At 32.8% G+C, this 121546-nt stretch overlaps 6 protein-coding genes across 14 annotated transcripts; 5 read left to right on the top strand and 1 right to left on the bottom strand.

Annotated features, from left to right (window-relative positions):
• The first annotated feature begins 4807 nt into the window (after window positions 1-4807).
• LOC117917628 lies at window positions 4808-8930 on the top strand. The gene is made up of 3 exons (XM_034833964.1): window positions 4808-4937; window positions 7867-8328; window positions 8417-8930. Exons 2-3 carry the CDS (start codon window positions 7882-7884, stop codon window positions 8567-8569), a joined length of 600 nt encoding a protein of 199 aa, XP_034689855.1. The 5' UTR covers window positions 4808-4937; window positions 7867-7881; the 3' UTR covers window positions 8570-8930.
• A 12242-nt stretch (window positions 8931-21172) lies between these two features.
• Window positions 21173-32129, top strand: LOC117918821 (DDT domain-containing protein DDB_G0282237). 5 transcript variants are annotated; one of them, XM_034835731.1, is made up of 12 exons: window positions 21173-21386; window positions 24111-24239; window positions 24553-24725; window positions 28078-28520; window positions 28594-28684; window positions 29001-29347; window positions 29466-29833; window positions 29941-30097; window positions 30227-30388; window positions 30485-30573; window positions 31268-31450; window positions 32058-32129. In XM_034835731.1, exons 2-11 carry the CDS (start codon window positions 24127-24129, stop codon window positions 31416-31418), a joined length of 2094 nt encoding a protein of 697 aa, XP_034691622.1. In that variant the 5' UTR covers window positions 21173-21386; window positions 24111-24126; the 3' UTR covers window positions 31419-31450; window positions 32058-32129. The 5 variants fall into 5 exon arrangements, with proteins under 5 accessions (XP_034691622.1, XP_034691623.1, XP_034691624.1 ...); XM_034835732.1 differs by lacking the exon at window positions 32058-32129 and adding an exon at window positions 31868-32010; XM_034835733.1 differs by lacking the exon at window positions 32058-32129 and adding an exon at window positions 22432-22500 and having other exon boundaries at window positions 31268-31835.
• Window positions 32130-37776: 5647 nt separating this feature from the next.
• LOC117918683 (alcohol dehydrogenase) lies at window positions 37777-53606 on the bottom strand. The gene is made up of 9 exons (XM_034835507.1): window positions 53276-53606; window positions 48217-48352; window positions 48050-48119; window positions 47801-47894; window positions 44867-45080; window positions 44151-44292; window positions 41893-42063; window positions 38052-38271; window positions 37777-37968 (listed from the first exon to the last, which is right to left on the bottom strand). Exons 1-8 carry the CDS (start codon window positions 53520-53522, stop codon window positions 38080-38082), a joined length of 1266 nt encoding a protein of 421 aa, XP_034691398.1. The 5' UTR covers window positions 53523-53606; the 3' UTR covers window positions 37777-37968; window positions 38052-38079.
• A 954-nt stretch (window positions 53607-54560) lies between these two features.
• LOC117919008 (ribosome production factor 1-like) lies at window positions 54561-66388 on the top strand. 2 transcript variants are annotated; one of them, XM_034836014.1, is made up of 12 exons: window positions 54561-54663; window positions 58201-58435; window positions 58641-58721; window positions 63260-63355; window positions 63514-63597; window positions 63728-63797; window positions 64043-64125; window positions 64415-64494; window positions 64613-64711; window positions 64809-64917; window positions 65687-65776; window positions 65889-66388. In XM_034836014.1, exons 2-12 carry the CDS (start codon window positions 58226-58228, stop codon window positions 65925-65927), a joined length of 1041 nt encoding a protein of 346 aa, XP_034691905.1. In that variant the 5' UTR covers window positions 54561-54663; window positions 58201-58225; the 3' UTR covers window positions 65928-66388. The 2 variants fall into 2 exon arrangements, with proteins under 2 accessions (XP_034691905.1, XP_034691906.1); XM_034836015.1 differs by lacking the exon at window positions 54561-54663 and having other exon boundaries at window positions 58243-58427.
• A 1824-nt stretch (window positions 66389-68212) lies between these two features.
• On the top strand, window positions 68213-74574 carry LOC117919124 (1-acyl-sn-glycerol-3-phosphate acyltransferase PLS1-like). The gene is made up of 11 exons (XM_034836210.1): window positions 68213-68429; window positions 69680-69802; window positions 71296-71338; window positions 71444-71517; window positions 71604-71663; window positions 72652-72729; window positions 72806-72964; window positions 73060-73185; window positions 73292-73384; window positions 74056-74142; window positions 74248-74574. Exons 1-11 carry the CDS (start codon window positions 68334-68336, stop codon window positions 74467-74469), a joined length of 1161 nt encoding a protein of 386 aa, XP_034692101.1. The 5' UTR covers window positions 68213-68333; the 3' UTR covers window positions 74470-74574.
• A 5555-nt stretch (window positions 74575-80129) lies between these two features.
• Window positions 80130-108449, top strand: LOC117918357 (TOM1-like protein 5). 4 transcript variants are annotated; one of them, XM_034834942.1, is made up of 12 exons: window positions 80130-80320; window positions 83511-83612; window positions 92625-92738; window positions 93842-93920; window positions 94135-94233; window positions 94316-94429; window positions 95491-95645; window positions 97498-97573; window positions 105699-105784; window positions 107186-107344; window positions 107515-107861; window positions 108291-108449. In XM_034834942.1, the coding sequence occupies exons 3-11, from the start codon at window positions 92638-92640 to the stop codon at window positions 107846-107848; spliced, it is 1203 nt and encodes a 400-aa protein (XP_034690833.1). In that variant the 5' UTR covers window positions 80130-80320; window positions 83511-83612; window positions 92625-92637; the 3' UTR covers window positions 107849-107861; window positions 108291-108449. The 4 variants fall into 4 exon arrangements, with proteins under 4 accessions (XP_034690833.1, XP_034690834.1, XP_034690832.1 ...); XM_034834943.1 differs by lacking the exon at window positions 108291-108449 and adding an exon at window positions 84518-84619 and having other exon boundaries at window positions 107515-108245; XM_034834941.1 differs by lacking the exon at window positions 108291-108449 and having other exon boundaries at window positions 107515-108245.
• Window positions 108450-121546: the final 13097 nt, after the last annotated feature.

Below are 121546 nucleotides of genomic sequence, written 5' to 3'. Positions count from 1 at the left end.
CTGGGTAGGTGGTCGAGGTTTTGGGAAGAAATCTGGTGCATTTGACACCACCGAAAATAGGTGAACTTCACCCAATCACATCAGCTCCTATTATACACTTCAACAAAAGTGCCTAAAAGACAAAAACATATTTTATTAAATATAAAACAAAAATACAAAAATCTGGGTTTTTTATTAAATATAATCTGTTTTAAATAAAAATATCATTTAACAATTTCTTTTTAATCTAACATCCAAAATATTCCTAATTTTGTAAAAGTAACATCTATTTTTATGAAATTGTAAATCTAACCTCAAAATTTCAAATGGATAAAGTTATCCTCTATGTTATTTTATAAAAAATATTTTAAATTAAAAAGCTTTAAAAAGTTTGATAGATTATACTTATGTTTTTTTTTTAAAAAAAAAGGCATTCTACTATGAAGAAATGAGGGTAATTTTTCAAAAATAGATATTATCTTTACCATTTTATTCAAAAGTTATTTTTTTAAAAAAGTGTTTGGATGTGAGATAGTAATAAAAAAAAATTGTATATTATGCCAAAAGGCAAAATATTCATAACATTGTAAAAATATCCTTCATGCTTTTGAAATTGTAAATATAGCCACAATCGGATAAAAGTGGTCCTAATGTTAATTTATAAAAGTATTGTGAATGCAACCTCAATTTGACCCTTACACTTTAAAATAATAATAATAATAATAAAAATTAGCTGGTGGTTTTTTTTCAAAAGGGATTATATATATTTTTCCAAAAGGGGTTATATATATATTTTTTTGCAAAAAGGGTTATATGTTACGTGTATAAAAAGAAAAAATTCATAAATTGTTTTATTACTTTTAATGCAATTTTTATTTTTTTTCAAATATTACAAGATTATACGTGCATCCACCTAATATTTGTATACATCATACATGTCTACTTTAAAATATATACCTTACTAACAATTCGCCTAAATATTATCAATACACCGAAGTGCCATTTCCATTCTTATTTTCCACATTGCCCCTCTTCTTCTTTCTCTTGTTTTTCTTCTTCATAGTAGGCCCTAAGATAAAATTTTCTTCACCTAATCTAGTTTATCAATCAAAAAGCATTTGAGTTATGTTCAAAGCTAAGTATAGTATTTTTATTTTTTATTTTTTAATCCACACACTAATACTATTTTATTTCCATATAAATATAATCCAATAAATGATTTTAAGAAATGAGTTCTTATGGAGGAGATTTCCTAGAGACAAAAATCAAAAGAAATGTGGCTAAGGGAAGGTGACAAGAATACAGGCTTCTTCCATAGGATAGCTAACTCCCACAAAAGGAGAAATTGTTTGTCTAAGATCAAATTGAATGGTGTATGATTAACAAAAGAGCATAAGATTAAAGAGGGTGTGATAAGTGCTTTCCAAAATCTTTTGTCAAATCTTAGCGACCAACGTCCAAGTTTGAATGGTTTGGATTTCGATAAAATTGGTATTGAGGAAGCTACTAGATTAGAGAAGGCCTTTTACGGTGGAAAATGTATTCTTTGCTCTCTCAGAGCTAAATGGGGACGAGGCACTTGACCCGAATGGCTTTTTAATGGCATTCTAGTAGTTTTGTTGGGATTTTGTGAAAGTTGAGGTTATTGGTTTTTTCAAAGATTTCCATGAGTGTGGAGGATTTGTAAGAAGTTTGAATTCTATGTTCTTGGTTTTAGTCCCAAAAAAATGAGGGGTAGACAACTTTAGAGGCTTCAAATTGATCAATTTGGTGGGCGGTTTGTCCAAGCTGCTGGCAAAAGTGTTAGCTAATAGGCTAAAGAAGGTGGTGTCTTCAACTCAAAATGTTGTCATCGAGGGAAAACAAATTCTTGACACTGCTTTAATTACCAATAAAGCAATAGACTTTATGTTGAAACAGAATGAGAGTGGTATGTTGTGCAAATTGGATTTAGAGAAGGTGTATGATCACATTAATTGGAATTTTCTGATGTTAGTGATGCAAAGAATGGGTTTTGGGAAGAAATGGACTGACTAGATAAATTGGTGTATTTCAATTGTGACGTTCTTTGTTTTGATTAATGGCACACCTTCGGGATTCTTCCACAATACAAGGGGATTGCGACAAGAAGATCCTCTTTCGCCTTACTTATTTGTGATTGGGGTGGAGGTTCTAAGTACACTTATCTTTAAAGTAGTGAGAGTGGGGGATATTTATCAGGTTGTAGGGTAAGGAAATGAGTAGTAATGGGGATCTTGTCACTCATTTGCTGTTCACTGACAATATGTTCGTTTTTTGTGAGGCTTCCCAAGATTAGATGACTTATTTAAGTTGATTGTTGATGTATTTTGAAGTCATCTTAGAGTTGAGAATCAATGTGGATAAGAGTAAAATGTTTTCGATGGGAAAAATAGAGATTATAGAGGTGTTGGCTCTTGAGTTTTGTTATAAGGTGGGGATGCTCCCATTTACTTACTTGGGGCTTCCCTTGGGTGTGCAACACAAATTTGTGGTGGGTGAATGAGAGATTTCGAAAAAGGTTTGCCATGTGGAAGAGACAATTTATCTCTAAATGGGGGGAAATCACTTTGATTTGAAGTACTTTATCTAGTATGTCCATTTACTTTATGTCTTTATTGTGCATTTTAAGAGTGGTTAGATCGAGATTAGAGCAAATTCAAAAAGATTTTCTGTGAGGTGGGGGAGCTTTAGAGAGGAAGCCTCATCTTGTAAAGTGGACTACTATTTGTTCAAATAAAATAAAGGGTTGTTTGGGGGTTAGATGTCTTTTTATTCTCAATAAGGCCCTTTTTTATAAGTGGAATTGACGTTTTGCGGTTAAAAGAGATACTTTTTGGAAGCAAGTTATTAATAGGAAGTTTGGGGAGGAAGAAGGGGGTGACATACTTGAGATTTGAGGGAGGGGTTTTGGAAGGAAATTAGGATGAAAGGGTCTTTATTGCAAAACAAAATTGTTTTCTCCATAGGAGGTGGTAGAAAAGTAAGATTTTAGAAGGATAAATGGTATGAGAACGATGCTCTTTGTGATTCTTTCCCCTCCATGTATGCCTTAGTAGCTTCTAAAGAGGCACGGTTAGTGGAGTTGTGGGACTCAACGGGTTAGGAAGGGAGTTGGAATACTAAGTTCTCTAGGCCCTTTAGATTAAGAGGTGGAAGAGGTAGAGAGGTTATTATTGACGATTCAAGGAAAGAGACTATATAATAATTTGGAGGATAATGTGCTTTGGAAAAAGACTAAGGACGAGAATTTTTTTGTTAAATCTCTCTATAGTGCTCTTAATTGTAGAAGTGCAGTATCATTTCCAAATAACATCATTTGAAACCCTTGTGTTCCCACTAAAATGAGTTTTTTTTTTTTGTTTGGGAAGCTTTTTGGGGTAAGGTGTTAACCTTTGATCAACTAAAAATGAGTGGGTGACTCTTACCTAATGAATGTTTCCTTTGTTATGTGGAAAAGGAGCCTATCGATCATATTCCAATTCATTGCACCAAGGTAAGGGTTTTATGAGAGTTATTGTTTGCTCTTTTTGGTGTGACATGGGTCATTTCGACCTCGATTAAAGATACCTTTCTTGGTTGACATGATTCCTTTATGGACAAGAAGTGTAGAAAGGTGTGAATGATAGCTTAGTTATGTCTTTTTTAGTCAGTTTGGAAGGAAATAAACAAAATTGCTTTTGATAATGAGAAGTTTTCGATTCAAATGATGAAAAACTCTTTTGTATGTAAATTTTGGTATTGGACTAAGTCGGTTATAGATAAAGGACATTTATCTTTAATCAACTTTTTTGATTGGTTAGGTTATATATTAGAGTTAGTGAGATTTTTTGTATCCCTTCTTCTTTTTTGCTATTGCCTTTAAACTCCTTTTGTATATCATTGTATGCTTTGGGTTCACTTTTAGGCGCCCGTTTCTCTATTTATATATAATATTTTTCTGTGTGTTTAGTTATCAAAATTAAAATAAAATAAAAAGACTTGTAAAAATAAAAGATGAGTCAAAATTTAATGTCATAAAAGATAAAGAGATTTGAAGAATGTAATGATTCCGAGAAGTGAATTGAGAAAAATAGAAGTTATAAAAATTTATTCAATATTATATTATGAAGTTTTATTTGCTAGATATTTCATCAATTATTAATTTATATTTCTTTGCAATCTCAAGGATTTTTAAAAATATTATTATATTATATATTTATTTCTTGTACATGTATGAAGATATAAAAAAATATTTAACATTAATACACATGTAAATAATATTTTCAATTATTTGATATCGAAAACAAACTAAGACTAAAAGCATGTTTGTCCATAAATTTTCATAAATTTACAATAATTATACTAAGCCTATAGTCTTTGGTGTCATTATCACAATTATATACCCTCTAACATAATTATCCCAAAATAAAATAAATGATGAATGTTTTATTTATTTATTAAATAATATTTTTAATAATACTTTTCTTAAACATTTTTTCTTTTTTAAAAAAAGAAACAAAAATTTCCCCCACCATTTGTAGTGGATTGAACTCTATAGCCCTAATCTCAATTTATATTTAGAATTAATTGATTAAAAGTGATGAAATAATCATCATATTTATAAATTTATCTTTCTTTATTTTTATTTAAAAAATAATTTTATTTTTAATATAAATATCTTTAATTGTTTCAAGTATAATATGTTAATAAAAGAAAGCGTTATTTTTACCGAAAAACATTAAGGGTATTTTTGGCATTGTCGAAATGAGGTGATGTAGATTTTTAAAATTAAGTTTCAATCAACCTTTTAATCGAAATAACCCTTCGACCAAAGCAACCAATCCTCTCCTTCTCAAAACCTTGCTGTCTGTCTCTGGGTCGAAGGTACCCCGGTAACTGCTTACACAAAAACATTCAATCTCCAAAGGTCTGAGTCTCGGTCGATCTCTGAGTTCAAGGTACTGTCCCAATCTCTATTCCCTATTCACTCAATCTGACTTTCACGTTAAATTCAATCGAAATAGTGAAATGAAAGAAATATTTGAATCGAACAATTTTCACCATCTTCACCATCTAGGGTTCGAGAATACAGAAGATTACACTTTACCTAAAACTCATAAGTTTTTTGGCTTAGTTGATCTGAGTTCTTGAATTTTATTTTTTTTTATTTTTTTATTTTTTGCATTTTTGGCAGCAAAGAAAGTGAGATAGATAAGATGGTAATCAAAATGTGGGTTTCTTTTATTTTTTCTTCATTTTCTTGTTAACCAAACACAGGGTCGGTTTCCACTCTGAGTGCTTTTATAAGTTGGATTATGCCATTGCTGGAAGTTTGCCGTGGAACTATTGCCCAGTTGGATTACAGCTCAGACTGAAATTTTTGTTAGATTAACTCTCTTTGCTGTTTGGAAATGTTTCTCTCTCTTTTATAGACTGAAACTTTTGTTAGATTAATTATCTTTGCTGTTTGGAAATGTTTCTCTCATAGTTTGGAAATGTTTCTCTTATAGTTTGGAAATGTTTCGCTCTCTCTTTTATAGCCTGAAATTTTTGTTAGATTAACTATCTTTGCTGTTTGGAAATGTTTCTCTCTCTCTTTTATAGCCTGAAATTTTTGTTAGATTAACCATCTTTTGCTGTTTGGAAATGTTTCTCTCTCTCTCTTTTATAGCCTGAAATTTTTGTTAGATTGACTATCTTTGCTGTTTGGAAATGTTTCTCTCTCTTTTCTTATTATTATTATTGGATACAGAGAAAAAATGAAGTGATTAAAATTTTCGATTGTAAAATTTTCACCAACAATGATTTGAATCATAAAATTTTCACCATTGAACGATTTGGGAATAGAGAAACATGCCACTTTACTTAAAATTCACACTGCTGAGGGCCTTTTTCTTTTTTCTTTTTAATCATCAAAAGATGAGGAAGAAGTTGGTTTCTTTTATTGCTCTGTTTTTTTGGAAACCAAATAGAGGGCTAGGGTTTCTCTTTGAATGCCTTTAACCCTTCAATGCTATTGTTGAAAATTTTGTATTCTAGGATTTCATTTTGGACTATAGATGAAGCTAGAAATTTTATAAAATTAATTAGCTGGAAACTTTATCTTGTACAATTGCATATTAAAAATATTTGGCTTGAATAAACATTCACTAGTTATACCATGGAAGCATTAACGGTACCTACCATGCTATGAATGAATCCCAATGTAAATGGAAGCCTTTGGAAGAAAAGGAAGAGCAATCAACATCAAATAATAAATAATAATAAAAAATGAAAAAAAAAAACTCTTAAAAAAAGAAAAAGAATTACTTTAAACTGCAAAATAAATAAGCCTCAGCCTGGGCCCAATGGTAAGGTCTAGTGCTTGGATGTGTGGAAGAGGTGCACGGTCTTGGTTTGATTCCTGCCAATAGGAATCCCTGGATATCCCAGGGCCAGTTGTGGTGGGCATTGCCAGTCACCCTGTGCAGAAAAATATTTGATCTTCTTTTGTTAGTTACGATATCCAGAAGGTTTAGTTTGGTCTTATTTAATAATTAGAAAGTTTTTACTTGTTTGAGTTGGAATTTCTAAATTGGAAAGTCGCCTGCTTCTTCCTTTTTTGCCTCTTTGTGCAGTCTCATGTATGCGATCAGCTTCATTAAAACCTACATCTTTATCCCAAATTGTAATCCCACTTTTTATTTCCACTTCCTTGACACTAAAACCTCTTCTTATTCTTCTTTTTTTTCCCTTGGTGCTATGCACAGTCTCATTCACACAGCCAGACATACTAAAACCTTCCCTTTGATTGCAAACACTAAACTCCATTTAATCCCCATCAACTGGACACTAAAGTTATGTTTGGTTCCTGAAAAGTACTAAGGAAAGAAAAAAATGTTAAGGATAATAATTGTCTTGTATTTGGTTTTATTATGGAAAATCCAAAGGAAAGTTAAATATAATTAAAGTTATTAAGAAACATATATTTTTAACTTGTCCCGCCCGTGCCCTTCGATCAGGTGCATGCAGTGCTAGTGTCGCATAGGAATGCAAAGCTTATAAAATATATATATAAATTATTTAATCTTTATATGGAAGATTTAAATAAGTTTAAAAAAGTTTGAAGTATTATATAAAAATAATTTATTGACTTTAAATCTATTTTTTATTTTTCTTCACTTTTTCTTTAATTCTACTTTTCCTCTCTATTTTCTTTCTTTGTAATTTTTGCAAAAATTTTTAGGAGCCAAACATAACCTAAATCTCAACATTTTGTTGCTATCCAGAAATTCCAACAAGCTTCTCCTCTTCCATTTTAGCCCATAAAACGCTTCAAAGCCCAACCAATCTAATCTTTGGTCCATTCATAAACTCTAATTTCATAACACTGCATCTTTGCATCCATTGCTATCCTGAAATACAACCTCTTTCTTCTCATTTTGGCCCATAAGTCACTTTAAATCACAATCAAATAATCTTTCTTCCATCCATAAACTCTAATTGTTCTCCTTCATAAACTATAAAAGGCAAAGCTGTAGCCTACTGCTATTTGATTGTAGGCAGCTACTTTAATGGTTGCCCTGCTTCATGTAAGTGGTGATGTTTCCATGTGGGTATCTGTTTCTGATTTGCACTAAAGCTAGACAAGTTTTTTCTGATAAAGATTATTCTCTATTCTTGATTCTTTTATTTGTTCCCTAACCATGGAACATATCCCTTCACTTGTCATCAAAACTCATGACAGTCAATCAAACAGGAACTACTTTAACCAAGTTCTCTCATTTCTTACCTGTATACTTAGTATAAGTTGATCCTTTTCAGTTTAAAATGCTAGCTTAACTACAGCATGTGGTTATTTTCTGACGTTTGTCCTCCTACAAGAATTCATTTTCACTTTTTTGGCAGGTGCATCAGCTCCACATGGAATCTCCAGCACAGAATGAGTATGCCTTATTTGAGCAAAAGGTGAAGCGAGCAGTTTACATTGACAACATCTCACCACAGGTCACTGATGCGGTTCTAAAAACTGCACTCAATCAGTTTGGGACAGTTGTCAGCATTCATTTCATCCCCAATTATGTGGAACCTTCGAAGATCCCACGGTGTGCATTGGTTGAGATGGCAAAACAAAGTGAGGCTGAAGCCATTATTTCAGACATGAACAATTATCCTTTCATGATGTCTGGGATGCCAAGGCCTGCACGAGCACGACCTGCAGAGGTGGAGATGTTTGATGATCGCCCAATAAAGCCTGGTAGGAGGATACAGTGCCGATGGCTAGACAAAGAGGACCCTGACTTTGAGGTAGCCAAGAAGCTAAAGCAGCTGGTGCGTAAACATGCTTCAGAAGCTTCTTTCATGCTCAAGGTAAACTGGAGTGTTCCTTCCATATCTATCACCTTTTCTCAATTTGATAAACTCCTTTTCTGTTAATACAGTACCTATTCTTTTGCAGAATCAACTAGAGGAAGAAGAGAAGCTTGCAAAGCAGCAAGCAGAGGTCCTCAAAACAAATTACAAGAAGTACGAGATGATAGATAGTGTCCTAGCTGATGGAGCTGCTCGTCGTTTAGCACGACACTACAATTTCAATGTGTCAGATGATTGATATATTTTTCTGGTTTATGATGGTAAAACTCTCTCTATCTCATTCATCAGTGTCAAACGAATAGATTACTGGACTAAGCTTCTTGTTTTGTTCATAACTAACATAACTATAGGTGCTATACTTGCTATACTTGCAAAGGACTATTAGGAAGTAATTTTGGACAAAAGCAGCCTATTTTTTCACAGTTTCTATTTGACTTAAGAGTTGCTCATGAAGGAGATCAGATATTGTTCTCAGCCTATTCCAAAACCATAGATTCACTTAAACCCAAAACTCCAGCTATTTCATGGTGTTTACATCTGCCCATGTGTAGAGTTGCTTCAATTCGGTTGTGTTATGAATAATTTTGATTGCCTGTTTATTTTTTATTTTTATGAAAAACAAACATTTTATTACCATGAAATAGTGAATACAAAGAAGGATCAGAAATCCTTCCCCTAAACACAACTAGTGCATGACTTTTGATAAACAACGAGAAACTATTTACTCAAGATATTGGTTGACTTGTTCTTCAGTTTTGTTTTTTCATTTCCCCTTTCTCCCTTCCCCCTTTCTTTACTAAGATGGCAATGTTGCATAACCCTAGTTTATCATAACTACAATTAGCTGTCATTTCCATTTGGAATGTAATCAAGCATGATAGTTAGGAAAATCAACATGTCCTGATCTTTATTGCTTAATTATATTGAATTTGATTTGGAGTGTATGAACTCAAAGTGGAGCTCCTAATGGATGAAATCAGTTGGGCTTTGGTTGAGTAGGTTGGCAGTTTAACACTTATTTTATATGAATTAGACTCTAAACTTGTATTTATTTGGGCAGGAAGTGTTTTAGGGTTTTAGTAGGGTAAATTACACTCTTCTCCCTTGAATTTTAGTTTAGTTATGCGACCTTGATTATGGTTTCAAAATTATATCCATGCTCCTTTCACACCATTGTGCATTCTTGAAGGAGGAAAAAAAAAAAAAGGAATGTTGTTGCTTTGCCATACAAGGTTTTAGGAATTTGGGACTTTTGGATTTTTTAGGATTTGTTCTTGAAAACAATTTTCTGTTTTTTAGAACAGAAAATAATTTTTTGCCTAAAAGCCCGGTTGATAAATCTTTGATTTAAAAGTCTTTTGATAATTTATTTTGAAAACATGTGGTTTTTTAGAACAAATTTGAGGTATTTGTAGACTTTTTTTTATTAAGTATGTTGCCAAACAATTGAAAATATGGTAAGTATTTTGAAAACTTTTGGATTATATGTAAGTGTATGGTACCTTCATTGATGTTCTTAGTCGGAATTTTGTCCTTGAAAGACAAAGTCATTCATGGATATTATTTGGGGTTTCATGCATATAGTTCTTTTTTCATTCACAAGGACTTTGGTTCTCAAAATGAAGATATATCTCTAACCCTTCATTGGCTAATGGTTAAGTGATGTACAAATTCTTTCCATTGAATATTTATCAATGTTTTTAGAATCGAACTAATCATTGAATCGGAAAATCTACTGATTTATGATTCATTGGTGGGATTGATGGTTAAATAAGTTATAAATATATAATTTATATATTATTAAAATTAAAAATAAAATTTGTTACAAGAAAATAAAAGTGATAAATTTTATTGAAATTTCGACAACATTTCGACAACATTGCCTTTATTTGTTGAGTTTTTTCATATATTAGAAATTTAATTTAAAATAAAATTTTATTAATTATTTTTAATTAAGAATTTATTTTAAAATCATAAATTTATTTTCAAATGAATCAAATCAGAGATTAAAAATCGCGAATTTGAAAAATAAGAAATTTAAAATCATCCAAATGAAAGGGGAGGGGACTTAGTGGGGTTGGTGTTGCCGTTGGTGTTGGTGTCAATCGTGGGTGTGGGTGTGATTTTGGATGGCGTGATGTTGGAAGGGTTGCTGTTGCTAGGGTTGGAGGCTGCTGGTCGGAGGTGGAGCAATGAGATGGGATTTGGACATTAAATGGTGTTAGTTTTACTGCAAAATGACATAGTTTCGAATGAATAAAGAAAAAAAAAAAAGAGTATTATTCTTGAAAAATCGTTTGATTCATCGGTTCAAACGGTTCGAAGTAGAATATATGTATTATTAATGTTTTATTATTTATCGAAGTTTCAATTAAAATTGTTATAGAAATTTTGTTGGTTTGATCGATTGTTTTTTATTTTTATTTTTTATAAAATTCAATCACCGATATCTCATTTCAATATTTCATCTTTTTTTACACTTATCCTCTTTGGACATTTAGTTTTAACCTTGAAAACCCCGATAGTTGTTTTAGAAACTAGAGATTAACTCATGAAAGAAGAAGAAAAAGAAGTTAATTTGTCATATCAGGCTTTTGGGAATTTAGTGTTCATAACAAGTTTATGGTAGGGTTCTTGGAAGGAACCTTCATTGTGGTTCAAAAGGACAAGCTTGGAACAAACATATTTTGTCTTTTAAACCCATGGTAGGTAACAAATTATGTTGAGTGGAGTTGATGTAATTTTAGAAACTACATGGGAGATTTATGTAATTAAGTAAAATTGGGGAAAGAAAGTGTAATTTTTGATAAATTTTTAAAGGGGAAGCTAATATAATTTTTTAAATCATATGGGAGATCCTTGTAATTAAACTAACTATCTTTTATACAAGAAAATTGAAGGAAATAAAAAAAAAAAAGTCAAGAAAAATAAAAATATATTTAAAATTAGTAAATTATTAATACATGCTTCGAGATTCATGTATTTCTCTTTTTTCATATAAAGATTAAATAATTTGAAAATCCATCGATTTTTAACAATTTTAATTATATCTGATTTGATATTATATTTTTCATGATAAACCAAATATATTAGAAAAAAAAAAGATAATGACTTTTAAAATTATTTAAAAAATTAAGGTATTATCTCAAATTTTAAAATTAATTTTTTACTTTTTATATAAAAATGATTATATTTGACATAAAAGTTACTATTAATTTTTATTTTTTAAAATAAAAATTGAAAGAATATCCAAACAAGCACTTAAAGTAATCATTAATTTTGTTTGTGTATACATGATTTTGTTGATAATGGTGAAGACATTGCCGTAACTTTAGCACGAGATATTGTGCATGTACCTTACAATGGCCATTGATCATGATTTTGCCCTACTTTTTACTTTGAAAAAGAGGATTCAAACTACTGTTCAAAAGGAAAATTAGGGTTAGGGTTTTATTTTTTAATTTTAGCTTAGATAAAGAAAAGATTATTGTAATTTTTTATACGGCTGATTTAGGGTTGGAGTTGGGTTTTATATTTCGAAATAAATAAAGGATAAATGATATATTTCATAGTATAAACTCTTTATTCATAAGTCACTTGAAATGTAGGTGTTAGTTAAGTTCACGATTTTGTTTCATTCATCTTGGATTAAGACTAGACATACCTTTTTGTGATTTATATTGTCTATGAATATCAAAGTTGTTGCAAAATCAACTTAGGATAACATAAAGTAAATATTATGAAGTAGGATATTTGGTTGAGACACGAGCATAATTGAGTGATGTATAAACTCTGCTTGAAATATTATCAAGAAGAGTGATTGTTAGATTATTTAATTAAGTTAACATGTTTGTTCTATTCAACGTGGATTAGGATTTTACATATTTTATGTAATGTATACTGCTTCTGAAAACTCAAGGTTATTGCAAAATCAAATTTGAGATAATACATGTAAGTATTGTTGAATTACATGAATGCTAATAATGTTTAAAAAACATAAAGAGGAAATAAGAGAAATTAGACATGAAAATTAATTTAAAAAATGAATTTTTGAAAGAGCTTGTTCAAGTGCCCTTGAGGGCTACTCAAACACCTAGACACTCCTAAAATGGTAGTAAATGAAACAATATTTGCCTAAGTGATACGATCCACACCATGAAATTGAGAAACTTGTGAATCAAGAATGACTCCAAGATCGTCTAGAAACAGATTTGTAGGAAAACCATGACCTGTTGCTTATATGGAAGCAAGAATCTTAGTATAATGAAGACCATAATCAAGTATGGAAGAATTGATTGATAAGTCGAAGGAGAACACCATAGAAATCTTTCTGATAAGTCCACATTCCATCACTCATATACCCATTTCCAACATACATTCCACTATTTGACAAAATAAATTTGTTTGACTCAAACACTAACCGAAATCCATGATTACTCAGCAATGAACCAGGCACCAAGTTCTTATGGATTTCAAGTACATATAAAACATTAGTTAGAATCAACTCCTTCTTGGAAGTCATATTCAAGATTACTTTGCCTTGACCTTTGATCTCAGAGGTGGCAGAGTTCCCCATGAACATCTTTTCCCCATTCTCAATTAGTTAAAAAATGGAGAACATTTTCTTATCAGAGCATACATGACAAGTAGCACCAGTATCAATCCACCATTCTTTTGGGTCACCTCAGAGACTACGGTTGTGAGGTCAATGTCAACGTCTTTAGTGATGTCATGGATCACATTAGCTTCCTTGGGTTTGTTTTTTTTTGGGCAATCTACAATCAACATATTTGTGACCTTGCTTTCCACAATTGAAGCACTTTCCTTGAAACTTCACCTTCTTGGAGATCCCTCATTTAGGTCCTAACTTAGATCATTTCCATTTGTTGGTGTTCTTTACTTGGAACTTTGACCATGTTTCACAAAATTAGCCTTGGCCTCATTCAGAGTGTTTGCTATTTTCTTTTCAAATCCTCTATTATATTCTTTAATGTTAAGTCTAATAATCACATCCTCGATGATCATTTCATTTCTTTTGTGTTTAAGGTAATTCTTAAAATCTTTCCAAGCCAGGAGCTGTTTCTCAATTATAGCTGCCACTTGGAAAGTTTCACTAAAAAACATTCCCTCGGCATGTATCTCATGCAAGATTACTTGAAGTTCCTAGACTTGACTTACCATAGTCTTGGAATCTACCATTTTATAGTCAAGGAAGCGGCCCACGATGAATTTCTTAGTCACGACATCTTTAGTTTTAGAGATTCCCATAGCTCATTAGATGTTTCTTGTCAGAGTAAACATTGTACAAAGAATCAACTAACTCATTCATGACATAATTTCTACATAGGAAGTCAAAATGTTTCCAAGCATCCACAACACTGATGACTTGGATATCGAGCTCATTTTTTATAAGCATTGGAGCATCATCATTCAAGAATCTTACAAGATTCAAAGTGATAAGATAGAATAACATCTTTTGTTGCCATTTTTTAAAATTAAGTCCACCGAACTTCTCTGGTTTTTCTTCAAGTGATATAGAGATAGGTACAACAATAGGTAGCGTCGGCACTCGTGCCACAATAGGGGTTACCATTTGGGTCAATTCAGTCACAACAACGTAGTTGGATTCAGTTGCTATTTTCCTGAAATACCTAAGAAAATGTGTTAATTTTTTTTTTCCAAAATTAATAACGCCAATTTTCTTAGAATAATTAAAAACCACTCTACAAAGTATTCCCAGAAAAGATTGGTGGGATGTTAATAGCCCATACCAAGATCAGTCTCCTTAGACAGAATATTCAGTTCCCAATAAATATGGAGGAGGGGTCACAAAAGGGCCCGCTTAAAATCCAAATTCCTTAGACATAACTTATCAGTATCGTAATTTCCAATTTCCATAAGAAAATTGGTGCAAACCTCATAGGGAAAACAAAGTAAGTAGATTTATTTTCCTAGTAGGTCTTCTTATATGATTTAACACAATCATGTGTTATAGCCCAATGATACACACAATGAACGGTGAGGAGGTAAACTTGTCATTGCAATAAGGAATATTTTTGTTTGAACAAATTATTATTATTAATATTCTCTGAAAAAAAAAAAAAAACACTTTGTCTATTTGTTTACTTGAAAAACCTTTGAATAACAATTTTATTTTTTTTCAAAAAAAAAAACAATAAAATTTTTCCTTTCCTTCTCACGAAATTATTCTTTTTTTTTTCTTTTTCTTTTTGAAAAAAAAAAAAAACAGTCACAAAATTATCTTTTTTTTTTCTTTTTTCCTTTTTGGAAAAGATTAGTCATGAATTTTTTTTTTCTTTTTCTTTTTCCCAAAACAACAAACCATTTTGTTTGTTTGTTTTCCCGAAATTTGAACAATTTTTTTTTCTCAAAAAATAATTTTTTTTTTCCTTTCGGAAAAAACTTGAAGGGCTCATTCCTAAATAATTTTTTTCCTTATTCTTCTTCCCAACCATGAAAAGATCCATGTGGTTTTTTTTTCCTTTATTGTTTGCAAAGAATTTGTTTTAAGACTATAAACCATATTTGGTTAATCCATCAAACAAGGAAAATGAAGAAATAGGGAAAACAAAAATAAATAAATAAATAAATAGAAAATGAAGAAAAGACAAAAACGAATCTTGTAAAGCCACAATCTCCTTAAAACAAATTTGTCTTCTCCATTGGTACTTTGAGAATTGTAAGGCGTCTGTCTCCTAGGATAAAACGGTTTTCGAGTGGCAGCAATAGCACCTTACAGCCACTCCCGACGAACTGAACTGGGTCTATCACAACAGAATAAGGAAATGAAGATTTGATGATTTCGATGACATAATTCAAAAACTTATCCCCTAAAGAGAGTTTGAGTATCTCTTTAAATAGACTTATAAATGGGAGAAAAAGATTGTTAACCTTCAAGAAGCCAAAACATTTTGGCTTCTTGAGGCTTTTAGGAATTTGTTAAAATGGTTAAATGTATTCACCCATTTAATGTATTCATAGGTTAAATTCATTCAATCAATCATAGTATTTACTCAATTTTCCAACAAATTATGCTTTCCAAAATAAAAATAAAGCATAATATTGGTTGGTAGTCATTATAGTGCATGTGTGCAACTAATGCTAAAGTTACAACAAGGTCATCACCATTCATCAAGGATGTCTTTAGAAGTCTTGTGTTATAACCACTATTGATAAGAAAGAAAGAAAAAGAAAAATGGTAGAACTAACATTTATATTAGATTTGTAATCAAAATTATTTTGTAAACATAGTTTTTCATTTGAAGGGGATTTTGAATAATAAATGTGTAGCAAATAATGTTTGGCAAGTTTATCTGTTGCCTCTAAAATATGATTTTCATTTTTGTTTAACAAAATTCAATGTAAAAATATCCATTATTTTGAGCAAGTTAGGTATGTTTTATATTATTGTATTTTTGCTACCGCTCATTTGAGAAGAAACTATTTATATTGAGTAATAGAGTTTTAGGTTGTTTGATAATTGTTTTCGAGAATAGTTTTCTAAAACACGTTTAACAATCAAAAACAGTTTTTTTTTTGTTCTTACATACAAATATGTTTCTAGATGATCTTATAGTCATTCTTGATCCACATGTTTCTCAATTTCATGGTGTGGATTGTATCAGTTGATATTAGAGCTTAAAACTAGTTGCAAGTTTGTCTATTTTTTTATTTGAAATAAAAAAACGAAATTGAAAAAAAAGAGTTGTGATTTAATTCTTGTAATTCTTGTTTAAATTTTGCATTTTTATGTTTTTTTTTTTTTTTTCTGTATATTCGAATTTCTTGCTCCAAACAAACCCTAAATGCATAGGCTCAAAATAATTGATTCTTTTGTACGAATTTTGAAACCCCTTAAATTCGTGACATAGTCTTGTTTTGCTAAGCCCTTAAATCCGAATTTCTCTTGATGAGTCCTTGGTGAATTGTTGTTGAAAATCTTGATATTTATTTGATTAGTTTGATAAGAACCTATAGAGGATTACTATGAGTGGAAAATGGCAAGAATGGTGAGCACATAAGAGGGCAAAATCCTAAATGATTTTGTGTGAAAACATGAGTGAAAGTTAAGTGGATCATTCTTTGAGTGAAACACGTGAGAGAGTGTGTGAAGTTTTTTTTTTTTTTTTTTCTAACTTTATTTTTGCAGCAAACATGTTAGACAACTAGGACAAAAATACTTTCAGGAATGCATCAGAAGAGGTTGATCTAAAGTTTCTCACGGAAACTTTAATGGGTGAGATGAGAAGAGTGTTGAGAGTGGAAATAGAGCAGACTCATGAACGGATAGATCAGGTAAAGAATGCACGTGTGGAGTAACCACAAAACACTCCAATATGCGTAGGAGACAAAGAGTTCAACCTAGGGCAGTAAGAGTTGAAGATGAAAAGTATTATGGGGGCAGTTTTGATGAAGAAGATGACCGAGATTCAATTATTGGCAATAAGAGATATAGAGGGCAGATTAGAGAGGCTAGGATTCAAGAATATAATAACTTGGGTAGTATTAAGATGAAGATTCCGCCGTTTCAAGGCAAAAACGATCCTGAAGCTTACCTTGAGTAGGAGAAGAATGTAGAATTAGTATTTTATTGTCACAATAATTCCGAGCTTAAAAAGGTAAAACTTGCAACCATTGAATTTTTTCAATTATGTGATTATTTGGTTGGATTAAGTAGTATTAAACAAAAGAAGAAATAGAGAGTGTCCAATAGAAATGAGGGATGAGATGAAAATTATGATAAGGAGACGGTTTGTTCCAAGCCATTATTACTGTGAGTTGTACCAAAAATTGCAAAGTCTTACACAAGGTAATTGAAGTGTGAAGGATTATTACAAGGAAATGGAAATAACTATAATCTGAGCAAATATAGATGATGACCAAGAGGCTACTATGGCTAGATTCTTAGTTGGTTTGAACCAGGAAATTGCTAATTTGGTGGAATTGCAACATTATGTGGAGTTGGAATATATGGTGCACATGGCTATCAAAATTGAGAACCAACTCAAGAGGAGGGGTAATAGTACAAGACAAAACCCTAGCTCGAGATCATCATGGAGGGCGAATTTGTGAAGAAAGAGGAGAAACAAGCCACTACCAAACCCAAAATCGAGCAAAAACAATAAACGACCAACCATGCAAATTAAGGTAAATCTGATTCTTCCACTACTCGGAATCATGATATTAAGTGTTTTAAATGCCAAGACTGGGTCACATAGTGAGGCAAGGTCCAAACAAAAGAGTTATGATATTGCGAGATAATGGTGATATTGAATCTGATGACACCGAATCTATGCCACTATTAGAGGGCGTGGATGATGAGGAACATGTTGTCCAATGTGAATTGTTGGTTGCAAGGAGAGCTCTAAGTATGCAGGTCAAAGAAAATGACCAAGTATAGCGAGAAAACATCTTTCATACTAGATGTCACGTGCAAAACAAGGTATGTAATGTGATTATTAATGGAAGTAGTTGTATTAACGTTGTTAACACTTCAATAGTGGAGAAATTAGGGCTGCCAACAATTAAACATCCCCGACCTTACAAGTTGCAATGGCTCAATGATAGTGGTGAGGTGAGGGTTACTAAACAGGTATTGGTATCCTTCTGCATCAGGAAATATGAAGATGAAGTTTTGTGTGATGTACTTTCGATGCAAACTGGACACTTGTTACTAGGTTAGCCATGACAATTTGATCGGTATGTCAAGCACGATGGTTTCACCAACAAATACTCATTTGTACTTAATCAAATGACAATCACTCTAGTCTCTTTGTCACCGAAGTAGGTCTATGAAAATCAAGTGAGGTTACAAAAAGAGAGTGATCTAAAGAAAGAGAGTGAGAAAAAGAAAACAAGTGAAAATCAGAAAGAAAAAAAAAATTTGAGAAAAATGAGAGAGAAACATATTCAACCATTGAGATAAAAGCATAGAGAAAAACAAATTTATATGCAAAAGCGAGTGAAACAAAAAGAACGATGTTTTTAAATCAGCCAATGATTATACTTTTGTACAAAGAAGCGTGATTAAACATTAGCAAACTTGACATGTTTTTGCCTAGTTTAGTTGTTTCTTTTTTGCAGGAGTTTGATGATGTCTTTCCCAAGGAAGTTCGACATGGTTTACCTTCTATTCGAGGAATTGAACATCAAATTGATTTCGTGCCCGGTGCTTCCATCCTAAATCGACCAGCCTATTGAAGCAACCCCGATGAGACAAATGAGTTGCAAAGGCAAGTTAGTGAATTGATGGAAAAGGAGTACATACCGGAAAGTATGAGTTTGTGTGTCATGTCGGTGATTTTGGTCCCTAAAAAGAATGTGACGTGGAGAATGTGCGTTGATTGCCGAGCAGTCAACAACATAATAGTGAAGTATCGTCATCCTATTCCTCGCTTAGATGATATGTTAGATGAATTACATGGTGCTTGTGTATTTTTTAAGATTGATCTAAAGAGTGGGTATCATCAAATAAGATGACGATGAATGGAAAACTGCTTTTAAAATGAAATATGGTTTATATGAGTGGTTAGTTATGTCATTTGGATTAACTAATGCATCGAGTACTTTCATATGATTAATGAACCATGTCTTGCGAGCTTTCATAGGCAGATTTGTTGTTGTTTATTTTGATGATGTTCTCATTTATAGCAAAAACTTGAATGATCATGTTGTGCACTTAAATTAAGTCATTTATGCAATTAACCAAACATTTGGAACTTCAATGCAAAACCCAAAACTCTACCTTTTAGTATAAATAGTCTCCTCCTATAGCAAACAAGAGAGTTAAAAACTTAAAAATATGAATGAAATAATCTTGTTTATTTTCACTTCCAACTTTCTTGAGAAAATTCCCAAAAGTTTTTCAAAATATCTACTCATTTTCTTATTTCCATCTCCTATTTTCTTTTAACCACTTTATTTACTTTGCTCTCTTTACACAAAGCCCACTTGCAGCAAGAACTCAAAATTTCCTCATATCTTTAGTATTTTTTTACTTTTGCATAGTATTTCTCTTAAATTACAAGAAAAGTAATAAACTTTTTGAATGCCTTTTGATTTCATATAATTTTTTTTTTTAAATGATAGACATGCTTATATACTAAATTTTGTGAAAAAAAAATATATATATCTTGGGCCTCATAGAAGAAAATATTTCAAAGTAACATTTTTCGTACACATTTAAAGTCATGAGGGTTTCTTTGGCACAAAACTGACAATATCTATACGGTTGGGTGTAGGTCATGACAAATGATGTTAAAGCTGATCATTGACCTTGGTATGGAGAACTGATAATGATTGCTAGCAGATGTTTTGAAATAAGGTTTTTATCGAGTAGTAGATTAGTATATAATGGGAATGTTTTTCACTATACGAGACTTCCTCTGTGATTCCTCCCTTCAAATAAGGCAAAAGTTGGGCCTAAAAAGCACTGCTTTCAAGATTTTTTATTCACTAACTGTTAGAGAGGCCAAATCTCTTCGAAACTAGATTTCTTTTGTAATATGAATAACCTGCCCTTATTGCCGATCGGGGTTTATTTGGCCTCATAGGAGGTGTTTGTTTGTTTGGTCCCGTAATCCCATGAGACACAACGAGGATATTGTGTTTGTATGAGGAAGTGTTTGTGATATTCCATATCAAATATGAGAGAAAGTTACCAAACTATATATGTTTGAACTCATTTTAATTTTGTAAACGTGTTTTAAAGCTGTAAGGATCCTTTTAAGTTTGAAGTGGATAATATTTACACGATTGGGTGTGGGTCGTAGTTGTGCCCATGCACTATGTCAATCATATATCTTAATTGTATCTTATTTTTATTTTAGAGATGAGGAACCAAGCCAAGCTTTAAAAGGAAAATTAGAATTAGGTCTTATTTGTTTGTTTTATGTTAATGACCCAAACGTGCATTCAAACACAAATATTTGTATAGAATTGGTTTTTATTATATATTTACAAAAAAAATAAATATGAGTTTTAATATTATCATTATGTCATTTTTAATCGATATTCTTAGTCATGATACATGACTATGATAATTTTAATGATGAACAATGATAACATTTGTGTAGCTTTAACCATGTTTGTGCATATTAATCACTAACATGAATATGGTTAAACTAACTAGAGTCCTACTCTCTATTATTGATGTTGGAATTATGATTTCACTTTAAAAAAATTATTAGAGCTAGGGTTTTGCGTTACAATTGAAGACATAGATGAGAAAAGATGTAATCACACAACTAATTAGTTTAGATGGTTATGATAATATTTTTATTATGAATATTATTTTGTCATTAATGTTCATATTTACTTCAGTGATGAATTATAATGATATTGGTATGACCGAACCGTTGTTATATTTATCCATAATTGAGATCGCCACAATTGTAAATCGGAATCATTCTCTTTCCTGTTTTGAAGATAAAATTAAGGTTATGATTTGATAAAAATAATTAGGATTATGATTTTGTTCTCTATTTTAGAATATAAGTAGATGAAAAGACGTTTAACACCCAAAGATGTTCCTCAAATTCATTTCACCATAACACCTATTTCTTTACAAGAAACGAGAGTTCATCCCCAACAAGCCTAAAGTATTTTCCTCAAAACTCAAAACCTCAGGTATTTTCCTAATTACTCAAACATCTGGGTCCCATGGCAAAAAAATAAAATTACATATGCAAATATTAATATTCTCTAAATTGCCCAAATTCGAGTCATTTTGTAATTACCTAAACATTTGGGGCTCCAATTCCAAAACCAAAACTCCACCGCTCATTATAAATACTCTCCCCCCAGAACGAGGGAGAGAAAAACTCAAAAAAACGAAGCAAAACCGCCTTCTCTCTCTTCACTCCCTTTTGCCTCCACACATTTTCTCGAGAAAATTTCCCGGAAAATCCCATCCTTGTCTTTCTTTCCACTTCATCCATTTTCTGTACCTCTCTCTTTACCACTTTGCTCACTCTGCTCTCAGTTTCTCGCCGCATCCACTTGTGGCGGGAACTCGGAGTTTCCGTACATCTTCGGTAATTTTGACTTTTAGCTTTTGATTTTTTTTTTCCTTGTATGCGTGTCGATTAGGGTTTTTTTTTTTTGAGTTTAATGGTGGTGGTTCTTTTGATTTTGTATTTTTCGAAATGCGTTGCAATGATTGCTGCATGGATTTTTGTTTTTTTCAGCTTTGAATCTGCGTAGATGGGATTTTAGGGTTTTTGGTTTTGGTGTGATGCATCTGGGTATGTTCATGTTCTGTTTGGCTGCATAGGAAGGTGAGGAAATTGAAAGGAAAGTGGAATGTTTGTGTTGTTATGTCTTGTGTTGTTGTGGGTTTCCTAAGACGGGAAACGATCGTCTCGACTGAGTTGGATTGGCTTAAACTAGGTCAGATGGTAGATCCTTTTGGATTTATTGAAATGCAAATGATGAAAGGCTTAAATTTGCGAAAATTAGTTGTTTTATATTCCTTTCCTTTTTGGGTTGTATATTGCATTGGCTGATGTTTGCCCTCTTATCTTTCTTTGTTTCTGAATCCTCCAGAAGTAGCATTCTAGGGTTTCTGTTTTTGGCGTGCTGCATCTAGGTTTGTTCAGTCTGGGTGGTTGATGACATAGCCCAGGCAAAAGAAAGAATTTGAAATGTCTGGAGTTGTTTTTTGAAATGGCAAATGGAATAGGATGTGGAAAACATGCTTGGTATTAGATTTAAGAAAAAAGTGAAACTTCTTTAAAAATGGGTCATTTTCAGGGAATGTTGAAATATTGTTTCCCACATTTTCAAAAAGTTCGCCCCATCTAATGGACCATTTGAGAAAAAACTAATTTTGTTTCCTCTAACGAACCACACTTTGTATTCTTATGTCTTCTGTTGCTTTGTGTTAGTCTAAAATTGAGACAATTGCCTAAATTGAGATGGATGGTTTAAATAGGGTCAGATGGTGCGAAAATTTGAGTTTCTTGAAATGCAGATGGTGACAGAGAGTTGAGAATTTTATTTCCTGCCTTTTTTGGAGAATATATCCTATTGATTAACGCACGAATTCATCTTTGTTTATTTTCTGGATCGCCAAAATAGCATTCTAGGGTCTTCGTTCTCTATACACTGCATTTGGGTCTGGTCATATCTGGTTGATTGCTGAGAAAGGTGAGTAAAATGGAAGAAAATGAAATGTTTTGTCTTATATCTTTATGCTATTTTGGTTTCCAAAAATTTTAGCCATTGTCTCCAAGAAGCGTGGTTGTCTAAATAAGGTCTGATGGTGTGCTTTTCATGTTTCTTGAAATATGATGATGAAATCTGAAATTTGAAAAAATTAGGGTTTTGAGAACAGTAAAAATAAAAATAACTCGGGAAACATGATCAATAACACATTTTGAGAACTGTTTGGTTAAAATATATTTTTTTTTCTTGTTTTAAAATGCAAACACTTAATGAGAAAGATCCAAGGATGATGAACTTGGGATGGGGCTAGAATCTATTTTTAGGAAGACTTGTGGTGGGGGGATCAACTTTTGGGTTCTTAATTCTCAGTTCTATTCAAAATTGTCACAGTTAAAATCCTTCTTATCTCATTAATTTTTGGGTCTTTTTAGCCTTTCTCTTGGAATTGTAACTTCCGTTGTAACTTCTCTGATTTTGAGATAGAGGGTCTAGAAAGACTAATGTCCTCTCTTACTCATTTGCATTTATCTCCATTAGCTCTAGATGCATTTGCTTGGTCCTTATCTTCTTCAGGTTTATTAACAGTAAAGTCTTTCTTTGTAGCTTTGTCCAATCATTCTAACCCAATTCCTTTCCTCCCTACTAATTTTGTTTAGAAATCCCAAGTCCCTCTTAAAGTTAAGTCCTTTGCTTGGTTGTTGGCACAAAAAGACAAACACCAATGACATGCCACAACTGAGGAGATCCTACAAATCCCTATGTTTGTATGTTGTGTATGGAGCATGGAGAATCGATAGATCATTGTTTTTTCATTCCTCTTTGGCTTTGGGGCTGTGGCACAAATTATTTGAATTGGCTAAGTTGAACTCGGTTCTTCCTAGGAGTATTTGTGACGTGATGATTATTACATACAAGGGATTGAGAAGCTCTTGTAAAGGATTGGTATTGTGGCAAATTGCTTGTTTGGCTTTGATTTAGGTTGTGTGGTAGGAAAGAAATGCCAAAATTTTTTAGGATAAGGCAAGGACTTCAGAGGTTCTTTGGGGTACAATTCATTTTCTTATTTTCCTTTTGGGTCTCTTACACAACAACTTTTCAAGGCATTCCCTTTAATGCGATTCAACTTGATTGGCTTTGGTTTGTAGGTCCAAAGGTGTGGGCTAGCAAAGGGAGATTGTTTTGTATGCTCTCCTTATGGTGTGTGGGTTTACTTAGTATTTTGGAGGTTCCATTTGTTTAGTTCTTTGTTTTAGGAGGATTTCTCATCCTTCTTTTGTACCTTTTAAATCCTTATTTAATATATAACATTGTTGTTTCTCATAAAAAAAAAGGTCCCAAGATGATCATGTTCTTCATTTTCATTCTTGAAGATGAAAACATCCATGAGAGCTATTTTAATGTCTGTTTAACAAGACTTTAATTATTTCATTTTATTGCCTCTTTGGTAATCAGATGACATATAGGACTTGGATATTGCTCTATTAATCATATCTGATAAAAATTTGCTTATAATTGTGGAGTTTTTGGTCAAGAATTAATCTTGCTTGGGATATTGTTGTAATTTCTCTTTCTTTGTGCCTGTTGTGTCGCAGGAAGTGAGTTACGACAATGCCTCTCCTGAAAAGAAAGCCTTATGTGCTGTCAGAACTGCCTACAGATTTGAAGCCTCGCCAGCGTGTGTATCAAATTCGTTTCACAAGAGAGATATTTAGAGACTATGAGTATCCTGATTTTAAAAGTCAAAGTTATTGTCATCTGTTATTGGGTGTTACATTACTCTTTGTTTTTGTTTCTGAGAAACTAAAGAAAACAAAAGAGAGAAGCTCATGACTTTATGTTTTTAATTGTTTTGCATTTCAAGTATTGAACAAATTTACTCAACTAGGCCATATAGTTGTATCAAGAGTGTGTTGATTGGGAGTTTTATTCTGTTTTAGTTTTCAAATTGTGAAAAATCTAAGATTCAAAATTTTAATTTCTTTTGTTTTCTAAATCATCTCAAAACCCCATAGAGAGTTCCTTAATGTAGATAAGTGAATATTTGACCAAGATTAATCTATACCGTCAGAGAGTTTGGACATGTAAAGTTACTGCAAAAACTAACTTGACGTATGAGGAAGCATTGGTATCAGAGCTCAATGCAACTGAAAAAATTCAGAAGTTCCCATATGAGCTAATTCCATCTGTGCTGCAAACTGTTCAATTCAGTAAGAACTCATTAACTTGATGAACTCATATCTTGATGTTCTCTTTTGCCTTTCATTTTCCTTTATAAGTTGGAGTAGATCTTATAGCTTATAATAATGGTCATCTTTAGTTCTTAAATTGAATGGTGCTGTTCTGTTCAACAATTTCTTTTTGCAGTTTGGTTGTATGTTACTTTCCATCTTAAAAACATCACCTCTCTTTTGGGTTAGAACGCTTCACTGTATGCTTTTGCCTTTAAAAAACAATTGCATCTTTAAGCCTTTGTTCATGTACACACATCTGTTACAAATTGTTGTTAGATACAAACTATTCTATTAATATGATTGCTAAACCAAACATATTATCATTGGTAGGATTGCCAATTCAGACATATCAAGACTATGTACTGTACTAGATTTTGATGCTTGTACTATTGCCATCTGATAGCTTTGCGCTGTATGATGATGGTGTGTGTGCCCTTCTAATTGCAAGTTGGGGATTTTTTTTGTAATTTGAAAGATTGTACCTTGAAGAGTTTCAGTAATAGGCAAGTGTCAGGTCATATTATTTAGGTCACTATTAAGCTCTGGGGTGCTTCAGGTTGGTCCTTCTTTAGGGTAACCATGCGGATAAACCATGATTGCAAACAATATGATGAACCAAGTGATGCTAAATGATTCATTTTTCCAGGATTTGTATTGGTAATAACCAGTAGGGCAAGAATAAGGAGCTAGAAGGTCCAATCCCTGAGAAGTGGGACTGGTGTTAATCTTTATTATGTATAATCATATCGTGGTTGCTTGAATAGGATAGCAGTTCCAGGAATAGTCTCTAGACAAATACAATTTCAATGGTGGTTCTATATGGAAAAAAAAGTGTTGTAGGGTGTTAGGAGGCATTGGAAGGGATCAAAAGAGTTCCATATTTTGCACCTGCTGGGATTCATTTTTCCACTGAAGCTGAAACTAGAGCTATGCTAGAGGATTGCATGAACCTGAGCCTAGGGGTCCTGATCACTTTTTCTAATAAAGGTGGTTCTTCAGTTGTTTCATAAGTAAGTGGACTCTGAACCTAGAGATATGGGTATCTGGCAAGAGAGACGAGGGATATTGCTTTTTGAGGTTGGAAATGCAGGCTTGCTGGATTGCTAATTTATTCAGAGTAGCTCAATAGATAGTGTCTCCATAAATTTTGGGGATGATGTGGTGAGGTCATGCAGGTGCTTATTAAGGCTTGTAAAGTAAGATAACATGTTGATGAATACATAAAAAATAAAAATGACCTATCAAAAATTACATATTGAGAACATTTGCAGGGATTAAGGGGAAAACTGGAATTTCACTGTCTCCATGACCTGCATTAAAATGTCCCCTTTCGAATTGAGAGGGTCACTTTGATGCGTCTCCTTGTGGTCATTTTGCAGTTAGAGATCAGTTTTCATCTCAAATTTCTAGGCAAATTGCTTCTTTTCTTCAGTTTTTTATTTTTTCAATTTCTAAGTGCTATTTCAGCATGTTTTTGCCATCCTATTGTATAACAAGGTGGCAAGTAGATAGTGCTTGAGCAATTGATCTATATCTTAACCAATCTTGCATTGAGGAAACCAAGGCAAAACAAGAAAAGCTTGCTTCATCTCATTCTCTTTTGAAAATGTTCTTCAGACCTAGATGATATTAATCATGGAAATGTGCAATATATTATTTGGAGAGTGTAGAACCTAAAGACCCCACATGCTGATAGTAATTAAGTACTTCTTTTGGATATTGGCATAATTATGCTTCTAGTTGGTTGCCTGGGTGCTCAAGTAGGGTGGAGTGTCCCCCTGCCCCCTCCCCAAAATAAATAAAAAATTTTCTTTTCTTTTGTTGATTTAGGAAGTTAAAAAAAATAAAAATGCAAGTTTGCCCCCTCTAAAAAACTAATTTTGTTTGTGAAAAAAAATATAGATGGGATAAAAAATTAGATAAACATGAATATTGAATAGATTTTATAAAATATTTGTTTGTTTGTATTTTTAATTTTATTTAATGTGAATGAAATTAAATTTATTTAAATCCTAATATACATAAAATAAATCTAAAAAAATGATTTTTTTATAATTTTGTTTGATATTTTTATTTTTATTATTATTATTATTATTATTATTATTATTTTGGTTGTAGGCTATGTTTTGTTTAATTTTGAGATTTTTTAAATGTTTAAACTTTTAGGTTTAATCAAGTAGTTGTTAATTCATGAATACATACACAATTATTCAAATATATATTATTTAATTGTTGATAAAATTTGATTTTGTTTAAATATTTGATATTTTATCAAATATTGTTTTTTGTTGGTAGGTTATTTTTAGTTTAATTTAAAGATTTTTATAAATGTTTAGATTTTTAGGTTTAATCAAGCATTTATTAATTTAGAGTTGGCTACCTAAGTTTTAATAATGACATTATAATTACATCATAGATTACTTTTAAATAAAATTTTTATTGCTATCAAATGATTTATATTTAATTATTTTTAAAAAATCCAAAAAAAAAAAAAATGTTAGTGAAATTATTAAATTTTTCTAAAAGTTCTCTAACAAAATATTTCTAAAATTTTTTAAAAAAATTTTGCTAACATTATTTGAATTTTTTTATAAACTTTTAATAAAATCTAAGACTCTCTTGTCATGTTTTTAATATTTTTGTTATTTAATTTATCATATTATAAATTCTTCTTTTCTTTTATAGCTAATACCAATAATTATTTATTTTATTGAATGATACTGATGCTACCATTTCTAAAATATGAAAATTTATCTATATTTATTATAATACACAAATTTTTTATTTTGCCTCCCTCACCAAAATTTTTGGCTCCACCGCCATGCTCAAGAGCACCTAAGTTGACAATTTGGCTTGGTGATCTCAGGGCTTGCATAGACATGTTATACCGTATTGCATCCCTTATTATTATTCTATATTTTACAATTGAATTGAAATTCAAATACTCTGGAATTTTAGAATTGTTTCTGTTTGATGTAAAGTCCTGTATAAATAATAAAACTTCTAAATAATTCAGGATTTTGTTTTATCTGAATGCCATAGATGTAACCCCTCGATCTTAATAGCTAGATGGATTGAACTTGTGCCGTGGTTGGACCGACCACTTAAATTAGCCCTTCCTGTAGTCTGTGGGAACCAGTTTTTGGTTGTGGGAAGTCTGACCTGAAAGCTTTCAGGTGTGTGGCTAAGATATTTTGATTTAATTAACTACAGTATTTAATTGCTCCTTTATTCTGTTGTGAGTTTCTGTTTTCCTTGGCCCTTGGCCTTGCTTTGCAGTACATGTGTACTTGTTTTAAATAATATTCAACAACCTTTTTTTTGGCAGGCATGCTCTCATTAAAAGATCTCGTTAGCACAATAACTGAGAAGTTACAGTACCATTTGTTGGTAGGCGAGGAATTGTATGGAAAGAGGGATGATTGTGTATCTTTATGCCAAATAATAAAAGTTCTGGAGGAAGTTGACAACAAAACCCGGTATGAGGTGGCTTGGCTTGACAAAGATAAGAAAAGAATTGGAACTGCAGTGGTAAATGCAGAAGATCTGATACGGAAAAAGCTGCCTTTTACTAGAGAAGTTCTGAAGTCCTTTATACGAGAATCTACTTACCGAAATGTTCCTTGGGTGCTTCATGACAAATGGGCACAGGAGCATGCAATCTCAACTGATCCTCCAGAAGAGATAAGAAGCAAATATTTCTTCAAGGATGGTCATCTAGTCATCAATAAGAAAAAACGGAAAACTGAGGATGATAAGCAAAACATCACGGTAATTATTGAGTTTTACTTTTCCTGGATTCTTCCTGGAGTTTATTACTTATCTTCATTTTTATCAACTTCAGGAAACAAGAAATGGGCAAGTTGGGAAATCTAAGAATAAACTGGAAAGGGAGAAATCTGAAGGTTTGGTCATGGAAAGGAGTGCTGAAAAAGGTGGGTTTACTTATTGGATCAATTTCTATGTCAGGTTACACTTCGAGCACTTTTGATGCTCTTAGCATGTGGTATACTTGGTGACATCTCACACCAGATTACTGCCTTATACTTCTCTACATTCATCTTGGTTGCTGGATTTTAGTTGATGTTTTATATTTTCTCGTTATATTTTGGGGCATGGTGGGTGGGTGGAGAATGTTTTCCTTGCTTAGATGCTTTTTGCTTGAGTTCTTTCTTTCAAACTTGCGTGTTCTGTTTTGCAGTCTCTTATTATTAGCAATTGTCATAATGCTTTCCATTTCTTAATTTGCAGAAGATTTTGAACCAAAGAAAGAACCCATCAACTATCCAATTGATGATCTGTTGGTGCGGCCTGGTCCAGATGATCCAGTTTTCACTGACCGACCCTCTCCATCAAGGGATTTCACTGTTCCAATGGATTGTGTTGGGGATCTTTTAATGGTTTGGGATTTTGTTTCATCTTTTGGCAGGCTGTTGCATTTATTCCCATTCTCTCTCCAAGATTTTGAGAATGCCATATGCCACAAAGACAGCAATCTGATTATCATTGTGGAAACATATTCTGCTCTTCTTCGCTTGCTTGTAAAAGATGATGGGCAATATTTCACTGCTATACAGGAAAAAAAACGGAAGCCAAAGGTTAAACATCCTACTGACATGCAGAACTTTTTTGCTCCTCACAACAAAACAAATACTTGTTTTTCCTGTAATCTTTTGAAACTTTCTTTGCTTTGCTGATGCTGTCTTTTCATTTCAGATAACGATGATCACTTGGACAGAGTATCTGTGTGATTTCTTAGAAATGATAGAAATGCCTGAACTGTCTTCTTGCATACCAACAATTAAGCGAGGTCATTATGGCCTTTTGGAAACTCATGCTAAGTTAGGAATATTTAGAGAGTTGATTGCCCAATCCCTTGCAACTGATCTTGTTAGGAAGAAGTTGGATGAATATATTGAAGAGCGCCAGACACTTGCAGCCACAAAAAGGGGTGAAGCAATTGAAGAAGGAAGAAAGAAAAGAGAAGAGAAGGAACGGTTGAAGGCAGAATCTGCTGCTGTTCAGGAAGCTAATGGGCATGGTCCGGAGAATAACAATACCAGTGATGATGCATTAGGAAACAGGTTTGAATTTGTTTTCCTTTTTTCATTAATAAATATATTTTTTGTTACAAATTGCCAAAAAAAAAAAGAAGAAGATAAAATCAAGGTTTGCCGTGATTTTCCTATAGTGATGGGAAAAAAAGTTCCAAGAAGCAGAAGGTGGATGTGAAAGACCAGCCAGAAAGTGGAAAAGATCCCTCTAAGAAGGAAGCAAACAAAATGACTCTGCAACAACCAAAGGCTGATAAGAAGGAAACAACTGAAAAGAAGAGTATAGAACAGAGGGTGCAACCTATCTCCCTACACTCCCTCTCATGTGATATGTAGTTAGACCTATGTGCACTCCCACGTGTCTGGGTGCTCATGTGTTTATGTATTTAATGTTATCTTCTTTTGACATTGCTTGTCCCACAGAGAGAATATCTCCAACGAGAGATAGACAAACGGTTTATACGCACAGAGCCCTTGGGAAAAGATAAAGACTATAATCGGTATTGGTTTTTCCGGCGGGATGGAAGGATATTTGTTGAGAGTTGGGACTCCAAGCAATGGGGCTACTACAGTACCAAGGAAGAGGTATTCATCCTTCATGTGCTCAAAACTACTGATGACTACAGATAATATATATTTATGCATGAATGCATTTATAACTTGTCTGACATTCTTGAACAGCTCGATGCATTCAAAGGATCACTGAACCGCAAAGGTGTGAGAGAGAGGGCTCTTCAAAGCCAGCTAGAAAAATCTTATAGCAAAATATGGTTAGTCTATGCTTGTTCTTAAAGAGACGGATTTACCTCACCATACTATTGCAAAAATTCTGAATTCTTTTTCCTTTTGGCTGATCCTGTTCAAGGGGAAAAAGTTCTCCATGGATTATAGAATTTTGGAATTCTTTGCCATTTGGAAATCAATCTTTTTGCTTTGTGTGTGGGTATAGTAGGCCCTGTTTGTAAACTGTGCTTGAAAACAATTTTATGTTTTTTAGAACATAAAACAATTTTCTAACATAAAACCCCTTTAGCAATTGACAAAATACAATTTTATAAGAATTTGTTTTGAAAATTGATTATTTTTTAAAATAAATTTGAGGAGGTGTTTTTAGTTGTTTTTTATAAAGTTGTTTGAGCAACAATTGAAATTATAGAGAATACTTTGTAAACTTAGGTAGCCTATCAAAAGTGGTAGCCCCATCTCTCATGAGTAATGGATGATTTGAAACCCTTAAAGCATATAAGTACATGGTTGCTTTGTGGAGAATAAGTTGAAAAAACAGTTCTTCATGTTTGAGTTTGCAAATAGAATTGTGTTCTTGAAAACAATTAAGAACTGTTTTCCCAAATGTTTTCAAATAGTTAAGAAATGGTGAGATTATTTCAGGGAAGAGTAACTAGGTACTTTTCTTTCATATTTGACCTAATGTATCTGTTGTTTAATCCAATGCCATTGTTCTAGCTTTGAACTGCAAAAGAGATCAAAAGATGTAGCTCAAAAGATAGCAATGGAAGAGGCTGTGCTGCGGAGGTCTACCCGGGTGAGGGCTCCACCCAGGGATAACCCTGCTGTTGCTTTCCTCAAGTATGTCAACAAGTGGAAGGAAGACTAATTTGGCTTATGCGTATGATATTCAAGGCTAAGGTATTAAGCTCAGTATACTTTGCCCTTTGTTTTAGAATATCAATCTTTATTTCTCCAATTTTTTTTTGGGACAATTTGTGGGAACCATGATCAAGGTGGCGGCGGGAATGGCCATCTTTTTTTTTTGGTTTCCAGTCCTATCAAAGGTGGAAGAACAATCTAATTGGGATTGAGCCTCAATTTTTGTACATGACCTTCAGCATTCTCATATTAAACAGGCATATAGTTATGGAAAAACATGATCTAACACCATTTTGTTTTCCTGTTTCTCCATCATTTTTTTTTCTGTTGGATCACACAATTTGGTTTTTATCGGGCTCTGTTGAGTGTTTTGGACGTTTTTAGCATACATTTATATTTACTTCAATGGATATGATTTTTGCAAGCAACTTGGTGTAATTTTGTTCATGTTTCTAGACCAGACTTGTGTAGAGTGTAGAGAGGAGAATATTTCCAGGTCCTGAGTATGGATGGAACACTAAGGCAAATGTAGGGGGACTTACGAAACAAGCACCAAACCCTAATGGAAACATTTTTGTGCATTACCTTCCTTTCGATTATTATTGGATTTGTTTGGTTGGTTGATTCCTTGTAACATTTGCCACAGATGAATTTTGAAGGAATTGGAGGATGTTAGGCTATTCATTGCCTTCTCCAGGCTTGCCGAAGTGGTTCTAGCTATTCACTTGGATGTCTTTGCATTTTGATGTTAGTTTTCAGTAAAAACCAAATTCATAAATTTTAAAATATGATATTGGTATTAGAAAGATTTTATTAAACATGATGTCAAAATCAGGATTATATGAGACCTAATATTTTTCACTTGTTTGAAGTTATTTTTAATCATAAGTTTTATATTAAGTTGTTTTTAATTATAAGTTTTTTTTTTTATTTACTGAAATTAGACAGGCAAATATAATAAGGGTGTGTTTGTTAATGCTTTTTTTAGAAGTGTTTTTAGTGAAAGTAATTTTTTTGGATCTGGTTTTAGAGGAATCATTCTTTAAGTATTTTTTTAGAAAGCATAACAAGTGATTTTAAAAATTAATAAAAAATGAAAGGGTTTTCTAAATTTATCCAGATGTTTGATTTCTTTTTAGGTTATGTTTGGTTTTCATAAAATTTGAAAGAAAATATAAGGAAAATAAAATATAAAGGAAAAGTAGAAGGAAAGGAAAAAAAAAAAAAATTAAAAGTTGATAAATTATTTTTTATTATTTTAAATTTATTTTATTTATTTTAATTCATCAATATAAATATTAAATAATTTAAAAATACATAAGTTTTTAATTAGTTTAAATTATATTTGATATTTTTTATAGGACAATCAAATATGAAAAAAATAATTTTTATTTGTATTTTTTTTTCTTTCCTTAGTATTGTCTAGGATCAAACATAATAAGAACACTTTTTTTACTAATAGTATTTTTTCAAAACGGAACTCTAAATCTTAGTGAAATATATTCATAAATATGCATATAGGGAAGGAGTGTTTTTCAATCTTTTTAGTGGGGAAAGATCCCCACGGTAGTAAATGAATAAGAACAAAAGAGGTTTGAAGTGCTCCTTTTGATGAATACTCTTTTCATAAAGCGGCCAAATATTAATCTCTTATATACCCTATTAGTATTGAGACTTTTCATTGTGTAATTATATTTGCTCCCTAGGTATATAGTTATTCTTCATTAGATTTATGTTGTTGTTTTACCCAATTTTTTTAAAAATTTATTTTTATATTTATTTATCTGTTTCTTGGCAAAGGAATGTTTCTCATATAAAAGAAAATGAAAGTAAGACTTTAAAAAAGAAAGGATCAAAAGGTCTTTAAGGGATGAAATGATGGGAGTAAAAGCCTAAAAACCATGAGCGCTAATACATGGTTGGTCTAAACAAAGAATATTTTGCTCAAAATAATTGTTTTGTCCTCCAAGTATGGTTAAACCAGATGTCACGTTCATTCTCTGAAGTAAGGAGAAAGAGGTAAGAAAGGGGATGGGCCGTTCAGGCTTACTTCTCTCCAACAATCAAGTTAGTCATGGATCGAAATGAAGATAGCATTTAAGAGATGAAATGTTTGATGTGTATCTTGTTCTATGGTTAGGTCCTCTTTTACTAGCCACCTTTTGGTGGATTGATTAAAAAAAATGTCAATTATGCAGTGCTTTAAATAATTTTTGTTATGATTATTTGGTTAAAGGGGTTAAAATAACTCACCTATTTACAAGAATAACCCACCCATCCAAAAACAAAACAAATGACTCATTTGAGACAAAAATGCCTCTTTTTTTTTATTTCCCTTCAGGAACTTTTCTTCTACTTCATTATCTTCCTTTAAGTGTATAGAATGGGGTCCTCATATTTTCTTCAGAAACCCTAGAAAATTTCTCGTCTATTATTCTCTAACTCTAAAAACTTTTCACCTCTCATCCTCTGTTTCATTCCCAAACCCAGGGAAAATTCTTGTTATGTTTTTGTCAAGTTATCTCATATTGTATCTTCAAGTATGAAAAAAAAAAGAAAAAAAGAGTTCATTGAAGAGTGATAACTGATAAGAGAAAGAGGTTTAAAATGGTGGTGAAAAAGCAAAAGCCCCAATTACGAACGAAAGAGGAAAGTGAACCTACTAAGCAAAAATCCTTGTTACCAATAGAAGAGGGAAGTGAATGTATTGAACCGATAAATGTAGTCTTCACATTTATAAATTTTTGGAATTTTTAGAAATGTTATACAATAGTATTTGAGTAGGGTTAGATTTATTACTTAAATATTTTTAAAATTTTAGGAACTATTGAAGTGTATTCAATATATATATATTTAGTTCTCCATTGTTATCATTTATGTATTTGGAGTGAATAAATTTAGGTTTGTTAGTTGATGTTTGAAAATATTTGGGAACTATTAAAGTGTGTTAAAAAATAATAGATTGTATATTAATATTTTTTTAATTTTTTGTATTATTATTAATCATGTGTTTAGAGTGAATTAGATATATTCAAAGTAGTAACATTTAATTAGGGATAAGTTTTCAAGGAATTTATGAATTTATAGGGATTTTTGAAAATTTTAGGGGTATTAGAAAATGGTGTTTGAGTAAGTTTATGTTTGTTGATGCTTATAAAATTTTGGGAACTATTGAAATGTATTCAAAATAATAAATTGCATATTTTAAAATTTTTGTAGTTCTATATTGTTGTCAATTATGTATGTATAGTGAATAAAAGAAAATATAATGATTTTATGTAATAACATGTGACTAAGGATAAATTTTTAGAGGATTTATGAAGTTTTAGGGATTTTTTAACTTTTTAGGGGTGTTATGCAATGGTGTTTGAATAGAGTTAGATTTATTAGTTAATGTTTTTAAAATTTTGTAAACTATTGGAGTGTGTCTAAAATAATAATTGCTAATAGATTAATAAGTTATTGTACAATATTTATAATTTTGTATTAAATCTTTACTAGCTTTATTTTATTTAATTTATAGACTACTACTCCCTAGACATGTTTTATAGTTAAAATATCTATAAAAGAGCACTTCCCATCAAAAGTTGCATGACTATCAGACTTGACTATAATAGAAAATATTAAAAAGAAGCTCAATAATGAACAATTAGAGATGTTCAAGAATTCTTACTTTGGACATTTTTTGTTTATGCCAAAACTTAAATTTTCAGCTCAAATTGCGCACCACATGTTATTACCTCAATGTCTTCTAGAGAAGGATGATGAAATGTGGTTTTTAGTAAGCTCGAAGGGATTAAGTTTTGGTCAAGATGAGTTTGGATTGATTATTAGTTTTAAGTTTTGGTCCTATCCCTCAACATAATCAAACATCATTGAGAATAAGGGATGATTACTTTAATAATGAAAACAAAGTGCATAGTGATCATTTGGAGAAAGTTTTTATTTCTTTTGGTGAAGTGAAAAAACATAATTACAAGCAAAAGAAAAGGCTTGATAATCTTAAAGATAAGGGAAGTTAGCCTTATTGTATTTTCTCATGCATGTTCTACTTGGAAAATAAGGGAAAATTTTAATAGACATGCAATGGGTTGGTTTTGTTGATTGTTTGGAAGTTTTTAATAAGTATCCATGGGGTAGGATTTGTTATGAAAGAATACTTTTTGAGTTGTAACGGGCCTTGGAGAACCAGGTGTTAAGATATGAAGGTAATAAGCAACAAAAATGTAATATAGCACAAGAGGCATATAATCTAGTTGGATTTTCATGTCTTCCAAGTTTGGGTGTATGAGGCAATTTCAATTATCAAAATGAAATATGATAATTATGTTGCTAAGGTTTGGTCACACATATTAAATTGGAGTGCTACTTCCACGCTGAGGATCATTGAGCTCCAACAAAAATTTTTGGACTCCAATGTGAGTAATTTTTTTACCTTATATTTTGATAGTGTTGTCACTCATAGTTGTATATGTTTATGTTTGTTGATTAAATTATTTAACTTGAATTCGATAGTTATTCTTGTGTTTGCTACTTATACCTACTCCAAAGGAATGTTAACAAGATTATTACAAGTATTTGAATACGTTAGAGTCGGTGTTTGGTGTTCTTCTAGAAGTCTTAAGTCAACCAACAATCCCAAAACATTATACTATGGGTGGCCTAAAAGATAAAGATGACCCGATTGTAACTAATACATATGTTGTTGGTGTTGATGATGATGTGATTTTTTATCTAGTTATTGATATTGATACCCCTAGCGTATCAAACAACTTTTCAGCTTATGTATTTCCAAAGCAACTCTCCCCACTATATTTAAGTGAAGGTGTGAGTTAAAAAAGTCTTATTTTTTGTAGTCTCCTTTCACAAACCCTACAAAGAGAAGGAAAATAAGAAAGAAGGGAGAAATAACATTTTACTTTAATCCTTTACAATCTATTCCCGAGGAAGCAAGGGAAGCCTTTCATAAGTAATCGAGTCTTCAACAAGGATAATTTATCTTTAATTCAAACTTGTAATAGTTTCTTTTTAGCTAGTTCTTTGCTTGACCATGGTTTTTTGCTATATTAATACAAGGTCTATAGTTGATATTGATTATTTGAATGCAAACCAAGAATGGTTTCAATCACTAGTTCAACATAGTGCATGGCTCAAAGACACAGTTTGCAAATGTTCTTATTGTATTTGTTTTTACTTATTATTATATTGATATTATAATAAAATAATATAACTAATGTTTTTTTTTTATATGTTGTCTAGCATATTTATATTGCTTTCTACTTTTTCTATGAACGGAGAATAGAAAAGCCCAATGCATTTTCTCAAAATTTTACCAACATAGACACCATGTTTTGCGTATGTATAATTTTCTCAAAAAAATACATTTTAGGAATCAAACATATCATTAAAAAATACAATAAAAAAGGGAGCTTTTTGAGCAACTACATTAAAAAATAGTTTTGGATTCTTTCAAATTGAAAAACAGATTTCATGGATTAAACACATTTATTACACTATATATATAAAAAATACTTCTTCACATGAGGCACACGAAGTCCAATTTACCATATTGATTACCAATGTTGGCTGAACCTTAAATGTGAGACTACATCTGCCCATTAGCTTAAACTTTTAGCATGGCCTAAGCTTTTGGGAGTACATGTGATCCCCATGTCATTTGGTATCAAAGCGAAGTTTGACCTAGCTTGCCCTATATTTGTTGACGTAGGCAACACAATTAGGTGGAGGTGTCGGACAAAGAACAGACAAAATTAGCTAACGTAGGCATCAACAATTAAGTGGGGGTATCTAACATAAGACAGACAAAAGTTTAATGTCCCATACTTCATATGTAGGACTACCTCTACCCTTCATTAGCTTAAGTTTTTTGGAGTGTATGTTATCTTGCATCACTCTTTTGAAAATTTGTTTTGATAATAGCATGATTTTTAAAAACAAAGTATAGGTAATTTCACTTTTTTTTTAAGCTGTCCTGAGAATCAAAGAAACTTGGAGAATCGCTTCTACAAACCCTTAACCTTAAAACCTCTTCATCCTCATCTTTTTCGCCTTCATCAGATCAAAATTGAGCTCCCAACTAAAATTTTGTTTTTGAAAACAAAATTAAACTATTTTTAAGAATTGTTCTCAATAACATATTTTTGAGAACTATTTTGAAAACATACCGAAACAGGCTAAGGTTCCTCCAATGCCACTAGCCTATCTACAAATGATAAGAGTCACCAGAAAACTAAGCTTCTACAGAGAGTTCAGGCATACTACCGATGCTTAAGCCCTGTAAATATGAAAGTTAATGTTGAATGAAATTAAACATTTTTCCTTCTCTCATCATCAAAAACAAAGCAAATATGGAACATAAGACATTGCCATTGATCAGATTTTATTACGTACCAGAGCAGTTCAATTCAAGTTACAGGAGCAAAGACATTTGCATAATATAAAGAGATGGCCAGTTCTTGAACTTATCCAATCAAAGCAGTCGTGGGGAACATGACTGGGAAGCATCTCCTATGAACTGTTTCAGGGCAACATTATATCTGCAAAGCAGCGGAAATGTGAAATCAAGATGATAAAACATTTCTACACCCGGACTGGATGTAAATCAGATACCAACACTAACCTTGAATGGCTTTTTTGAGTGAAGAGGACTACATTATCTCAACCACAGCTCGGCTAACAATCTTTCCCTGGTCAAGATCTTGATATGCCTTGCCAACCTCCTCAAATTCACACTTTCTAGAAACAGCTGCCTTGAGATTGAAGATACCGGTTTCTGCCAGCTTAACCAACTTGGGAAGATCCTGCCTTGCCCGTGCTCCATATGACCCAATGACTTTTATCTGTTACATTAGATTGTTATACGAAAAAAAATGGAGTGGCCAAATGGAAACCAGTACAAGAAGACAGGAATTGTTACGGGTGCAAATTATCTTCAATATTAAAGCTTGCTATTCAAATCAAGTTATGGTCCTGCTTCTCACCATATTACTGATCCATTTATGGTTTTTTAAGAAGAGTTAAATTACCAGGTTAAATTTCTAATGCATTCTATTGAATTCACTATTTTTTTGTTAAAGAGTAATGAATAAAGATTTCACACAAGTATATGAAAAAGTGATAAAGGTTAGAATAAAAGCAGATGGTGAATGAATGTGATTAAGAGATATGGTGATAAGTCAAAAGGAACAAGAAAACACAGGATGTGATTAAAATACTTGCTTAACATGATAAAATAACAAGCCACAAGATGAGCCGATTAGACCCCTGTAAAAGGGGCAGAGAGTTGATAGGGTCCTTGATGTTGTTTTTGTGTCCAACTTGAATTATCATGGGTTGCAGTAGTTGTATTAGCTACCAAACATGAGGTCTTTGTAGCAGTAATTTGGTCACTGAAAGACAGATGCTTGTGAGGCAAACCACATTGACTCTTTTAGGGATCATGTCCTTTCCGTAAGAAGAAAATCCAAGGCTAGAGTTTCAGGATGCTGTATTTAATAACACAGGTAGAAGATTGGCAGCGCAGAACAAGGGGTTAAATACCTTCAGGAAGTATATCCTTACTCAGTTTATCTTTCCCAGTATTCTTACATACTTTCCTTGTCAGGTGCCTATTTATATGGCTAATAGAATTGAGAAGCTGCAGTGGAGAAGAAGCACCCACTTCTGGATGAACCAAAGTTGTCATCCTAAAGATAATAGAAGCCAGACCTGCGTAAAGTTGTTCATAGGACATTCAATGATTAGTCCCCACAAACTGACTCTTTAGAACAGGCTGTTTACTGAATTAATCCAACCAGTCCTACTGCTTGAGCCTTCTCCCTCGTCCAATTGACCCAGCCCACTTGATCCATGGGCTAATCAAATTCTCCTGGCACAAGTTGGATGACCTTCAATGTTCTTCTTGTTAGTTTTAGGATCCATGTTGGACCACCTCTTAATTACAGCCCCACATCCTATGGCCACTGGCCCCCATACGCACCTTGGACATTGACGATGCCCCTTCATCAATTTAAATTTTGCAATTTTGATCCTGCTTGACCATTGATCATCCCCTAAAATATCAACCTCCTTGTGCTCTTTTTAACATTGCAATTTAGATATCAGCTGACTGTCCTCTCTTCCTTAGAACAGTGCATGCTTTAGTCATGCTACCTGTTCTTCCATCTCCTAAAAACTAGTGATAACCACTCTTCAGGCCTCTCATAGTACCCCTTATTGACAATGAATACATATCTCCTCAATTCATGACCTCTACTTGAGATGACATCCATTGTTTTGTTAAATCCTTTCTTGTACAGTTGGTGCATAGCCAATTAGAGACATCCTCCATCCTTAGATATGGCTTCTATTGGGTTCTTTTTTCTTTTTCTTTTTTCTTTTTTTCTTTTTTTTTTTAAAATAAAAAATTCTTGTTTGGCTATTTTACCTTTTCTTTTTTCTTCTTTTCCCCATTGCTCAGAAATTTTGCTCGTTCTTCTCCTCATGAAACCTTTTTTTGTACATAATGATATCATTTGATAAAAGAATACAAATGTGTTAGTCTGATGAATGGGTCGTCTAAAAGTTACCTTAACAGTATGTACCTTTCACAAACTTACAAATAAGAAAAAGCAAAAAAATAGCAGTATTGAAGGAGGTCCAGGAAAAGGAAATGGCTCTTTGTTCACAATCTCAATGAGATGTAAGAACATTAGGAATCTAATTTGCAAAACATCAGCCGATTTATTGATGAATTTCAAGCAACTTTTATATTTTGTTCAGTATGGGACATCACAGCTAAGATAAATGTAATTTGTGACGTGTGTATGATTAATGAAAATTTGTGAGTTTTAGCTGGTCTTCTTCTTTCCTATGCATGCATACTTTTTGATAGGCAAACGAAAATTTTATAAATAGCACCAACCAAAGAAGGCCAACCAGATGGCAACAAAAGGAGATAAAACAGAAAGCCTCCCTCCCTTGATCTAACATAATGAAGAAGGATGTGATGAACTTATTCTTCCTTGCAGAGAAAGCAGTGGTTCACCAAGCTACAACCTTTCCTCTTAATTTATCCAATGTCAAAATAATCCCCCAAACTGCTTCCCAAGCAAAGAGAGGGCTTCATGGTGACCAAAGAATTCCAAACCACTTCCACAAGAAAAGTCCCTCCTCTCTCTGATTCCCAAAAAGCATAAAAAGATTTGACTAAAAGTTTCCCATCCTTTGAATCCTTCCACATCAGCCTATCCTCAGTGTTCCTTTGTACTAATCTTCCTTGAATCCTCATAAGAAACACCTTAACCTCTTCCAGTCCCCAATCTTGAAACTGTCTTAAGAAACAAGGTCTCTAACTCCCTCCCCTGCCTAGTTCTTTCCATACATTCATGACTTAAGCATCCTTTGAGTCGACTATGGCAACAAAGAGGACAAATCTACAGTCAAGGAGGGGTTCATCATACCAACCATGCACACTCGTTACACATTACCAGTCAATATTTTATTTATTCCTCTGCTCTAATATTCTGCATTACTTTGCACACTTGTTACACAACCAACGATTGTTTTCTTTATTTTCTGTACCCTAAAACTATTTCTCCCTTCAGGCCATCACCCAAAGGCCTGATACCCTAAATTCATAGATGTCCAAAAATTCCAACAACTTCTGGTTCCAAACAAGTATTTATCCCTTCAACAATAATCTCAAAAAACCCTAAAATCATAACTTCTAATAAACATAGATCCAAGAGTAGAACGATTGTAGACAGAATTATCCAAGGTTAAGTGTCATCCAGCATCAAGAATATGCTATAATTTGAACTATTAGATTTTCTGAGAAAATGGGAGAAGTGGCAGCCAAACATATCATATATTTGGGGTTCTTAGAGACAGGAACCTATAGTTTTCAACCAAAGTTTCATGAAATGCTGACGAAACATTTACTAAGCATAAAATCAGGTAACTGTTGCACTTGTAGATGAATACTCCCTCTATAATCTGGATGATCACAACATCTGCTACTGTTTTCATCATCTTTGTGATCTGTCAAATAAGGCTTTGATACCATGTTAAACAACCAATTTTCCTAAAAACTTAAACGTGTAGGATTTGGACCCACAATGTACATCATACACTAACATGTTCCATTGCTCTCAGTTTTGCAACCTGCAGAGCTTCTGGATATTATTTGTTGGACTATGAATATTAGCCATAAATTGGGTGTTTGTCTCATCCTTTGTAGTCTTTGTTCTTCCAGATATGCTTATCTTTCAATTTTATATTCTCATTCATTTTTTAACCTAAACACAAAATGTTTTTAAATTTGGAACTTACTTAAATGACAGAATTGAGATGAGAAAATGGGCATACTTCTATAGAAACTGAGATGATGCTATCAAGACAGTAATCCATTAGACTTACCTAATCAAACACTCATATGAAACAAAAATTAAAAAATCTATTGGCAGAAAGAAGATATATACCTGTCTGCGAACAAGGCGATTTATATCTATCTCCCCTACAGCACCAGATTTCGTAAGTCCAATCATTACAGCTTTTCCTCCATCTCGTACACTTTGGGTGCACTGTGCAAATGTCAGCGGTTTTCCCAAGGCCTCCACAGCAACATCCACACCCCTTCCTCCTGTTATTTCCTGTTGAAATAAGTAAATAGTTAAGTAATTGGTCACTTCCTTACAGAGTAAGAATGTCTATGCATGGGTAGATATAAAATGATAAATGGATGTTTACATGACTATGTGTTTATGTCCCTTTATATATTTGATTACACACCAAAAGATCTCATCATATAGAACACAATAATCAATTTTTAGCACTTTATTTTTTAAATGAAGTGTGTAAAAGTACATGCACACGCATGTCAAGAGTGTATAAAACAAAGCATATTGCCATTTGCTTTTTTTATTTTTTTATTTTTTATTGCACTTTGGAAGACTGCCCATTGTGCATGGGTTGGTGTATATGGAGGAAGCATTGTTGAAGGATCTATGAAGGGGTTGACATTCCTGCTGCAGAGTTAAAGGACATGGTTCTAAGATCTTCCTATTTCTGAAGGTTGGATTGGCTGGAAATTAGAAGATGGTTTCTTCTTAGAATTTTTTTTTTTTTTTTTTTTTTTTATAGGTAAATTTTTGTCCCCATTAGGACTTGAACCTGGAACCTCCTACAAACCCTTCCCATCCCTTTACCACTTCAGCCAAGCCTCAAGGGCTTGGTTTCTTCTTAGATATTGTTGATGGTAACACTGGGTTGCTCTGTGGGCTGACACTGGGGCTGTTTTGTTGGATTCTTTACAATTAAGTGTCATCTTTTTGGTTTTATCTTGTATCCCCCGCTTGTATCCCTCTACAATAGATCTTTCTGCTTGCTACAATAAAGAAAATTAAAAACAAATAGGCAATCAATATTATATACAGTTTTGCAGAAACAATAACAGAAATAGACAAAAGGATAACAGATCAAGCTGGCAACGGGCATGTTCAGTCAGAATTGCCTATCCCACTGCATCTGCCAAGGGAGTCTCCTCTCTCAAACCCCTAGTGGGTGGTTCTACGAGAGCTGGATTTTTCATGGTTGGTGAACAGAGATATAGAATTCAAAATATCAGTAATAATCAACTTCTGAAATGTAGCTCAACATCACATGTTTCTGTGACATTTTAGTTGTGGAGCAATGTCATTTTTTTTGCAATTTTCCAATCCTGCAAAACAGTGTTGTTAAAATCTTTTGTCTTTAGACAAACTACTCCCAGAGCTAATACCAAGATTTGCGACTTCACATACATTATACCTGCAGTTCTCCCAGTAAACTTGTCTTGCTACAACATTATTCAAAAATAAATAAATAAATAAATTAAAAACTCCTAATCCTGTAAATTCTATTAGAAGGTTCCTAATGACCACTAGGTTCCATGGCATGACAATGAATCACATATTGACTCAATACATACAACGTGCATGACCAATGTTTTTGTTTCTAAGTTTGATGATATCACCTGCATTATAAACTACAGGAGTAGCTGGGAATTGATGCATATACAAAATATATATGGCACTAATAACTTAGGTATAAATCTGTAGATAAACTAATAAAGGGAACTTTCATCAACCTAGAAATGATTTATCACATCTATAGGTTGTTTAGAACTTGAGTTCAAGCTACTATTAATGTCAGATTTAACATATCCTAAGTTTCATTGAAAATGTTCCAAGCCACCAACTGCTCCTGCAATTTCTAACAAAATAACACAGTTGTTGAAACTTAAACATTTTGCTGCAGAATTTCTATTAACTCAAAACTTCATTTAAAACCATATTGGGAACAATATGAAGAGGGAAACCTAAATAAAGATTTGCCCCATTATTTTTCTCATGAAGACAAGAGGGAATAACAAATAAGAGGAAGAGACCATCTCTAACATCAAGAAAACCAAGGAAGCAAGAAAAGATACAACTATGTGGAATAACAAAAAAAGCAGCAAATGAATAAACAAACAAACAAATAAGATTGAAGTTTTCAACTTAGATGGATATTGCCACAATTTATTTGAAATTTCATGCAGCTCATAGAAGCATTATTTTGAAATCACAGAAACAACCAAATACCCTTGCAGCATATTGCTTTCATTATGAAAACCAATTCTGTCTGTTTGAAAATTATTTGACCATGCTAGTACCTCCATATCTCATCATAAACCCAAGGAAAAGGATAAAGTAAGTACTCTAATCTTATCAGCAACATCTTCTTTAAGTGCATTTACAGTATGACTGGCACCAAAAACCTTTGCATTCTCCAGTTTTTCATCATTAACATCCACAGCAATAATATCAGAGGCACCAAATGCCCGTGCTATCTGCAAGCAACTGGAGCATGTAATTTTTAATCATAATGATGAAAATGAGATCCACGTCAAAAGGAATTGTGGATTAACAGAAGCAACCTTGCATTTAAAATTACAAGAACCCTGTCAACTTGAGCATGTAATTGTTTAGTTTTCCATGTCTCTTTGTTTTTCAAAGAATATTATGTCCCTCCTTGTATTTCTTTCTGCTTTTAAACGAAACTCGGTTGGCTATTCAAAATAAAAATAAAAAATAAACTCAAATCAAATAAGTTTCAACCACCTAGTGTTCTCAGATAAATTTGAAACAAGCCAGCCCAACCAGTTGGAGTTGACTACACATCCTTTTTCGCCATTCAGCCATATCTAGGGTCATATCCTCTGGTGAATCTCATCTCTTTTTGACTATATTGTAAGCCATTGATGATATTTTTCAGCACAAAAAGAAGCAACCAAACAATTATATCACAGGACCTCCTTGTTCTTATGCATTTTAACAACTATTAAAGTTTCAATTGATTTTGTAAACAACAGGTTCACTAACAAATCTATGAATGGTCAACCAAACCATATGACCAACAAAATTAAGAGTTTACCTTGAGCCAACACCCCCAATACCAATTACAGCAACAGAATTGCCAGGACGCACCTCAGCTGCATGCGCCATAGCACCATAAGCAGTAAAGACTGCACATCCTAAAATTGCAGACTCAGTATATGGCAATGAGTCTGGTAAGTTGGTTAATCCATGGGCAGGCACAACACAGTATTCAGCAAGGCCACCCATACTGTACATGAATACTGGTTTCCCTACAAAAAAATAGCACATACTTCAGCAACCCATATTCCAAGAGCATTAGGTAGACGGTCATATCAATGAGTGAGGGATATAAAACTTTAGTAGGATAAAGTGCAAAAAACTTTAGAACATAAAAGATAAAGGAATCTTGATATTGAGAGATGAGAGAAGAAAAGATAAATGGAGCACTATTTCAATTGCATGCCGTGCATGGCATTACGTGAGAAGCAAGAAAATAACCTAACCCCATGCTAATGTTGTTGAAGGGAAATAAGTCTCTTTTTGCAAAAGTTAAAATTTAGGTGTTGTTCGAATACATTTCTTGTTTTATGTTTTTAAAGATAGAAAATGATAGTAACTTCTATATAATATGCAAGAACTCTTTGAGACTTACCTAAAAAGATAATGACTTTTAAAACCTATTTAAATTTTTTTTTAAAATTTTTACCTTATGCATTAAAAAAAATTTACTACTTTAAATTTGAAAAATTTTAAAAGTAATTCTTGAAGGCATAAGGTAAGCCCATGCTTTTTTATATGAGGGTAACTATATTTTATGTGAAACTACTATTATTTTCTATTTTTAAAAACAAAAAATAGGAAGTGTATCTAAGAAGTGATTATCCAAAAAGCTTTCGTTGTGGAAAAAAATCTCAATTCAACCACAATTATGCCTCGAAATCCCCATAGGATTATAGGATTAATTTGTCATATGCACAGTGTCAAAGAAGCCCTAGACTCCAAATCGATAACTTAATTATTGAGAGCAACTTAAACTTTTTCAACCTTGAAATCTTATATGGAAAGCAATCTTCAATTAGTTTTCTTGTTATGAATTTAGAGCAAAAGCTTTAGATACATGAAACAATTTCAAGAAACTTGCAAAATAATATTAAACATTGGAAAGGGTGAATACAAACTAAGATAACTTGAATCAAGTAAAGCATTATCACAACTATATTGGATCAGCTCTACTAGATCCTAGACGATCTTATTCTATATTTCTAATATAGTCATTCATCCATCCAAACATCAAGATTTAGCTCTATTCATTTTCTATTGTGTTTATTGACAACATTTGATACCATAAGGCATAACCAAATTTATGGCCATCTTATAATATTTTCCATTTAACTTGATCAGTATTCTATGATCACACAATACACCAGAATCCAAATGCAGTTCTCAACTTCATCCATCCCACTGTAATTCTATAGGTCAAATCCTACTCCATCTCCCTAACAATAAGGATAATTGAAGTGTCTCCTGGCTATCATTTTTCATTACAAACTCAACTTTTTCTTTAGTTTTACTAAAATTACACTCATAATCTCTATGAGTCTTTCTCAACTTAAAAACTTATTCTGAAGAATCTCTCCCAGTTCTAGCTTGGTAATCAAATTAACCTCTGCTGGTTTTGTCAACTAAAACAATACCTTCAGCAAATAACATGCAACATGGACATCTCCACAACAAGAATCTAACCCGGCCTTGGCCTCTGCCCCTGTTCCTGCACCTGCAAGTCTCCACAACACTCTAAACCTCCAGAAAATCCTTTCAAAGATATGCAGCCCCATTCTCCTAAAAACATCCTTTTACACCCTATTAGCTTCCTTCACTGGGAAGCAGAACAAAAGCAAAGAATGATGAAAGAGGACCCCTTCTATACAGCACCTTAAGATCCCCTCAATTCATAAAAACGGGTTCACCATCCACAAACTTGAGAAGTCTTTCTTCCATACTAGCCACATCTGAAACCAAAACCTTCCTGGACTAGCTCACCTTAATCTCAAAACACCCACCAAGAGAGAGAAAAGGCAGATCTGCCAACTCCAAACTTTCAAAGAATGGGCGGGAAAAGTAGGGACCAAACCCTTCAAAACTCAAGCTGAAGAGACCCTAACCAGACAGAAACTTACAGAGCTTGAAGAACCTAAACCTTTGTTGCTTCTCTTCAACCATACTGAAAAGAAAATCTACCCATATGCTGTCTCTGCAGGTTTTTTGCGCTCAAAGAAATATGTATACTTCAAACCATTCACAGCCCACAGAACACATGTTTCCTCTAGATATATCGATCTGGAGACACCCTTCCTTCTTTCGTCCATCTCAAGATCAACATATGATCCCAACATCATCATATCACTGTAGTAAAAAGAAAGTGCTGCAAATCAACTCCACTTCTCGTAGAGGGAAAGAAGAAAGATAAGTTATTTGAACATCAAATACTAATGTTTGATCAACTCCCACTTGCTTTTCATTTATTGGAGTTAGAAGCCTTTTATTCCTTTTCTGGTGAAGCTTAGTGAAGCCTTTTATGACATATATGCATCTTTTATTGCCTATAAAAATAATAGAACACTCTGCTCCAACATCTAAAAATTGAAACAATTCCAATTCAATTGAATTTTTAAATGGATATTGACAATGGACACAGTATCAGACTTTAAAGTATGCGCACCCTTTCTAGATTAATTGGACCTTGCATTTTGGTCAAAGAATTAAATACTAAAGATGATTATGTGCTGCACAAAAAAATTCTTTACATAGGTTATAGTACTAATAGACCAAAATCCTGAGAAATGAAGATGCCAATTAAGACAAAAGCTGGAAATATTCTAAAAAATCAAAAGGCATCATTATAGGAATAACATTAAGAAGAATAGACTTGCTTTGCAGGACGTGAATAAATATATCATAAATTTGTGAGCAGTAAAAAAGGCATATGTACCATTGTTGCGTAGGAATAGCCTTGTTTCACCATCATAAAGGGTTCCTTTTGCCCGATTATAAGCAAAGAAATCCTCACATAAATCATCCTGGCCCTGTTTCCAAATTCAAAAATCAATGAACAGTACCAGAAAGTGCTGTCTGTTCCTCCTTGATGATGACAAATGACAATAAATATCACAACATTCATAGAAGCAGTAGTGATAGCACCAATCAAAGGTTAATGAAAAAAATGTAAATGTTGTCACACCCTGTTACAGAAGAAACAGCTACCACAGGGCATGATGAAAGCTCCAACAACACGAGATCCAATAGGAAATCTGAAACATAAACCTTTAAATGGTCATGCCATCATCTTTTTTTTATTCTTTTGCTTTCTTAGATCCATAACATAACAATTCAAAAAAGTAAAAAAACCTTTTAGTAATCTTGGTGTCCGTGAGTGGGCCATGTTCAACAACCTCACCCGTTATCTCGTGCCCCACCACACAAGGGCTAGCAAATGGAAGTTCTCCTTTGATAACATGCAGATCAGAGTGACATACTCCACAGGCTGCATTTAATTCCAAAATTCAGCCAGTGTCATTGTTCTAGGCTTTTTTCAGATAGAAGAAGAGGAAAAGAGAATCCCGCATATAAAAACTGATTCCTTTTCCAAGCTATTTTCAGCATTTTCACCCTTTTCATTACCCTTTTTCCCATTATTTCCCCCATTGTGCTCTTTTTAATCTGATATAAAAGATGTTTTCTGTCTATTTTTCTTTTAATCAGAAACAAATATCTTCATTCATTAAATGATGAATACAAGAAGGACAAGCAATCCTTCGAAGATGTGCAATTATAGGTTAGAAGGTAACCAAATATCCAGTACCACAAAAAACTAGCCCATCCTCATAAGGAAAAAGAACCAATGCAAACATAGTATATAAACTTTATAGACTCAAGGAGGAAGAAAATCTCCAACAAAGGAGACCAAGTGCTTTGCTCCTTGTTTGGCTAATTGGTCTACAACTTAATTAGCTAAATAAGTAACCCAAGAGAAGGAGCAACTCAGCTCACTAGCAATATTTATGATTTTGCACATCAAGTTGTCAAACATCCATGAGCCTCTCTCCCTATTAGACACCCAAGCTACTACAGTAATAGAATCTCCCTCTACAATTAGATTGGATAGACATGAAGCTTTGACCTGCAGCAAAAGGTCCAATAATGCTAATATCTCTACCTCAATAGCCAACACCGCTCCTACATGCTTAGAGTAGCCTCTCAATGCTGTATCTAAATGGTCTCTTATCACATCTCCAATACCTAACCATCCACGATGACCCAAAGAACATTTGTTAAAGTTTAACTTTGTCGAACTTATTAGAGGGGGTAATCAAACAATCACAACTTTCTTCTTTGACCTATTTGAGTAGCAAACATTCTTCCAATCTAACCTTAAAATATACAAAGGGATATCTGCAAAAGGTTCAATGACTAAGGCCCCACAAGGAGGTGAAAAAGTAAATGAGAACTCAAATTCTCAAGGCTCCACAAGAGAAGAAAGAAGTCTTGGACTACAGGTCTTAGAACCAAAAATAAATAGGTTTACTCTTCACTACTCTTCGAACGCATAACACATTGATCTGAGCTATGAGCTTTGGAAGAGCTGTCGGACCAAAGTTTGAGGAACCTCTTTTTCTGTTCACTTTTAGAATGGTCTCAGCAGTTTTTGGATTTAGACTTTTCCTCTTTTCTGAATTTTTTTTTTGGGTGATTGATATGGTGGCTAGCTTTATCTCTCGCTAGGTTCTTTCTTTCTTTTGTAGTCTTGTTTTGGCTCTTTTTGTATACTGTCTGTAAACGAAGGGCACACCCCCTATTTTGGCCTTTTTTTTAACTCAATCTACCTTTGTCTATCAAAAAAATAAAATTAAATTAACCTTTGATGGAGCTTCTGAGTTCCAAATTAACTTAGCAAGGGCAAAAGAGGTCAAGACAAGAAAGATGGCCAAAGAGTCTTTCCATTTGGTAGGCTACCAAATCCCTTAAAGGAAATTGCCAACATCTCTATCCATGCCTCTAGGAGGAACCCATTCGTGATTGGCTATTTTGAGCAATCTATGCCAAAGTTCTAGTACAATGGGACAATGAAGAAAAAGATGATTAGTTGATTCACTACTCTTCAAACACATAAATGTTAATCTTAGCTAAGAGCTCTGTAGGGCCCCCTCTATTGAAGCATATTCTTGGAATTAACCATGGGTGGAACTTATATAAGTCCCAAATTAACTTAGTGAGAGCAAAAGGGGACAAGGCAAGAGAGAGAAGACAAATTGAGAGAGCTTTATAAAATGAGCTCATTGAGAAGAGACCTAAGGGTGTCAATGACCAAACCTTTAATCTATAAAGGAAGGTGATACATACACATGTAGCAAAGAGGAAATGAGGCTTGCTAGTTCTTGAATCTCTGGATCAAAAAAGGTTTAAATGAAAATTGAAATTCCAAGATGGATAGGTAAAGAACTAATCTACAATTAAGGAAATGAGCACATTTCTAGTCTTGATGATTCTAAAACGTTCAGGAAATTGAAGCTTAAGAGGTAGTTCATCAAACCAAGTATTCTCACAAAAATGGATTTGTGTGCCATCTCCCATACTATACTGAGTTAAATTAGAAAAATCATCAAAAACTTGAGAAATAGCTTTCCAAGGGCAATGGTGCAACCACCTAACAACAATGTTGGCACCCTAACCATAGGATGCAACCTGTAAATACTTAAGATGACCACAAGCCACGAAGTGTTGTCATCCTTAGGAAACCTCCACAACCACTTAACTAAACTGGCTTTATTCCTTAAGGAGATTCTCCTTAACCTAATCCTTCTTCCCTTCTTGGTTTGTAGATCAGTAGATATGTTCCCAACCAACACGGCAGTCTCTTTTCTCTTACCCAAAACCTAACCAAAGAAAGTCCCTCTACAATTTCTCAATTTCGAAGGCCGCTTTTATTGGGATCTTAAAAATTGAAAAGAAATATGTGGGGATAAGTGATAAACAAGATTGCACAAGGGTTATTCTACCTCCCAAGGATAAGAAAGCTTTCTTATAATCATTTAACCAACAAGAAATCTTATCTAACACTAGATCCTAGAAAGAAGCAACTCTAGGATTTCCCCTTAAAAGAGACCCAAGGAGGTAAGGGGCTAATCAGAGACTTTACATTCCAACAAAAAAGCTAAATCATGAATAGAGTCCTCTCTCACATTAATGCTTACTAAACTTGTTCTAGATTAATCATTAAGTCCGATATGCATCTAAACACGAATAAGATAAGCTTAAGGTTTTGCAACTCCTCATGGTTAGCTTTAGAGGAAAAAAAATTATCGACTACAAACTAAAGGAAGACATCCTTGCCCTATCTTTCCCTACAAAAAAGCCTTCCAGTAAACCATGATCTTCAATTCTTGCTACCATCCTACTCAATACATCAACAGCAATGGAGAAGAAAAATGGGGCGAGAGGGTCACGATGTCTTAAACCTCTAAATGCTTTAACCAAAACTTTGGCAAACCCATTGACCAGAATAACAAAACTAGTTGATGATAAACACACACAAATCCACAGCCTCCCCCCCTCTAGACTAAAACCTTTCCTCTACTAAAGCATTCACATGATCATAGGATTTTTCAAAATCTATCTTGAAGACAACTTCTGATTTTCTAGACTGTCTTCTATCATCTACCACTTCATTCACCACTAAGACTACATCTAGGATTTGCATACCCTCAACAAAAGCACCTTGAGACCAGTGCATGGTCTCGTTCAAAATGCCTTGAATGTGGTGAGATAGCACTTTGGCTATGACCTTACAAAGACTAGTAGTTAAACTAATGGGTCTAAAGTCCACAACTGTGGATCTTTGATTTCTCTTGGGAACTAGAGCAATAAAAGTAACATTGGGGCTCTTATTTATGACTCCACTGTTTTGGAATACCTCAACATATTTTTCTTCATTTTCCTTATTCTATTCTCAAGGTTTCTTTTTTCTTCCCTTGTGCCCTTCTATTTGCAGAATTTTCCTTTCCTTTCCCTAGTTGAATTTATTGCCAACAGTATTCATTCCTTCACTATTCTCCTTTCCTTTTACCAGTTTTATTCAGTAAAACCTATCCTTTCTCCCATTTCTTTGGCATCTTCCATTCCTTTTCCATAAGTCAATTTAATGAAGCTTCACATTTTCCTTTCCTTTCTCATTGTTCCATTTCCAGTAAAACATTTTCATTCTCTATTTTTTTTCATCATTTTCCACTTCATTCTCTCATTTATTCTGAATTTTCTTTATTCTCCTTAGTCCTATTTACAGAAATTTCTCCCTTTTGCCATTGTTCTTTTCAATATTCAAAAGGAGGATTATGTTTCACCCAAATTTGCAATAAATCAGTAAATAAATAAATAAAATTTTGGACGCAATTGAGACAAAAGCAGGCTGTAAATTCAGAAAATGGATTGTTAAAGTTTGATGAAATTTTAACAAAATAAATAAATACATAAATAAGTGTCCGATTTGTTAAGCTTATTATGTTTTCTGTTTTTAAAATCAGAAAATAGTAGTAACTTTTATTTCGGATACAAGAACTCTTAGAGGCTCACGTAGAAAAATTAATGGTCTTAAAAAACCGCTTAAATGCCTCAAATTTTATTTTGCTGAAAGTTATTTTTAAAGACATGAGAAAAATCTATTCTTCCTACATGTATTATATATAAATTTCTGGTTTTAAAAATAAAATAAAAATAAAAATAAAAATAAAATAAAATAACCACACACAAAAAAATAGAAGTGTATCCAAACGGACACTAAATTTTGGATTTAGCTTGTACAAAGAAGAAGAGGCTTGTAAGAAGAAGAAGAACAACAACAACAACAACAAAGAGAAAACAAAATTTGGATTTAATGGGACAAAAAGAGGCTTCAAATTCGGAAATGGGGATTGATAATGAAAATTTTGCAAAATGAAAAATAAAAATTAAATTTTAGAATGTAAATGCGGGAATTTAGCTAGGAATCCAACATCTTGACCGAGGTTTTTGGATAAAATCTTCAAAGAATTATCAAACTTGGATGAAATTGGGGCCATAAAAAAAAACAGAAGGATTTGATTTGGAAAAAACTATGAATTCAGAAAACCTATTCATATCCATTAAAAATGAAAGAGAATTGTTCAGATTCTGAATTTCCTGTAGCTTCAATGAAGTTTTCCAGCAAAAGAAATTACGGACTGACTAGGCAAAATTAGCTTATTTAGGCTGTAAAATAAATAAATAAATCACCCTGAATTGCTGGTACCATTTCTGAGATTTTTGGAGCAAATCAATAAAAACTTGATAAGGCTATAAATTCAGAAAACTCATTCAAATTCCAAGCCGATCATTTCTGAGATTTCTGGGGGAAAAAACAAAAACAAAACGTATTGAAGTGGAGTGGAAATTTGACCTTTGGTTTTGATGAGAACTTCTCCAGCCTTAGGGCGAGGCATGTGGAAATCTTCGATGGTGAGAGGCCTGTTAACCTCCCAAAACACTGCTCCGCGCATGTGCGCCGGCCCTCCGCTCAAGTGATACCCGGCAGCCTCCTGGCTCATCCATCTCCTCCACACCGCACCGCCAACGCCTCCGGAGAATGGATTCGACGATGAAGGCGATGATGATCTGCGGAGGAGAGACCGAACTAATAGCGCCATGATCAAGAAAGGAGAGGGATCGAAATCAAAGAGTTTTGACACTGTTCAACAGTGGCAGCGTGCTAATCCCCTTTCCCGAGGAGGGAAAGGGAAAATATGTAATCAATTTTTAAAATAATTTGGTAGGCCAGCAACATGTATGCTGTGTTTGGCAGCAGCGGATTCAAAACCACAATGCTTTAGCTTTTTAATGTTTTTTACCATTTAACCAAACAGAGCTTAGGCTCGTATAAATCCATACAGCAGGATAACATAGAAAATAGACTGAAAGTTGACAACGCTGAGATTATAATATCTAATTCCATATTTAACTTACGGGATAAGATGTTGCCATAAATTAATACACTTAATTAGTAGATTGATAGTGAGAAAGGAAATGTTTATTGCTTTAAAAATTGTATTGACAAATTAATTTTAAATTATTATTATTTATTTTTAACAAAATAAAGCAATTATGCTTTTATAAAATGTTACCGGTCATTTTATAAAATATTGTATTTATATTACAAAATATTTAATTGGTTCTTTCTTTACATTTCATTTCATTTTAACTCTAATAATTAAAGTGAAAATTTTTAATAGTATAATTTTTTTCATATTCTTTGTTTATACATAATGTGCTCATGCAAATTCCTAAAATGATAATTTAAAATTTAAAAATACAGTTCTTTACATATTAATTTTTTTCATTAATATTAAAATTTTTATTAATTTAATAATTTTAACCACTCAATATAGAATAAATTAAATATTTTGAAATATAGATAAAATATTATTATAAATATTTTATATATGAATGAAAAGATAACATATGGAGGGTGAAATAGAAGATTTAGTTTTTAAATAAAATAATATAAATTTAATATGACGATAATACAAAGACTTTGAAAATAAGGTTAATAAAATTAAACTATTATAACAGCTTATGACGTCACGGAATTCGGCCCGTTTATAGCCCAATAGATTAAAATTGGGCCGGCCCAGGCTCAGCCCATTATCGCCAGACTTATGCTAAACCAACTGTACAGGGTTTTTGCTTGCAGGCTTGCAGCGCATAGGGAGCAGCTCTCTCCATCTACACAGAAGCATTCTATATTTTTCTCCAACGCTGCGCTTCAATCGGTCTCTGACTTCAATTAAGGTACTGCTCCCTGTCTATATGGCCAATTCAATTAATCCATCTGGTTAGATACAATCGTTTGGATGCTGATAAAATACTTATAGGTTAGATACAATCCTTTGGATGCCGAGAAAATGGGGGAAAAACATCGAATCGTAAATTTTTCACCATCTAGTTGATGTGATCTTATATTTTATTTATTGGAATCTTGGGAGCAAAGAAAGTGAGAGATAACGTAGGATAAAATTGTGGTTTTCCGTTATCGATCTTTATTATCTTGTTAACCAGGATTCACTTTTAGTGCTTTATAATTTGGAAATGTTGTTGCTGCAAGTTTTGAAATCTAGGGTTTCTCTTTGAACAGACATGGAACTATTGCAAGTTTGGATTACAGCTAAGACCGAAACTTTTGTTAGATTGATGGTCTTTGCCTAAAAAAATAGATTCAGTTTAGATGCAGTGAAAATGTAAGAAAATAATTAATTTTTGAATTGTAAGGTTTTCATCACCAGGGATTAAGAAATATAGAAAAATGCCACTTTGCTTAAAACACTCACTGACTTTTTGGCTTAGTTGATCTGGGTTTCTTTTATTTTCTTTTATTTATTTGGAAGGAAAAGATAAGAGAAGACATAAGAATGAAAATGGAATTTTTTTTTCTTTTTTTACTTTATTTTCTTGGAAACCAAACATAGGGTTTCTCTTTGAATGCTTTTAATTCATCAATGTTATTGCTGGAAATTTTGAATTATAGGATTTCATGTTTGGGCTACAGCTCAAGCTAGAATTTTGGGAACATTATTGGGTACAATTGTGTATATAAAAATATTTTATTGAATTGATTTGATGTTCAATAATTTTACCATGTAAACATAAATGGTACCTGATGTAAATGTTAGCCTTGAAAAAAAAAAAAAAAAAACCTCTTATTATGATTTTTTAGGTGAATTGTAAATAATATAAAGGTGAAATTATTGTGAATTTTAAGACTAAAATTATTATGATTGTTATAGTTAAATAATAACTACATGTACTCTGGAATATGAGGGGAAATAGGTAATATAATAAGGGTACTTTGGGAAGAAAAAAGTTTGCAAACTTTTCGTGCTTTTATATATAGTATAGATATACATTTTTGGAATTGCAGAGACATTTTGTTTAGGTCTTCAATATTCTGAAACTGAGAGTTTTTTTTGGAAGCAACTTTGAGGAAAAATATAATCTTCGGAATACTCTTCACTAAGTTGACTCTAAAATTTTCTGGAAGAAGTGATCTCTGCAGAATGTTATAGAAATAGCATTTTGATGTTTGCTTGACTTCTTTACTTCAGTTTTAATTCTGTAGAAGTCAATTCTGTTTTGAGAAAATATGTTGAATTTGTGTCTGAAACTTGTGACATAGATATTAATCTGGAAAATAATGCAGTTAGTTGTTGCTAGAGCAAAGTGAAAATACCTTTTCCTTTGTCTTTTGGCATGGTGAGTTCTCGTCTATATAAACAAGTAAAGCTCTATTTTACCTGCTAAACTAGTGGCTGTGCTATTATAATCAATGAACAGCAAGGCTTAAAATAATCTCTGGTTCAGCATATCAGAAAATTGACTGAAATACACTAATTCTAGGAGTAAAGTTGAAAAGAACATTTAAAGTAGCATCAACAGGATCAATGTGTTCACATATAAGTTACAAATTCAGATATGGATGAGTCTGGAACTCAAAGACTATTGAAGGAGCAGTAGCCAAAACTGTACAAAAACCAATGCGAATCTGCATGATCCTAATACCATTAATGAAAATAAGTGAGTAAATGTAAGGAATTGCAGTGGTAATGGGTGATTGATAAAACCTTACAATGTAAACTGGGAAAAACCAACCAAAAAGGAGAGGCAATTACTTCCAGTAATAAGTGTAATCAGGAAATTTTTTCTTCATTTTCTTGGTAATCAAACATAGGGTTAGTTTCCACTCTTAGTGCTTTATAGATTGGATTATGCTATTGCTGGAAGTTTTTTATTCTAGGGTTTCTCTCTGAGTAGCCGTGGAACTATTGCCAAGTTGGATTACAGCTCAGACTGATTTTGTTAGATTAACTGCCTTTGCTATTTGGAAGCACAAGATAAGAAATAAGTTGCTTTATTTTATTGCTCTATTTTCTTGGAAACCAAATAGAGGGCTAGGGTTTTGCTTTGAGCTTTTAACCTGTTTATGCTATTGTTGAAAATTTTGAATTTTAGGATTTCATTCTGGACTACGGTTCAAGCTAGAATTTTTTTTTAAAGTAATGATCTAGGAACATTAGCTTGTACAAGTATACATTAAAAGATTTGGCTTGAATAAAAACATTCACTAGTTTTACCATGGAAACATTAATGGTACCTACCATGCTATGAACAAATCCCAATGTAAATGTAATCCTTTGGAAGAAAAAGGAAGAGCAACCAAATAAATAAATAAGTAAATAACAAAGACTAAAATTCTTATCCTGAAAAAAGAAAAAGAACTTTAAAGTGCAAAATAAATAAAGCCCATGAGGGCATGACTCAGTTGTAGGGGCAAGTATCAGGATGTGTGGAAGAGGCGCACGTCTCAGTTTGATTCCTGCCACTGGGAATCTTGGATTACCTTATGCTAGTTGTGGCAGGTGCAGTCAATCACCCTGGGGTTTGGTAACCATGGCTGGGCCCAAAGGGCCTTGCCATGGTGAGGTTCCTTGGTTATTAAAAAAAAGTGCATAATTTTATTAGTTACAACTGATAAATAATAAAAAAGTGAATTTATTATGATCTTTAAGGTGAATTTATTAATGATTATTATGGATAAATAATAAAGATGTGAAATATAAGGGCAAATAAATTATATAATAGAGGTACTTTGAGATGAAAAAAGTCTACAAACTCTTTGCACTTTTATATATAGCATAAATATTAATAATTTTTGGTTTTTTTTTCCCCTAAGTGAATATTATGTTTGTTTTCATTACTCAATTTTATCGTTCATTGGTTCTTTCATGTTTTAGAATCTGAAGATAGTATCAGGGTTTTGTTTGTTTTGATCTTCAGGGAAAGAAAGGGGCCGATATGGTTGAGTGACATTTCATGTCACTGTGGTTGTTGTTTTCCTTTTCTGGAAATTTTTGTTTTCTTCACTCATTCAGTTCGTCATAGTTTAGACATGCTTAGTGAGAAGTTCAAAGTAACTACAGGTGAATTCATTCATTTATGCGCATTTATATGACTATAAGTAGGTTTATCTTCTCTCATACCTACTCTGTGGCCAAGCTATAATTAAGCATTGTATCTAGGAACTATTTGATTGGCTGTAGTTTGTTTAATTTGGTAGAGCTTCCTTTTCTTAAATTACAAAGTCAATTCTTTTTCTACCTATCAGTTGTGGTCTAGTCAGTTGACCACTAAGGGAATGGGGATTTGCTGTCTGATAGATTCAAAAGTTAAACCAAGATCTGAAAGTCAGCTTGGCAGGGTTAGCTTTAACCTTATAATTTGAAGGGTTAGCATTGAATTTCATTTTAAATTTTCTTTCTTTTTTATCTGTTGTAGGACCAGGAGAAGAGTAGATAGTGTAATGGGAGCAAAGAGGAAGAAGACCGAAGAAGTTGGGGGAGATGATGAAGTAGGTGGAGGAAAGAAGCAAATACTCCCATCTATGATAAAGAACAAGGAAAAGAGAAGTGCTGTTCATGCAAAACTCAAGCATCAAAAGAAGATTGAGAAGCGTAAAAAAGCAAAGGCTCGTGAAGCTGCTGAGAAGAGAGCTCTTGAGCTTGGTGAGGAGGTCCTTTCTATAAAACCCTAACCTTTTGATTTGATAATTGATGAATTAAAAACTTGACTATAATAATAATGATTAAATTCTATTAAGGGCTTAAAAAGAAACTTGAATAGTAATAATAATGGTACTAACACAAAGAACCTGAAGGTAGTCAATTTTCAAGATTGAGTTTTTGGATTGAATTGTTGTATCTTCCTTCCTTCTGCAGCCTCCTGCTAAGAAGATTCCCCACACTATTGAGAACACCAGAGAGTTTGATGAGACTGTTTGCAAGCCTGATGATGAAGAGGTTTGCCATTCAATCTCCCCCTGGATTTATTTCTTATTAAAACTGATTGTGTTTTTATTTATTATTTTCTTGTGGGTTATATGGGATGAAAGCTATAATCTGAGGACATCAATGCTGGACTATTTAATACTTAACAATTTTACTTAGATGAATTTGTTTGCACTTTAGTAGTATAACAAATGATGTGTGGTATGTGATATACCAAAAAGAAAGAAATTCTCTCACAGTTTTTCATCTGCTTCCTAAACAATTTCTCTATGTGGGTTAAGGTGTATATCGGTGGGGGATATACACATTTGATCGATTTCATAGAGTGGTTGGGCATTAGGTGAGGGAGGGAGTATTTTTTTGTACCGTCTTTTCTACTTTTTGCTTGTTTTACGTGTATACGATTTGTATACTATTGTGCTCTTTTTGTGCTTTTTTTAATACAATTTTTACTTATAAAAAAAAAAAAAAATTCTTTCATCAATAGAACAAACAAAGATAGAGGTACCATATGGGATTCAACCCTTGTATATACAAGGTATTCAAAGATTAAAAAAAAAGACACAAAAAGGAGGCCAAATGGAAAAATGTACCACAATGGGCTATATAATTCATCAAGAAAGGACAATATTGGATTCTCATGCAGATTAGATTCTTCAGACTCATGGAAATCCATTGTGATGGAGATTCTTGTGGAAGTCTATGAGGTTGGATTGACAAACTATGATAAATAAATTATTTTTGGCTAGAAAGCGTGGAGTTGTTAAAAAATTGAAATAGACTCATGGAATGACTTATTTTCTGTCAAAATTGCTTAGTGAGGGAGGTGTATGGAATTGACTGTGGATCACCTTGGGAAGTTGGGAAAAGTTAGCACTCAGGTTTTGTGCATCAGGAGGATGAAAAAGAGTAGTTTGAGTATCCTTATGAGCCTGTGTTGATCACTCAAATGAGATGCATTAGAATATTGTTAACTAGTATCCTTTTATTATTGCTGTCTAGGTGCATTCCGTGTGGGGTGGGTGCGTTTGCAAATGCTGATTAGTTTCAAATCCAAAGTGGGGTGCATAATTGCCTGATGCTGGCAGATTGAAAGGAGTTTCACTTTTACATCTGCCTAACTACAGTGACAAAGGAATCTTGATCTTACAGCTGTTGATTAATGGCAGTTTTGAAGATTGTTGAACACAGGCTTGTGTAGAATTCAGATTCAAAAAAAGCCTTTGGGTCTCATGAGGCCTTATATTGAGGGTAAAACCCAAACTCCTGAAAGGAAATCATCATCTGTCTAAGAGGATTGATGTTAATGAGAGTCCAGCTATTTCTAGTAATATGGCAGAAGGTGTAGTTAAGAGAAAATTTGATGACTACAAACTACTAATATCTGGAACATGAACCTAACCACAATGGATATGATTGCCATGATCTTAAGTTATTGTCAAATGCAGAGTCCCATAAATTTGATGATAGCTCTCCTTGATGGTTGTTACTTCAGTGAAATCTAAAGCAAAGAGATTTCAAAACTTGGAAGACAACTGTAAACTAGTACATGGCTCTACTCAATTGATTGAAATCTTGGTAGATGATATCAGCTTGTTTCATGATTCTACCTTTGTGTCTGGAGGATTACAATATTAATAAGTTGTTTATTGATAACTGGAACTAAAGTGTAGTTGAAGGTGTGATCTTAAAAATCAACAAATTATCAATATATCAAACAAGTTATCATTCTGAACATAAAAATTTTGAGATCCTTATCTATCCCACAGTGTATCACATGGTAAATTAGTATTATTCTGTAACTATGGATGATGCTTTGGTACTTGTATGTTAGCTTTAAAACAAAGAGGGTGTCTTTAGTAAATGGATGCTTTATGTGTAAAAGGGAGGAGGAATACAGTGACCACTTGCTTCTTCATTGTGTTACAACTAGTGTCCTATGACAGTTGGTTTTTTCCTTATTTGGGTTACAGTGGGTGATGCGATCTTCAGTTAGGCTGATGTTACTAAGCTGGAATGGGGCTCAAGTAGGAAAAAGGCGAAGAAAGCTTGGTTAGCTTCCCCATTGTGTCTTTTCTGGACCATTTGGTGTGAAAGAAATCAGAGGGCTTTTGAAAATGTGAAATTCTTGGATCAATTGCTAAAATCCTCTTTTTTGCTTTCCTTCTTGGATTATGTTAAGCTTTACATAGAAGGAAGGTCTATGTCTTTGATCGATTTTATTGATTGGTTATGAGCTAAGTAATTGTTGGGCAGGTGGTATTTTCCTCTCTTTGCCCCCTTTCTTTGTCCTTTTCACTGGGTTCTCTTTGTATGTTCCTGGTGTACTTTGGCAAGCTAAAGTGTTTCCGTTTTGTATCACCCTTTTATGTTTATTGTTGCTTATAAAAAAAACTTGTATGTTACCTTTGATTGTTTCTAAAAAAGCAACCAAAAAACAAAATATTAACATACATATATTTAAACCTCTCATAACATGCCAAACAATATCCTCTTCCTTTATTTTTTATAGTAACATCTCTATTTTTTGGATAAGAAACAGATACTAGAGTGGCATTTGTCTTTTTGTCTATAAAATTTGTAAAGAATTGATGTGAAAGTGCCATTTAGATTTCAGGTTTCAAATAAAAGTTAATTTTTTACTTTTTATATTCAAACAAAATATTTGAAAGTAAGACTTAAAAACAACAAACTCTGCTAAAAGCCTAAAACATCTAAAGTCTTAATTGGCTTTAGACAAAAAACAACAAAAAATGGTCTTCATCTCATGGAAAATGAAAAATCAGTATAAAATGATGTTATCCTTCAGAAAGGCATGTATCTACCTAAAAGGAAAAGATAAAGAAGGGAAAATATAGGAGAACCAAGGTGGTGAAAATGCTCCAAAAAAGATATCAAGTAAGAGGTGTCTCGTTTGGCCAAGCTATCTGCTAATCAATGAATAATAGATGAAGTGCCTTAAAGCTTTAGCCAAGTCTATAGTTTTATGAACTGTCCTATCAAACTTCCATAAACTACTCTTCCCTCGAGAGACATCTCTTCCCTTTCAATAATGTCTTTTGTGGCTTCTAAAGTTACATTTAGAATTCCATGTTTTTACTATAGTGGTTGAGGATGTGGGAAGTCTTCTCCTTTCTAGACAATAGATTCTTATTCCTTCTTAGTACATCTCTTTATTTACTAACTAAAAAATTTCCATGTTTTGATACTAATTGCAACCTTTTTTCACAAGTGCTATTGATAGTTATACCATCAATATTTCCATGTCTTTTTAGTGTTCGACATCTTTGAGTGCTGATGTTTTATCCCTTGGTTGAAGGTATCAGTGGGATGTATGAGATATTTTGACTGTGATTAACATAAGGTTTTGAGTTGGACCCATGAGACACATGAAAAACGATACAAGGTAACCCTTAAAATGATTCAGGGATTCTTCTTTATGGTTTTTGGAAATTACTATTTTTCTCAACCCCTAGATGGTGTTACTTGTGTCGATGTTGAGGAGCATTGATGTTGTATGATCCTAGGATGGTGGTGTACACTGAAGGAAGGTGAACTAGTGGTCTACTCTTTTGGATTTGTGGGAAATAGTAGTTAAAGTTGTGGCAAAAGGAAAAAAGAAATTACAATGTGGGAAAAGGAAGAGAATATGAAAAAGAGATGACAGGAAAATTTTAGAATTTCACCAAGGCTTTCTAAGACTCTCACCTGTAAGAGAAACAATGGATTCTCACTTTAAAAAAAAGGAAGAAGAAGAAGAAGAAGAAGAAGAAAGTTTAGTATCATTCATCATCCTCACTGATGCCAAATGAATTATGGTACAAGATTAATGAGCTGTTTAAGGCTTTAATATCTATCAACTTCAACATCTAATAGTGTAATTAACAGAGCTATTGAAAGCGAATTCAGTTTGTGGTAAGATGTTGCCCTAACTTTACAAGTGATCCCTCACAACGCACAGCAAGAGATTAACAATGCAGAAGTCCATGTAATCAAATGATGTCGTTGAAGAACAAGTCAGGCACATTAGAAGCACCTTCCATGATATAAAATGAATCATTATGGAAAATTGGTCAACCACAACAAGCATGGAAGCAAAACCCTGTTTTTGGCAGTCCAAGTACCAAATCCATGCTCAAGCCTTCCCAAGATTTGGTTGGAAAAGGTAGTGGTGTATATAACCCTCTATTCTGAACATCTTTTTTCAAACTAGGCTAAAAGAATTGATCCTCTATTAAAGCAATACTTTTATCTTGTCCAAATGTCCTCCACTAACTCCTCCATGGAGTGTATGACAGGAACATGTAGGGAAATCATTGGCAACCATAGATGCCTTTTACAGATAAGTACCCATCCAAAATCTGGAAATCAGTTTGTGGTACCCCTCTGTATTTGTATTTAATATTTCTTTACTCAATGCATAAATTTCATGGTTCATTATAATATTTGCTTCTTTGATCTTTAGCCGTGAAAAAACAGATACTGCTCTGATAAAAAAAAAAAGATACTGCTGCCATGATTGATGTCCCATTGTCTATGTTCATTTGCAGCTCTTTGCTGGAAATGATGCAGATGAATTTAGTTCAATTCTGAATCGGAAATCTGATCCAAAGATATTGATCACCACCTGCCGTTTCAATTCTACTGTATGTCTTCTTTCCTTCTTATTGTATTGTCAAATCACTTTTGATTTTTTGCATGAATGAAGGGTCACTTTTTCAATCTTTTTCCCCATTTCAGGGAATTTTTGTAAATTTCCACTGTTTTTAGGTCATTATTGGTTTATATTTTGCATGACATGCAGAGAGGACCTGCTTTTATATCCGAACTGCTATCGGTGATCCCAAATGCTCATTACTATAAGAGAGGAACCTATGACCTGAAAAAGGTGCTGGTTATTCCTTCCTCTCTCTCTCTCTTTGCTTTTTTCCCTGCATCTTTTTGTAAAGATGGTTGTGAAAGAGTTATTGCCTGACAACAATGTTTTTTTTAAGATATCATTTTATTTTTTTCTGCAGATTGTAGAATATGCCAAAAAAAAGGACTTCACTTCTCTTATAGTAGTTCATACCAACCGCAGGGAACCAGGTTGACTATACTTTTGTCTGATTTGCGCTCTTTGCCTCTTTGTCTTTTTTATTTTTTATTTGCCTCTAAACTTTTAATTGAAATGTATTCTTTTTTAATCAAACACATCCTCTTTTTCAATATTGTCTGCATAAGATTTCTAATTATCAGTTGATGTGTGTGTTCGTGTGTCTTGTTTTTTTTTTTTAATTTTATCAGAAATAGACAATTCATTAATATGAATTTTTTTGGTGGTTGTTTTATAGATGCTCTTCTAATCATTGGCTTACCAGATGGACCTACAGCCCATTTCAAGCTCTCAAAACTTGTTTTACGCAAGGATGTCAAGGTTTGTTGTTTTTTATGTCAAAAGTTGCATGCTTATTTATTTTCAAACAACCCTAAAATATTTTTTCAATCCAAAGGACCCTCCCCCCCAACCAACCACACCCCCCAACACAGGCACACAAAAAAGGAAGACAATTTTATACATAAAAAAACCATAATAGTTTTGCACAAGTGGAATTTTCTGGATGATTCTGTCACTCAGGTTTGAGCATACATACTTCATAGCATGCTCACCCTAGTGATCAGAAAGAATTTTACTATATATTGAACTATATTTGCAAACTTTGTAGAATCATGGAAACCCAACGAGTCACATACCTGAGCTAGTGCTGAATAACTTCACAACACGTTTGGGTCATCGTATTGGGAGGTTGGATCTAATATCTTCTTTTATATATGATCAAGGAAGTAATTCATAGTTTGTACTCTATTTACAATCATCAAAACTATCTAATGGTTTTTTTTATTCTTTTATATGTATCACCTAGGATGATACAATCACTTTTTCCCCAAGCTCCAAACTTTGGTGGGCGTAGAGTTGTGACCTTCCACAATCAGCGTGATTTTATATTCTTCCGCCATCATCGGTCTGTCGTGACTCTTTTGTATAGTGTGCTGTACTTTGAGACAAAACTTGTTTTATGGTTTTGTGTTACTGATAAACATTTTTGCCTCTGTCTGAAGGTATATTTTTGAAAGCAAAGAAAGTAAACAAGGTGATTCAAAAGGTAACAAAGACAAGGATGCCAAGGGTGAAAAAAGCTCTCAAGGAAAAGTGGTTGCCCGTCTTCAGGTTCATGTCATTCAAGTTATTTGATTTATTAGGATATTGTTATCTGATTTTGATAATATCCAGAATCTGCCAGCATTTAAAAACTCACTTTGGCTGGCCGAGATTATGATAATTATTTGGGCAGGTTAAAAGACTAACTCACATCAAACCGGCCTAGCAATATATCCATTCTTCATTAAATTCAATTTAAGGTTGTGTTAGGAATATCCCAAGCCATGCCAAGCCCACAGGAAACTTGGTTTCCAATGGGTATCTACAAGTTAATAAAAAACCTAGAATGAAATCTCCTAATGAATAAAACAATTATGTGGAAGCCATAAAATATAAACCATTAAAAGCCAAATATTTTTTGAAGTGACAAATTTTATCATTTATTATTAAATTCAACTTTCAACAATAAAAATTACTTTAACAATTAAATAAAAATATTTGAACTCATTAGTATAATATAATGAAAAAATGGGAAAGGGTCAAAAGTTTTTTCTTCTCATTTTTATATCTTTATATTTAAATAAAATACTAAATAATATAATTCAAAATCAATAAACGAATGATAATGTACAGGTTCAAGTTTTGATGGATTGCCCGCAACTTCAACTCCTGTCAACCCTAATATTTTTGCCTTACTATTTTTCTAATCCAGGTTCAGCACTAGCCCGTAAACCCAATTATTATAGACCTGCCTAAGTTATAGACCAATTATTCGTCTGGTAAGCCTATTTGGTTAAAATGTTGGGTTTGTAAGTTATCCTTCTATTCCAATATGCAGGAGTGTGGCCCTCGGTTCACGCTGAAGCTAATTAGTTTACAGCATGGAACATTTGATACCAAAGGTGGAGAATACGAGTGGGTTCACAAGGTAAGTTCATTTCTCATCCCAATATCAATCTATCTGCTCTATGGGTTTGATTCCTTATACTTAAATCAGTTGTTATTTGCTCTAACTTCTTCTCCATTGCCCTGAATTTCAGCCGGAGATGGACACAAGCCGCAGGAGATTTTTCTTGTGACCTGTTTTCAGTTTTATTCGTTGTCATGAAAGATCAGAGTTTTTGGTGCATTGGAAACTTCTACTTGACTTCCGGGGTTTCTGAAATTTTGATATATGCTGCATCATGTACCATCTGTTAGGCTGATTCAGAATTCAACACAAAAGGCCAAACTGAAATCACAGATTAGGGTTTTGGTTTCCTGTTTGAGATTCAAGACAAACTCTTCTCATTATCTGTGGTATGGATGATCATTTGTATTAGTTGCTCAAACTGTAATGGAACATTGTTCATACCTGGAGAACTTAAATGAGTAGAGCTATTTTTTGGTTAGTGTCAAGAGCCGAAGTTGTTGTTGGTGGTGGTAATTGTAAAGGCCGATTTGGTTGTAGTTCCTGTGGCCTTTCTTGATTTATGTTAGAAATGCTTTTATGGAGAATCTGTTAGAATTTTGGTATAAATAAAATATTTTACCATGGTCTCGCTATGGTGTTAAAGAATAGCTTTCAGTACCATACTAGAAGATACTAACAATTAAGTAGGGGTGCAACTTGGTAGGGATTGGCAGACTCAACCCAAATTCAATTTGATGTTTAGATGAGTTTGGACAAACATTTTCAATACTCGGGTTAAGTTTTTTTTTCCCAATTCAATTTAGATTGGATCAAGGTTAGGGTTTGAAGAACTCGATCATAATCTAAACCCTATTTAATGTTTTTACTTGATACGTAAAGTTGTTTTTTATTTTAAGTCATACCATTAAGTTATTTTATCAAATATACTTAATTTACTTAATAACTTAAATTAAGTTTTTAAATCATTTTAAGTTATTAAGTTGGTTTATTAAATATTTACTAAAATAAACTATAAATGATTTTAGAGAGAATTTATTAACTTATTATTAAATATAATAATGTAAATATTTCCTTATTTTTTTCTTATAACCTTATTGTTTAATATAATAAAGTAATATATTTCAAATTTAATATTTCAAAAAATATTTAATTGAGTTTTAATAATCTTAATTTAAGTAATAATTATAGAATAAGTTTTAATTTATTAAATTCAATGTATTCATATTAAATCATTTTACTTACTCATTTTGTTTTATCAAACCACGATTTGCTTTCTAGATAAATCTAAATTTATTTATTTTTATTAATTTTATACAATGAATTTCTATTATTAGGACAAGATTTTTCATATTGATTACACTCCTTGATAATGATACAATCATGAAATATTCTAAAGCGTTGATTTTGTATCACTTAATTTGAATTTAAATATTTGATTTATAGGATTAAATTTTAAGGATGAATAAAAGTATAAATAAATGAAGCTTATATAGGAATAAAGAGAATCAAGATATGGAAAAAAAAAATAAATGAGACATAAATACAAAGAAGAAATTGAACTACCATATGAAAATAAAAATTTTTAAATTATCACATGACTACTTATTAGTTGCCACTTAGAAATGTCAATGGATGTGTTTGGGAAGATGACTTTCATCCTTAATTCACGGGTATAAGAAATTTTTATATCGAATCTTATTCCATTTAATTGTATGTAGCCCAAACCCAAGGAAAGATGAGTGAAATTTACTATTATTTTTATGGAAAAGAAATTTGCTTCTTTATTTTATAAATGTTCAAAACAAAGGGAAAAATTAAGAAAATAATTTAATTAAAAATTTATTTAATTTAATATATCAATGGAAACTTGTGCTATTAAGAAAAAAATGTTAATATTATTACTAAAATGAGGGAACTTGTGGACAAGTTTTACCAATGACAACTTCTCTTAAAGTTCGTCTTCAAGATACAATTTTAATATATCATTTTAAAGTCTATTTTAAAGTTGTATATCCAAAAAACCACGACTTTATGAATATAAAATATTTTTTTTTCATTTTTTTCCGTTTTTATTATTTTTTCTGGTTTTAAAAAATTAGCTTTTTAAAATTATTTTATACACATCAAGTATAAATAGTAGTATGAATGTTGCAATTAGTTTGTTCATAGAGGTTTATTTTAAGAGAATATCATGTATTATTGAAAAAAACAATTAAAAATAAATAAACTTATTGTGGGTGTAAAGTTTCATAAATTTAAAAATATTTTTGAAAATGCCATTTTTAAAAAAGAAAAAAAGGAACAAGAACCTCTTATTATATTATTATTATACCTAAAAGGTGAGCCTAAAACTTCAATCATTGATCCCTCTAAAAGTATAAAACATAGACCTCTCTCTGTCTCACTCTCTCTCTCTCTCTCTCTCTCTCTCTCTCTCTCCTGATTCTCCACACATCCAGACGCCAAAAATGGCAAACCAACTCCATTCTCCTCCATCTTTCTTTATACCCTTAAGCACAATTTTCTCCTCCTCTTTCTCTTTCTTCTTCTCTCGATCCCTTCCCCCAATTGCATGTTGGGTTATGTCATGGCAATCCCAGCTGCTCTTGCTATTCTTCCTCTCGGCCTTCTCTTCATTCTTTCTGGCCTTGTTGTCAATCTCATTCAGGTATTTCTTTCATTCACATTTATATATACATAACCTCTTTTTCCTTTTCCTTTTCCTTTTGTGTATTTTGGGTTGTTTAGATTCATGGGTTTGGTTTATTTTCTATGGTTCATAGTTTTTCTCATCCTTGTTGATGTCATGATAAAGATAAATGAAGTAATACTACATTGTATGAAGAATCTCTTCAACTTGGTTATTCCAATAGGCATAAGCAATAATTAATTATATATATAGAGGGGTTGATCACAATTTTTTAGTATTTCTTCATAGAATGGTTGTATTATGAGAACTAAAATGTAACATACTGATATTATTATTCTTTTTTTCTATACGAAGTTTAATAATTTGAAAATATATAAGTTTTTAATTAAATTTGATATTCATTTAGATGTTTTAGTATGAATTTTATTTTCTTCAATGATATTATTAGGGTTTAATAATATCGCTCTTATATCTGTTGATAAGTCACCTAAATGATGATTCTTAAAATTGGTCAAAATTGGTCTATGGGGTATCATATTGAATGTCATAAAATGTTTAGTCTATCCTTATAAGATATGGATTTTTTTTAGATGAATTGGTCAAAATCCAGTACCAAGAAGATTGATGTTCTATTCATGAAATGGTTGATTACAACAATGTCTTCGGGTTTTTGACTATGTCTGTAATGACCCGTTTCCAACCGTGTAGATATTGTTTACTTTGAACCCAACCGTGTAAATATTGTTTGTTTTAGATCCAAGGGGTCCTCACGATTTTAAAACGCGTTTACAAGGTTAAGAAAAGTTCATACTTATATAGCGTTAAGAATTTTCTCCCATATTTGATGTGGAATGTCACAAACACCCCCCATGCAAACACAACGTCCTTGTTGTGTCTCACGGGATTACGAGGCCAAACATATGAATACCCCTACGGGATTAGACAAACCCCTACATCGAGGTCGGAGATCAACTCTAATACTATTTGTAATGATCCGCTCAAAGGGATCCTCACGGCTTTAAAACGCGTCTATCGGGTTATGAGGAGTCCATACTTATATAAAGCCATGAACTTTTCCCCTCTATCCTATGTGGGATGTCACAACGTCAATCATTTACATAGTCAACCACAATCGATAGTAGTGACTTTCATGAACCTTGTTAGTCTCTCATAGGTCCTTTATGTTTTTTCTTTAATTATTTATGTCAATCTTTTTTAATCTTCTTTAATTTCTTCCTTTAAAAAAATAATAATAATTGTTCTTTCAGGTAGTTTTCTACATCCTTGTTCGTCCAATGTCAAAAAATTTGTACAGAAAAATCAACAAAGTAGTTGTAGAGCTATTATGGTTGGAGCTTATATGGCTTATTGATTGGTGGGCTGGTGTCAAGGTATGCAAACTTCTTTTAATTGCTTATTTTATTTTTGGTTTAGCTTATAGGAAATGTCCTATCACTCATGGTAGAAAGCGTAATCTAATTTGTTGAACATTTATTCTAAGACACAAGTATAATCCAATTTTTGTTTATTATGCATGTAGTGTTAAGAATTTCTTCCACCAACTAATATGGATATTACAATTGCTCCTCTCGTGCGATTACAACATTGTCCTCGTATCCCATAGGATTATAGGACAAGATAGGTTGACACATTTTCTAAGGTTAGATGAAATCTCGTACTAAAGTCTTAAATTTGCTTTGATATTATTTGTAGCAATTGACTCTTTTCCATTAAAATATTTTCCATTTTAGATTCAACGATTCCTTGTAATTTTAAAAGGCATCTACCCAATTAAGAGAAGTCCACCCATATGAGATATCTCACAAAAAGATTTAAAATAATCTCTTAAAAATCGATGATGGAGGTCCCCTTCTTAACCTAAAACAATACCTTATAGATCTCTCAATTGACGTTTCATCTATCCACCATACTTGGTCACCTATCATCTATTTTGTTTGTAAAATTAAGGGAATTCATGCATAAGCATTTTAATCTCCATGATGAAATTCATTCGGTCTTGTAATGTGGTTCTACTGGGTTATTTATCAAATATTGTGTATTTTTAGGGATTAGTCTCATCTCTTCATAAAACTAAAAAAGTCTGCCCCATTTCTTGATCTTTTTATTTTTTTTATTAAAGCTTAATAATTTTCTAAATGTTGAGTTAAGTTATTTGACTTTAAGCATTCATTCAAGATCTTGACATCTATCTTCCTTAACCTTATCCACCCAATCTCTTGAGATCACTTGAGGCACATTGTAAATTGTAATAGGGTTCTACATGATTTTTCAACGGGATCAAGTTGACCTCAATTTACCTTGCTCTTATTAAGTTGGCTCGCTTATTTAATAGTCCTATGTTTGGCTTTTGAAAATTTTAAGGGAGAGTAGAAAGAATTTTTTTTTTTTAAAATTAGGTGAATGAATTGTTTTATATATATTTTTAAATTCATTTAACTTATTTTACCTCTTTCATATAAAGATTAAAGGTTTATTTAGTTCTTACAAAATGTAAGGGGAAATGTGAGTGGGAAAATAGAGAAGAAAAATAGAAAAAAATAAAAAAATAGATTTAAAATTAATAAATTATTTTTATATATTACTTTAAAATCATTTCACTTAAATTAAAAACGTGCTTCTAACTATAACTATATTTATTTATTTATTTATTTTTTATATTTCTGTAATATTAAGAAAACTATTTTTCTTAACAATTGTTTTTTTTTTTGGAATATTAAGAAAAAGTAATAAAAATAAAAATAAAATATATATAAATAAAGAAAGAAAGAAAAAGGAAGGACGATGCTGAAGATGATTGTTTTGTGATGAGTTGAAAATTCTGTCGCATTGTTTTGTTTTGGTATTAAGCTCTGAATCTTTTCAGGTGGAGGTGTTTGCTGCAGATTCAGAGACTTTTGAGTTAATGGGTAAGGCATCAACATTTCCATCATTGACTTGTAATTATAAAGACCATATAAATATGCTATTTATATTCCCCCCCAAAAAATAAAAAATAAAATAAAATCTTCCAGGTAAAGAACATTCGCTTGTCATTTGCAATCACAGAAGTGACATTGACTGGCTTGTTGGGTGGGTCTTGGCTCAGGTACTTTTCTTCCCCTTTTTCATTTTCTAATTTATAATTTTTAGTGCAAATATTTCTCCATCTCATCGCATATGTTTGTCTAATAGCGCTCGGATTGCCTTGGTAGCACACTCGCTGTCATGAAGAAATCCTTAAAATTCCTACCCGTAAGTTTTCTTACGCGACCGTCAAGCTTTTTGATCCTCTTATTAACGAGCATAATATACATTAAGGGTCAAATCCTGACGATTTAAGTTTTTAGAAAAGTTGGTAATGGGTGTTTGGTAAATTAATTTTATAATTTAAGATAATTTAATAATTTAATTTAAATCATAAATAATTTTAAATAATAAATAAAAATAATTAACTTTATTATTAAGTTCATATTTTCATTTTACTTTTTTATTTTTATTTGTTATAATTATTTTTACGATCTGATTTGTTATTTCATGAGTTTTACTATTACTCGATATCCTTTGTTATAATTATATTTTATAAGGATAAATATATTAATATATTGATTTAGAATAATTTTTAAATTAATTTTATTAAACAACCTTAATACTCAAGTAATAAGCTTTAACTTAACAACTTAAGAATAAGTGTTTGGTAAAAATTAATGCTTATTATTTAATCATTTAAGTTTAATTTAACTTAAATTATTACTTTTTACTTATTTTTTATTTTAACTATTAAAAATGTGAGATAAAATTAAATTAAAATTTATCATAAATAATCAAATTGATATATTTACTCTTGTTAACATTTATACTTTTAATAATCTTAAATAATAAATTTATTTGTTAAATATTCATATTTAAAGATATGTAAGATAATTACAAAAATATTTACTATAAAAAATGGGTGATGATTCATGAATGTAAAATTATAGTTGTGAAAAATATATGTTTACTAAACATCGGTAAAATGACATAAATGAGACTTGAGATTAAGGATAAGTTAATTATTTTGATTTAACACTTAAAGTTATTTTTGATATTAAGTTATGAAATTAATGACTTAAATTAAGTTATTAAGTTATTAAATTGATTTATTTACTAATCACCCTCTTAATATAATATCAAAGATCTAATTAACTGAAAGTCTTGGTTCATTTATATGTCTATGATTTATGAGGTATGGGGCTTTATGCAGATCATAGGTTGGTCAATGTGGTTTTCGGATTATGTATTTGTGGAAAGGAGTTGGGCGAAAGATGAAAGAACATTGAAGGTACTCTGAGCTGCATTTGATTTGTGAATACTATGTGGGCTATCCTTGTACTTTACCATATATTTTTATGCTGCAGTGGGGTCTCGAGAGACTAGAGGATTTTCCTCGGCCGTTTTGGTTGGCACTTTTTGTAGAGGGAACCCGCTTTACGCACACCAAACTCTCAGCAGCTCGACAGTACGCTATTTCATCTGACCTCCCTATCCCTACGAATGTTTTGATTCCTCGTACCAAGGTTAAATTTTCACTCTGAATTTCCTAGAATTCGTTTGGAATTTTAAAAAAGAGAAAATTGTTTCAATTTTTCATTGCCAAACATGTTGGGTGTAGGGTTTTGTTGCAGCAGTGACTCATATACGCTCATTTGTTCCGGCGGTTTATGATATAACCGTGGCCGTTCCCAGAGATCAGCCTTCCCCTACAATGTTGAGAATTCTTAGTGGGCAATCTTCTGTGGTAAGCCTTCAAAAAAGAAGACAACAATTTTGCCTTTTAACATCCTACACTCTAGATTTGTCTACGTACTTTTTTGAATTCCCTGCTTGCTTCTTCTGTTCCTTAGGTAAATTTGTACATCAAGCGACACACAATTCAAGAATTGCCAGTAACAGATGCAGGCATCGCACAGTGGTGTAAAGATACATTTGTAGCCAAGGTATGAACGATGATGTCAAAAAATTATTTTGTGCCAAGGTACGAGCATTCGAGTTTTGTACCCTAGAGTACTCATACCCCCAAGTACACTTGGTATTAGCTATCATTTAATAACTTAAGCTTTTAGACTAAAATTGGTGCTTTAATATGATACAAGAGCTTTGATTTGCATCTCAAGTTTGAATATCTAATGGTTTAAGATTTTAAGTTAAATTAGGGCTTGTTGGGGAGGGATTTTCATAAAAACTTTGCATGTAGAGCTTTAACGATAACATTTCTAACAGAAACACATTTAGAGAATATCGGTTAATGTTTAGATATATATATCAACAAAATGTTTTTAATTTGATGCATAGTGAAAAAAAAAAAAAAAACTACCTAAATCATTTTAAGTAGTTATCTATATTGTTAAAAGTGATTTTTGAAACTTGCGGAGAACCTAATTTTTGAAAAAGGAAAAAAATATTTTTAAATACTAGAAAGTGCTTTTATATGTCTCGTGCATTTTTAGCAGTTTTGCACTCTTCTTGAAGATTCCTACCAACATTTAGAGCACAAGAAAACTAGTTATTCTTTTAACATTTTTTTTTTCATTTTCCAACCTTTTGGATTGATTCGTAGTTTAGACTTTGTTTTCTTGATTTGCCTTGTAACTTTTTGTTCATGTATCAGGATGCTTTATTGGAACAATTTTTTACCACGAACACATTTGGGATTCAAGAATATCACAACATTGGTAGACCAAAAAAATCCTTATTTGTAAGATAATCTTGAGCAATTTAGAAAATAAATAGTATCATTATTCTTTTTCTTGCTTTTGTCTTTTATCATTTATAATTTTATTTTCCCTTTCGCTTCTAATAGGTGGTTATTACTTGGTCTAGTCTCCTTCTACTTGGCCTTGTTAAATTCTTCCAATGGTCATTGCTCCTATCTTCTTGGGAGGGCATCACATCTCTATTAGCTTTCTTAGTGTTCATCATAGTCGTAATGCACATTTTGATTCTATTTTCTCAATCAGAGCGATCAGATCATGTCATGGTTCGACCGTCAGATCGATTGAAGGAGAACCTTCTTCCGAAATGACCATTTGAAGACCTTACTTTATGTATATTGTTGTTTGGCTACCTAGAAAATGTAGCATATGTAACATACTTCATATGTGATAACTTCTTTAGTTTCCAATAGAGGATAGTGTAACTCATTTGCACTCATCCCAAAAACGTATAGTTTCTCCTCTAAAAATGACTTCTCCGATTGAAGAACGCATTAGATATTTACCTAAACCAACATGTCCTTGAGTGGATTCCACGTTAGCCCCAAGACGATGGTCTCTAACTAGAAAAGTAAATGTTTGAACTTGAGACTTTTTTGGTCCAGTTGGCCCGTAAAACTCACTAGGATAAGCATATCATTAATATTTTGCTATAAAGCCAATTTTATCTAATTTAATTGCAAATGGTTAAAAAATTATTGTTGGTAAAAAATATAGACAAGTGTTTTTATGTTTTATTTGTTTTTTTTCATTGAATTTATAATATTTATTTAAAAATATAATTCATTTTTATTAAAAATTATAATAATAGGTGTGCTCAATTTTAAGTAGTGATGTAGTATTATTTTGAAGCTAACATTTCTATGTTATAATTTACGGTGACTAAATATATTGTTTCAAAAGTTTAAAATTAATATAAACATTTATATACATTTATTTGTATCACATAACATAATAAATAAAACTAAATAATTTATTATGACATATCTTCTTTAAATTAATCGTAAATGCAATGCGAGTACTATTTAATAAAAATATAAATTTTAGTACATTCATATTTTACCCTTATAATTATTTAGTAACGTTAAAGATAGAAAGCCGAAATATATATATATATATATATATATATATATATGAAAGTGTCTCAAATTCTATTTTTGAGTAAATTGGAAAGTTATTGATAGTTTTCCGATGAAATACATTTTTGTAAGTGAGTTTCTTATTATTATAAAATAAATATCCTATTACAAGATCTTCTTTTCTTTTAGGAAAATACATCTTTGACAATTATATACTTAGTTTCTTATGACTATGTTTGGTTCTCGAAAAATTTAAAGGAAAATGTAAAGGAAATAGAATAAAAAGAAAAAGTAAAAGAAAAAAAAAAAAGTGAAGAAAAATAAAAAAATAGATTAAAAGTTAATAAATTATTTTTATTTTCTACTTCAAACTCATTTTACTTATTTTAACTCATCGATATAAATGTTAAATAATTTATAAATACATAAGTTTTTAATTAGTTTTAATTATATTTGATTTTTTTTTTATGTATATTTTTCATAAAACAACCAAACATGAAAAAATCATTTTCCTTTACATTTTTTTTTTCTTTTCTTAGTATTTCCTTAGAATCAAACATAACCTATATGAATCTTCATTTACAATTAGGAAAAAATATAGGAAAATATTTTGACCAAAATAATGAGTCTCTTTTTGGATATAAATTAGGACTTTGGGATTTAAGAACTCCAGGCATTGTAATCCTTCAATAATAGTTGAAGTTCTTCTTTGTCTTCGCCTATGGATATAGGTTTGAAATAGAACCATGTAAATTATTGTGTGTTTTGTTTTCATTTTTTTATTCTTTTCATCTTATTATTATTCTTTATCGGGTTTTTTCACAATAATATAATTTATGATTATTTTTAATTTTAATAATATATAAATTATACATTTATCATATCATGTTAACATACACTAAAATAAAAATGAGTTTAGTATACACTATTAACTTAATATCTAATGGCTTAAATTTTTGGAAAATCGATGGCTTAATAAAAGTAATAAAAATGTGTGTATATCGTGGACTCTTTCACTCTATTGTAACTTTCTTTAGTGACAATTATATTCGATATAAATGTTATTATTAATTTTACATAATTTATATTATATGCAACTTAATTGCTCTTTTACACAAATGGCACAAAACAACAAAGTAATACTTTGTTTATTCTCAAGGCATTAAAATTGATCTCAACTCCATCAAAGCATTTCTTCAAGTATAGTTATTGAGGTATAAACATGTTAGAACTAAAATAAAGATAAGTTTGATATACATTATTAAGTGGGTGTTTGGTAAACCAACTTAATAAAAGTGTCTCAAGTTCTATTTTTGAATCAATTGGAAAGTTATTCATAGTTTTATGATGGAAGACATTCTTGTATGTAAGTTTCTTATTATTATAAAAGAAATATCCTATTATGAGATCTTTTATTTTAGGAAACTGTTTCTTTGACAATTATATACTTAGTTTCTTATGACTATGTTTGGTTAAATTTGAAGGAAAATAGAAGGAAAAAAGAAATACAGAAGGAAAGGAAAAGTGAAGAAAAATAAAAAAAAGATTAAAAATCGATAAATTATTTTTATTTGCTATTTCAAACTCATTTTACTTATTTTTACTCATTAATATAAAAATTAAATAATTTAAAAATACACAATTTTTTTAACTATTTTTAATTATATTTGATTTAAAAAAAATCATTTTTTTTTATTAATGTTTTCCAAGAACCAAACATAACTTATATGAATCTTCTTTTGTAATTAAGAAAAAATATAGAAAGAGATTTTGACCAAAATATAGGACTTAATGTTTAATAAGTCAATTTTCCTAGTTTATCCAAGCTCAAAGAAATTCTTAAGACTGGAGATATATATATATATATATATATATATATATATATATATATATATATATATATATATTGTTTGGTTTAAGCTTTTAAGAAAATCTTTTTTTTTTATTTTAATTTTTTTTTTGTAAATAACCCACAACATCACATGCAACTTTGTGCATTGAAAAAGCATGTGGGGCATGCATTTCAAAGCATGAATGATAGTCCCCATTTGTGGCCTATGCCTACACCTTTTGGCCTTAAAATCTTGAAACCTTGGATTACATAGGAGGTCTTGGTACTTTATGCCTAACATGGGGAGTAGTCGTTTGAGAGAGCTGTCAAGGCCTTTTCGAGACATTAAAAGAAGGCATACCATTAAGAGTGAAAATGAAGAGTTGTAGGCTCCATCCCCCAAAGGAATCCATATGTTAAGGCCAGCAAAGCAATGAACTACACAACACCCTGTCTAGATTCTCTGTCCCTTTCCTAAAGTGGGATTTCATTCCCCTCTTTGCCTTTCTCTCTATTCTTTTCCATTTACCCATTACCCCCTTCTATCTCATTTGCCCCCCCTTCTATTCTACATTCATTGCTTTAATATATTCATTTTTTTTTTTTTTACCATTTTCATGTTATATTTTTTTTAAGAAAAAAAAAAACAAAAACAAAAACAAAAGAAACATGTTTTTTTTTTTTATTGAAATTTTATTTTCGTAAAATATTTTATTCTACAAATTATTATGATTTTTGAATTATTTTCCTTTTATTATTTTTAAAGAATTTATTGATGAGAGTTAGAGGATGTTTGACAAAACTTAATATTTATTACTTAATAACTTAAGTTGACTTTAAGTTAAATTATGCTTCAATTATTGACTTAAAAATTATTATTTAATTTTTATTTTAAACATAAAAGTTATTTGATGAAACTAATTTAAAATTTATTTTAAATTATCAAATTAACATATTTTTCCTCATAAATTATAAAGAGGGTGATCGAGATTGAGTAACAATGAAGGTAAAAAGGTAAAATAAAAATATAGTTTATAAATAAGTTAATTATTTTTATTTATTAGTTAAAATTATTTTTTACTTTAAATCATAAGTTATTTTATCAAATATACTTAATTTATTTAATAATTTAGATTAAGTTATTAAGTTGATTTACTAAATATCTATTTAGTGATATTTATTAAATTATTTATGTAAAATGATAATTACACCTATTTTTTGAAAATAATAATATGAATGAGTAGAGAAATAGCTCACAACTTAAATTATTAAAAGAAAATGATTATGTGAAGTAGAAGGAAACTCTAAAAGGGAAAATAATTTTTTTAAAAGAAAAAGAAAAAAAAAAGGGTTGGCTGTTTCCAGGCAGACACATCACACAACCCATGTGACGAGGCCTATGGGGGCCAATAGTAGCACCCGCAGGTGATGCACTGGCGGCTCTTTTTCCACCTTACTTTTTGGACTGTCAGTTGGAATGGCTGTGACGCTGATCCTATTATTAGTTAGCAAACGACACATGGGTGGTAACAAACAATAAAATAAAATAAATAATAAACAAAAAAAAGAAAGAAAAGAAGACAAAGGAAACTAATTTTAAATTAGTTTTATGGGTCCATTGTCCCCTCAATTTAATTTGGATTTATCCAAATATTCTAAAAAAAATATTTATTTATTTATTTAAATAATATTAATATATATGATTAAGAATAGGCTATGATTAAAAAAAATTTTCTAATCTTTCTAATATTTAAGTAATAAGAAATTTTAAATATAAAAAAATTAAAAATAATTCTTAAAATTGTTATAAATGGTTACTCTTATTTTCAATTTCTAAATGAAGTAAAGTGGAAAGAAATCATAAGGGAGAGATTTCAACATTACACACATTCTCTTATATTCTTTGTTTATTGTTTATAATCATTTAATATCATTATTGTTATAATCATTATCATTCAACTAAATGTAAATTACATAACTTATAAAAATAAATAAATTATAAAAATTATTCTTATATTTTTATCAAAATTAAAAAAAACAGTAAAAAAATCAAATGAAAATTGTATTTTAAAGTCTTAATTTCATTTATTAAAATTATTTTAAAGGCAAATTCACTAAAATATAACTTTATTTTAATTCATATTTTACTAGTTTTTAAAATAATTTAAAATGTTTTTATAAATATTATTTTACATAAAATATTTTTTATTTTAAAAATAATTCAAATATCACTAAGGGATGTTGGATAAAACTTAATATTTATTATTTAATAACTTAAATTGACTTTAAGTTAAATTATATTTAAATTATTAATTTAAAACTTATTACTTAAATTTTTATTTTGTTAATTAAGAATGTTTGATAAAATTAATTTAAAATTTATTCTAAATCATAAAATTAATATATTTTTTTCTTATAAATTATAATTAGAATAAATAAAATCAAGTAATAATGAAAGTTATGAAGTAGGAAAAAAAATTGTGAAGGTAATTAAGGTAAATATGGATAAAAAGGTAAAATAAAGATGTGGATTTAAAAATAAATTAATTATTTTTATTTAAAATTATTTTTAATTTTAAGTCATATTATTAAATTATTTTATTAAATATATTTAATGACTTAAATTAAATTATTAAGTCATTTTAAATTGTTAAATTGATTTATCAAATACCTATATCTTAGTATTTAATATTTATTTAAAATAAATAAATATGACATCATCAAATAGAACTCCTGTTGAAACTTGAAATCATATGTAATATTATTATCCACGTATTCATCATGTATGGATTATTAAATATTTAGATATAATTTAAATTTGACATTTGTAATTTCCAAAAGAAAACCAATATTTATTTATTTACTTAAATTTTAAAATTAAAGAAATATATGACAAAAGCTGCTGTCGATGCGCGCTCATTATAACCAGAAGCTTCCACACTGTACTAAAAAAGGAAAAAAAGAAAAAAAAAGAAAAAAGAAAAGGAAAAGCGGAAAAAGGGAAGAAAACAAACTAAATAATTGCGAGAGTATTTATTTTTAGTTTAGCTTTTCCTTTTTTTCCTTCTCTTTTCCTCTCTTCCTCTCTTCTTCTCCTTGGTTTCAGTTTCTGGTTGAGTCGGTTGTTTTTTCATTTTGCTCTCTCATTCTCTCTCCGTGTCTCCTAGTTGCAAATGTTGAAGCTGTTTAAGATTTATCAGCTCTTCTTCAATTTCCTCTACGTCTTCTCTGTCTTCCTCACTGTCTTCACAGGTACGCTCTTTTTTTTTTTTTTTTTTTTTTTTTTTGAGTTTTTGGATGATTTGGAGGCGCCGTTTGGTTGCGGTAGAGGCAGGAGGAAAAGGGAGGGGAAAAATTAGAGTAGGTGTGTCTATCTCAGTATTGATTTTGCTGGTAATTTTCCTTTTTTTTTTTAGAGTTCTTGCTGTGATGATTGGAGGTGCCGTTTGGTTGCGGAGAAAGCGGGGGAAGCGGGAGGAAAAAGGTTGTCTGTTGTGTGTCCGGTTGAGGGAGGGAATTGGTGGTGTGAATTAGCTGAGTGAGATCGGCGAGTGATGTGATCTTTCTCCGGTTGTTTGGTTGCGGAGAAAATGGAGGAAAATGGAAGGGAGAGGAAAAGGAGTTCAAGGTTTTGAGTGTTCAATTTGTATTTATTGGTAAGATAAAGTGGGGATTTACTGAGGAGTATTGCTAGTGATTTTTTCTTCTTTCTTCTTTTTTGAGTGATTGGAGGCGCGGTTTGGTCGGAGAAAATGGAGTAAAAGAGAGGAAAAAAACGTAGACACCTTTAGGTCGTCTATTGTTGAGTAAGGGGAATTGGTTGTGTAAATTAGCTAAGTTGAGATCGGCAAGTTACGTAATTGTTGCCTGTTGTTTGGTTTCCGAGAAAATGGAGGAAAATGAAAGTAAAGAAAGGAAAAATTTAGTAAGGAATATTTAATTTTTAAATTAGCTGAATTGAGATCTGTTTCGTTGCTGATAGAATGGCGAAAAACACAAAGAAAGAGAGGAAAAGAGTAAGCACTTTTTTATTTTTTTATTTTTTATTTTGTTTTCCAAGAAATGAGAGTGAAAAATTCTATCCAAGTGAGAGAATTTGTTATAATTAGGATCTGTTTGGGTTCCGGCAAAGTGGAGGAAAAGAGTGCACACTCCTTTGTTTCTTGTGTCATTCTTGTTTGTGGAAAGCAAATGTGGGATTTGAGTTGCTGCTAGTTAAATTGATTGCGTAAATGAGCTAGTTGAGTCCTGTTTGGTTGCTGAGAAAAAGCAGGCAAAGTTACACTTCTGATTGTGTTGTGTTTTTCCTCTTGTTATTTGTTTTTACTTAACACAAATTGAATGTGAGACTTTCAGCTTTGTTCTCTTTCCTTCCGTTTGGTTGCTGACAAAGCAGAGAAAGGAAAAGAAAAGAGTAGATTATTTTGATTGGTCTATTGTTTTTCAGTTTTATTGAGGAAATTGCTGGTGTAAATTAGCAAGTTCTTTGTTAAGAAAAGCGTGGACAACAAAAGAAATGGGAGGAAAAGACTGTCTATTCTAGAATCTTGTTTGTTTTTTATTTCACAAAAAATTAGTGTGAAGATTCAAATTGACTGTCTAAATTAATTGAGATGGGATCTGGGAATTGTTTTCTTTGTTTGTTCTTCTTGCTGTTTGGTCTCAGTGGAAAAGAAATGAAAAGATGCTTACGAGTATCATATATTCCCTTAAGTTTTATTTTGTTGTTTTCTTTAAAGAAAACCGAAAGTTTCAATTCCAGTAAGCTAAATTGGTTGCTTATGCTTTTGTTCTTTTGCCCACTGTTTCTTTGCTGAGATATCCAAAGAAAGGAAAAACCAAACAAAATTTGGAATTTTGTGATTTGGCGTGTTTGGATTTTTTTTTTGTTTATTTATTTAATTTTAGGCTTTTGATTTCCCAGAATATGAAAAACTCACCTCAAGTAAGTGAAACAATGGAGGGAAAGTATTTGATTTTTGAAGTTCCAAACAGTGCAAAACTATTTAAAATGTTGTATTTTTCCTAGGGAAACAAATGAAAGCGTGGAACCTTTAAATGCGTGGTCTCAGATTATTCTTAATTAATTGGTAAATTAGTTTCAAAAATGCGATTTTTATTGCCTTTTAGGTAGATTTGAATCTATGTACTTTCCTTTTTCCCAAGTTGGTACTAACTGTGTGTTCATATTGCTCTTCATATCAGTTTTCAAAGTAAGCCTGATATAGCTATTTCATTCTTCTGAATGCATTTTGATTTTTTGAACAATAAGGTTGCTTGTTGATCATATCCATTTTCCAGAGAGATAATTGGATATCAGTTTTTATAAACACAGTACAAAAGTGTTTGCTTAATGATTCCATTATTTCAGGTTTTCATAGCCCAAGTGCCTGTATTTGCTTTATTTCATCTATCTTTTCATTACACGTTCTCTGAGTTTGATGTTTCTGCAATGTTTCTGACTCTGAATTTTCAGTTTCTTAAGGATGAGCAGCAATATGAATGTGCTTTCTGATGTTTCTGCAATGTACCATAATGAAACTCAATTGATTTTCCTAAGTTTTCTAATGATCTCTCATGGCAACTGCTAGAGTGTTAATGCCATTCTTTTGCATGACTGAATTTCCAATATTCTTTCTAGATATGACATGCCTTTCTCTCCAAAGGTTTTGCTTATCTGTAATGCAAACTTATTATCGCAAACCCATCAAAGGCCAATCCTGAGAATATCCATCTTCACTGTCATGAGATGGTTTCAAATGCTTTTGAAAACCATGTATATTGAGTAAAATTTTATGTCTTTGCAACCTAGATATGTGTGTATAACCTAGGATAATTTTTGTTATATTATAGGCATTGAGATCTTTTTTTTTTTTTGAGAAGGTTCTGCAGTTCTCTAATTTTTACAACTTTGAATTTGAACTTAGTGTGTGGCTGATAAACTAGATGAGATCTGAGATCTTTTTGCATATTATTAGTGTTCAGAAATGTATCTCAGCTGACATGCCATTCTGCAATTGTAGTCTTTTTTTGTTCTACCTAGTGGCTTGCTTGTGTATAATTTTTGTTATATTATAGGCATTGAGATCTTGTTTTTTGAGAAGGTTCTGCAGTTCTCTGATTTTTACAGTTTTGAATTTGAACTTAGTGTGTGGCTGGTAAACTAGATGGGATCTTTTTGTGTATTATTAGTGTTCAGAAATGTACCTCAGCTGACATGCCATTCTGCAATTATAGTCCTTTTTTGTTCTACCTAGTAGTCTGCTTCTCTGGAACTTATTGTGGTATTTTTGCTCTCAGTCTTGTTTCTGATCTTTGTTTCTCTCCATGCTATGCATGGTAATGTATTTACCATTGACATAAATTATCTAGTTACTCAATACTTTCTTTTATTGAACTTTAAGTTTGTTATCTAACTAACTTCGAGATTTTTGCTTTGCAGAGTAGCATATGTTATGGATATCCATTTTGAAGCTATCATAGTAGGCATTACTTATTTTGATCATTAATATCAGAAGTAGTTCTGCCTCTTCTGTCAGTAAGTGTAAGTTATCGTTCACAGTACCATTGGAAGATCCTTTGATTTTCTGGTATCATCCTTTTTTAACATGCTAGATGTTCTTTGCCCAACAATTTGTGACCATTCATTTTTGTCTACTGCACTAGTCAGTTTTCCCATTTAAAGTTAATTTTGCATACTGTCGTTTCTATTATAAGATCAACCTACAGATTGCAAGATTCTGTGCTTAAAACGTATGTTTCAAAACTTTTTAATTTCTGATGCCCACATCCTGCCCCCAACACACACACACACACACACACGCATGCACAGGCACAAAAAAAATATTTGTTGGATTGTTTTATCAATTTTTGGCATAATGGTTGTATCTTTGGCAGTGGTGGCGCTAGGATTTTGGTTCACATCTGGCAACTTTCTTTCATTTTGAATCCTTAGTAGGCTTTATGAAAAGAATTAGTAAGCAAAGTGGGGAGTTTAGATGAAGAATTAGCAGAAAAGGATAATTGTAAGTCAGTTTGCAATTTAAATTTTTCACCAATGGGAAACTCTTAACTAACAGACTTTGAGAAGCTCCTTCAAAAAATCTAGTCTGAACCCTAGGCATATCGTTTTTCATCCTCTAATTCAAAACAAAGCATAATACCTGAAGTCTTTTCTAAGATTAGATTTTCATTGTACAATTATTGCTCAGAAGCACAGCAGCAAACATCTTGTTTGATAAATGTGTTCATTTGTTGACCAGTAATCCTTTTCTGCAATCTTATCCATTTATCTTTCAATCTTGTTTCTAACTTTCTACCCTTATTTTCCTTCATATTTTTCATGAAACATACAATATCATTAGCTTGGATTTCATTTTTCATTTCTCTCTCATTTTCTTTTTCATGCTTTTAGGTTGTTATCTAACCTTAAAGTTTTGCTGCTTGCAGAGTATCATATGATATGGATATCCATTTCAAACATGTTGCTTTAAAAGTTTCTGTATTTGAATATCAATATCAGAATTAAATCTGCCACTTTTATCAATAAATGTATGTTAAAACTCTACTTTAAATCGAAATGATGTTTTGATTTCTTGGTACTGCCTTTCTTTTACCTGGCTTTTATTCCTTGCATGTCGCCAATTATTTTTCATTCACCTCATTTTTGCTTGGTGCTACAGCCTTCCCTACAAATCGGGTTTTATTTTAATCCTTAGTTCTATTTTTATTTTATTTTATTTTATTTTTACTTAATTAGATCCCCATCCTTGAGAAAAATTCTTTAGGTGTGAAGAACTGTTGCCATAGAAGGTGGAGCTTTGGCAATGGTGGGATAACGTTTTTCCCAATTTGGCAAAGCCTAAGATGTGATTGTACTGAGTGGGAGGGTTGAATGATAATTGTCTTTACTTCAAAATTAGGGGATTGAATAATCATTTAATCAGGCTAGATGGTTATTCAGTAATAAGTCTGTTTCTGATTTGAGTACTTTCCCTCTCATTAGGCTAGAAAAAAGATGAGAGATTCTGTATGGCTGTCATTCTATTGGTAGAAAAAAATTATCCTTACATCAACAACTAAAATCCACTCATAATACTTTGTGTTGCATCTAACTGCTCTGCTTAAGAAGGATTTTCCGGAAAGTGGCTGAGTGAGTGTTTCTCAGGTCATGGGTCTTTATCTATTGATTATGTCTATGGATAGCATTGGGACATGTCTTTCCCTTTCAATGCTAAGTGCGTGTTTATAGCTTGGTACACAATTACAGACAATCAATAAAGCAGGTTCAGACCATGCCTGAGTAGCTGCATTATCAAAGAATTGTTTTCCACCATCCAACAATCTCTGATTTTTCTTTTATATTTTTTCTTGGTCAGATCCAAAAACCTCTGTAACATGATAGTTTGGTGCTACAAAAAACTGTATAGCATGTTGACCCAAGTTAAACATGTGCTCCTAAACCACAAATAGCTTTGCAGTCATTCTAGGCAGGATAGTCGAGGTAGAAATAAAAATTTCAGAAGGGAAATTTTCATCTCTTTTGAACACATCTGGTTCTTGAAAAGGGATATGAACGAGAATTTCCTGTTTGCCAAATATGTGACAAGCCCCTGCCATATTTCTTTTGGTTGCTATCACAGCTAAAACCAGGCACATCAGATTGAAGATGTACCTCTTATCTTTTTCAGAAGTGAACCTATCAACCCTTTGTGTATGGTTTTTATTATGATAGTGATAACAAGACCACATTCTATGAGTTGTTGGTCTCTCTCTGATTGTCATAGCAGTGATGATGGGGAAATGTACTGTTTCACCAATTCTGGGTGCTAATAATCTCCTTTGAAGAGCTTATCTTGTGTAATTTGAAGATTTTTTTGCAGGTCATCAGTGTGAGAGAATGACCTTTTACCATTTTTTTGCTTAAGAGATAAGGCCTGCTTTTTTGTATTTATTGAATCTACTGGTTGCATCAAAGGTGTATGCATGGTTTCCATGTTGTTTGCCAAAACAAATTGCTATTGGTGAATATGCTATGATGCACAAATTAGAGAGATATTTCATAGAAATATGAAAAATAAAAATGTAATTAAACTATTAATTGGAGCAATGCAACAAGAAAAATGTGTACTTCATTACATATGATATAGTTTATAAGGTCAAAAACTTGAGAGGACATGTGCTATGAGTATATGTGCTATTGAATTGGTCTATTGTATTTTTTCTTTAAAAGTAAATAGGTCTTAATTTCAGCAAATGGCTCTTGCAAAGGCTGTAGATTGGTATGAGCTTATACAAGGTGTAAGCACACCTTTTATGATTGCAGAAGAAAGGCTTGATTAGGAGAGAGGATCAAGATGTGCAATATTTTGACAGGAAGATTTCCTGTGTAACTGTGTCATGAAAGAGCCACCAAATTAGTGGTGTGGGTGTTCATGGCAGCTATGTCCAGTACCTCACCCTCAAAGATTCTTCTACTAAAGGATAGCTATCTAGCACAGCTGTGCATGCGTGTGTGTGTGTTTTGAGTCCATCTCTTTAGCAAACATTTGTCAGTGGCATAAAAGAACTTGGTCTAGAGATCATAAACTCGTCTATTGTTATAAACAAAGCCTTATTGGGTAAGTCGATTTGGATGTTTATAGGGGAGGAAGATTTGCTTTGAAGGAAAGTCATTGTGGAAAAATTAAGGAAATTGGATGTATTGTGTGTTTTGGTGATATTGGTGACTTTCTACACCATAGTGTGTTTAGAAACTGGTCATAATTGGATCCATTTGAGGGGTTTTTCCTTGTCCTTCTATGAAGGATGGTGAAGAACTAATAGTTTCTATTTATTATGAAATAAATAGTTTATGAAGCTATTAACAAAAAAAAAAAAGCCACTAGTTTAAATAAACCTCCAAGTAACATGTTTTTATTTTTATTTCTCAATGTTCTCATTGTAATTGTTTGTAACAAGAGAATGAAAAATTTTACTACATTAGGTAATTTGCTAAAAAGTTCAAATTTCTTGAAACTCATAATCGATCACTCTTCATTGTCTCCACATAACTATCTTCTTCTCTTCCAATGAATCCAAAACATGTTCGTGCGTCTTGGCCAGTCTTTAAGATCAAATCCTCGTTGTTGCATTTTGTTATCCTCCACTTCAGTTTGCATTTTTTGAATGGCCTTGGATATGCTAGCGATTGACATATGGGGAGTGATTGCCTGGGTTTCTTAACCTAGTATCTTGCATCTTTTGGTCATGAAAAGGAGTGAATCTCCAATTCCTACCTCTTCTACCTTTAAAGTGGAACAAGATCATTAAGAATGCTTCTTGGAGAAGGCGGGTCCGGTTGGTTGCTATTTGTTAATTTGCACTTGAGAAGCTTGGAACCCTCTTGAATTCCTTGAACTCATGCTATGACCTACTCTAAGACTCTAAGAGAAGCAACATCTCGATAATGAAAAAGGTCCACTATTTCACTGAAGTGAATGAGCATATTTATATGGTCCTCTCTTGCTGGGTGGGCACTTGAGATCACTAATGCTGAGTTGCTTTCATCGACAAATTTGAGAGACTCATAGGCTTCACTTGAACCTCAGTAATGTCGAAGTTTTTGCCTAAATGACTAATGTCAACCTACTTTGAGACGAATTTGATAATCGATCCCTTATCCAATTTTAGGAGGCTTTAATGATCGTTGCCTAATCATTTCTAAGAAGGTCACCAATTCCCATTTGACAAAGGCTACATAAAGAAAATTCATCAAAATGGAGCTTTGGGGGGACATGTTACTCATGTTTCACCTAAAAAGTAATGATTTGTATGAAAGGTATTATATCCATTAATAAATGCATAATCAAATCCTTTTTTTTTCCCAAAAAAATTATTTTAGTAAGAGACTTACACTGTTATGAAAGAAGATGGTCTGACTCTTTTGTCATGACCTGTTATGGGAGGTGGGTGGATTTTGGCAAAAAAGCAGCTCAACGCTAGGATGCATGGAGATTGTTCTTGGTAAGAAAGGATGGTGGGACTAAGGCATTGTATAAAAAATAAGCCATTGGTCCTTATTGCTAAAAAAGGATACTATAATGAATGCACAATACCAAAAAATAAAAACATAAATCAAAAAGAAATATTATTGGTGCTTTTTACTGAAAAAGGATAGTAGAACAAAGGCATAATACATAAAGAATTCCCTAAGATACTTACAAAAATTGATTCCTCCTCTCCTAAAGGGGAAAAAGAGGCTTAGAGCTCCATGAAGGTATAATTGTTTGTTTCTCTTTTTTAATCTAATAATATGTTTCCCATTTAATATAAGAATGTAAACTTCATTTACTTCTTATATATTTTGCCTTAACATCACTTGGACTCCCTCTTTCTTAGAAGCTCTGCTTACATCCCCTATCAGATGTCAATGGGCGGGTTTGGAGCAGGTAACTCAATCCTAAAGTCTTACTTTATCATACCTTATCCTTGGACTAAACTTGCTACAAGGTGGGGATGAGATTTAGCTAGTTGGAGCAAGACAAGGTGGGTATATTCCTACATACCATTCCTCAATTTGAATTATGTAACAACCACATATCATGCGTCATAAAGTATATATATATAAATAATTTACATTAAGATTCAAAATTTTCATTGATGACAACTTATCACTTTCATTGAATCATGGTTGCGATTCTAGTGGAATGGTGAGTGGGGTAGAGCAAGCCACAACAAAGAAGGAAGATGCATTGTGGTTGTGTTGGATCGAAAAGAAAGGCGCCTTTTAGTTGTGTTAGAGATAGAAGAAGCGACGCTTGTGTTGGAGTGGTGGGTGTAGGAGGGTGCTATTGCAGAATGATAATGGGGGGTGGATCAAGGCGGATGGTGGATTAGAAGATATAAAATGAGTGATTGAGGAGTTAGGGTACTAGTAGTAATGGGGAGTACAAATATGATGGCAAACTTGTAAATGAGTAAAAACTTGAGGGCATAGTTGTGAGTTGCATCTATTCAGGACGAAGCAACAAAACCCTATCTTGACTAGAACCAATCCCATGTTTTAAAAATTTTCCTATATTTGGCCTTACCTTGTAGTTGTGCCACCCAAATCCACCTTATTAAGGGTGCGTTATGGTGAGTTACCTAAAGAAACCCGTCCCATTGATATCCTTACCCCTTATGATAGATGCCATTAAGAGGAAGTTGCTATCATAATTTTTGAGTGAAGCAATGCATTTCACTCAAAAGGAGTTTTATCTTAATCTAACCAAATATCTTAGTTTTGTGATGATCGGACTCTTCAACTTTATCCAATGTACCCGAGTCGACATATGACATGACAAGGGTGTGGGTGTAAGATTCTTGTTTGACACTTCTATTTTGCTTCAAATATTAACTATTTTGATTTCGTTTTTTTTTAAATAGAGATTAAAGAGAAAAAAATAGTTTTTTTTTTAAATTTATTTATTCTTTATTTTATTTATTAAGCATGTGTTATTTTTGCTTCTAATTGATTTTTTTTTTCTTTTAAGATGTGATATCCAAGTATCACTTAGGAACCCTTTTCAATTGAGTCTTTTATATCCTAGAATTTGAGATGTGAAGAATAGTGCATCTAGACACATGCTCGCTCATGACACCTATAACTAGACCCATGTAACATAACATCTAGCTTAAAGCTTCTTTGCTAAAAGAGAGAAGCAAAGTTTGAGAGAGAAAAATTTTGATTGTTGGCTTGTAAAATGCACCTATTTTATTTTGCTTTGTTGTTGTTCTTATGTTGGTTAGCATCCAATTACAAGAATTAAAGAATGAGCAAGCATGATAAATTCACATATAAGAAAGTACCATTGTCAATTTGTCATTGCCTTGAAGCTTCCTTTCTCTAACTTCTTTTTCTAGGTGGATATTATAGAGAGGTACAATTGGAAAACAAAAAGGGCATATCAAGGGATGTGGTGAGGAGATGATGATGGGTTAGCGATAGAGTTGGTAGCAAGAGAAAGCGGTGCCTTAGCCTCTGCCCCCTTTCTTTAAAAAATGAGAATCAGATAATGGCTAAGGCAAAGGTTGAATCCTTGACCAAAGGTATAGAGCAACACAAGGTCACCACTAGGCTAAACTCAATTTTTGTGGTTCGTTTGTGCCCTCACCAAAATAAATCTCTATAATGAATTCTTGATTGTCTTTGGATATGGGTTTTTAGAGGGGAGTTTAATTGTGTGGATTTTGGTGGTGTTAGGCCATGAAAAAGATGATATAATTGATATAGAAGTGAATGTGTTAAAAGGTTGGAAAAGATGATGACAAATTTGAAATAATTAGGGGCAATGATGGTTTGGTGGTTAATCAATTATGTCAATGAACATAGATTAGATAATGATGGGGATGAGCTTGTGGAAGTTGTAATTGGTGACAATAGTTGCATTGACAATCAACCATTTTAACCTCCCTTAGGTGCATTTACTCTTTTCTATTCCAAAAATATTTTTGCCCTTGTACTTTGTGTGTTGTTTCTCTCATAAAGTGAGAAAAATAGAAAGATCTCTGTGATGAGCAATTAGGAAGATAAAGTAGGCTATTTTTGACATTTTACAAATCTAATGAAAAATGTTTACAATTTAATAAGGGTTTTTTGCTGGAGGGGGTGGGAGGGATTGGGGAAAAAGAAAAAGCTTACAAGAGTATAAAAAGAGGGAAATAAGCCATCATTGTAGAAAGCCTTTGGCTTCCTTTCCTTGGGGGAAAAGATCCGGAGGGCATGAGATCCCAACAAAATCAACAATAGAAGAGATTTCTTTCGTGGACAACCTATTGGCTTGCTGATTAGTTGATTTAGGGTTTCACAAGTAAGAGCAACCTTACTCCCTTGCCAAGATCTAGAGCCCGCTGCATCTAATGAGTTTCTTGGTGGCCCTTCTTAGTCACTAGTCAGCCAAGACAAATTGTTGCTGAGTCCTTCTCCATTATTAGATTGGTGACACTCTATCCTCTTGTGACTTTGAGATCGTCAAGCAAAGGAAACATCTGGCCACCATTATGACTCATTTTTATTTATTTTATGAATTGCTTGTTTTGTGCATGCTAGGGTTTGACATGTGGTTATCATCCTCAATATTTGAGGCTCAAGCTTATGGTTGGTTGTGCGCACACACCACTTGATGTTCCCATCCTCTATCTTGATGTAGTTGACTAGTTTCACCACCTCAAGAGGTCTGTGGAGCTCATATTTTTACTGTTGAACCTTATATCTGATCCTTCGCATAGCAATGTGGTACGCTCCAAAATTTCTTGCTCATGCAATTTAGAATTGATGGTCCATAGAAACAAAATGACGGATTCCTGATAGCTTAATCCATCTCATGATGGTATTCTCTAGTAGCACCATATTAAGGTTGAACTACATTTAACACATTACTATCAAATCTTATCCATGTTTTCCTGCAATGATTAAGTCACGCTTTGGTTTTAGTTCAATCCTTCTGTTCCCCAGGAGTGGCAAGATTTTCTGATGCCACTCAAGATTGAAGTCTTGTTGGCGCATATTGCATGTGTCCTTGGCAAAGCATTTCAATACATGCATGCAATTACTGCACATCTTGTTTTGTCAATGTGCCTTCTGTTTTGCCAAAGGCTTTTTCAATTTTCACCTCCAATTATCTCAATCTTGAGATCTCTGCCCTAGTATTTTCAGGTGCAGATTGATTGAGGTGGTTGCTCAGCTGGCCTCTGTTCTATATAAAACATTAGCCTCAATCATACTTTTTTGGTAAACTGTTGGTTTCCCATCTCCCCATTCAGTTTTGGAGGCTGAGGTTCATGTTATTTGTTACTCTGTTACAACTTCTGAACTTGCATGAGCTCAGTGTTTACTCTGAGATTTGGGGTTTATTCATGCCTACTGCTGGCCTTTCATTCCTTTCCACCAAAAAAATGAGAAGAGTGTACCTCTTTCTGATTTATACATTCTCTTGTTATCTGTTGCACTTGCCTTAAGCTACTTATTATGTGATTCCTATCAAAAAACCATTCCATTAGGGTATTTAACCTTTTGATCACAATATTGGCCATTTTGTTCATCTTGATCTTACTGATTTATATCAATTTTTGCTGTCTATGTTGAGAAAGAATTCAAGAATCTTCTAAACTTAATGCGAAAACATGGTTTTATCATATAAACTATCATATTGTATGCATTAGACTACTTTTTCTATTCACATGCATTGCTATTGCTGTGGAAACTAGTTTACAAAATCTTTTTTGGTGATTAGTGATATCAAATCATCAATATTTTCCTCTTAACTCATCCAATATGCTTGATTAAGTCACATGAGTGATTCTGCCAAATTAATTTTCTTATTGCATATGCAAGTTTCTTGTGAAAGTATGCATTAAAATGCAAACTCAATGCTTTGTCTGATTCACTGGTAACTTATTAATAATTGATGCTTTTGTTTTGCAAATCTTTTAAGATATTCCTACTATATTCAAGTTTTAAAATATTTTCCAGATTTTTGCCATTTTTCCTCTTAAAGTTATAAATATTCTGACCTCAGATAATTGTTGATGCCAGAAATAAGCAAAAGATGGCAGGGGAGCTTGTTAATTCGGCAACAAGTGAGAAGCTAACTGAAATGGATTGGACAAAAAACATTGAAATTTGTGAATTAGTTGGACGTGATCAAAGGTATTATTAACTCACTGAATTCTTTCAGTTGTTTTAAAATATGATTATGAAGTATGTATTGTTGTAGGTTTGATTGCTAAACCCAATTACTTGCAAGTTGTTCAATGAATGCTTCAATTTTCTTAAAAACTTCACTGGGAGGAAGATATTTGTATGGTGACTCAGTCAAAGTTCATAGGGATTAGTAACTTCAGAGTGGAAGGAGATTGTGCTGTTATCATCTCATGGCTTTTTCAGGGGGAAGGCAGGAGCATGGAGATGGGACCCATGAACAAGGAAGATCTTAGATCTTTCTAAAGAGTTATATTCCTATTTGAGACTTCTGCCAACTAGGTAGTGGATTGGCAGGCCACAAATGGAGCTTCGTTTCTGAGATGCTTTTTGGGGACTTCCTACCCTTGAGTTTTATTTGAGGCTTTGGTTCCTTGCTAGTATTTAGGATGTTTTACACTCAGATTTGTGCATGGTTGCTTAAACCTTTGTAATTGCTTTCTTCATTTTGGGGTTAAATGATAGTTGATCCTTTTCTATAATCACTTTTCGTCCTAGGTTTTTTTGATGAAATTGGCATTTCTTAACACAAAGAAGGGAACATCAATCTTATTTTGCACCTAATTCTTTCATGCATTCATTTTTTTGCAGTATTTCTTCCTCCCAAAGAATAGGAATTTATTTTGTTTCTTTTTTAGCAAAAAAGCCAGTTCCCCAGGTGGTTTCACATTGAGGTTCAATCAACAAGCTTTTTTTAAGAATATTGGTAGTTGATGGAGTGTTTTGATGATGTGACAGGTTTCCATTGTCTTAGTTATTAGCCTAACTGACCTTGGTATAGTTCTCTTTTCCTCTTTCTTGTTTGACTGTAAACCTTTTTCTTCAAGATAAGAAAATCTCTACAAATTACTTTCAAACATGCAAAGCAATTTCTTTTGTATTATCCCTTTACAAAAGGACATTTCAGTTAGCATATTTATAATTAGAAGTACTAACCGCAAGAAACTCTGTAAAAGAGATGCATGGTTGCTGTTTAAGCTTCATTTATTTACAATCTGAATATTTTCCATCATTATTTTCTTATCATGGTTTCACTTGTCTTAATTGTTTAGGCAAGCTAAAGATGTTACTAAAGCTATAAAAAAACGCTTGGGGAGCAAAAACTCAAATACTCAACTACTTGCTGTAATGGTGAGCTTGAACTACAACATTTTGGGTTTTTTTGCATGGTTTTCTGAAATTTTATATCTATCATGTTTTGAAGTACTATTGTATCTTTGCAAGGGATACTATCCTTTATCTGATATATGGTCATGAAATGGCTCTACATCTTAGCACTCACCCTGCAGTTCTTCATCACTTTCGCTGTCTATCTGACCATTTGATTAGCATTTGATTTTTGCAGTTATTGGAGATGTTGATGAATAATATTGGAGAACCTGTTCACAGACAGGTGATTGATAATGGGCTCCTCCCTATACTAGTGAAGATAGTAAAGAAAAAGGTGTTTTTTTCCCCAAGAACATGATTGCTGGCCATTAACTGTTTTTAGTTGAAGCTAAATTTGCTTATCTTTTCTCTCACAGACAGACTTGCCCGTACGAGAGAAGATATTTCTTCTTTTAGATGCCACACAGACATCACTTGGTGGAGCTTCTGCAAAGTTCCCTCAATACTACAGCGCATACTATGATCTAGTGGTAAGTATGCACTGGCATCTTGTCTTTGTATGCTCTCTTTGTATGAGATGCTGTTAGTTTCTTCAAAAGTCTTGCTTCTGAAGGATCTATTCTCTCATTTTACTTTCCATATATGTAAAACAGATAGTGTTAAAATACATAGTTCATTTTAGTAAGAAAGTTGAATAAATATGTGCCTTTCATTGTTTTTTATTTTGAGGGGTGTTCATGTGTTCCATATGTTCATGCTTTCCTCCTTTTTGTGTGTGTTTGTATGTGTATTTTTTGCTTTCTAGTAACATGAAAATGAGTTTGTTTCATTCAATATATAGGAATGGGGATATGGACAGATGACATTTGCATGGTTAGTGGAGGGGATGTGATGCATTTGCCCTGTAAACATGGCATGGGTCATAGAATAAGTTTTGAGGCAGTTTTGGTGCCTTTTGTTTGGGGCCCTGGGTGTTAGTGGTTGGCAGTGACAGCGGTGCTCTGTGGGGGTTTTGGGAGTTTTGTTGGTGATGGTGGTGGTATTAACGGAGTTATGCTGGTGGCTGTGGTGGTAGTACCATGCTTTAAGTTGTAAGGACTCCTCATGTGCCTATCAGTCATTTTTTAGAAAATAGTGAGGATAGCTTGTAAGCAGGGATACAAGAAAAAACTGACCTAGTCATGGTGGGTTTGGTGGCAGTGGGGGATCAATTGGAGTGTAGGGATGATGATCATAGGTTTTACTAAAATCATCATTGGGACTTGGAGTTCAACAGAACTTAATACAACATACTATCAGACAAAGAGGGTTTCTCATCCTTCTTTGTATTTATTTATTTCATGATAATAAAATGTTTGTCTTTATGATAGGAAGGACTATCAAAAATGTTTTTCTTGTTGCCAGTTATTGTTTAGCACCTCTCTTGAAATCACTGCAGATACTTTCATATTTGAAACATTTGCCTCTTTCATGGATGATATTCTTTATTGGTATATATATATAGAGTGAATATCAATATTTATTTCAAACTTCTTTTGTGAGCATTTTTCTATTTGGATGCTATATTAACTAATTACATTCAACTTTTCAGAGTGCAGGGGTACAGTTTCCTCAAAGGCCTTGTGCTATCTCATCAGATCCTCCCACCTCACAAGAAAACAGGAATAGTTCACCTGGTGTGGAACTTGTCTCTTCTAAACATGAAGAAGTTGTGCAGCAAGCATCTCAAGTTGTTCCAGAATCTAGGTATTTACTGCTGTTTTAATTCTTAGTTTTCCTTGGCATACTTTTAAGTAACCAAACTCTCGATGGAGAGCAGGAGCAAGAGGGTGAAAACATAGATTTTTCAAGTCTCCTGCAGGAACAAAGTGCTCTGTTTGATGATGAAAAATTTGATGGAAAGGAAAAATCAAAGGAAATAAAATATAAAATTTAACTCAATCAATCTCCAATTTTATTCCCTGTTCATATCGGGCCAAGAATTTGCAAATGTTTGAGTTTTTAATCAATTTTCATTTTATTTAATTTCCTTCATATTTTCCATGGTAAATCAAGGAACAGAATCAAACATTCCTTTCTTCATTTTTCCCTTAAAGCTTAGCACTTTATGAGATCCAAATGATGAAAAAATTGCATGTGTTTGTCATAAGGAAACAGTAGGTAATAAAAGATGATGAAAATGTGATCAGTAATAACTTCTTATTCAAAGACAAAAAGAACAAGAGGGAAAATATAGTGTTATAGCTTGTTGGTCAGTGCTTGCCTACGTTTTTAAACAAAGTTGTTGGTGGCCCTTCTGGGCTTGCTTTGGCTTTTTCTGGTGTAGGCATTTTATAAAAGCAAACCAGAAAAAAAAAAAAATTTGGACTCCATAATTTAGGCTTTGTGGATAATTCAATTTGATTTTAATGTATTCCAATTGATTGTTATATTGGAAATTTTGATGCAACACCAATGAAAGAAAAAAGGAAGAAGCCAAAAGAAATAAGTAGAAAGTCTTTTTAGATTCTGTAGCTTACTAGTTCTTTGAAATGTGCAAGTTGATCGTTAAATGATGCATGGCTGCATGGTTAACAAATTGGAGTCCCTGTACATTGGGACAATCCTTGGAAAGGCTGCATCCTGTGCTTTGCACCAAAAGTTTGCAAGTAGCTGTTGTTTTCATAGTAAATTGTTGTTATCCTGCAATGGCTTCATACTCATGAAATGTGCATACCATATGTTTGGCCACTGCATCTTGGATATCAGTTCAATTTGGATATTCTATTGAATTATATACTTTTGTCAATATTTACTTATCAAAAAAAAAATATGCTTTATCAATATTGTGTATAGATTCCATTATTCTATAGACAACTGTTGGATTTAAAGCCTATTTACTGTTTAGTACCTTCTCTATATTATTATGGATTTCTAGAACTTTGTTGTGAACCCTTTTTGTGGGTAGATAGACTACCAAATTAAAATTTTGGACTTTATATATTGTCCACATTAACATCCCAATATTGTAGAAAAAAAACTTGTCTACATTCACATCCCAATATTTAGATCATAAATAGTTGGAAAGAAAACAAAGTTTGAGTTTTGGATCATACATCACATGCCTGATCTTTAACATGTGAACAGTGCATGCAAGCAGTGGATTTTGGAGCGTTAGGATTTCTAGAAGTAGAAGGAAGGAAGAAATGAAGGGGGGCAGAGGAAGAGAGAAATAAGAGAAAGACTGCTATAGATTATCCTTTTAACTTTATGGTTTATATTGGTTTCCGTTGAACCGCAAAAATACCTCAACTAGAGACAAAAAGCTTGGACTTTCCATTTGATTGTTGCCAAAAGAGTAACAAATGGATTTTTTTATGATTCATTTTTTGCATGTGTTCCTGTATCTTCTTTATGAAATTTAATTATTATTGTATCATAGTGGCTAGTGTTTCTGAGAAATGGGAGACTCTAAAAAGGTTGCATGTGTCAGAAATCTTAAATATGCACAATTCTATATCATGTTTAATAAACACTTGTTAAAAGTTCGTAAAAAGTGAAAAGTCATTTTTCCCCCTGTAATACATGATCATTCTCTATCTTGATCTGTTCCTGACAGTATTATTCAGAAAGCTGGTGCTGCCCTGGAGGTTTTAAGAGACGTCCTGGATGCTGTTGATACTCAACATCCTGAGGTATGTTAGTGGATCAATCTTCTATATTCTGATTTTGACTTTATAAATGAATGAGTAGCATTATCAGCTTTGCAATGCTTTTGTTGGATTACATTTCTGGTACAATAATGCTCTTCTTAATTTGAAATTCATGTTCATGATTTTTTTGTGCTTGGGATTACTATGAAGGGGTAAAATAAACTATACCAAATTACTTAAAACTTCTAATAAGTGCTTGGTGATGGTGTCAAATCTTTTAAAATTGTGTTCTTATGTGTAAAATTGTTCGATGGTGGATGCTATTTAGCATTTGAAGGTGTGGCTACTCTGGTACAAGTGATGATTATTCAACTTAAGGGCAACTTCTTAACAGCTCCATCAAAATTATTGGCATGATAGGTTAATATCTCGGTGTGAGCATCTTATGTTTTACTTTGTGCTAGACTACTATTCATGGCTCCCCTCATTTTAAATTGAATCTCCGGCATGTTCTATTCTCTCTTAATACAAAATCAAGATGTGTAGTAATGAAGGTACATTACTGTGCATCTTGATTTGAAGGGAGAATAGAAAACGTACATCTTGATTAATTACTGTACATTCATTTATGTACATCTTAATACAAAACCTTCTAGGTAAGCTTTGAAGGCAAGATTAGAGGGACATGGATATTGGGGACAGAGCCAAGCTGAGGTGCTTTCTTCTCTTTAGGTTATGAAAAGGAATAGGTTAGATGGTTACTAGAGCATTTGGGGAAGGTAGTTGAGATGAAGAGCTTCATGGGTGAGATTCAACAATAATGGTAGGTTTATGAAGCTTTTTGAGGTCATATCTAACCATAAATCTACCTTTCTATAGTTCTAAGGGTGAGAAGGACAATGGATGGGATAAATTGAAACAAATGATCTCTTCGATTTTGGTGGCTCCAACCAAGATGACAGTTTATAAGGAAATGCAGTGTCCTAGTTCTAAAAGATTATTCTATGGCAAAGTAGGTCCATTGAATTGGCCCTATGTGAAAGTAGTTAAAGAGGAAGGGGCGAGCAAAGGAGGCCTTGTTCCAATTGGGAGATAGCGGAGAGCAATGATGTAAATGCCCTTCTTTATCATTGATTAGGCTGAGGTGGGTTGAGCTTTAGCTAGAGCTTTGGGTCAGAAAGGCATGGTGTCTATTATCCCCTTCATGACTGCAAAGGGATTATTCTTCATGGAGACCAAAGTTTTTAAAGGCGTTCTTTAGGCTCACTTTAGGGCAAGGTGGCTGCAAAATGCGTTGAGGCATAAGAAAAGAAATGTCAACCCCAAAATGCATTTGCCTTAGGGTTAACGCGTGGTTGAGGCGCACCTCAAGCATGCTTATCACGCTTTTAGGGTGAGGCGTAAACCTAAACAGAGTTGCTGATGTGCCTAGAAAAAAAAATGGAATAGAAATAGATCAAGAGACAAGAAGATCCTCATTTTTTTTTTCCTTTGATTTGTGTGAAAAGTCAAACCGGCATCAACCCCATCGTGCCCTTTTAATGCATCTAAATCATTATTTCCTATTTCCATATTTTTTCCTTTTTTGTATAATTAGGTTGAATTTCCATTTTTTTTCCCTTTTTTGTATAATTAAATTTGTTGAAACGAAATTTTTTTCCTTTCCATTGATTCATTATCAAATTTATAAGGATATTATAATGGAAATAGAAATACATGTCACTTACTTTTTTAATTATTATTTTTTTCCTTTCTCATTTTATGGTATATATATATTTTTCTATAGTCAATTATATGATTTAATTATTATGTTTTTTTCAAATAAAAGTAATTACGTACTGCAATTATTATTATTTTCGAATAGCAAAAAATATATACAATCCAATTATTATTAATTTTTAATTTAGGCTATGAAATTATTAATATGGTTTTTATGTAAAATGAATATATTATAAAATTTATCATTTATTTAATTTTATCTTATATTTTTTAAAATTATTTTTAATATTTAATAACTATGAAAATTAGAGTCCTAAAAGGCTTACGCCTTGTCTCATGAGCACTAAAACACTTCGTTTTACGCTTTCACCTTTAAAAACTTTGGTAAAGACAATTGAGGAAGTTTCCTTTCTATAGGATTTGGGGCATGTCATGATTAAAGGTGAGTGCACATCTTTAGTGAAAAGATGGTCTCCTAAGGAAAATACAGTGGTATTAAGTAAGTTCAGAAGGGGGTGGACTGAAGTGGATTGCCTTTTCATTTGTGGTCAGAAGAAATATTTGAAGAGGATTGTGGAGGTTTAGGGGGATGATGGTATAGATTACCAAGTAGAGATTGATTGGCATATTCTAAAGTTGTATGATCTATCACCGATGGGGGCGAGAGTAGAAATGAAGGTACACGCTATTTTGCTTGTATTGATTGGGGTGAAGGATGAGGTTTTAGGTGTTTACAATCTCTATTGCAGTGGTTGGAGATGAAGATGAAAGGTGGGTTGGAAAGGTTGGGTTGACTTAGAGGAGGAATGATTCATTCTCAAGGAAATGTGGTAGGAATCGACATGGTTAGATAAAATCAGATGGGTAAGAATGGGTCTCAATGTGGGACACATAGCGAAAATCAAGGTTTTAATGAAATTCAAAAGGTTGTGGAGTTGTCTTATAATGGGACATTTGGCAAGAGAAGAATTTTAGTGGAGGACAACCGTAATCCACTTTCTTTGTTCTCAAATTTAAATTTAAATAGAGGGGTTAATAAGGCCTTAAAGCAAAGGCAAAGTAATTTTCCTAAGACTCTAAAAGCTTTCCAAGAATGCATGGGGGGCCTTCCTTTTTCATCAAAAGCCTAATTGGGGGCAAGACCCAATCTTTTCCTAAGGAGAAATCCTGGGTTTCAACAAATTTGCGAGAGGGTCGGGCCTATTCTTTTCAAGATTCCAGGCCTTCCTTGCCAACAAAAGTGTGTAGGGGAAATGAGAGGACAAAAGATTAGGAAATCAAGTCCATTTCGATAACGGGAGCTCGTATCTTATAGTGGGCCAAAATCAAGAAAGTTGTGATTAGGATGTAGATATGTCCTGGAGTAGAAAGTGACTAAACTATGGGCCATCAGTTGTCTTTCTTAGAGGAGGGCCCAATTTCAAGGAAACATACCCACAATTGTAGTAGATCTTTCCCAAATTCGATTCATAAAAGGTGTGTGGACGTAGGACGAGCTCCATTTCTCCTAATTTTTGTTGTCTTCAAGGGACATGAAGAAGCTTGCCCCCACCAAAGGTTTGATTCCAGTCTAAGAATCTCTAATTAGGGTCCAAAAATATTTACAAGGGGATGGGTTTATCTTGGAAAATGACATTGAGGAGTTCAGAAAAAGCAGTAATCAAGGGAAATCTTCAATAGAGGAGGATAAAAGGTCCATTGGGAAGGAAATAGACTAGGTGGTACCCATGGATGATCCTGTTAAGATTACAATTTGTATGAGTAAGATTGAACATAGCCCAGATGTGGATATTGCAGACAGTGAAGAGGTTGAGGATGTTTAAGGTTGTTCTCATAGTGGTCCTTTTGTCTAGGTTATCCTTTCAAGTCTAGTACCCAAAGCCAAAGGCCAGATATTAGATCGGGCTTGTGATCAGTCGGCAACCATGGTTCCTTCCTTCAACCATTGATCCTAGTTATCCTTCCTTTCCCTATCCCAGTATCTCATCATTTGTTAACATATGCTATGTCAATCTCCAATTCAGTGCAAACATCTTTGCCCAGTTCTAAACCTCTTGCCATCCCTATCGTGAATCCCATGGAAAATGATTTTTGTGCAATGCATGAGTATAATGTTAGTAGTGCTAATTTTGATGATGTGGAGTCTTATTCAGCTTGTCTTAGCCACGTTTCTAAGTGTATCCCTCTCCCTAGGACACTGCCTAGTGGCCTTAGAGAGACTCATAACATATTTATACATCGCTCCACCGAACTAGACTCCTCGTTAGAATGTTTTCAAGTGGAGTGTCTCTTTAGTAGTAAAATGGTTAGAGTTCAATCTGTTTTGGTCACCATGAATGTCGAGCTAGTCAAGTATCACTAGAGTGTCATACCTATACGAGGAATAATATGGAAAAATTGATGGATAAGGTGTATTTCAGGAGAAAGTACAGACCTCCATCCACGAATTTTTGGGGTAGAGAACTTTTGTTATGAAGGTCATTAGCTAGAATATTCTAGAATTGAGATCTTAGAAAAAAAAGGGTTGTTAAAGATTTTTCGTCTTATGAGTCCCCAGATATTGTGATGCTTCAGGAAACAAAAAGGGAGATGTGTGATTGGAGGTTTGTGGGTAGTGTGTGGATAGCTGGGAGCTAAGAATAAGGAATGGGCTTCTCTTTCGGCTTGTAGGGCTTCTCTTTTGGCTTGTAAGGCTTTGGATGAGGTTTTGATTTTATGGGATTCAAACAAGTATAGTTGTGTAGAGGTGGTATTAGGATCCTGTTCAGTTTTGAGTCAAGTTATTGTTGGATGGAGTTGGATTTTCTGGCTTACCTCAGTTTATGGTCCTAACAATACCATTCTTAAGGAAGGATTTTTGGATAGAGCCCTTCTATTTTTTTCGTTGAACTTTCTCAAAATAGTGTGAGGGGATGGATTTGAATGTCATAAAGGGAATTTTAGAAAATCTGGGTGGTTCTAGATTAACACCTAATATGGGGGATTTTGATGGATTTATAAGAGAGTGAGTTAATTGATCCCCCTCTAAGAAATGCTTCTTTTACTTAGTCAAATATGCAATATTCCCCTGTATGCAAGAGATTGGATAGGTTTTTATATTCAAATGAGTGGGAGCAAAGATTCAAAAGTCTCAAAAAAGTTCTTCCTAGATTTACCTTTGATAATTACCCAATTGTTTTAGACACCAATCAATTTAAGTGGAAACCAACTACTTTTAGATTTGAGAATATGTGGTAGCTCCACCTAGATTTGAAGAAAAGATTTAGTATTTGGTGGAGAGATTTTTATAGCGAAGGGTGGGAAGGGCATAGGTTCATAAAGAAGCTATAGATTGTTAAATCAAAACTAAACGAATGAAATAAGGTGTCTTTCGAAGAGTTAAAGGAGAGGAAGAAGAGAATTCTTATTAATATTCCTAGCATTGATGCTATTGAGCAGGAAGGGAATCCATCTCTTGAGATTTTAGTGTTGAGGGCCTTGAGAAAGGAGGAACAAGAAGAATTGTTGTTAAGGGAAGAGGTGAATTGGAGGCAAAAATCGAGGGTGAATTAGATTAAAGAAAGGGATTGTAACTCTTAAGTTTTTCCATAGGGTGGCTAATGATGGGCATAATAGGAAGTACATCAAAGTCTTGGAGAATGAAAAAAATGCACTTTTGGATAACATTGAAAGTATATCAGAAGAGATTTGCATTGTTTTTGAAAAGCTATATACGAGTCCCCTTGGAGAGTCTTAGAGGTTACAAGGTTTAAAATTGCCCCTTATCACGGTAGAGTGCTACCTGGTTGGATCGCCCCTATACCGAAGAGGAGATTCTTAGTGTCATTTTTTAGTGACAAGGCTTTAGGGCTTGATGGTTTCACCATTTTCTGTGTTTTAAGAGTGTTAGGATGTGATTAAGGAGGATTTATTGAGAGCATTCTTGGAATTCTAGAATAGTGGGGTAACAAATCAAAGTTCCAACGCCACCTTCATTGCTATAGTGTCGAAAAAGAGTTAGACAAAAGATCTCAGATTTTAGATCTATTAGCTTGACAACTTGTTTGTATAAGATTATAGCTAAAGTCTTTTCAGGTTGTGTACAAGGTGTTCTTCATGAAACTATTCATGTTTCACAAGGAGCTTTTGTTCAAGGGAGACAAATCTTGGATGCAGTGCTGACAACCAATGAGATGGTAGATGTGAAAAGATGTTCCAAGGCGAAAAAGGTAGTCTTTAATATTGATTTTGAAAAAACTTATGATCATGTGGATTGGGGTTTTCTGGACCATGTACTCAAAAGGAAGGGGTTAAAGCAACTAGAGGTCTAAGACAAGGAGATCCGTTGTCTTCTTTTCTCTTCACCATTGTAGTTGATATCTTAAGTAGGATATTGTTGAGAGCAAAGGAGAGTAGGTTATTAGAAGGCTTCCTTGTAGGTAGGAGTGAGATAAAAGTGTCTTATTTATAATATGTAGATGACACCATCTTTTTTTCTAGAGCCTGTTTGGAAGATCTGCAAAATCTCAAGTTAATTTTGTTAGTTTTTTGGTACATATCTAGACTTAATATCAATATCACTAAATTGGCCTTGTTTTTTGAATGGAAGGTCTCTAATTAACCTCTACCCTCTCTGGGTCTCCCACTGAGGGGAAGCATAAAGGCAAATGTTTTTGTAGGATTTGGTGATTGAAAGAATTTTGCAAAGATTGGATGGATGGAAAAAAAGCCTTTTTTTCTTTTAGTAGGTGGAAGGATAACTTTAATCCAGTGATGCTTGTCTCATATCCTTAGTTATTTCCTCTCCCTTTTTAAGATGCCTTCTTCAATGGCATTAAAGATTGAGAAAATGCAAAAAGATTTTCTTTGGTCAAGGATTGGGGAGAGCAAGAGAGACCATCTCATTAGTTAGGACTTAGTGTGGAACTTGAAAGTGGAAAGAGGTTTGAGGTTGGGGAAGATTTCTCTACAGTATCATGCTATTTTAGGGAAATGGCTATGGAGGTTTCCTAAGGAAAGTTATGCTCATTGGCATCAAGTTATTTTGAACATCTATGGGGTACATTCTAATGGGTAGGACACCAACAATATAGTTAGGTGGTCACATCACTGTTCATGGAAGGCCATTACACAGGTCTTTCAGATTTTTTTAGACACTCGTTTTGTGGTGGGTGATGGGGCAAGAAAATATTTCTAGGAAGATTTGTGGTAGGGGGATTATACTCATAATTTTCTTTGTTAAAAATCTTCTTATCTCATCAATTCTTGACTTCTCTTCCCTGTTGTTTTGGAATCTTAATTTTCGTCATAACCTTTCTGACTTAGAGATAGAAGACCTTGAAAGGCTCTTGTGCTCTCTTACTTGTTTGTATTTATCTCCATTCACCCTATATACGAGAACTTTGTAATTATCTTCATTATGATTATTTATGGCTAAGTCGTTCTTTTTAGTCTTGTCTAATCCATCAAATACAGTTCCTTTTTGTCTAGTTAAATTTTTAGGAAAATCTAAAGTCTCATATAAGGTTAAGACCTTTGTTTGGCTAGTGGCACACAAGAAGGTAAACACGAATGACATGCTATAGTCAAGAAGATCCTAAGAACGCCCTAGTCTTGATGTTTACTTATTGTGTATAGAGAGTGGAGAAATGATGGACCATTTTTTCTTACATTGTCCTTTGACTTTGGGGTTATGTCATGGACTATTCAGATTCGTTAACTTAGATTGGTTTCCTCCCAGGAGTATTTGTGACATGATGACCATCTTATATAGGGGATTGTGAAGCTCCATCAAAGGCAAGGTTCTTTGGAAAACCACTTGTCTCACTTTGATTTGGGTTGTTTGGCGGGAAAGAAATGTTAAGAATTTTTAGGACAAGGCAAGGACTTCAGAGACTCTTTGAGATCTCATTCATTCCTACTCCTTTTGGGCCTCTTGCATCATGACATTTAAGGACATTCCTCTCAATGAGTTCCAACTCGACTGGTATTCGGTGTGTTGATTGAAAGGTGTGGATTTGTAAGGAGAGGAGCATTGAGTAGGTCTTGCTTGGAAGGAAAATTATTCTATTATTAGAGTAATGATTATTTTTTTTGTATATTTCGATGTAGTATCTTACTATTGTATAGGTTTGCTTAGTATTTTGGGGGCTTCAAACATACTTTTTTTATCAGTTTGCCTTTTAAGGAGGATTCCTTATCCTTATTTTGTACTTCTTTATCCATATTTAATACATTTATTGTTTCTGATCAAAGAAAAAAAAGGTAATGTTCTGAATTTGCCTATTTTGTTAGATGAAGCAGCTGTTGGCTTTGAGGTTATCCCAGCTAAGTGCATCAACATTGTGTACATGTTTATGAAATGATTGTGGAATTACTAATTTAGCATATACTTAGTTAATGACTTCGTGGTTTTGAAATCTAAGCATATGAGTTAGTTATTTTGACTTTCATAGTATTTTTTTAATAGGGAGCGAAGGATGAGTTCACCCTTGATCTTGTAGAGCAGTGTTCATTTCAAAAGCAACGAGTAATGCATCTTGTGATGACTTCTCGGTAAGGCTCCCTTACAGATCATTTCTGCCACTAACTGATTATTGTTTATTTAGGTGTCCCTTTTCAATGACTGCTGTGTGCAATATTCTTTTGCAAGTAAGGGTTACACTCTAATGAGATTAATCGAAAGGTATCTAGGATGAAACAAAGAATGATAATTTGATCTAATTCTCTGAGAAAGCAAGATGTCAGGTGTATAAATAAAAACAATATCATATTTAAATAAGTACTAGCTTTTTCCTGTTCTGAAGAGCTGGACCCTTTGGAATCTATATATACTTGCATGATGAGGGTTCGATATAACCCTCTGAGGGTTTTGTTAGATTGGTAGTTATCTTAGTTAATGTATTCTCATTATTTAAACCATAGGGTTTTTGTCTTTTCCTTTGGGTGATAGAAACCTTTTTAAGTTAAGCTGCTCAAGTAAATAGATGGTCCAAATCACATATGGTAGCTGGGTTTTCAAGCAAATGAACTGGATGCACCCAAAGCTGGGATCTATACATAATAATTTATTACTCAGAGAAAACAGCTATACAGTTTGTATCTTGTAAGTCGCAGAATTTGTAATGTGCATCATTACATGCCTGTGTATGTAGGTATGTTATTCGTACACTTGCTGTTATATGCAGATGTATATATGGGGGCACTGTGAGCATATGCACATATATATATATGTATGTCTTTCGGTGTTCTTTCATCAGGAAATGTAATATGGGTGGTCAATGTTGAGATGCACTGGCACGTGTGGCATTGCTGTGGTCCCTAGTTTTCAATAATGAGATGGTACAATCGCAATTGCCTGAGATCTTTTCACTTAGAAGATCTTTCTTGTCAAATCTTATCTTTGGCACCTAGGTTCAGTCCCTGCCAAACCTTTCTACAAGAAAAGGAAGGTAAAACTGTCTTTTGATCCCTACTCGAGATGCTTCAAAGCATGAACTATTTCTCTTTAGAATGGAGATGTAGAATGTCAGCATGGGAAGCACTAATGGAGTGCATGGGTGGTTTAGCTTGGATATGTTAGACTAAAGAAGTGGGATACTTGTATTTGTCATGATGAGGATCTGGATTTAGACAGTAATATCCTATTTGAAACTGTTGGTAACCCGGTTGAACAGCTACCTCAGACCAGAAATCATTATCAGTTCCTGGGTTTCATCTCTCTGACATCTTTGCAATCGAACAACAATAAGCATGTACATATTTGTGTATTTCCCCTTCTCCGGGAAAGCATTTATTTTGTCATATAGTGTTATTAATGCCTAATAGGAAAAAAGAAAGGAAGAAGGAAAGAAACATGAATAAAGGGGTCTGGAAACTTCATCCTTTTTATAGTACAAACATATTGGTTCTTGTGCTTTTTCAAGTTTGATCGGTGTTTGTTTTTAACTCCCTCAGGGATGAGAAGGTGGTTTCTCAAGCAATTGAATTGAATGAACAGCTCCATCAAATCCTGGTTAGACATGATGCCCTTCTTTCCGGTACACCAACCTCGACTGCAAATCATGTTTACCATGAAGGTGAGGAGGAAGAGGAGGCTGAACAGCTTTTCCGTAGGTATGTCCTGCTACTGGGTCCTTGCTTTTTGACTCTGGAATTGAGATACCTGCTCGCATCTTTGCTGGGCATGTTGACTTCCAATTTTTCTATTTGTGTATTATTTCCTGGTTCAGGCTTTCCTCTTCCCTGATTCAAAATTGGTTTCTCTTGCTTCTGATACTCAACAGGCTACGAAAAGGAAAAGCTTGTGCACTCCCAGAAGACGAAGAGCGCCCAGTAGATCGACCCCCGTTTGGACTGCTTGGAACCATTCCGGGAGAAATGCTGAACCGTCCACTTATACGGCCTGTGTCTTTGGAGCCATCACATGAATCCCGACCACTTCCTTCTCCTCTGGCCTCTGCAATTCCGCCTCCACCCTCAAAGCACGTTGAGAGGGAAAAATACTTCCAGGAGAACAAGGGAGACGGGTCTGCTGTGGCTGGCCACATGAGGAGCCTCTCATTACACAGCCGCAACGCCAGCAGCTCTCATAGCGGAAGCATAGATTCCAGTGACTGACTGTTTACACCCGGTGAGTCACCTCCATTTCGGTTTTCTGGAGATTTCTCATTTATGGGTGAGTGATGTTTGAGAGGTCTTTCGTCTGGTGTTTTCAGGCATACAAACCGAAACCATTTAAGGTACTATACATGAGTTGTGCCCTTAGGTTATAATGCTTTTTAATCCAAACTGCAGTTCCATTTTCGTCTGAGAGGGTTGTAAAGCACAAATGTTCTTTTATTTAATGGTATAGACATTTATATTTAGACAATCCCAGGCTGCTTGGTGAACCCGAAAAGGGCGAAAACTTGGCTAATTTCCAGTTGCAGGTCAAATTTTTCTACAGATCATAGGGCTTCGGTTTGTAGAGTACTGTGATTCATCTTTTAATAGAGATTGTAAAGTTTTCCTCTTACACCAGAATTAACCAAACAACTTATTGCTTTATTTATTTTATCAGTAACTAATTTTTTGGGACCACGGGATATAATGCTGATGTGGTGCGATGGAGGTATATGTTGCTTTCTCTAATGTAAGACATGTGACAAAGGATTGAAATTCTACTGGTCAAGGTTATGTAAGTGGTCTTACAAGTTTCAATCCTATTATCCTTATTAAAGGATGAGTCTACCCTATGTTGGAAGTGAAGGATTGAAATTACCAAACCTTTTGAAGCAATTTGTTTGCAATATTTATTTTTTTCTTCCTAATTGTTAGAATTGTAGGGATACATTGATCTCTCCATTCTTTATCCCACACTCAAGTTAGGTACATGCAATTCTTTTTAGGGCTTTCCAAATCTATGCACAATAGAAAAAAAAAGAAAAAAAAAAAAAAGCATTTTTAATAAATAAATAAAAAGTTGGATTAAAAAAGTTCTATAAAGGACCATACTTGAGATTTGGACTTTCCCAAATCTAATCCACATGGTGAACATGAAGATTGTTGTAGTCAAAGTCTCGAACACTTGATATCTTTCACCCAATGGCTCTTTCTTGATCTTAGCACATACCCAGTGGGGAGGATGAAAATGTGGAGGCTAAGGTTCTTTATCTCTGGATGCTGGAAGACAACTCACTTCTCAAAAAGTAATGGAAACCCTAACCCCTAAGGAGTATTTATGAAGTTCCCTAATTGAGCTTAAGTGGCTTGAGCCCTTTAAGGGCTTGTGTTACTTAATCTGATCCAAAATGAGTCTTAATTGATTAATTAATCTAATAGGTTTACTAATTAATAAATTAGCTCAATTTAGATACTTTGTTGACTAACCCTTGTGCAACCTTGCTTAATTACCAAAATATCCTTATACACAAAAGTAAACCTAAAGCCAATCCTACCCTAATGGACTGTGCCATCAAGATATATGAGCTCAAGTGAGAACCACTGAAACTCATAAGACAACACTACCCCCATTGGAATCCAATTTTGAAGTTGATTCAACATCCTATTATAGAGAATCAATTACGTTCTAATACCTATGTAAATAACAACGAGACACCAAGTACTTGGGTTCGTGACTTGCCATCTATTATGTTCAGTCTCCCCATGAACTGGTGTCCGTAGTCTAACAAAATGAAAGTTATCATCCTTTTAAGATCACTTTTACAATCCTTGAGTTGCAGATCATCTATTGTATATTCAATTGACATATCTTAGGTCTCAAAAAGCCTATATCAAGTTCATCTTAAGAAACTATTATGATCATATTTTACATGAACACACCTCCTTAGGATTATCCAATGAGACATTCTGTCCTAATCCCATAAGATATCATGGTGTCTCTATTAAGAATACCTATTACTATTGACATCTATCAATAGTGACCCAATCCATAGGGAATATATGATTAACTTACGATTTCACTAGTAGGTCAAAACCATTATTAACTTTAGTACAAACTCAATATTCTTTCAAAGTAGAGAGAATACATAATGAAATAATTTGGTGAAGTCACAACTACTTGATAACCTTAATCCATGACTCATTATAGGTCATATATTCAATGTATAACCTTACACACTAGTGTACTCACCATAGGAAACTCATCTTAATAACCAAGATCAGTTATTCCTCTAATTAGGAGGTAGTGCACTATAATCTCTAATGGGTTGCCTAGACCCATGAACTGGCTCTAAATAAGTCATCTACTAGCAAAGAATTCGTGACTTGGATCTTCCATACAACTTCTAATGCACCCAAATAAGGTATAATGCAAGTCAAAATACTTATAAGGTATAATGCATGGAATTAGGATAAATAAAAGTTAATTGAAAATTTATTAATAAATACTAAAATCTAAAAGTTTATTACATCATGTCATGTTTTTAAGGGCTCTATCCTAACAACAATCTGGTATTGGAACATCGATCTTACCTTATAAGCCAAAGTAATGACAGATGAAACTGGAGCATAAGAGGCTAAACATATGGAGGAAACCATTCAATAAATGAAGGAGAATTCTAACAAGCAAGTTGTTTCCTTTATGGAATTGGCCCAACTAGTGTAATCCATGAACCTCGAATGTGAATAGTTACAAAAGTTTAAGAAGTTAAGGAAAAAAATAAAAAATTGCAATGTTGTCTCATCTCGACAATAGTCCTCGATGCAACCATTTTAAGCAAAATTTGCTAAAGTAAACTTTCCATTTTTTATGGAGAGAATACTAATGAATAGATTTACAAATGCGAATGTTCTTTAAAGTACAACCATATTGAAGAGAAGGAAATGATGTCTTTTGTTTCAATCCATTTAGAGAAAAAAACATCAAAATGGTTCCAAAGCTATGAGGTTAATGCTACCAATCTTAATTGGAATTCTTTCATTGATGATTTGCTAACACAATTAGGTCCAAGAAAGTATGATAATCCTATGGGCCAACTAACTAAGCTTGAACAAATTTCTTATATGAGGGAATATCAAGATTAATTTGAAAGATTGATGGCTAGAAGGGTTACCAAAGAGATTTTTTGTTGACTCCTTCATTAGTGGGCTAAAGGAGGCCATTTTCAACCAAGTTGTAATGTTTCAACTTAATACCCTTACATAAGTTATTAGAGCCAAAATATGTGCTCTAATGGCACATATTCGATATGATTTGTGCACCAAAGAACATTCAAATCACCCAACTTGACCTAAATCAATGATAAGACCCTAGCCATGAGTTTAATTTGTACTTTGGAGACTTATCTCAAGTTCAAGGGAAGAAAATGGTGCAATTTGAATCACTTTAGATTTTGAAAGATAAAAAAGGGTTAAATGAGGAAATAAGTGAGTCAGGACTCATGGACCATGAGGAAAGGAAAGACGAGGATATCATGAGTTTGGAAGATGAGAAATGACCATTATGGAGTAAGAAAGAAGGCAAGAAAACATGGGAAATGAGGCATGAAGCAAGATTCGGCTGCATGGAAATTTAGAACTCAAAAATCTGATGGTAATATATACTCTGACTTTGAGAACAAAATTGAAGAAATTTCTGGAGTTTATTTTATGCACATTATATATCTTTTTGAAGCTTGGGAAGTCAAGAGTCTAATGCTTCAAACAGTGTGCAAATCAGAGTTGAAATGAAGAAGTTATGGCCATTTGAAAACAACTGTACAAAGCTGAAAGGTTGTTTCGAAATGATTTCAAAATTCAACTTATGAATTCGAAATCTACTTCGAAATGACAACAAATTCGAATTCACCCATTGCCACTTTTATGTTTCGCCTCTTCTACCTCGGGAATTGCATCTAAGGCACTCCATCTACCCTAAGTGGACCCCACATGTCTAGAAATCACCATTTTATTATTTCTTTTAATCGTTTTTAGGTAATTATTTTGTAATAAGTGGCCAATGAGAGTGTGCCACATGTTAGGTAATTGATGATATTATATAAACTCTCTTAATTTTAGGTTTTAGGGATCTTGGATATTTTTCCAGAGAGTTTGACATTGAAGGTGGAAAAAGATGAGAATTTTGGTTTTTTTTTTTTCTTCTTTATTAAATATATTATTTTAGGTTCTTTTGATTCAAATTATGGATTTTTACCCTATTATAGATTGTGAATGTGACATCATCCCCATGAGAGGCTAAGAGCCAACTTGGGGCTTGAAGCATGAAAACCTAATGGCTAGAAACCTATAAGGACAATGGGTAAATTATTATAACAATGAGATTAATTATTGGTTAGGTGACAATTTATCATTTTTTTTATCTTATCATTGTGAGTTAGTTTAGGGAATGATACGGTAGGTTATTACCCGATACTAGTGATTCTTTATAATTCTTCATCATTAGTTATCCCCATCTTTCCTATCGTTATTTGTCCCAAAACAAAGCTATAAGGAGTAGAAATGGTTAAAAAGCCAAATCTTAAACTAGTAATCAATCTCATTCATTTGATGGTTTTAGGAATCTGTTTTAAAAAGGAAAAATTAGGTTTCAGATGCAATTTTGAGTTATAGAACTCAACTTGATCGTGAGCGGCCAAAGATCCCAAAACCCTAAGATCATATTACTTAAAAGACCCTTGTTTTCTCTAATTTCTATACCTTAGGTTGGATTGTGGAAAACCTCGAACTTGAATCAATCGAATTTAAAATCAGTATTCATTTTGTTATTAATTTAATTTCTTTTACTTAGTTTCACATTATTCACATATTGTTTTTCACTTTAGGATTTAAACAAAAGCAATTCATTTATTCTAGTATTGACAATTTCCATTAGCCAGTCCTTGATGACGATACCTGGAGCACTACAAAAGCAATAGTGATTCTTTCTCTAGTTTTTTTTTTTTTTTTACCAAAGTTGCTATGTAAAAAAGACTTAAGTATTTTGGTACAACAAAGAAGTTCGATCAATAAGACATTGGGTTAGTCCTTTTGTAGGAAAGTACCATGGAATCTATCATTAAGAACGCATAAGCATCACCCAAAATAGTTGTGCAATCTATCATAACTATAAAAAAATGATGTCATTCCACCTATAAAGCATATAACTGCAGTAGAAATAAAAGAAAGACAAGATAAGAGGTTATGCTACTATTGTAAAAAAAAGTATGTTGTTGGTCATAGATGCAAGAAAAAACAAATTCATCTTCTTAAAGTAGAAAAATTATAAGAGATTACAAAAAAGACAATTAAAGAATCTCATCATGAACAATTAGAAGAATCAATGATTTCAGTTCATGCCTTGACTAGTACAACTACCCACCAAACTATGCAAGTTTAGGGAAATATAAAGAAAAAGGTGATCACCATCCTCATTGACTCAGAAAGCGCACCTAACTTCATTGACCTAGTAGTCACTAAACGAAGAAGATGTGTTATTCATAAGGCTAATCCTCTCTTTGTAGTAGTGGCGAATGACACAAAAATCTCTAGCTTTATAGTGTGCCGCTAACTTTGATGGAATATGAAAGGGAAAAAATTTCAAGCAAACATGTGGCTTCTTTATTGACAAGGTTCTTGAAATACAATGGATTACAAACCTTAGGCTAATAGTATGAGACTTCAAAAATCTCTTAATGGAGTTTAAAATTGACGATAGGTGACATGTGATTCATGGGGCAACAACTAGTTCAATAAAGTTGGTTTTGGCAAACCAATTGAATAAAGCACTAACGTAAACATAATAAATAGTTGCAACCCATATTTTTTCCATTCAAGTGGTTGAACATCCTTGTAGTGATTGACTAGACACCATGGGAAAAGATGTTGTACCAATAAAATTATTATTAGAATTACAAAAATATGAAGAAATTGTTAAAGAACTTGAGGGGTTTCCCTGGCCTCGAAATCAAGAGCATTACATCCCTTTAAAACTTGATAGTCCACCTACAAATGTAAGGCCTTATCGATATCCTTATGTACAAAAAAATAAAATTGAAAAGATTGTCAAGGAGATGTTAGAAGTAGAAAGCATACAACTAAGTATTAGCCCATTCTTTTCCTCAATTTTATTAGTAAAAAAGAAATATGGAAGTTAACGTATTTTTCTGAATTATAAAGTCCTTAATAGTTTAACCATCAAAGATAAGTTTCCAATACTTGTGATAGATGAATTGCTTGATGAACTATATTGAGCCACGTTTTTCTCTAAATTAGATTTACGATTAAGATATCACCAAATTCCTGTTTACACTAAAGATGTTCATAAAACTATTTGTAGAACACACGAAGGTCACTACAAATTTTTTATAATGCCTTTTGGGTTAACCAATGCTTCTTCCACATGTCAAAGTCTCATGAATGAGGTTTTTAAGACCTATTTGCACGTTTATAGTTGTATTTTTTTATGACACTGGAATACAACAAAGATAGGGAAGAACATTTGCACCATCTCAAGCGTACACAAAAAGTATTGTAAAAGAATCAACTTTATGTTAAGAAGTCAAAATGCTTATTTAACCAAAACATAACTTGGATATTTTGGGCATTTGATTTATGGGCAAAGAGCTGCAACAAATCCTATAAAAAGTTGAAAGTATGATTCAATGGCTACAACTAACAAATCTAAGTCCTTGAAGAGATTTTTGGGACTTATAGGCTATTATTGACGTTTTGTTAAAGAATATGGTAAGATCAGTCTTCTACTCATAAACTTACTTGAGAAGGACAATTTTCATTGGTTTATAGAAGAATAAAAAACATTAAATGTTAGGATAAAACTCTTAAAAGTATGACATGATGTAATAGATTTGGAATACATTATTTATTTAATGATATTTTAGCTTCATTTTTATCTATCATAAATCCACACATTATACTTTATGAGCATTATGGCCTAACATTTCTTACATTGTACATGATTTTGGTGTATTAAAAGTTGCATGGAAGATCCAAGTCATGGGTTCCTTGGAAGTAAATGATTTGTTCACAATTGATTCGTGGAATTAACAATCCATTTGAGGTTGTAGTGTACCATCTTCTAAGTAAATGGATGATTGGTATTGGTCGTTGGGATGAAATTCTCATGGTGAGCGCACTAATATGTATGGTAATACCTTAGACAAGACTTATGGTGAGTCATGACATAAGACTATCGAGTAGTTATGACTTTTCCAAGATACTATATTGTATAGTCTCTCAACCTTGAGAGAATATTGAAATTGTGTAAAAGTTAATAGTGACTTTGATCTATAGGTGAGATCGTAAGTTGATCATATATTCCTTATGGATTGGGTCATTGTTAATGGAAGTTAGTAGCAATAGGTATTCTCAATAAATGCACCATGATATCTCATGGACTTTGAGATTGTGTGTCTCCTTGGGTGATCCTAAAGATGTGTGATCATAAAATATGTGGGCCTATAGTAATTCCTTTAGTGGAATTTGACATGTAATGGATATTTGGTGATAAGGGTATGCTAGATTAAACAAATTGCCTTTAGGACTATTATGAACACCAAGTTTTATATGTCTTAGAGTCCTTACCAAATTCCTTTGGGATGGCTAATAGAATTTTCAAATATTATAGGGGTGTTCATATAAGAATCAAGGTTTCTTCAAGTTCTTTAACCAAAAAGAAGAAGAATAACACCATATAAGGAAGGTTCAAGAGAGAGGATAAGAGAACAAACTCATGGCTAGATAATTCCTTTGTGACCTTTTAGGATGTTGGAAAATGAATGTCGAATTTACTTGAGGAAAAAAAAAAGTATTCATCATTTTCTCATTATTGAATATATAGTCATGGATTTCACCAATTATGGTGGATATATTATAGGCCCACTATTTGTAATTCTTTATAGTGCTTTCAATAAGTGATAAGGTTATATGATGGGCTTGTACTTACCATAGCTTCAGTTGCAAAGTTAGTCGTGCAAATTAGTGGGAGGTATTATTATTTTTATGTGTGATTCATTATCATTTTTCCAAGTAATGAGAATTTTCAAATCTTAGGAATGAACCTAGTGTTAGGATAAAACCCTTAAAAGAATGACATGATGTTAAAAAATTTCAGATTTTATTATTCATTTAATAAAATTCTACTACACTTTAATCTATTCTTATTCCATGAATTGTGGAATATGAGCATTTAAGTCTACATCATTTACATTGCACATGACTTGAGTACATTAGGATTTGAATAGAAGATCCAAGTTATGGTTCCTTGCAAGTAAGTGAATTGTTTATAGTCGGTTTGTGAGCTTAGACGATTCATTTGAGGCTGTAGTGCACTACCTCCTAATTGGAAGGATGATTAGTCTTTGTTATTGGGATGGGTTTCCCATGGTGGGTGCACTAGTGTGTATGGTTACACATTGAACAAGACTTATGAAGAGTCATGACATAAGACTATCAAGTAGTCATGACTTCACTAAGCTACTATGTTGTATTTTCTCTCAACCTTGAGAGAATATGAAACTTGTGCTGAAGTTAGCAGTGACTTTGACTTATGGATAAGATCTTAAAATGATCTTATATTCCTTATGGATTAAGTCACTATTGATGGAAATCGGTAATAATAAGTATTCTCAATAGAGACATCATGATATCTCATAGGATTGAGATAATGTATCCCCTTAGGTGAACCTAAGAAGGTGTGTTCATGTAAACTATGATAATAGTAGTTCCTTAAGTGAAACCTGACAAAAGCTCTTGATGAGCTAAGATATGTCAACTGATCACACTATAGGAGGATTTGAAACTCAAGGATAGTAGAGGTAATTTGAGAGGTTGATAGTTTTCACCTCATTAGATTATGGACGCCAATATATGAGAAGAGTGTATACAACAAATAGTAGGTTACGGACTTGAGCACTTAGCCTTGTAGACCCACGATCTTTCGCTCAATGGTTTTTTCTTAATCTTGGCACACTTCCGGTGAGGTGAATAGAGAATGAAGACTATGACTTTTCTTCTCTCTAGAGGCGAAAGACAACTTTCTAAAAAAAATAATATGGAAACCCTAACTCCTAATGGGAGATTTATAGGGTTCCCCATTAGGCTTAAGTGACTTGAGCCCACTAAAGACTTGAATCACTTAATTTAGCCCAAAATGGGTCGTAATTGATAAATTAACTCAACAGAACCTACTAATTAATCAAATAATGTAATTATCAAAATACCTTAATGCATAAAAGTGAACTAAGAGCTAATCCAATCTTCGTAAATTGTGTCAATAAGGTATATGAGCTCAAACAGGGACCAATAGTAATCATAAGATAGTATTGACTCCCTCAATATCCAATTTTGAAGTTGATTCAACATCCCACTAGAAAGAATCAACTATATTCCAATATCCTATGTAAATAACAATGACACCATGTGCTTGGGTCTGTGACGTGCTATCCATTACGTTCAATCTGTTCATGAACTAGTGTCCATAGTCTAACAAAGTGAAAACTATTAAACTTTCATGACTACTTCTGTTATCCTTGAATTTCAGATCCTTCTATTGTGTGTTCCACTTACATGCCTTAGTTTTCAAAGAGAATATGTCCACTTTCACTTAAAGAACTACTATGACCATAGTTTTCGTGAATATACCTTCTTAGGATCATCCAAGAGAATACTCTATTGCAATACCATGAGATATCATGGTACCTTTATTGAGAATACCTATTACTACTAGCTTCCATGAACAATTACTCAATCAATAAGGAATATATAATTAGCTTACAATCTAACCTGTAGGTCAAAGCCACTACTAACTTTAACACAAGCTCAATATTTTTTCAAGTTTTAAAGACAACACAATGAAACAGCTTGGTGAGGTCATGACCACTTGATAGCCTTAAGTAATGACTCACTGTAGGTTCTATCTAATGTGTAACCATACATACTAGTAGACTCACTATAGGAAGCCCATTCTGATGGCTAAGACCAGCTATCCCTTCACTTAGGAGGTAGTGCATTCCAAACTCTAATGGATTACCTAAATCCATAAATTGATTGTAAACAAGTCATTTGCTTACATGGAACCTATAACTTGGATTTTCCATGCAACTCTTAATGCACACATGTCATGTACAATGCAAAAGATATTGGACGAGAATGCTCATAAAGTACAATGCATGGAATAAGGATGGATAAAAGTGAAGCTAGAATATCATTAATGAATTCCAAATTTGTTACATCGTGTTATACTATTAAGGGCTCTATCTTAACATGATGTTGAATCAACTTCAAAATTAGATTATGATGGAGCTCACACTATCATATGTGCATAAGGGTGTTTTTGTAATTTTGTAAGATTGCAAAAGGGCTAGTGAATGATATCTCTGGATTGGGTAATTAATTAATTAGACAGTCTTGTTAGGTTAATTAACCAATTAGGACCCTTTTTGGTTAAATTTAGTAATTCAAGTCCATGAGGCACTCAAGTCACTTAAACATAGTAGGGAACCCTATAAATACCCCATTAGAGTTTAGATTTTCAAGATTTTTGCTTTCTTCCACCATCCAGAGAGAGATAACCTTAATCTCCATCTTGCAAAACCTCCACCGTTTGAGTGCCAAGGATCGAGTGAGAGTCATCAGGTGGAGGATCGTGGGTGTATGAGACTTTCAGAGACTTTAGATTTGTTCTTTATCGAAAATAAAATATTTAAGAACATTCAAATTGATGGTAAAGTTTTTTTTATCCATTAATTTAGATTTTTTATTGTTTAAAAATTGGTTTTTGCTTCTATTTTGCTAGGATCTAGATGCCCTAGGAAGTAATCAATGCACATAACTTGGTCATAGGATAAAAAATAGAGTGATCCAAATTCCTTGCACCTAGCACTACTTAAACATTTAGCTTCTAAATCCTATGTCATGTTAATCTAAATAGGATGAAAAGACTGGTTAAGTTTAGACACTTTAATTCTAGAAGATTTTCTAGTCTGCGAATCCTCTATAAATGGTAAAATGACTATGAAATGTTTGGAGTTAGTGTATATTGAAATGTATGAAACTTTTAGTATTCATGCATGTGGAAGATATGGGTACTTCATCAATGTTATTTATGATTACTCTAAGTTTGGTTATATGTACTTAGTACATAAGAAATTTGATGCCTTGGATAAATTTGTTGAATTTGAGGTAGAATTAAATAACCTATTGGGTAAACATATTAAGATACTTTGATTAGATCAGGGTGGTGTGTCTAGTAGGTTCAATTCTTTCTATAGGGAGCATTAGATTATATCCTAGTTAAATGTACTTGGGACTTCATTGCAAAATGGATCATGACTACTTGATAACCTTATGTCATGACTTATTGTAGATCATGTCCAATGTGTAACCATACACACTAGTGCACTCACCATTAGAAACTCATCCTAATTGTCAAGACTAGTCATCTCTTAAATTAGGAGGTAGTGCACTATAACCTCTATTGGATTGCTTAAGCCCACGAATTGGATGTGAACAAGTCATCTACTTGTAAGAAACTCATTCATTGGATCTTCCATGCAACTTCTAATGCAACCAAGTCATGTACAATGCAAGAGATGTAGGCCAGAATGTTCATGAAATTCAATGCATGGAATAAGGATACAGAAAAGTGAAATTGGAATTTTATTAATAAATAATAAATTTAAATTTTGTTGCATTATGTCATTATTTTAAGGGCTCTATCCTAACAAGTTTTAGATTCTTATGCGCTTGAATCAATACACTTTGAATTTAGTTGGGAAGCTATAACATTTCATAGCTACTGAAAAATGAGGGTAAGCACTATAGGCTTACTATACTACCTTCTTTTCCTCCATGGTTTTGATTGACTCTCTAACAAAAGTCATTTTTGTTTGGTTAAAGCCCTTAAAAGCAAGACATGATTTGACATAGACATGAGTTTCCACTTTTCTATCCATTGTTTCTATTAATATTGATTTAAGCATTTAGATTCCTATCATTTGCATTGTATATGACTTGGTTACATTAGGAGTTTACAAGTTATGTGTAAGTCATGAGTTCCTTGTAAGATAATAAGCAGTTCATAATTGGTTCATAAATTTAAGCAATCCAGTAGTGGTTGTAGTATACTACCTCCTAAGTAGAGAAATGACTTGTTTTGGCCGTTGGGATAAGTTTCCTATCATGAGTGTACTAATGTGTATGGTCACACATTGGATAGGACCTATGGTGAATCATAACATAAGGCTATTAGATTGTCATGATTCACCAAGCTAATAAATTACATGGACTCTCAACCTTGAGAAGATATGAAGAATGTGTTGAAATCAATAGGAGACTTTGACTTGTGGGTGAGACCCTAATATAGTCATATATCTCTACAAATTGGGTTGTTGTTGATGGAAGTGGGTAACAACAGGTATTCTCAATAGAGACACCATGATATCACATGGGACTAAGACAACATGTCACCTTCGATGATCCAACGGATATGTGATCATAAAATCTATAGCTATAATAATTCCTTAAATGAAATTTGACATATGCACTTTATGAGTTAAAAGTATGTCAATTGATCATATAATACAAGTATCTGTAATTGAAGGATTGAAGAGGTAATCTTGATGAACTGATAGCACTACTTTGCTAGATTATGAACACTAGTTCATGGGGAGCTTACATGCAATGAATAATAGGTCATGGACTCAAACTTTGGTTTGTTGTAATTTCATAAGATACTAGAGTGCAGTCGACTCTCTTTAGTGGAGTGTTGAGTCAACTTTAGAATTAGATTATTTTCCTGAGTCCTAATGGTCCTCATTCAAGCTCCTAATTCATGGAATTGCATGTTGTTTTGAAGTATTTGGGTTTTTGGTTCATAAGTGTTTATAAAGGTGTTTTGATAAAAGTGCAAGATTGCACTGGATCTTATGAATTGTCTTTTTGGATTGGGTTAATTAATTAATTGGACCTAATAGGACTAATTAATTAATTATGACATAGGTGGGCTATATTAGATGACCTCAGCCTAATTTAGGTTTACTATAAGAAAAAAGACCCTTGTTGACAAATTTTCACCATTAAGATAAGGTATATTTGTCAAGGTAGGTTACTATTTATATATGTTATCTATGCCAGTGTCAAGAAAAGTCTAAATCTATCTTGACATATACATATGTCAAGATTTCTCTATTTCTACTAATTATGAATTATTAGTATGATATCTATCAATGTTTCTTTTACTTCTATCAATGTTGGATTTAACATATGACAAGATTACTTAATCTTATATCAAGGTTAACTTACTCTTCTATTAAGATTACTCCAACAAGTGTTAAGGTCAGATGTCATATATGTCATGATTAATCCCACATATGTCAAGATTTCTAAAAATATATGTCAAGGTTAGACTTTATATATATCATAATTGTTTTATATATGTCAATGTTTGGTATCACATATGTCATAGTTGCTACTACACATGTCAATATTGGGCATGGACCATATGTGAATATTACTTATGAAAAATTTGATATAATTTTATTATAATTTTTCTTTTTTAATGGAAAATGAACATGATATATACCATATGAAACCTATCTCAAAATTAAATTTGGTACATTTTTAATTCTGATAATCACAATCAAGTCCCTAAAATAATTTAAATAAATTACTATTTAACGAAAAAAATAATTACATGTACATTAAATATTAAGAACACAATTCCATAAATATTTTTCAAGTCACTCTCTATTTTCTATATACAAACAAAACCTAGCTAAAAACATTTAACTAAAATAATAAACAAACTTAAATTGAAAAGTACAATAGTATTTTCATAAGAGGTGATATTTGTTTCTACATCATTGTCATCTTCTTGATATA

The sequence above is a fragment of the Vitis riparia genome, chromosome 7 (genome assembly GCF_004353265.1).
Source record: "Vitis riparia cultivar Riparia Gloire de Montpellier isolate 1030 chromosome 7, EGFV_Vit.rip_1.0, whole genome shotgun sequence".
In the NCBI taxonomy this organism is placed as follows: domain Eukaryota; kingdom Viridiplantae; phylum Streptophyta; class Magnoliopsida; order Vitales; family Vitaceae; genus Vitis; species Vitis riparia.
Note: the sequence above shows the minus strand (reverse complement) of the source record. Positions and strands in the feature narration are given on the sequence as shown.

What these genes read in the sequence shown, in the direction of transcription:
- LOC117918821 (XM_034835731.1), top strand. Translation starts at nt 24,127, where the DNA reads ATGCCTCTCCTGAAAAGAAAGCCTTATGTGCTGTCAGAACTGCCTACA. An exon ending in GGAAAGGAGTGCTGAAAAAG is followed by an intron (nt 28,685 to 29,000) that starts GTGGGTTTACTT and finishes CTTAATTTGCAG; the next exon opens with AAGATTTTGAACCAAAGAAA. An exon ending in ACTACAGTACCAAGGAAGAG is followed by an intron (nt 30,389 to 30,484) that starts GTATTCATCCTT and finishes ATTCTTGAACAG; the next exon opens with CTCGATGCATTCAAAGGATC.
- LOC117918357 (XM_034834942.1), top strand. Translation starts at nt 92,638, where the DNA reads ATGGCAGGGGAGCTTGTTAATTCGGCAACAAGTGAGAAGCTAACTGAA. An exon ending in CTCAACTACTTGCTGTAATG is followed by an intron (nt 93,921 to 94,134) that starts GTGAGCTTGAAC and finishes TGATTTTTGCAG; the next exon opens with TTATTGGAGATGTTGATGAA. An exon ending in TGAAGATAGTAAAGAAAAAG is followed by an intron (nt 94,234 to 94,315) that starts GTGTTTTTTTCC and finishes TTTCTCTCACAG; the next exon opens with ACAGACTTGCCCGTACGAGA.
- LOC117919008 (XM_034836014.1), top strand. Translation starts at nt 58,226, where the DNA reads ATGGGAGCAAAGAGGAAGAAGACCGAAGAAGTTGGGGGAGATGATGAA. An exon ending in CTCTTGAGCTTGGTGAGGAG is followed by an intron (nt 58,436 to 58,640) that starts GTCCTTTCTATA and finishes TTCCTTCTGCAG; the next exon opens with CCTCCTGCTAAGAAGATTCC. An exon ending in CCTGCCGTTTCAATTCTACT is followed by an intron (nt 63,356 to 63,513) that starts GTATGTCTTCTT and finishes CATGACATGCAG; the next exon opens with AGAGGACCTGCTTTTATATC.
- LOC117917628 (XM_034833964.1), top strand. Translation starts at nt 7,882, where the DNA reads ATGGAATCTCCAGCACAGAATGAGTATGCCTTATTTGAGCAAAAGGTG. An exon ending in AAGCTTCTTTCATGCTCAAG is followed by an intron (nt 8,329 to 8,416) that starts GTAAACTGGAGT and finishes ATTCTTTTGCAG; the next exon opens with AATCAACTAGAGGAAGAAGA.
- LOC117918683 (XM_034835507.1), bottom strand. Translation starts at nt 53,522, where the DNA reads ATGGCGCTATTAGTTCGGTCTCTCCTCCGCAGATCATCATCGCCTTCA. An exon ending in GACACCAAGATTACTAAAAG is followed by an intron (nt 48,120 to 48,216) that starts GTTTTTTTACTT and finishes TTTATGTTTCAG; the next exon opens with ATTTCCTATTGGATCTCGTG. An exon ending in ATCGCCTTGTTCGCAGACAG is followed by an intron (nt 38,272 to 41,892) that starts GTATATATCTTC and finishes CTAATGTAACAG; the next exon opens with ATAAAAGTCATTGGGTCATA.
- LOC117919124 (XM_034836210.1), top strand. Translation starts at nt 68,334, where the DNA reads ATGTTGGGTTATGTCATGGCAATCCCAGCTGCTCTTGCTATTCTTCCT. An exon ending in TTGGGTGGGTCTTGGCTCAG is followed by an intron (nt 71,518 to 71,603) that starts GTACTTTTCTTC and finishes TTTGTCTAATAG; the next exon opens with CGCTCGGATTGCCTTGGTAG. An exon ending in AAGATACATTTGTAGCCAAG is followed by an intron (nt 73,385 to 74,055) that starts GTATGAACGATG and finishes TTCATGTATCAG; the next exon opens with GATGCTTTATTGGAACAATT.